General features: G+C 45.3%; 3 protein-coding genes across 20 annotated transcripts; 2 read left to right on the top strand and 1 right to left on the bottom strand.

The window, feature by feature from the left end:
- The first annotated feature begins 54,358 nt into the window (after positions 1 to 54,358).
- On the top strand, positions 54,359 to 57,118 carry HYI (hydroxypyruvate isomerase (putative)). Of its 4 annotated transcripts, none has more exons than XM_037002354.2 (8): positions 54,359 to 54,612; positions 54,702 to 54,813; positions 55,889 to 56,003; positions 56,202 to 56,280; positions 56,370 to 56,419; positions 56,477 to 56,561; positions 56,696 to 56,830; positions 56,919 to 57,118. In XM_037002354.2, exons 1-8 carry the CDS (start codon positions 54,414 to 54,416, stop codon positions 57,023 to 57,025), a joined length of 882 nt encoding a protein of 293 aa, XP_036858249.2. In that variant the 5' UTR covers positions 54,359 to 54,413; the 3' UTR covers positions 57,026 to 57,118. The 4 variants fall into 4 exon arrangements, with proteins under 4 accessions (XP_036858249.2, XP_036858250.2, XP_036858251.2 ...); XM_037002355.2 differs by having other exon boundaries at positions 54,361 to 54,612; positions 56,492 to 56,561; XM_037002356.2 differs by having other exon boundaries at positions 54,361 to 54,612; positions 56,952 to 57,118.
- SZT2 (SZT2 subunit of KICSTOR complex) lies at positions 57,111 to 107,875 on the bottom strand. Of its 7 annotated transcripts, none has more exons than XM_017646938.3 (72): positions 107,750 to 107,872; positions 96,732 to 96,857; positions 96,245 to 96,418; positions 95,780 to 95,950; positions 92,251 to 92,382; positions 91,465 to 91,606; positions 90,939 to 91,045; positions 87,719 to 87,929; positions 87,349 to 87,519; positions 86,667 to 86,901; positions 86,351 to 86,480; positions 85,452 to 85,594; positions 85,067 to 85,219; positions 84,813 to 84,927; positions 84,402 to 84,646; positions 84,088 to 84,303; positions 83,631 to 83,709; positions 83,313 to 83,407; positions 82,881 to 83,049; positions 82,582 to 82,696; positions 82,358 to 82,471; positions 81,991 to 82,161; positions 81,736 to 81,830; positions 81,381 to 81,504; positions 81,114 to 81,278; positions 80,822 to 81,026; positions 80,430 to 80,545; positions 80,051 to 80,297; positions 79,038 to 79,179; positions 78,789 to 78,881; positions 78,586 to 78,664; positions 78,191 to 78,484; positions 77,922 to 78,063; positions 77,639 to 77,746; positions 77,483 to 77,546; positions 77,081 to 77,266; positions 76,558 to 76,725; positions 76,382 to 76,469; positions 76,179 to 76,250; positions 75,798 to 75,999; positions 74,869 to 74,968; positions 74,028 to 74,157; positions 72,106 to 72,258; positions 71,922 to 72,024; positions 71,727 to 71,832; positions 71,540 to 71,651; positions 70,799 to 70,917; positions 70,528 to 70,692; positions 70,139 to 70,223; positions 69,807 to 69,971; positions 69,550 to 69,717; positions 69,050 to 69,183; positions 68,442 to 68,608; positions 68,217 to 68,314; positions 67,998 to 68,130; positions 67,763 to 67,893; positions 67,536 to 67,636; positions 67,287 to 67,463; positions 66,821 to 67,088; positions 66,633 to 66,712; positions 66,422 to 66,547; positions 66,096 to 66,295; positions 64,014 to 64,104; positions 63,697 to 63,777; positions 63,548 to 63,622; positions 61,069 to 61,282; positions 60,522 to 60,675; positions 60,251 to 60,373; positions 59,743 to 60,148; positions 59,498 to 59,614; positions 58,091 to 58,159; positions 57,111 to 57,948 (listed from the first exon to the last, which is right to left on the bottom strand). In XM_017646938.3, the coding sequence occupies exons 1-72, from the start codon at positions 107,774 to 107,776 to the stop codon at positions 57,805 to 57,807; spliced, it is 10,326 nt and encodes a 3,441-aa protein (XP_017502427.3). In that variant the 5' UTR covers positions 107,777 to 107,872; the 3' UTR covers positions 57,111 to 57,804. The 7 variants fall into 7 exon arrangements, with proteins under 7 accessions (XP_017502427.3, XP_017502429.3, XP_017502428.3 ...); XM_017646940.3 differs by having other exon boundaries at positions 84,402 to 84,619; XM_017646939.3 differs by having other exon boundaries at positions 86,667 to 86,898.
- Positions 107,857 to 124,382, top strand: MED8 (mediator complex subunit 8). 9 transcript variants are annotated; one of them, XM_037002359.2, is made up of 8 exons: positions 107,857 to 107,986; positions 109,211 to 109,329; positions 110,303 to 110,447; positions 110,934 to 111,080; positions 111,281 to 111,362; positions 111,725 to 111,973; positions 112,750 to 112,819; positions 123,702 to 124,382. In XM_037002359.2, exons 1-7 carry the CDS (start codon positions 107,981 to 107,983, stop codon positions 112,812 to 112,814), a joined length of 813 nt encoding a protein of 270 aa, XP_036858254.1. In that variant the 5' UTR covers positions 107,857 to 107,980; the 3' UTR covers positions 112,815 to 112,819; positions 123,702 to 124,382. The 9 variants fall into 9 exon arrangements, with proteins under 9 accessions (XP_036858254.1, XP_073089877.1, XP_073089876.1 ...); XM_073233776.1 differs by having other exon boundaries at positions 112,725 to 112,819; XM_073233775.1 differs by lacking the exon at positions 123,702 to 124,382 and adding an exon at positions 123,404 to 123,693 and having other exon boundaries at positions 112,725 to 112,819.
- Positions 124,383 to 125,047: the final 665 nt, after the last annotated feature.

Raw genomic sequence — 125,047 nt, 5'->3', positions numbered from 1 at the left:
TACAGAAGGACTTATATGTGAAGTTCATAGCAGCAGTATTCATAGTAGCCAAAAAGTAGAAAAAACTCAAATGTTTATCAAAGGGTGAATGGATTAACAAAATGTAGTATATCCATATTGTAGAATACTATTTGGCAATGAAAATAGAGTGAAGTACTGATAAAGTCTACAGATGAACTTCAAAAACATGCTCAGTGAAAGTAGTCAAACACAAAAAATCACATATTGTATGATTCTATTTATATAAAATGTCCAGGAAAAGCACACAAAAAAGAAAGTAGTATTTGCCTGTGGGAATGTGGAATGACTAGAAATGAGCCCAAGGATTCTTTCTGGAGTGATGGAAATGTTTTGTAGTGACGGTTGTACAGCTCTGTAAATTTACTAAAAATCATTGAACAATACACTTAAAAAAAAAAAGACAACAGGTAGGAAAGAGATAAATGGAACTGAGGATGATGCTATTATCCAAGGGTGCACACAGTAGAGATGGGCTGTAAATTTGGCTGAGCTTCCTGACAGCCAGAGGAAAAACAGAAACATGATCGAGTATGCAATTCAGTGTCTTTAATTTTTTTTTAAAAAGTATCATTGAGTATTCAAGATGGCAGTGTAAGAGAGTATATATCAATGATACCTTAATAAAAAAAAGTATCATTGATATGCAATCTTATATTGGTTTCAAATATACAACACAGTGGTTCAACAGTTACCCATATTATTAAATCCTTACCCCTACTAGTGTGGTTACTACCTATCAATATAGAAAGATGTTACAGAATCATTGGCTATATTCTCCATGCTGTATTACCATCCCCATGACCAACTATATTATGATTGGGAATTTTTGTGCCCCTTTAACCCCCTCACACTCCCCATCCACCTACTTCAACCCCTCCCTCATGGTAACCACCAGTCACTTCTTAGTGTCTATGAGTCTACTACTGTTTTGCATAGTGTCTTTAAGATTAAAAACAAAGCTAATTAGTTGTTTAAGAGAAGGTTGCTTTTTTTACATGATTAGAACTGAGAGAAATTTTTCCTAGCAAGAGGACAGTATATGAACTATCAACATCCTGAGCACTATCTTAGTTTATTTCATGTCGAGTTTTCTTTGATAGTTTCATATAATGTCTCTCATTGTCATTGGTGGAATCAGGCTAGAGTTGTGCTGCCCAATATTGTAGCCACTAGCTGCATGTGACTATTTAATTTACATTCATTAAAATTAAATACAATTGGAAATTTAATTCCTTAGCCACATTGCAGCTGCTCAACAGCCACATGGGCTTGCAGTTATTGGACAGAACATCTATAGAATATTTCCATCACTGCAGAAAATTCTATTGGGTAGTACTAGGCTAGAGGGTAGTTTAAGAAAAAGAAATCATAGTTCAGCATTTGGAATGTTGGAGAAAAAGTGATTCTGCCTCAACCTTGGCAGGGACAGAACTTTTCCATCTACTTTTATAACTTCACACACTGAGAAGAGGGGCAGAAAGATGGGTTGGGGATAGGAGTGTAAATTTTATTTTTTTTAAATAGGATAAGGTTTAACATAGCTACGTTTCAGTTTTTTCTAACTTTGGAACATGGAATGGTGGGATAAACAGGCCCACCCGGGGCACCCTTGAGGCCAACATTCAGTTAGTTAGCTGCTTAGCTAGTGACTGGGCTTTTGTTTAAAACCACCCTTTGTGTCTAAAAGAAGCAGTAGGCTTCTTCTACTTAACCTAAATCTATGACTTATATTTGAGTTAAAGTTGTTGGAAGCCATTTTCTGGGTACTTGGCTCATTGCTTATTATGCTGAAATAACTTTTTCCCCCTTTTTGAAATTACTTTCCTATCATTTATCTAAAAATAAAATAATAATAATGCAAAAAAAAAAAAACAAAAAAACCCCCCACCCTTTGGCTGGCTTTTCTTTTGCTGAGTGGTGTATCAGGCTGGCAGGACTTTGATACACAAAGCAGGGGAAGGCCAGAGCCGGCAGCCTGTGGGGGAGGCGTGGGCGGGGAAGGCAGGTGAGGGCTCCGCCCTGGGGAAAGGCCCTCAGGGGATTCTGCTGTGCCCAGGGTCATACTGCCTTCCCTTCCACTTCTCCGAGGAGCTTTTGGTCACATGGGAATTGGGTTTGTATTTGGGGAGATTTCAGGGTATGTAGAGGCTGACTTGTCTGGCAGAGGGTGGCTGAAGCAGTGGCCCACGGAGATTCCATCATGTGGGGGTGAAAGACTGGGCTTTGTCTGGATTTCTTTTACCTACTGAGCTGTATTTTGGATTAAATCATTCTTCTCAAACTTCAGAGTACAATCTCACTATGACTGCCAAGCTTGCAGATCTATGACACAAAGAAAATAAGTTTCATCAGGTCCGAGCTGTCATGAAATTTGGAATCCCATCTCAGAGTCAGGTGGAAATTGTGGAAACCATTCTGAGATAGAAATAACAAGTGTTGCGGTTCAAGATGACCTCTGGGCCTGGGTCTGTGTTCCTGAAGCAAGGGACTTACCAGGGCGCGAGACAAAAGGGGCGGATGTGACTCCTGACTGAAAAGAAAACAGCTCTTTCTGCATAATACACACAGACCCCATGCCAAGAGATTGATACTGGAGATATGAAAAGTGTGTCTGTCTTGAAGATATTCTACCAACCAATGGCCCCCATCCCCACCCCTCCCCACCTGTTCCAGAGGGAAACCTGATGGACCTGGTTGTACCAAAGCCCAGAGAGGCAGGCCACTGCAGGAGGGTGGGAAGGGGTTATAGGGCATGGACAGGTGGAGCCAAGGAGGAGAGAAAGAGGGTTTGAGAGTGGGGTTTTCCCCCCAGCATGGAAAGGACAGCCATTTGGGGTATAGCTAGAGCCCACCCAGAGAACCCCTTGCTTACACTGGCGTTGCTGGGGTTTAGCCATTCCTGGAAACGGCTCTCTGGATACTCTTGGACCAGGTTGGAAGAAAAACAAGTCAGAAGTTGACAATGAATTTGCACATTTTTCTGCACTTTCCTTGTGTGTTTTTCTGGCCCAAACGGTTACTTATAATAAACTGTGCTTCTTCCTTGCTTCCATGTTTAGAGTGTAGCACTGGAGTGAAAACCACCCAGAAGTGCTGACCAAGGCCTGTGCCAGGGGGAACCAGCTGCCACCATTGCACTGAACTGAGCCTATGTGCTCTGTGTGGTAACCAAGGAGTGGTGGGATGCACTGAGGAGCAAAGGGCAGCCAGCATGAGAAGGAGTGAGGAAAGAGACAAGGTGGAAGCCATAGCCATGCCTGTCTCTGGAGATGCTGAGAACACATGGTCCAACCGGACAGCCAGGTGACCCCAAAGGGTGGCAGCCCATGCAGGGAGCTGTGCAGACATGTATGACCAGACCAAATCTGGAGCAACAGCTGCCAACAGTCGTATGATGACTCACAGCCATTCTCCAAGGCCCATCCTTCTTTGGCTATGGCTACAAAAACTAGAGAATTAGTTGGTATGTGATGGGAATCATTATTTCTGTATATTTCAAGTTGTTAGTGGTTTCATTAACATGCATAATTGTCCAAAGGAGGTAGTATACCTCTTAGTTTGTTTAGATAGGGAGGAAGAATCCCAGAGCTCACACTATGTCCTTCCTATGACACAAGCTCTTTATTGATACAGGTCAGGGATCTGGGTGGGCTCCGAAGCTGCTGGTGCTGTAGAGCCCAGCGACATAGCCAGGAGATAAGAGGGTGGCTGCAGAATGGGGCTGGGGCCTCACTGGGTCTTCTGTGAGGTGGACTCAGTTTGAGATCTCCATTTTCCCCCAGTCCCATATGCATCCACTCTAACCCACGGACCCTAGTGGCATCTTGAAGCTCTAGAAATCAATGTGATGTCAGTGCTGCTGCCTAAGGATCTCTAAAATGTCTGGAGTAGCCACAGGCACTGAAAGGATGTACGGTGTTCAGAAGCCTAGAGATCAGCTAGTCGGTCCTGACTCTGCCAACCTGTCTTTCTTTTAGGATTCTTTCCATTGCACATGGAAGAGAAAGCACAACGTGTTGGCTTACATAAGTGAAAAATCCAGGGTCTAGAAGAAAAAGTTTAAATTCTTCATTGTGTTTTTTTTTCCAGTTTTATTGAGAAATAACTGACATGCATTGCTGGATAAGTTTAAGGTATATAGCACGATGGTTTGATTTACACGTATTGTGAAATGATTACAACAACAGCTTCAGCTAACATCTACCTTCTCGTATAGATACAGTAAAAAGGAAAAAAAGAAAAAAGGGAGATTTCTCCTAGTGATAAGAACTCACAGGATTTAGTCTCTGAATAACTTTCCTAAATGCAGTACAGCAGGGTGAACCTTAGTCATCATCCACATTGTGCTTCTGATGAGTCTGCCCTAATCAGTATTTTTGTTGCATTAGTTCTGCAAGAGGGAAAGAACTTACAAACACTTTTCCCAAATGCCAGGAAACTCTACCACTCATATGCTGCTGGCTGGTTTAAATAAAACAAGAGCACTGATATCATACTCAGCAGGTTAAATATTACAAGGTTGATGGAAAGTTCAATTTCCTGTAACAAACTTACAGTGAGTAAATACAATTTTCCACAATGAACAAGCATCATCGCCTCAAGGTTAAGGGTTATAAAACAATAAACCATTGTAGTTAGAGTAGAATATTATAGGGCAGCTTCTTGCATAGAAACTACTCAATATCATCATGACAAGATACAAAGGAAGAAAAAATATCATTTGAAATAAGATCTTAACTCCGTGTGGTTAACAGCCTCCCTCTCTCTCTCTGGTCTGTGTACCTTTCAACTAACTCTTAATCTTTGCCACACACAGAGTTCTATCCAGCCCAATGCTTTGCATTCTCAAAAACCCTCATGCCAATAGTTTTTAATTCTTTCAAGTTTCCTTATTTATTGTTATTGAAACCTCTGGTCCACTACAATTTTAAACAAAGCTCAAATAAAAGATTGGGGTCTATGTATTTTATTTCCTCAAGTGGTAGATACTCAGAGATGGCCGGGTCCAGGGGCTCAGATAATGGTCATCAAAGTTACCTCTCTCTGACTCTCCATCTCTCATCTCTACTTAATGTCTGGTTCCACTGGCTGTGGGCCTCCTTCTTTCCTACTACAGAATTTTTCCACCATGGGGACAGTGCAATGGCCACAGGCAGCTCCAGCTTTTCCTCACAGAGAATGAGAGGGGATTTTCTTGATGGGCTGATAGAAAATTCCAAGGGGAGAGTCATGTTGGCGCAGCTGGGTTGTGTGCCCATCCGTGAAATAATCACTACAGTGGAATGGAATGATCTGCAGGCCTGTGTCACATACCCACCTTTGGGCCCTGGGGTGGGGACTGAGTGGGGAATCATTGCTCCCAAACCACATGGAATGAGGCAGGAATGGCTCTCTAAAGGAAAGGTTGTCAGGCAAGCATCCTTGGTCTAGGACAAAAGGAGGGAAGGTGGTGTTATATTAGGTCAATGGAGATAGTAAAGCTGTGACATTGCTCATCAAAGCCTCTCTGGCATGAGGCCCAATACCCCCCAACAGATAAATGATCAAGTTATTTATGCTGAGGTGGACTATAGAGAATGCATTTAAGAAAGATGAATGGGGAGCACCCTTCCAGGTCTGAGCTGCTACCCGCCCCACATACCAGTGTTGAACTGGATATAGGAGGCACGCTGCGTGGATGCTGCTGTGACTGTAATGCCGGTATCGTTATCACCTGCTCTGAAGGTACAGACACTATGTTACAAAGGTCACATCCTCAGGTTGCCAGAGACTGTTTCTAATGAAGGAGCCAACACCATTGGAATGGCAAAGGGGCCTGGAAAAGAGGCCCTGACAGCCTGGGGCAACCCTCAGAAGCTGAACTTGCAACCCTGAATTACATAACCCAAATCTACCTCCCGGCCTCAGGTGGAGGTGGGGAATCAGCAAAAGAAGCTTTACTAGGAAGCAGGCAGTGGTTGACAGTGAATAGGAATGAGTGGGTCCTTTTTGCTGGGGGAGAACAAAGCTCTACTTATGGCCTGAACGTCCTACTCTAGGAATGACAGCGATTGCCCTGATTATTGGGCATGGTGCAGGGATCTGTGTGCCTCAGAAATGAACTATGGAGGCAGTTGGCACTGTTTCAAAAAGGCTGACCCGTAGCACTGAGGTCCGTGCATGATGATTTCAGGCCTTGGGGAGGGAACAGATGCTGGGGCTAATTAGGGCATAGTTGCTCAGCCCAGGATGACAGACGATGTCCAAAGAAAGCGGGACACCTGCGCCCAGTGCATTATGTGAACAGCTTTGCTCACCAACCAGTCAACTGCAGCTGGCAGAGAGTACACACTTAGAAACAGTGTGCCTGGACTGCTGTTTCCTAAAACTGACCAACTGTGGGCTGGCACGGGTCTTGCCTGGGTAACCCACCAGGGATTAAGAAGCATCCTCTGCAGCAGGGGTGTGGGGGGACAGGTTCTCAATTCAAGGGCTTCCTGTTTTTATACCTCCTCACCGAGAGATTGTAAGATTTTGAGAAGTGTTTTACCAGCAGAATTGCAATTGGCAAGGCTAGGTCTGCCCTCCCAAAGGGACTCCCAGCCCAAGGGATGCCACAGAACTTTATTAAACGTACGTGGAATGCGCTATGCAGACCAAAAGTGGCCATGATGCTGGTGTGTGGCTGTTCCAGTCCTTACAACACCCTGGCAGTGGCTGCCCTCTGTCAGGATAGTTGCACTGGAACCACGGCTGCTATTGATCTTATTTTGGGCTTGACAACAAGGGGACATGCTAGGACAGTCTCACTCAAGATGCCACCAAACTGAAGGATGAACTCCAGGGGCCTGGTGGTTCATCCCTGCAGTGGCTTGGTGGGACACTGCACAGAAACAAGAGCAGAGCCTGGAGAGCAGACATCTGCTGTTCTGGCTCAGAAACCATTTATCCTCCCCTGGTGACCTCAGACAATTTTCAGTTGGGGAGCCGCGCCTCAGCCACTCTTAGTGTACGTAGTGTAGGGGCCCGGCGGAGAGGGGAGGTGACAACTACCTTCACCCAAGAGATAAAGGTAGATTCCTGATGATATTGTTTAAGCCAGGGGTTGGCAAAGTTTTCTATAAAGGGTCAGTAGTAAATATGTTCAGCTTTGTGGGCCATACAGTCTCTGTTGCAACTGCTCAGCCCTGCAGTTATAGCGTGAAGGCAGCTGCAGACCGTATGTAAACAAATAAGTTTACATATTTGTTAGTTGTTTATAAAACAGGTGACAGGCTAGACATTGCTTACTGGCTGTAGACTACCAGCCCTTTGTTTAAGCACCTGGATTCAGCTGAGCCTGAAACTCACTGCCTTTGTGCCTTTTTAATTAATGAACCAGCACATTTCTCGGTTATTTAAAGCTCTTTGAGAGCTGGTGTTCTTGTGAACATAATGAAGTTTCTTACTAATTCACCCGGGACGGAGCCAAGGCTGCAACTGGAGGTTGGGTTTCACCATGGATTTGATGGCCTCGGGTAGACAAGAGACAGCTTAGCGCTAAAGGAAACCCCAAGCCTGATAGGGACTGGCTAGGATCCCTCACAGTTTATAACACACAGCCTGAAGCCTGGGCTCTTAAGATCACAGATCCACCCAACCTTCCATGCAGGAGAGACCTGGAGGGGTGGGAGAGCAGCTGTTTGAGGACCATGACCCCCTAGTCCCCTGACCCCAGGAGAAAATGCCCCATTGAGGCCAAGGAGAAGCCAGCCCTCTCTCAGTGAAGAGTGGGTGGGAGATGTACGGTGAGGATGGCGGTGGGGGTGCCTGGTGACCCTGTGGAATGGGACCCCAGGGGTGCCTTGATCTCAGGCCAGGCAAGACACCCACACCTCTCCATGGGGATGGGGCAAGCCCACTCCACAACACCGAATCTGGAGACAGTAGAGGATAAGGAAGGAGAAAAGAGCATCCTCAAAGGAGGGGTGGTGGGTTGAGAGCTGGGGGGCTGGAGCAGAGGGGAAAAGTTTTAGCTCCCATGGGCACAGGGAGATCCACTAGTCACTCAGTTGGCAGGTAGAGGGTGGTTTTTCCCAATGGACCCTACCTGTTTAGAAGCTACCTGCTCTGTAGGGCATAAGGTATGCCCCAAGCTACCCTTGCTACCCTTCATGTGGAAGGGATTTGTATCCCCCTTTGTGAAGAAATAGGAAATTCCAGCCTCAACAGACTTACAGTTTCTTAAAGGATTGAATCTGTTCCTGGAGGGAGGGGAGCTGGAAGCAGATGTATCTGGCCTAGTCTGGGGTCCAGTCCTGCTTCACCTGCTGGCTGAGCAGATGCCAGGGGACAGGTTACAGAGGAACAAGGCTCTCTGCTCCCAGCATGGGAGATGACTTAGAGTGGTGGCTAGAACATGCCAGGGAAGCGGGACAGTATGGCAGATCTCAGATATTAAGAGTTTGCTTTAAGAAGTAATCAGAGGGAGACTGGCTGGCACTGCCAGTGCTCTGCCCAGATTCTCCTGGATGGTGTTTGCACACCAGCTTCCAGGGCTTTCACGCCTAGAAGCCTGTACTCCATTGTAGCCAGAGACTGAGCTCAGGCAAGGGCCTGGGAATTGACACGGGGCAAGAGTAGCTTTTGCCCGCGACTGAAGATCCACTCTGCTCCCTGGCCAGGACAGTGCTGAGGGGTGGCCTACAGCATTCTCCAAGCCCCCTTTGGGATCAAGCCAAAGTTACCCTCCTTGGAACTGTGCTCTGCATTCCACCTCCCCTGACCCGCTCCCATCCTGCCCCCACCACGGCTCCCCCACTGGTTTTTCCTGGGAACTCAAATAACCTGCACTCAAATCCTCCTATTAGGGTTGCTTCTGAGAAGCCAACCCAGGCCTCTCCAGTCCTGGTGGCTGATAGCAAGGAGGCGAGGGGTCAGGTTGCCGAGGTGCTGTCAGTGAGCCAGATCACTGGAGTGGGAAAGCGCTCCGCGTGTGTAAACAGGCTCCAGAAACATCTGGCGCGCTGTTGTCAAGTTGCACAGGCACAGCTTTGAGAATCTGGAATGGCTGAAGCCAGTCAGTGTGGGAACACTTCAACCAAGTTTTCCTCAACAATCTTAGACCTTCCAGAATCTGGAGCGGCCACCTGCACTCTAGTTCTTAGTGAGGCTGGGATTAGGGTTGGAATCAGAGGGGCACAGACATGAGGAGCCTGAGGTGATGTAGGTCAGATTCTCCATAGATGAGGCCTGGGAAGGGAGGCAATAAGCCCCTAATCTGAGGGTACCCCAGGCCCTGGACCTGGCCAGATACTTCCTACTTTGCCTTTGGGATGGTCTGTTTGGATTCTGGGGTCTCTTAGAGCCCCATAGGCCTCAGCAAAGATCAGACAGGCTGAAGGACAATTCAGAGCAGCCCAGGGCATTGTGACATGAAACCTTCTAACCTCTCCTGCCCTGAAGATGTATATGGATTGTGGCAGTGAAGGGCATCTTGTAGCAACCTGTGCCCCTGAAAAGAAAGCCTGGAAAATACTAGTTTCCTCTTGGGCAGTGGGAACTGTAGTGGGCACAGCAGCTCTCCAGATGGCTCGTCCTGGAGAAGCCCGGCAGAAGCTTCAGCTTGCTGCCTCAGTTCCTGGTGAGTCCCAGGACATGTGGGTTTGCCTCCACGGCAGTCACATGTTCCTTAGCTCCAAGTCATCAGCGAGGCCTTGGGGACACTGAGGGTCCCCTACGGGCTGGCTGGGGTCTGAAGAGAGGCTCTGGAGCAGAAGCAGCTGAAGAGCCAGGTTGGGGTTGATAAGCACATCCCCAAGTGAAGCTTCAGGGATGAAGGCCAGGATGGGGTGAGGGGCAGGAGGCTGAGCTTGAGCCAGAAGAGACTCTAGGACACAAGCAAAGGGCACACCCACTCCTCTTTGCTAAAGACCAGAAACATCTCCCAAGCAGGAGGGTGTGGGGAGATGAAGCAAGGCCTCCCGGGGGATGCTGGGTAAATGGCTGGTGGCCTCTGTCTGACGCCAAGGGTTCACAGGCTGATTCTGAGGGAGAGTGGGGGAGGAGGCTGGAGCCACCAGGGAGGGAGGGAGAGAGCAGGGAGAAGGGTGGGCGAGAAGGGAGGGACATGCTGCTGCTGGGCAGGAGAACCTGGGGCAAGGAGCTTAGGGAGAGCATTACAAATCCCCTGTCATCTCTCAGACCCTCAGGAAAATCCACATTATCCACTGCTGCCTTTGGAATTGGAATTCTGTTTATCTGGGATGCAGTGACATGCAGGGACTGGCCTCAAGGCTGTCAGAGGGAGAGCCCCTATGTGGCCCACTCACACACAGACGACATGACAAGTCAGTGAAATCTAGAGAAGGTTCAAGTGGAGGCGCAACAGAGGCCTTGTGCTCAGATTTCAAGTGAAGACTTCCTATTTCTGCTCCTCTGTTTTCCAGGACTCCATGCAGCCTGGGAGAGGGTGTTCAGTGTAGAAGAATAGCATTGGTACTCAGGAAAGTCTACCAGCTCTCAACCAGCATGATGCAAAGGGGGCTGTGTGGCTTTGGAGACCAGCTCCAGCCAGTGAGGTCCTGGAATCAGACCTGCCCTGGCAAGGGAATATTTCAGGGGACGCATGCCTGAGAAGCCCACAGTACATGCTTTGAATTTGGTCTTAGGCACATTATGTGTGAGTCCTTGAGAGCTTAGGGGCTTCAGGAAAATAATGAGGGGGCTTGGTGTGCCCCCAAGAAAAGCACTGTTCTTGAGCAAGTGATACCGGCCATTGCTGAGAGGAGGGGCCCTCTGCACAAGCCAGGAGTCTGTCCCTGCCAGGCCTCTCACCTCCAGGACTGGCCACTTGGGGAGCAGAGAGGCCTGTAAGGGGCGTAGGTAGAGAAATCTGAATTATAGCTGCTATGGGTCCTCAGTGTATCAAAGATTTATAAGTCTGGCCAAAGGCAGATTATGTCTTTACTATGGGCCTGTTATTAAGGAAATTAAGATAGTTCTGGAGAAAAATATTCCTTCTGGTTGCTGATACCTGCCAAACTTCTAGACCTGTTATTTTCAACTTGAACACACAACACATATTTATCACAAATGTTTCACAACATCCCCTTTGCTGTCCTGAAATAAATGCATAGGTAATGTTACCTATTATATTACAGTTTCAGATATATAGTCCAAACTGTACAAATGTAAAAAATATCCAAGTAAGGCCCCAACAGTAATAGAGAAATACAGGGAGAAGGATAACGATGATATGTCTGTGTATCAGTATGTAAATGCTCAGGCACAAATAACCAAGAGGTCAGATGCTTGTGTGAGAATCTGGAGTCGCTGTGCACACCATGGCTACCAACGTAGTGTTCGGCATGAAAATGCCTTCAGGGGCTTTGCTCTCAGTGGTTTTCCAAGATGGTGAGGAGCTACTGGAAGAGTTCTAAACGAAACAAAGGCGAGCCTTCCCTCTGTCTACACTGTCATTGCTGTGTCCCTACAGGTCCAGATCACAGCGGTGCAAAATGATTTGACTGAGTCTGTATCACGCTTCTCCGGTGGAGCATCACTGTGGGACGGAGCTCCACCAAGTATGAAAGAGCCGTCTGAAGCCACTGTCATCAAAAGGCGGCTTTGGGTATGGTGGATACGGGGTTCTGGACTCCTCCATCGCCACCCTCAGCAGGACAGTGCCTCCAGGAAACAGCTACTAACGAAAAGACAGAAGGAGCAGGCAGACAGGGAGGAGACATGCAAAAGCACTGGCTGCGGAAAGTAGAGAAGGCAAGGAAACCCATCCTGTGATGACGGGACAGTAACTCAGTTTGTCCTGGTAGCACATTTCTTTCTTCTTGTTAGTGACACCTGTGATTCCTTTGGGTAATACCTCCTGAACTCTGAGACATCTGGGTCTGAAAGACACGGTGTCCTGCTCTCCCGACCACCCCCGCACTCTCAGGGAAAGGTGTGCCCGAGGCCTGGCCAATCAGAATGCCCCATTCTCTTTGATACAGTGATTGGGCCAGGGGAGGCATGTGGTCTAAGCTGGACCAATCACCAGTTGTCGGGACCCTGAAAACATGATGTGGGAGAAACAAATGCTTTTCCCCCTGGTGTGGCTAAGCAGAGAACACGTGAATTAGGAACTGTCAGCACTCATCTCATGGAGGAAATCCATCTAGAGCTGGAGCGGATAACAGCAATACAGAGAGAAGAGGAGGGGGCCCTGTTGGCACTGAGCAAAGCCGTGGATCCTGCTGCGCAGGGTACTAGAGATGCCCACGACCCTCCTGCTGGAGGGAGCCCACACACTCTCCCTTCTTTTTTTTAAGTAGCTAGTTTGAGAAGGATTGTAGCAGAGTCCCAACCTCTGCAAATAGCATTTATTCATTCATCAAACATTAGGTGTCTATCATACACCAGACATTGTTCCATAGCCTAGAGCTATGAAAGAAAACAAGTAGATTTGGTCCCTGCCCTCAGAGAGCTTACCATTCTGTGGGGGTGTCAGAAGAAAAACAATTCCACAATAAAGTATTTTATATAATACTCTAAGAAGCACTATAAAAATACCTGTAGCAATGAAGCTCTACGAAGGCAGAGACCTTTTGTCTCTTCTGTTTGTTGACATTTCCCCAGGGTGTAAACAATGCCTGGCACATAGTGGACACTCAGTAAATACTTACTGAAAAAAATGAACACAAGCCAATTTCCAGACACAACAGAGTGGAGGGGTGAACGTCAGGAAAGTTTCCCCAGGAAGCTACACTTAAGTGGAGACCTGGAGGATACAGAGGAGTCAGGCCATTAAAAAAGAGTAGTTTGGGGTCCCTAGTCTCAAGGGTCATAAGTGGAAGTAGAGAATGAAGAAGGACGAGGAGGCCAAGTGAAAGCAGAGAGACTAGTTTGAAGATGGTTGCATTCACCCTTGTAAGAGATGATGCAGAGGAGGGAACAGCCAAGAGATACTTATAATCATTAAATTAAATGAATGGAAGGAATATCCACATGATCAATAGAAAATGACTTCCTGTGCTGGAAAATGATTAGGTAAATAAATCAATTAATAAAGAATTATATACCAGGACATATACTGGCAATGAAAATTTCTTTTTTCTAAGATGACAAAAAAGTATTACATGGATCCATACATAAACCAGGTTACAAAGAAGAAAATTTAGGTTGGCCTTAGGCTTTGTTTCAGCATTTCTAAATGCTAGAAGATAAGGAGCAATGGTCATAGTTTTCAGTGAAAAAGATTGTGACACAAGAATTCTGTATCTAATGAGTCATCATTCATGTATAAAAACCCCAAAACATATTTCAGATTCACAGAGAAGGATGCAGAAAATGTACTAGTCATGTGTTCTTTCTAAGTAAACAACTTGAAGACATACTTCAACAGCTCAAGAGATGAATTAAAATTAAGAACTTGAAAACAGGAGCATTATAATATAAAAGATTTGGTCATAACATTAAAACCAACTAAATATATCATAAGAATTGAACAATGACAAAAAAGATATATGTGGTTGAAATACAAGTTGGATTTATAAACCCACAGAGCATTTTAAAAGACTGGGAAATGAGTGGGGAGGGGGCAAGTCAGAAAAAGGCATACTAAAATCTTCATTTGACATAAAATAAGGGAATTAGGAGATATTGATTGTTCTTAACTTTCCTAACCAGAGAAATAGAAGTTTAGAATATATTTGGTAATATACAAGTCAATCACTAGTAAAATTAAAAACAGGATTACTACCTTTTAAATCGTGGTAGATGACAAAAGGAAACAAAACATTCTATATAGCAAAAAGCAGAAAGTAAAGGATGCCTCCTAAGTAATGGAGATGAAATGTGAAAAAAGATTTCAAAAAATAGTCTGGCGCTCAGATTTCAAATGCCTTCAATACAGCAGGGGATATGAAAGGTGAGGGGTGGAGTTCACATGTTATTAGTGATCTGGCCTTGTTTGGGGAAAAGTTATTGATTGACTTGATTCTTGGCATTAATAGAAAAATCTGTTTCAATATTTAACAAAATACGTAAAGACAACCACTAGAAGAGTAGAAACAAGATACAGAACTTCCAAGCCATGAAAGGATCAAAGATATGCTGCTACCAAGCCTCAAAAGGCAGGAAGAGAAAAAGGAAATAAGAAAGTACGATAGATAGAAAATACAGCATAAAAGAGTAGGCATAAGTCCAAATACATCAACAATCATAGTAAACCCCTATCCGCAAATGATATGATGGTCTCTCTAGGAAAGAAATGATAATCAACTATAAAACTATTAAAATCAAGAGAAATGTTCAGGAACGATGCCAGAAATGAGACCAACATACCAAAATCAATGGCTTTTCTATTTGTAGTAATCAATTAACAACAACAACTTTAAAACAATGTGTGCAAGATAAGCAAATGATAACCTACCCAACAACAAAATAAATGAAGTTTATGAATAGTTCACAGAAAAATTAAAATGGTCAGTAAACATAAAATAATGTTCACCACTGGTAATCAGAGATATGGAAATTGAAACAATATTAATATCAAAAGTGAAAAATGATTCTTAATATTTAGTGATGGTGATGGAGTGGGGAAACAGACATTCTCATAAGAATAAAAACCAGTGAAGCATTTTTGTACGGCAATTTGGGAATGTTTTAAATTTAAATGCATGTGTCGTTTGACCGAGCAATTCTGCTTTCAAGAATCTATTTTACAGAAATATCTGCACTCATGCCAAGATACTCATTGCAGAATTATTTATAATAAAAAAGGAGAGAAACAAACACCCCAAACTAAAGGAACAATCAATTAAATTATAATATATCCATATGTAAGAGTGCCAAGCAGCTGCCCCTCTTCTCTGCTTAGGTAGATTAATATTTCACCTTGAAACAAACCTTCTTCATTCAGGAAAGAACAGCCTTAGTGGTATCCATTATTTATGGCACTGTACATTAGATAGACACCCCTTCCCTTGAGAGAATGGTAAAATGAACCCTTGTGCGGCTTCATAAAAGCAGGATTCTTACAGATGCCCTTGGTATGGAGGCTTGGTCTTTGAGGAGAAGGTAAACTGATTTGCACCAGAAGCCCAAGTCATCTAAGAGAGAAGGGATGGTGATCATAGCTCCTCTTCTGTGACAGTTGATGTTAGAGAGACCTGATCAGGTGGAGCACTAAAGTCTTGATGTAGATCTGCTGGTAAGAAGAACACCAGGGTTTCCAATGGAGAAAACACCAGGAAGAAAGGTGGAATCTGGGTTCAAAACAGGTATCTAAAAGATCATAGGGAAAGCTGTGCTTTTAGGCCAGAGTACCTTGGCATGGTATTGTTTTGGGGAAACTACAGCAAGAGTTGGAGCTCTACTATAAAAGACCCAGGCCAACAGGTCTATTAACAGAGTAGAAAAGCATTCATTGGGTTGTGGGAACCAGGTCCAAAAAGAATGCCATGAGGTATCAACTGAAGAAAAATGCTGATCGCCTTCCATGGAATGTCACATAGAGACAGATAGCACTGGCCTACAAGGCTCGCTGTTACCTGACCTTCCATAGCAATCTGACTTCCTATCCTATTACTGCCCCCTTACTCACTCTGCTTCAGATACATCAGCCTCTTTTTTCTTCCTCACATGTGCTAGCATGTTCCTGTCAAGTCTTTGCTCTTGCTCTGCCTCTAAAGTTATCCTCTCATCGCTTCACTTCTCGCAAGTCTGCTCAAATGTCATCTTTTGCATGAGGCCCTCCTAATTCACTCTTTGAAAAATTGCAAAACCTTTCCCCTTCCACACGGCTGGCACTCCCCATGCCTTTCTCACTTCATTTTTCTCCACAACACTTAACACCTTACTTATCTATTTTGTTTATTGTTTATTTTCAATCCATGTCCTCTGACCCCCACTAGACTGTAAACTTCATGAAGGCAAGATGTTTTGTATGTTTGGTTCACTGATTTATCCCCAGGACCTAGAATAGTGCTTGACACAGAGTGAGTTCGCTGTGAATATTTGATGAAACAATAAATATGTACTTGTAGAAAACTCTAAAACACATATTAAGTGGAAAAAAAGCAAATTGCCAAATAATAGGTACAGAATCACGCCATTCATGTAAAAGTAATGTGTGTGTGTTTGTGTGTGTATGTGAAGGAAAAATATCAAGCTGTTACTGGAGAGAGGAGTAGGATGGGGTAATGAAAGTGATTCATTTTTAAATTACTTAAATGTTAATTTTTCCTTTGAATACTTCTGTGTCATTTGGCAATTTTTTATATGAGTATGTATTGGTTGTATAATAAAATAGATAATAAACAAATACTTTTTATAACTAATATTATAAGGGTAACAGTTCAGGAGCAAGGTCCTGACTTTGGGTTTTGCCAGTGTAGTTCATATCAGATTAGTCTTCTTGCAGATAAAAACTATAACCTCTGGCCAAATAATTTTTAAATGACTTGAGCTACTGGAGAGTGACAAAAAGCAGCAAAAACTTAAAGAGATTCAATTCTTGAAAGAAGGGTACCATGCTGGATAAGATCCACATTTATATGGTTTTCCCTTGGAGAGCAATTTCCAGTTCTTGCAAAGCATGGTGATAGTGAACAAACAGCAAGCTGCAGACTGAGGAGTCAGAGGACAGAGTTTGGGGCTGTCAGACTGCAGGCAATGAGGAATAAAATCCTGAAAGGAGGGAGCTATAGAAGGGAGAATGGCAAATCTATATATAAACTTTCCTCAAATCCTTGGCTGATCCCTAAACTATATGAGTGGAGAGACTCCAAAGATATAAGGGAAAATAACAGCTGGAAGCCTGAAAGAGCTGAGCAGAGACCTCAGTAGCTGCCCACTTCAGGGGAAGCAGTTGTTAAAAACAAGACAACAGGCTCAAAATGGAGTCACTTAGGCAAAGCCCCACATTACCAAACTGAGACTTAACTTAATTATGGCTTCAGCCTCTCCCAGAAATGGAATCTTAAACCGGCCAATCAGGATCACCTGGTCAGTACTAGTAAGGTAGTCTGCCTGATAGACCCTTAGTATCCCCTAAAAGAAAGTGATCTTAAAAAAAAAGAAAGTGATCGTGCCACAGTCAATCCAGTTTTTGCTAGTATAACTTCCTTGTCCTGTATCTTTCTGCCCATAAAAGTTTTCTACTTTGTACAGCTCCTTAAAGTGCCCTTCTGTCTGCTAGGTGGGATATTGATCAATTCATGAATCATGGAGTAAAACCAATAAAATTATGATATTTTACTTAGTTGAATTTTTTTTAAAACAGTGTTTGGGGTTTGAATGTCATCATGTTAGGGGAGTTTGGTAAAGACCTCAGGATTTCCATGGAAATTCCAGAAATACTATGTTTAGGACCAAGGAATTCTCCTTAAGAATAAGGACAAAATTAAAATAAATAAATTCTAATAAAGCATAAAACCAAACTTCTACAAGCTCAAGATGATCTACCAGTAATTTAACTGCCCACTAGAACAAAATTCAATCCTCTTCAGAAGAAGATAACAAAATCCAGAATTTCCACATCTAGCATACAGTAAAAAATTGTTAGAAGAAACAGAAATATATGAGGAAACAGAAAAATGTGACTTTTAAGGAAACAAACATTATAACAGAAATAAGCCCTCATATAACCCAATGTTGAAATTAATAGAAAGATAATTAATAAATATGATTTTAAAAACCCACAGGAAAGGATAAAAGTAATGTATTAAGAGTTGGGTAATTTCAATAAAGATACAAAAACTGAAAAAAAAGAACCACGGCTCTGTGATTATACCACAACTCTGAATGTGAGTTTACTTTAGTTGGGGGAATTGTATGTTATAAAAATTATATCTTAATAAATCTATTATATATATTTAGAGAGATCAGTGGAAATTCTTGAACTGAAAAATATTCCAATTGAAATAAAAACTCATTGAATAGTATTAAAAGTAGACTGGAAAAATGGCAAAGTAATCCTCCAACAATTAACTTCATAAAAGCAACAAAGAAAATGACAAAAAAGGGACAGAGTTAACTGTTTCAGAATTCTGAAGTTAGTCAAAGGCTTTTAGCAACCTGGGGAGTATATATATTCAAGAAAAATATCTGAATCTCAGTAAGACGGTAAATTTTGTGGCAAGTTTTAACTTACTCTAGTCTCATTTCCCACTCTATCCAGTTCATCAGTAGCCTTAACAAATAATAGCCCACATTCCCTCTTGGCAACCCCTCTTTGCAGTCCTGGAGGGAGCAAAATGGAGCTGGAAATCTTCCAAAGACTTGTTTCCAAAGAAGTATCAATATTTAGCTTGTCATATGGTTCTTTGGAGGTCCCCAATTACAAGACTGGTTTAAAGCACTCCACTATGAACAACCTCCTACTCTGAGGAGGGAAAGGTGTTTCCTGAAAACAGTTATAGGCAATTGTTTTAACTTCACAACTGCGTAATGCAATGGATAATAGTTCATGCAAAAAAAATTGAAAAATAGGCTAATCAAAAAACTTAAAGGAAAATCTAGGGAATTAGATGCTTTGAAAAGTTTTTCATGTTCCTGGTAATCTACAAGTCACACTCATGTGCAGGACTGTGCACATGCTTAGGAAAGATAAGAAAGCCCTAAGCCCTCACCTGTGTCTGACCTTGAGGCTCTTTGAAAATAGGAAGTAAAGGCTAAGGTGGAATTGTAAACTGCCTGGCTGAGTGTTGAAGGTGCATCTCAACACACACACAAATCCTCAGCAAAGACTGGGATCACTTATTGCTTAGGATGACTAAATTGTTTAAGGAATTTCTGTCTATTCATTAGCTGACCACTAAACTAATTGACTAGAAATTCATTGGCCACATGACAAAGAATACAAACTTTAAAGAATTAGTTCAGAGAAGTCACTAAATAAATAACAACAACTATGACAAGTGGCAATAACAAAAAACACTGGAAGGGGGGAAAATTCGATTTCCAGATTACCACATTATAGTATTTAAAATGTCCAGTTTCAACTAAAAATTATAAGATATACAAAGAAATAAAAAAGTATTCACAGGAAAAATGGAATTGATAAAAACTGTCCCTGAAGAAGCCCAGACATTGAATCTATGAGATCAAGACTTAAAATTGAGTATTTTAAGTATACAGATCACTGAAGAAAACTATGTTGAAAGAACAAAAGGAAAGTATGAGAATGAAGAACTATCATACAGAGAACATCAACAAGGAGGTAGAAATAAAAAAAATCAAGTAGAAATCTGGAATTGAAAAACACTATAATTAGAATGAGAGGTTCACAACAGGAAATTTGAGTTGGCAGAAGAAATAATCAATTTACATGAATATAACTTCAAATTGTAAAAGCAAAAACTGACAGAAGACCAGCAAAGAAATAAAATAACTAAAACAACACTGTAAACCAACTTTGCCTAACAGAAATCTATAGAACATTCTGCTCAAGAACAACAGAATGCACATCCTTCTCAAGGATTGTTGTTCCATGACAGACCATATGATAGGCAATAAAACAAGTCTTAATAAATTAAAAAAGAATACATACAATGTGTATTCTCCAGCTGCAATGGAATAACATTAGACATCAATAACAGAAAGTAATGTGGGAATTCACAAGTATGTGGAAATTAAACAACACACTCTCAAATATCCAATGGGTCAAAGAAGAAATCACAAGGGAAATTAGAATTACTCTGAGAGGAATGAAAACCAAACACAACATATCAAAACTTAAGGGATGCAGGGAAAACAGTGCTTAGAGGGAAATTTATGGTTGTAAGATGCACATTAAAAAAGAGGACAGATTGCAAATCAATAAGTTAAACTCCCACCTTAAAAAAGTAGGAAAAGGGAGGAGATTCTCAAGATAGCAGCATGAGTAGGGTGGTGGAAATCTCCTCCCAAAACCATATATATTTTGAAAATACAGCAAATACAACTATTCCTAAAAGAGTGACCAGAAGATACAGTACACCAGCCAGGCTACATCTACATCTGTGAGAACTCAACACTCATGAAAAGGGTAAGATACAAAGCTGTGACCCAGTGGAACCCGAGCACTCCCCTGACCCCAGCTCACTGGCAGGAGGAAAAGAATAAGAGTGGGAGGGAGTGGAAGCACAGGACTGCTAAATAACCAGCCCTAGTAATCTGCACTGGGAGCACAGACACACATTGCATGGTGTACTGGGTATTAGAGGAACCGAAAAGCAAAATCCGAGACTAAGACGACTGTGAACAGGTTCCCACAGCCGGCTGCCCTGGGACAAAAGAAAAGTGGCTGCTTTAAAAGTGTTAAAAGGACAAGGGTTTAACAGGTGGACAAAATCATCCTGGCACACTCAGCGCAGCAGGCTGGGAACTTTAAGGAACTTTAGGCTCCCTAACCCCTTGAGTGGCAACACAGCTCCGAAGCCCCTCATGGTGATAAGCAGCCTGCCATTCATTCCCCCCTGCCAGCACTGCAAGCAAACCAGTTGACCCACCATTCTTGTGGAGCAGCTGGGGAGTAGCCCCACCCACAACAACCACCCAGAGGCTTCTCCCAGCACGCAGCTATCTGAGCCAGACCCAGAGGCTGCCCCCTGCCCGCAGTTACTGGCACAGGCAGAGGAAACTGGCGTGGAGTCAGGGAAGCACGTAGGAGCTATGTTCTCATGGCGAACATGCACTGCTCACCTGCAACCACCACCGGTGCCCTAGACCATCCCAAGGGCTGCCCTGCCCACGGCAGCTCAGGGAATCAACCCAGAGCTACCTACACAGGCAGTGGAGATGGGCAACTGACCTACACAGGCAGTGGAGATAGGCAAGGGGACCAGCAAGCAGAAAGGGACTTTGTTCTCCCAGCTCACACACATGCCACTCACTGGCGATCACTTCCATTGCCATGAAAAGGCAGAAGAACCTTCTTCAGTCCAAAATCCCTCAAACACCAGAGAGAGGGCCTGGTGAGACTGAAATTACCAATCTTCCTGAAAAGGAATGCAAAATACAAGTCATAAGCATGCTGATGGAGCTACAGAGAAATATGCAAGAGCTAAGGGATGAATTCTGGAGGAAGATAACAGAAATGAAACAAACAATGGAAGGATTTAAGAGCAGACTGGATGAGGTACAAGAGACTGTTAATGGGATAGAAATCAGAGAAGAGGAATACAGAGAATCTAGGACTGAAAGAATATTAAGAGAACTGTGTGAACAATCCAAATGGAACAATAATCGCATTATAGGTGTACCAGAAAAAGAAGAAGAGAGAAAAAGGAATAGAAAGTGTCTTTGAAGAAATAATTGCTGAAAACTTCCCCAAACTGGGGGAGGAAATAGTCTCTCAGATCATGTAAGTCCACAGATCTCCGAACAGAAGGCACCCAAAGAGGATAACACCAAGACAAATAATAATTAAAATGGCAAATATCAAAGACAAGGACAGAGAATTAAAAGCAGCCAGAGAGAGAAAAAGATCACCTACAAAGGAAAACTGATCAGGCTATCATCAGACTTCTCAGCAGAAACCTTACAGGACAGAAGAGAATGGCATGATATATTCAATGCAATGAAACAGAAGGGCAACGAACCAAGAATAGTGTATCCAGCAAGATTATCATTTAAATTTGAAGGAGAGATTAAACAATTCCCAGATAGCAAAAGTTGAGGGAATTTACCTCCCACAAACCATCTCTACACTGTATTTTAAAGGAACTGCTATAGAAGGAAGTGCTCCTAAGGCTAAATAGATGTTACCAGATAAAATAAAACCACAGCAAAGAAAGCAGACAAACCAAATACTAACTAAATGCAAAATAAAATCAGCTATCCACAAAATCAGTCAAGGGAAACACAAAAGAATACAGAATAAAACACCTAACAAACATATAAAGAGTGGAGGAGGAAGAAAAAGAAGGGAGACAAAGAATCATCAGACTGTGTTTATAAAAGTGTAATAAATGAGTTAAGATAAATGGTTAGATAGTAAAGAAGCTACGCTTGAACCTTTGGTAACCCTGAATCCAAAGCCTGCAATGGCAGTAAGTACATATCTATTGATAATCGCCCTAAATGTAAATGGACTGAATGCACCAATCAAAAGACACAGAGTAATAGAATGGATAAAAAGCAAGACCCATCTATAGGTTGCCTACAAGAGACTCACCTCAAACACATACACAGACTAAAAGTGAAGGGATGATATGAAGAAGAACTTTCAACATCAACATTCTCTGGAAGAGTCATTCCAGAAGATGATCATCAAAAAACTTCAACAAAGATCCTGGTGCTGTTGCAGTTGTAGCTGCATTCATCCCACTGGTTCCTGGACTTGCCATTGGAATGAAGAAGGAGATATCTAAGCTGACCTGTGCATACAGTAAAACAACAAATTTGACTGGATCTATACTGTCGGAATTCAACCAAGAATTAGGAGAAGTGCAAGTTGCAGCGCTCCAAAATCTTGCGACTATAGACTATCTACTGTTAAAAGAACATATGGGATGGGAACAGTTCCCAGGAATGTGTTGTTTTAATTTGTCTGATTTTTCTCAAACTATTCAAATTCAGTTAGACAATAGCCATCATATCATCAATAAGTTTTCACAAATGCCTAGGGTGTCTAACTGGATTTCTTGGTTTCACTGGAGATGGCTGGTAATTGTAGGTCTGCTTTTGTTATATAGCTGTATTCCTATTATGTTAATGTGTGTATACAATTTAATTAGTAGTTTAAAACCTATACATGCTTATGTTACTCTACAAGAAGATATGTCAAAGAAATAATCAATCTTCCCATGTTTTCTTCCGTCTGCTACTTCTATAGCTTTTCTTCTTCCTTCCTAATTACAACGCTTAAGTAGAATTCGTGCCTCATATCAAAATGACCGAGTATCATAATTCTTCCAAGTGGTAAAGTACCTCAAGACAAACGCTGGGCATAGAAGCCACAGGGCATAAATCTGCAAAGAAGTAAAAAGCTAACCTTTTCAAACAATATTGCTTCTCTCTCACTTACCAACTTTACATTTCCCTGTATGGCCCCGGAAGATGACTGGTTAGCCAGAGACGGGTAAGATTCCTCAAGGGAGGAACAACCTAAGACAGGCACAGTCACAGGGGGGCCATCAGGTGAGAAATTGGGGATCAACAGAGGTGAGGCTTAGAACCTCACCCCCCTGTTTTGAGAGAAATCTTCTGCATCCATGGATGTTTTAATGCTCCTGTCTAGCTTGGATTAATACTTAGTCTATAGGCACACACCTGATCATCTACATTTGCCCTCTTACAGCACTAAACTATGTTTTCTACCTTTATCTTGCATCTACCTACCACTTCAGCATTTTATTAAAAATAATAATAGTAATAATAAGGGAGAAATGTGGGATTCACATATAAATCAAGTAGAAAAATCAAACGAATATTCATATTTGACCTGATTGTTTATAGTTCATAATGCGTGATCAAAACCGAAAGTTTCTGTGATGACTGCCCTTGCACTGTTCACCATGTAAGAACTTATTCACTATGTAAGAATTTGTTCACCATGTAAGAACTTGTTCATTATGCTTCAGAAGATTGGAGACTGTTGAGAATTAGGCTTGGGGTTGATTAATGATTGTGCATTGAGTCCCCTATACAGAATTTTATTGTTGTTAACAACCATTTGATCAATAAATATGAGAGATGCCCTCTCAAAAAAATTTAAAAAATAAATAAATAAATAAATAAAAGTGAAGGGATGGAAAAAGATATTTCATGGAAACAATAGGGAGAATAAAGCAGGTGTTGCAGTACTTATATCAGACAAAATAGACTTCAAAACAAAGAAAGTAACAAGAGACAAAGAAGGACATTACATAATGATAAAAGGGTCAGTCCAACAAGAGGATATAACTATTATAAATATCTATGCACCCAACACAGGAGCACCAACATATGTGAAACAAATACTAACAGAATTAAAGGAGGAAATAGAATGCAATGCATTCATTTTAGGAGACTTCAGGACACCACTCACTCCAAAGGACAGATCAACCAGACAGATAATAAGTAAGGACACAGAGGCACTGAACAACACACTATAACAAATGGACCTAACAGACATCTATAGAACATTCCATCCAAAAGCAGCAAGGTACACATTCTTTTTAAGTGCACATGAAACATTTTCCAGAATAGACCACATACGAGGCCACAAAAAGAGCCTCAGTAAATGAAAAAAGATTAAAAATCTACCAGCCAACTTCTCAGACCACAAAGGTATAAAGCTAGAAATAAATTGTACAAGGAAAACAAAAAGGCTCACAAACACACAGAGGCTTAACAACATGCTCCTAAATAGTCAATGGATCAACGACCAAATTAAAACAGAGATCAAGCAATATATGGAGACAAATGACAACAACAACACAATGCCCTAACTTCTGTGGGACACAGTGAAGGCAGTTCTAAGAGGAAAGTGTATAGCAATCCAGGCCTATTTAAAGAAGGAAGAACAATCCCAAATGAATAGTCTAAAGTCACAATTATTGATACTGGAAAAAGAAGAACAAATGAGGACCCAAGTCAGCAGGAGGAACATAATAAAGATCAGAGAAGAAATAAATAAAATTTAGAAGAATAAAATGATAGAAAAAAATCAATGAAACCAAGACCTGGTTCTCTGAGAAAATAAACAAAATACATAAGCCCCTAGCCAGACTTATTAAGAGAAAAAGAGAATCTACACATATAAACAGAATCAGAAATGAGAAAGGAAAAATAATGATGGACACCACAGAAATACAAAAAATTATTAGAGAATACTATGAAAATCTATATGCTAACAAACTGGATAACCTAGAAGAAATGGACAACTTTCTAGAAAAATACAACCTTCCAAGACTGATCAAGGAAGAAACAGAAAATCTAAACAGACAAATTACCAGCAACGAAATTGAATTGGTAATCAAAAAACTACCCAAGAACAAAATCCCTGGTCCAGATGGCTTCACCACTGAATTTTATCAGACATTTAGAGAAGACATAATACCCATTCTCCTTAAAGTTTTCCAAAAAATAGAAGAAGAGAGAATACTTCCAAACTCATTCTATGAAGCCAGCATCACTCTAAAACCAAAACCAGGCAAAGACACCAAAAAAAAAAGAAAATTACAGACCAATATCCCTGATGAACATAGATGCAAAAATACTCTACAAAATATTAGCAAACCAAATTCAAAAATACATCAAGAGGATCATACACCATGACCAAGTGGGATTCATCCCAGGGATGCAAGGATGGTACAACATTCGAAAATCCATCAACAACATCCACCACATCAACAAAAAGAAGAACAAAAACCACATGATCATCTCCATAGATACTGAAAAAGCATTTGACAAAATTCAACATCTGTTCATGATAAAAACTCTCAACAAAATGGGTATAGAGGGCAAGTACCTCAACATAATAAAGGCGGTATATGACAAACCCACAGCCAGCATCATACTAAACAGCAAGAAGTTGGAAGTTTTTCCCCTAAGATTGGGAACAAGACAAGGATGCCCACTCTCCTGCTTTTATTCAACATAGTTCTGGAGGTCCTCTCCATGGCAGACAACACAAAGAAATAAAAGGCATCCAGATAGGCAAGGAAGAAGCCAAACTGTCCCTTTTTGAAGATGACATGACATTGTACATAAAAAGCCCTAAAGAATCCACTCCAAAACTACTAGGTCTAATATCTGAATTCAGCAAAGTTGCAGGATACAAAATTAATACACAGAAATCTGCTGCATTCCTATACACTAATGATGAACTAGTAGAAAGAGAAATCAGGAAAACAATTCCATTCACAATTGCATCAAAAAGAATAAAATACCTAAGAATAAATCTAACCAAGGAAGTGAAAGACCTATCTATACCCTGAAAACTACAAAACACTCATGAGAGAAATTAAAGAAGATACCAATAAATGGAAACACATTCCATGCTCAGGGATAGGAAGAATTAATATTGTCAAAATGGCCATCCTGCCTAAAACAATCTACACATTCAGTGCAATCCCTATTGAAATACCGACAGCATTCTTCAGTGAACTGAAACAAATAGTTCTAAAATTCATGGAATGATAAAAGACCCTGAATAGCCAAAGCAATCCTGAGAAGGAAGAATAAAGCAGGGGGGATCTCACTTTCCAACTTCAAGCTCTACTACAAAGCCACAGTAATCAAGACAATTTGGTACTGGCACAAGAACAGAACCATAGACTAGTGGAACAGAATAGAGAGTTCAGATATTAACCCAAGCATATATGGTCAATTAATATATGATAAAGGAACCATGGATATACAACGGGGAGATGACAGCCTCTTCAACAGCTGGTGTTGGCAAAACTGGACAGCTACATGTAAGAGAATGAAACTGGATTATTGTCTAACTCCATACACAAAAGTAAACTCTAAATGGATCAAAGACCTGAATGTAAGTCATGAAAGCATAAAACTCTTATAAGAAAATATAGGCAAAAGTCTCTCAGACATAAACATGAGCAACTTCTTCATGAACATATCTCTCTGGGCAAGGGAAACAAAAGCAAAACTGAACAAGTGGGACTATATCAAACTAAAAAGCTTCTGTACAGCAAAGGACACCATCAGTAGAACAAAAAGACATCCTACAGTGTGGGAGAATATATTCATAAATGACATATCCGATAAGGGGTTGACATCCAAAATATACAAAGAGCTCACACACCTCAACAAACAAAAAGCAAATAATCCAATTAAAAAATGGGCATGGATCTGAACAGACACTTCTCCAAAGAAGAAATTCAGATGGACAACAGGCACATAAAAAGATGCTCCATATCACTAATCATCAGAGAAATGCAAATTAAAACCACAATGAGATATCACCTCACACCAGTTAGGATGGCCACCATCCAAAAGACAAACAACAACAGATGTTGGCAAGGATGTGGAGAAAGGGGAACCCTCCTACACTGCTGGTGGGAATGTATATTAGTTCAGCCATTGTGGAAAGCAGTATGGAGTTTCCTCAAAAAATTCAAAATAGAAATACCATTTGACCCAGGAATTCTACTCCTAGGAATTTACCCCAAGAATGCAGCAGCCCAGTTTGAAAAAGACAGATGCACCCCTATGTTTATCGCAGCACTATTTACAATAGCCAAGAAATGGAAGCAACCTAAGTGTCCATCAGTCGATGAATGGATAAAGAAGATGTGGTACATATACACAACGGAATATTTTTCAGCCAAAATAAAACAAATCTTGCCATTTGCAACAACATGGATGGAGCTAGAGGGTATTATGCTCAGTGAAATAAGCCAGGTGGAGAAAGACAAGTATCAAATGATTTCACTCATCTGTGGAGATCTGTGGAGTATAAGAACAAAGAAAAAACTGATGGAACAAAACAGCAGCAGACTCACAGAACCCAAGAATGGACTAACAGTTACCAAAGGTTAAGGGACTGGGGAGGATGGGTGGGAAGGGAGGGATAAGGGGGAAAAGGGGGAAGTATGATTAGCACTCATAATGCATGGAGTGGGGGCCACAGGAAGGCAGTATAACACAGAGAGGACACGTAGTGATTCTATAGCATCTTACTATGCTGATGGACAGTGACTGTAATGGGGTATGTGGTGGGGACTTGATAATGGGGAAAGTCTAGTAACCATAATGTTGCTCATGTAATTGTACATTAATGATACCAAAAAAAAAAGTAGAAGAAGAAGAGAAAATCCCAAAGAAGATGGAATAAAGGAAATAATAAGGATTAGTGCAGAAATAAAGGGAATACAGAATAGAAAACAATAGAAAAAAATTAACAAAACCAAAAGTTGGTTCTTCAAAAATATCAACAAAATTTACAAATCTTTAGCTAGACAGACCAAGAAAAAGAGAAAGAAGACTCAAATTTAATGAAAGTGTGTTTATTACTACTGATATATAAATAAAAAGGATAACAAGGGAATTCTATGAATAATTCTATGTCAACAATTAGATAACTTAGATAAAATATACAGATTCATAGACATAAACTGCTAAAACTGACTGAAGTAGAAATAGATTATCTTAATAGACAGTAAAGAGACTGAATTAGTAATAATAATATAATATATTATAAATAATATATATTTATAAAATATAATATATTTTATATAATATATAAATTATATACAAAATATATAATTATAAAATATAATATATTTTATATAATATATATAAAATATATAATATATAAAATAATATAAAAAAATAATATAATATAAAAACCTACCCACAAAGAAAAAACTCAGGCCCAGAAGGCTTCACTGATGAATTCTAGTCACATTGTCTGTCATATTCCTGGGAATCTACATTGAAAAAATTAATACCAAATTTTCACAAACTGTTCCAAAAAATCAAAGGGAACAATTCATTCTATGAGGTGGGTACTGCCCTAACACAAAAACCAGACAAAAACATCACAAGAAAAGAAAATTACAAAAAAGAAAAGAAAAGAAACCCACAGAATAATATCTCTTATAAATATGGATGCAAGAATCTGCAACAAAATACTAACAATCTGAATCAAGCAACATATAAAAATAATTACATAATTTGACCAAGTGGGAATTTATCCCAGGAATGCAAAGTTAATTTAACACCCCCAAATCAACTAAGGTAATACACTATATAATTAGAATAAAAACCCAAAACAAAATAATCATCTCAATAGGCACAAAAAAAGCATTTGACAAAATCCAACCCCTTTGCATGATAAAATACTCAACAACTTAGGAACAGAGATGCCCTCAAGCTTATATACACAGGGCATCTACAAAAAATGCACAGCTAACATAGTACTTAATGATGAAAGACTGGATGTTTTCCTCTAAAATCAGAAAAAAGACAAGGATGTCTAGTCTTGTCACTTTGATTCAACATTGTACTAGAGGTTCTAGCCCATAGTATTGGGCAAGAAGAAAAGATAAAAGACATCAAGGTTGTTAAGGAAGAATTAAAACTATTTCTATCGGTAGATGGCATAATGTATACAGAAAAACTGTTAGAATAAATTGTAAAGAAAAAGAACAGATCCAAAATCATATACAAAACTCAATTGTATTTCTATGGAACAGTGATGAACTTGAGAAAACGATTGTATTTACAATAGCATAAAAATGAATACAAGACAGGTATAAATTTAATAAAAGATGTGTAAGGTTTCTACACTGAAGACTACAAAATGTTGAAAGAAATAAAAGGAGATCTAAATAAATAGAAAAAGATCCCATTTTCCTGGTTTGGAAATCTTAATACTGTTAGTTGGCAATGCTTTCCAAATTGATCTAGAGATTCAATGCAATCGCTATCAAAAGTTCAACTACTTCTTTTGTAGAAATTGATAAAATGATCCTAAAATCCATACTGAAAAATGGTAGGGGCCAAACAATCCTGAGAAGGAAGAACAAAGTTAGAGAACAGATAATTCCTGGTTTCAATGCTTGCCACAAAGCTAGTGTAATCAAGACAGTACTGGCATAAGGATCGCCAATTAGAGCAATGGAATATAAGTGATAGTCAATGGTCCATTGATTTTCAACAAGGTTCAAAGACCATGCAGTGGGGAAGAGAACCATCTTTTCAACAAATTGTGAGGCAACTGATTATCCACAGGCAAAAGAATGATTTTGGATTCTTATCTCATATTATATAAAAAAATTAACTCAAAGTGGATTTAAGATCTTAATATAAGAACTAAAACTATAAAACTCTTGAAAGATAATATACGGGTAGATCTTCAGGACCCTGGTTTTTCAATATGACACCTAAAACACAAGCAACCAGAGAAAAGATAGATAAATATGACTTAATTGAAATAAAAAACTTTTGCACATCAAAGAACATTATCAAGACAATGAAAAGACAACCCACAGAATAGAAAATATTTGTAAATCATGTATCTTGGACTTGTATCTAGACTATACAAAGGACTCTTACCAATTCAGTAATAAAAAAGACAAGTAATTCCATTTAAGAAGTGGGCTATTTTTAACCCAAAATAACCCAAAGGACCTGAGTAGATATTTCACTAATGAAGAGTGACACATGGCCAATAATCACATGAAAAGATGCTTGACATCATTAGTCATCAGGCAAATGCAAATTAAGGCCACAATGAGATATCATTTTATACCCTCTAGGATGGCTATAACAATAATTTTAAAAGGAAAATGTTAGTCCAGCTGTGGAGAAGTTGGAACTTTCATACAATGTTGAAAGAAAAGTTGAACAATATTATCTACCAAGTTGACTTAATATATAGGACACTGATTCATAAACTTCAGAATGCACTTTCTTTTCAAGCACACAAGGAATATTTACCAAGGTAGACAATACACTAGGCAATAAGACAGGTTTCAATAAATTTCAAAGGACTGAAACCATACAGAATATGTTCTCTATCATCATGGAATTAAATTAGAAACAAAACAAAGATAAATTTAAAAACTAGAAAATGCCCAAACATTTGGATATTAAAGAACACACTTTTAACCTGTAGGTCAACAGAAATTACAAGGGATATATAAAAATTTTGAACTAAATGATAATACAACATATGAAAATTTGGAGGTTGTACCTGAAGCAGCACTTAGAAGGGAATTTATAGCCTTAAATGTTTAATATTAGAAAAGAAGAAAATTTTAAATAGATTATGTAAGCTTCCACCTTAGAGTGCTAGAAAAAGGGGAAATAATGATTAAGGATTTTGTTAATAATTAAGGATTTGTTGATTTTTTCTATTGTTTTCTATTCTGTATTCCCTTTACTTCTGCACTAACCCTTATTATTTCCTTTGAATTCAACTCAAAGTAAAGAGGGTAAAGGAAATAATAATAAAGATAAGAGTAGAAACAAATGAAAAAGAAATAGACAATACATTAAAAAATCAACAAATCCAAAATCAATTAAAAGAACAAATTTTCAATATGTGCAATGACATAGATTGGATCTTAAAAGCATGTTCAGTGAAAAAAGCCAGAGTAAAAGAGTGCATAGTGTATGATTCCATTTCTATGGGAGTCTAAATCATGGACCATTCATTGGTCAAACCTGGCCCAGTGCCTATTTTTGTATGACCTTGAGTTAAGAGTGGCTTTTGCATTTTTAAAGGATTGTAAAGGAGGAGGAGAAGTAGTAGTGACTGAAATCACACATGGCCTGTAGAACCTAAAATATTTACTAGTTGTCCCTTTACAGAAAAGTTTTCCAATGTATTATCTAGACAAACTAAGCTATGGCAATAGATATGAGAATAGTGGTTATCTCTGCACGTGAGGGTGGGGGTGGCTGGAACGGTATGAGGGAGCCTTCTTGTGCAGTGGAAGTGTTTAAAATTTTGGTTGTAATGATTGCTTGGGTTTGTATTTTGTCAAACTTCATCAAAATCTGAGCATATTTTTGCACATAAATCGTACCTTAATAGAAGAAACAGAATGTCATTTCCCTCCATGAGTTGTACTCATTGATTAAACTTTTAAAAGTATCTTTTAAAATATGTTTAACTTTCCCCCTCATAGCTTTCTAAGTAGAATTGATATTTTGAATAAAGAGTTTTGTTCTAGAGGCTTTTCAAAAAATATTTTTAGCTTGACTAAGAGCTAATCAAATAAATAACAGTGTTTACAAAGCTTCAGAAATGATCATTTCCTTTGGATTGTGCTTTCCAAGTAACAATTTAACATGATTGAAAACAGAAATTTATGTTGTGAAAACCACAACAAAATGACCTCTTTCCAGTGTCTGTCTGTCTGCAAATGGGGCTGAGCAGAGCATTCTCTCCACTTATGTTAAAGTTTATGAAAAACACATGGTGAACTATTTTGCACCAGGTTCTCCATTCATTGGCATGAATTTGGCTGGTAGAAAGTTGAGTTTGTCTTTAAACTGATATTAAACTCTGTTCCAGTGTGCTTTTCAGTTTTGAGAATTCAGTTACTAATTCTTCCTTCTTTCAAATCAATTGTTTTTTAAATGCAGAATGCATCATCTGTATGGCAGAAGACCTAGCTCCCTTTCCCATCTGATCAAATGATAAAATTAAATTGTTAGCAAAAAATTTTGTTGTACATATATTGATAGATTTCTGACTTATTCATAAAGCAATGTACAGGAGCAAAAAAACCCGGAGCCACTAAAAGAACCAATGATAATATAGTTTTTATTTTAGGGATGTTTCACTTGAAAGTAGGTTTCTATAACTCTTTTAGATATCTAGCTAGCAATGAGCAGCAAAAAATAAGGAGGGCATATTTTAAAAGTTGATGTAAAGATAGCACTTCTGAGGACAAAGGAGGAATGGTGGGCAGACTTCTTAGGCCTCTGCCTCACACCACATATAAAAATAAATTCCAGTTGGGTAAAAAATATAAATAGTCTATTTTCAGCAATAGCTGTCTGGAGACTTAACATAGAACACTTAAACTGTTGGATGAAATACAAGAAGCGTCTTTCTTTTTAAAGGCATGGCAATGTTGTCAGAAAAGGAAGGGAAATTATCAGAAACAAGAAGAAAGCTCCACTCCAGGAAAATTCCAACTGCAGCTGGTGTTTGCCTGGGGACATCTGCCAATCCCTAGTGGCCTAGCAAAGTATAGAGGACAGGAACTGAAGCTTGCAGCCTAAGGGAACAGGGAGGCTGGATTGGAAACCTCCACATAAAGCTGGGGTTTCCTGTGGTGAACTAGAAAAGGGATTTAACTGGAAAAATGCCATCAACAGAAAAAGACAGTGATGACACCTGTCTCCAAACCTGGGGCTGCACTCACCTGGAAGTGGTGCCTCATAACTGCGCATCAGAAAAAATCTCAGGCCTAAAACCAAAAGTGATTCTGGGTTTGTAGTGCCCCCAACTACCTGACAGAAGCAACCATGGAAGACTTTTCTATGGAGGAACATATTTTCATGCAGGCCAAAATTCTCACAGATAAATTTCCAAAGAATGAGTTCACACACATATAAAAAAGAATCTTCAAGTGTGGGAGATAATAAGACACTATATATGTCAGTCAGCAGAAACAATACACAGCAAAATCAGATCCATACCTGTAGCTACTAGATCAGGGTATAAAATATGTATTTAATATGTGTAAAGAAGTACAAAAGACATAAAATGTTTAACAGAGGAGCAACAGACCATCAGCAGGGACTAGGCAGAGTTGAAAGGGAACAAAATAGAACTCCTGGAAATTAAGAATAATGCAGGAAAAAATAGAAGGCTTAAAGGACAGATTATATACAGGTGAAAAGAGAAGATAAAGCTGGGAACTTACCCAGAATGCATTAAGAAAAGATATGAAAAAGTGGAAGGTTAAGAGCTATGGAGAAGTGTATGAGAAAATCTAAATTAACCTAAAAGGAGTTCTAGAAACAGGAGCTGCAATAGTCAGAGATTGTGCCTGAGAATTTTCAAAACAGATGAGAGATGGTAATTATCAGCATAAGATTCAGAAAGACAAACAATTCCCAAATAGGATAAAGAGAAATAAAGAGAAATATACAACTGTACAAGATGAAGAAAGAGAAAAAAAAAGACATCATTACAAGATGAAGAAAGAGAAAAAAAAAGACTGCCTTTTCAACAGCCACAGATGAACTCAAAAGTTGGGAGAATATTATCTGCAAAGTGCTAGGAGAAAGTAATTGTTGTTTATTTACATGCTCAGCAAAATCTTCTTTCTTTTTAAAAAAATTTTTTATCAAGCTATTATTGATAAACACTCTTGTGAATGTTTCACATGAAAAAACAATGTGGTTACTACATTTACCCATATTATCAAGTCCCCACCCATACCCCAATGCAGTCACTGTCCATCAGTGTAGCAAGATGCCACAGAGCAAAATATTCTTTCAAAAGTGAGGGCAAAATAAAGGTATTTCTGAACAACAACAACAACAACAAAACAGAGTATTTTATCTTCAACTAACTAAAGAAACTGCTAAAGATTATGCACATGGGATAGTCATCTTCAGTAGTCACTAGGAAAATGAAAATGAAAATAAAAGTCACAGCGATACTACCACATACCCATTGGAAGGGCTGAAATGTAAGAAGACTGACCACATCAAATGTAGGTGAGAAAATGGAGCAACTGAAACTCACACACTGCTGATGGAAAATGCAAAGTGGTGCAACCACCTTGGAGAAGTTTGCAGTTTCTTAAAATGTTAAGCACATATGAACCATATAATCCAGCACTCCACTCCTTGTTACTCACATAAGAGAATAGGAAATAGATGTCCACACAAAGAATTGTCCTAGTGTTTATACTAGCTTTGTTTGCAAGAGGGAAAAAACAGGGAACAACCCAAAGTCACGAACAGGTGAACGGATAAATAAATGTTGGCTGCCCCTATGATGGAATACTACTTACCGTGAAAGAGAATGAGCTGCTGTTGCGCATAGAAGGGGTGCACACCAAATGACTGCGGAAAGGAGCCAGACCAAAAAGAGTCTGCATGTGACACATCCTCCATCATCCCATTTACAGAAAACTCTAGAATATCAAACTATCTTTAGTGACAGGAAAACAGGTCAGTGGTTGTCCAGAGATGGAGTGGGTATAGGGAGGGGCAGCAGGGAGTGATCACCAAGGGCACAGGAAATTCTTGCGGTGACACATTTGCTCATTGTCTTGGCTGTGGTGATGGTGATGTCAGAGCTTATCAAATTGTACACTTTAAATATATACAGTTTATTGAATTTTAATTATACCTCAATAAAGCTGTTTTAAAAAAAACAAGAAAGGAAGGAGGGAAGAAAGGGAAGCAAAGGAAAGGAAAGAAGAGAAGAAAAAAGAAAAGAAAAACTGAATTCAGTGGTGTCCTGGAGACTGCAAATTTAGACCATCTCTTCCCACATCCAATTCAGTGATGTTACACTGATGGCACAGGAGTATATTTATACCATAGAAAGTGGCTACAAATCAGGGCTCCCTTACCCCTGACAGTATCCTGCTTACCACTTAGATATATCTCAGGCAAAAGGAAACTGATCCCAGATGGAGTGCCTTAAATGAAAAAAAATATGAACAAAGAACATGAAAAACATGAATAAATTAAAAAATAAGACTTGGTGAAAAATATTGAAGGAATATTCTTCCAGCATTTGAAACTACTATCTTTATAGTTCAGCAAAAAAGGTGTTTTCATTAATGTAAATGCAAATATTAACCAACATTCATGACAGAACTGCACTTGGAAAGCTGGTGGTTAAATTTTCACAAGCTCACTGCTGGAAGAGGGGTGTGTGTGTGTGTGTGTGTGTGTGTGTGTGTGTGTGTGGCAGGACAAAGTGAAATCACAAGAGTAGAAATTATTTCAAATATTTCTATAATCACAATAAAAGTAAGTGATTAGTCAGCCTATATTAACAAACAAAACCCAACAAAATCCAGCTATACACTGTTCACAAGAGACACACACTAAACATAAGGACAAAGAAAGGTTGGAAGAAGATGGAAAAAACATGTAAAAAAAAACTAAACAGAAGGGGGCTGGCATAGCTAGATTAAGGCTAAACACGGCAGACCTTAAGGCAAAAAAAGTGCTAAGAATAAAAAAGAATTTTAAAAAAAGATCAGATAAGGATGATAAGATGTTAAACTCACTAGCAAGATAACATTTCTAAAAACATATGCATGTAATAATGTAACTTCATGTTAGATTCAGCAAAAATTGACAATACTACAAGAAAGAACTGATAAATCCATGATCATCATGGAATTTTTTTTTCCTCAAAATGCAATAATCCCCCCCTTATCCATGAGGGATACACTCCTAGACCTCCAGTGGCTGCAGTAAATCGTGTATATACTATGTTGTTTCCTACATGTACATACTTATGATAAAACTTAATTCATAAACTAAGCACAGTAAGACATTAACAATAAGAGCTAATAACAAAAAAGAACAATTATAACAATATACTACAATAAAAGTTATTACTTTAAAAAAATGTGGTCTCTCTCTCAAATTATCTTATTGTGCTGTACTCACCCTTTTTGTGATGATGTGAAATGATAACATGCTTACGTGATGAGATGAAGTGAGGTGAACGATGTAGCCTTGTGATGGAGTGTTGGGCTACTGCTGACCTTCTGGCCATACATCAGGAGGATCATCTGCTTCGGGACCATGGTTGACTGCGGACAGCTGAAACCACAGGCAGCAAAACCATGGAAAGGGGAAACTACTGTAGACTCTACTTATTAGAGCACTTTCAGAGTCACTGGAAACTTGAGAAGATGGTATAGAGATTTCCTATATACCCCCCTCATCCTGTTTCACCTACTAGTATCTTATATTAGTATGATACATTTATTATAATTAATGAACCAGTATTGACACATTGTTCTTATGAAGTAAAATCCATACCTTATTCAGATTTCCTCAGTTTTCTCCTAGTGTTCCTCTTCTGTTCCAGGCTACTGTTCGGGAGAGCACGTTACACTTAGCAGTTATGCCCTCTTAGGCTCCCCTTGGCTGTGACAGGTTCTTAGACTTCCCCTGTTTTGGAGGCCCTTGGTGATGTTGAGGAGTACTAGTCGAACATTTTGTAGGATGCTTCTCTTTTGGAATTTGTCTGATACTTTTCTCATTAGTAGACATAATATGTTTTTGGGAGGAAGACCATAGAGGTAAAGTGCATTTCTCGTGAAACGATATCAAGGGTATATCTTATCAACATGACTTATTGCTGTTGATGTTGACCTTGATTACCTGGCTGAGGTAGTGTTTATCAGGTTTCTCCTATAAAGTTACTTCTTTCCCTCCTTTCTATACTGTAGTCTTTGGAAGGAGAGCACTACTTGCATCCCAAGCTTAAGGAGTAGGGAACCATGTCCCCTTTCTTGAGGGCAGAGTATCTACATAAATTATTTAGAATTGTGCAAGGGAGATCTCTCTCTTTTCCCCCATTTATTTATTTGTTCAATCATTTATTTATATCAGCAAGAACTCGTGGTTATTTATTTTATACGTTGGGCTAAAATGTAATACTTCTTAATTTTGTTGCTCATGTAAAGATTTTAACACAATCTTATTAAAATTTTAAGATCAAGCAGTCAGAAAATCAGTAAGGATATAAAAGATTTAAATAAAACAACTAATAGTTGTCTAATGGACACAATCAGAACATTGCATCCAACAATTGAAGGACAAACATATAAATTATTTTGAAACACACACAGGACATTTATAAAAGTGATCATGTGCTAAATCATAAATTAAATTTTCAGTGAACTTTGGAGAATTAGTACTATTCTAACCATATTTTTTTTTACTACTGTGGAGAAAGTGAAGGTTCCTATGGCCAGGATTCTCACCTGGTCTTGGTCGGCTTGCTGTGTGGGAACTACGCTGTTTTTGACTTTATATAAAGTGCTCCGCCCAGTGCTCTGGGCTTCATGCTGCAGGAGAGCAGAGGCTGGACTGGTGGCAGTGCTAAGGACAGAGACTGTGATGGCTGTGGGCAGAGAGGCCCAGAGGCAGAGACCAGCTTGCTGCATGCAGACTTGCTCTGAGTAGACAGGATTCTAGTGATTGCCCTGCCACCGTGGGAATAAAGTTGGGTATAAACCCTTTCATCCCAAGAACGTTCCATTGTCATTTTTTTTTGGTCTCATTGAATCCATAGTGAACTTGTCCAGAGCTGAAACCCATTGGCAAGACAACCACAACGCAACTATACAAAATACTTAAAAATCCCATATATTTGAAAATTTAAATGCATGCTCCTAAATAATTATTGGGCCAAAGAAGAAATAAAAATGTAAATAAGGAGATACTTAGATTAAAATATAAAAGGAATATAGTTTATCAAAACTTGTGGGATGCTCCTATGTTTATCTCAGCACTATCTATAATATCCAAGATATAGAAGCACCCTAACTGCCCATCAGTAGATGAATGAATAAAGAAGAGGTGGTACATACACACAATGGAATCTTTTTCAGCCATAAGAAGAAAACAAATCCTACCATTTGCAACAACATGGATGGAGCTAGAGGGTATTATGCTCAGTGAAATAAGCCAGGTGGAGAAAGACAAGTACCAAATGGTTTGTTTCACTCATTTGTGGAGTATCAAAACAAAGCAAAACTGAAGGAACTAAACAGCAACAGACTCACAGACTCCAAGGGACTAGCGGTTACCCAAGGGGAGGGGTGGGGGAGGGTGGGCTGGGAGGGAGGGAGAAGGGGATTGAGGGGTATTATGATTGGCACACATGGTGTGTGTGGGATCACGGGGAAGGTAGTATAGCACACAGAAGACAAATAGGAACTCTACTGTATCTTACTACACTGATAGATGGTGACTGCAATGGGTTGGTGGGGGCAACTTGATAATATGGATGAATGTTATGACCACAATGTTGCTCATGTGAAGCCTTCATAAGATTGTATATTAATGATACGTTAAAAAATTGTGGGATGCTGCTAAAGAGAAATTTGGAAGGATATTGTTGCTTTTATTTAGAAACTTGTACAAGAAAAGAAGGAAAACTAAAAATAAATGAGCTAACCATCTACTTAGAAATTAGAAAAAGAACAGACTAACCTCAGTGAGAAAAGGGAAGTAATAATAAGGAAAAAAGCCAAAATTACTGAAGTAGAAAACAATGATACAATTGAGAAAATCAAGGTGGCCAACATATTGCTCTTTAAAAAAAAAAAGAAAAGCAAGTCAGAGGACTCTATTACCTCATTTTCAAGACATGCTGCAAAGCTACTGTAATCAAGAAGGTGTGGTAATGGCAAAAGAACAGGCATATAGATCAGTGGAATAGAACAGAGTCCAGAAAATCCACCCATATGTGGTCAGTTTATTTTTTGCAAAATGCAAATGCAAACTTAGAGAAAGGAAAATATTTTCAATAAGTAGTACTGGAACTATTGAACATTGAACTGTTTTAACTTTCTGAATTACTGAACTTTGACTCATGCCTTACACTTACACAAAAATTAACTGAAAATGGCTCATAGACCTACATGTAAAATCCAAAGCTAAAAAAATTCAGAAGAAAACATAAAAGAAAATCACTGTGTCCTTGGAGGAGGCAAAGTTTTTTTCATATGATGTCAAAAGCATGATTCATTAAAAAAAAAAGATAAAGTAGACTTCATCAGGATTAAAATCTGCTCTGTGAAAGACTGTTGAATAATGAAAAGACAAATAATAGACTCAGAGAAAATATTTGCCAAACACATGTCTGACAAAACAAAGTGCATGTATCCAGAACAAATGTTTAAAAATATCTCAAACCCAGTAATAAGAAAGTAACCCAATTTAAAAATAGGCAAATAATTTTTAACAGCCATTTCAGCCAAAAAGATATTTGGATAGGAAATAAGCAAATGGAAAGATGCTCATCATCATTAGGAATTGGGGAACTGCAAACTAAAATTACAACATGACACCACTACACATCTGTTACAATGGCTAAGCTTACAAAGAAGTAAACAAAAACCAACAATACCAAGTGCTGATGAGGATATGGAACAACTGGAGCTCTTATATATTGCTGGTGGAAAGGCAAAAATGGTACAGCCACTTTGGGAAACAGTTTGGCAGTTTTTATAAAGTAAGACATACCTTTAACATGTGATCCAGCAAAAAATCACACTCCTAGGTTTTTATCAAAGAGAAATGAAAATTTGTGTTTGCACTAAAATCTGTACACAAATGTTTATAGCAGCTTTACTCATAATTGGGTAAACCTAGAAACCCAAATATCCATCAACAGGTAAATAAACTAACTACAATATATCCATACAATGTAACACTACTTAACACAATATAATACAGCAGTCAAAATGAACTAACAACACACATTAGCAGGAATGAATCTTGGACATTAATGTTGGTGATAGAAAGCAAATCACAGAAGAAAACATAATATAATTTCACTTATACTAGGGTAACAACACAGGCTAAACTAAATAAACAATATATAGTATTGTATGTATGTATGTATGAGTATAATAAATATAAAATAAAGCTATATAAAATAAAAATATATAATAAAAAATATATAATAAAACTATGAAGAAAAGCAATGAAATAATAAGCACCAGTTTGGGATAGTGTTTATCTCTAGGCTCAGGAAGGAGAACACATTTGCCTCTGAAGATGGGCACATAAAAACCCTCAAAGGTTCTATTATTATTCTTTTTCCTACCCTCACCATTATATTTTATTATTTATTATATTGTTAAAGTGTTTATTGTATTTTATTATTCTTTAAAATGTACATATGTTATACATATCCTTTTGAATGTATTCTGTATTTCATAATTTAACAAAGAAAAACATCTGAATGTAACAAAAGACAATTAAGAGTAACTTGTGTTGGATGATCTTGCTCACTGAGAACAACTATAAAATCTGGACAAAATATATAAAACAGCTGTTTGATAGCAATGGAGAACAACCAACACAGGCCAAACTACATCCTTGAGGCAAGGGAAGCATGTGAAGTGATATCCCATTCACCATGGGATTTTTTCCCCCCTGAGGACATGGCACAAAGAAACAGTGAGGCCACCCAGGAGAAAGTGGCCATCTTACTGCACTAAGGAGACAGAAGTTGGAATTCATGGACACCAAAGCAGTTGATATAAATGGGACAATGTATCAGAGAAGGGAATCTCTGAGAAGTAATTCCAAAAATCTGCATCCAATACTTCTTTTGATCTTGGCCAGCTCCTAAGATGCACATGCACACAGTGAGAATCCAAGAAACTTAGCAGAAAAGAGTAGCTAATAGAGTTAAAATCTGAGCAGAGATTTTAGCAATTGAATGATATTGGGAAGACAGCAGTTGCCATTCAAGTCCTCTCAGGGTGAAAAGACCCCAGTAAAAACCTTAGGCTTTTAGTTGAGACCCCAGAAAAATTAGTTGAGACCCACACATTATGAGTAAGTTCTATGACCTAGAAATAAGCACTGTGTTCCAGGGTAAATCCAACCCATGAGAGGATCAAGGTATTTGGACAATACTCTACCTTCCAGAAAAAAAATGTAATCCTTTTTGTAGGAAGACTACATCATCTGAAGCTTCAACAAGTTTTCATACACATAGGCATTCAATAAAAATTACAAAGAATGCTTGGGACAGGACCAGATACTTAAAAATCAAGAGAAAAATAGACCCATACACAATTCAGATATTGGAGTTACCAGATAGGGACTTGAAAAAACTATGATTAATATATTCAAGAAAACACATAGTGTATTTCACCGGAAACCTGGAAATCTATAAGAAACAGTTAAATAAAATCCTAAAAACTCAATAGATGGATTTAATAGCTGATCAGACAAACAAAACAGAATATTTATGAACTAGAGTATAGGCTACAAGACAATATATAAATTGAAACACTGCAAAATTTTAGAAAAGTATTTAAAAAGAGAAGAAATGGATCTTTAAAAACTCATAAGAGACGTGTAACACTGTGAAGAAGTCTAACACACATATATAGTAAGGTTCCCAGAAGAAAAGACAATGAGATAGAAGCAAATGGGGCAGGCATAAAACCAAATTAAAGAAGCTCTATGAGTCCCAAAAAGATAAATACACACAAAGCCACGCTTAAGCACATCAGAGTCAAAATGATAAAAACCAAAGAGAGAAAATATCTCTAAAATGGCTAAAGAGGGGAAAACTCATTATTTTCATAGGAGCAACACTAAGACCTACAGCTGACTTGTCAGCAGAAACAATGGATGCCAGAAGATAATGGAACACCTGCCAACCTAGAATCTATGCTCTGTAAATATCCTTCAAAAATTAAAATGAAATAAGGGTGTTTTCCAACAAAAATAAATAAATGGATATTTATTTTATAGTTTGGGTTATAATCTAGTACTATTTTACTTATTATTATTATTTTTTTTGCTCAAATTGTTCTGGCTTTGGCCACTGGGAGCTCTTCATTTGACTTCTGTCTTTTGACATGATCTCATCATTTTTTTTTTTTACTACTTCTTTACTTTACTCACCACAAGATGATTCAGCCTCATCTTATATATTTTCTGTCCCAGTTTTAGTCAGTTGTTTCTCCAAGGAGCCCTGGTTTCTTTGAGAATAATATTAGAAACAAAGGTCTGGATGCTAGGAGTACTTGCTGTTAATTAGGTGTCTTCCTAGGCCTTCTCAGCTGACACAGCAAGGAAATATAATGTGTGTATACTAACTTGTGTGTGTGCATACATATACATTTATTTATAAATATTTATAAATATATAATTCTATATGTAACCATCTGTATCTATATTAAGTTAAACATGAGTTCAGACTGATGTAAGGAGACATACTCAATTTCTATGGTAACCATTAAAAGAATAAGAATGCAAAACTAGCAAGGTAATAGAAGGAGAATGGAATAATAAAAAATAATTAGTCCTAAAGAAGGCAAGAAAGGAGGAATAAAGGAACAAAAGTAGATGAGACAAATAGAAAACAAAGGGCTAGATGGTAAATTTAAACATAAAGAACAATAAACAGTGAGTGCCAGAAAAAAAATTAATGGGACATTCACCTCTCCAGATGTACTCTTTACCCTTCTCCACCCTGTTCTTTGCTTGGGGTTGACTTGCACAGGCTGTGACAGTGTATGCCTCACCTTCTAGCTTCTTGTTGGGTTTGGCCAATGTAGATCCAGAGCAAGACATCTCCCTCAGAGGTCCAGTTGGGCTGGCTATGTCCTCCGACGAGTCATTGCTTTTCTCCAACTGGCCTCCTCTCCAGGAATTTACTCCTGGAGTCTAGAAACCACTTCCTCTACCCATCCTTTCAGGCTTCTGGGTGTTAATTTTTTTTTGTTTATTTTTTATTTTTAAATTTATTTTGGTATCATTAATCTGCAATTACATGAGCAACATTATGTATGGTTACTAGACTCCCCCCATTATCAAGTCCCCACCACTACCCCATTACAGTCACTGTCCATCAGGGTAGTAAGATGCTGTAGAATCACTACTTGTCTTCTCTGTGCTATACTGCCTTGCCCATGTCCCCACCCCCCTACATTATGTCTGCTAATCGTAATGCCTCATTTTCCCCCTTATCCCTCCCTTCCCATCCATCCTTCCCAGTTCCTTTCCCTTTGGTAACATCATCTGATGTTCTGGGGCTAAGAGTTGAAGAGTTATAAAAACTTGCCAAGGGGTAAAATCAACATCATTATGATGGGGCTAAGAATTTTGAACCTCCATACTCTTCCAAACTGCTAACATTTTGGGTTCTGTGAGTCTGCTGCTGTTTTGTTCCTTCAGTTTTTTTTCTTTGTTGTTATACTCTACATATGAGTGAAATCATTTGATTCTTGTCTTTTTCTGCCTGGCTTATTTCACTGAGCATAATACCCTCTAGCTCCATCCATGTTGTTGCAAATGGCAGGATTTATTTTCTTCTTTTTCTTTTTTTTAAATTTTTTAAAAAAATTTTATTTTGGTATCATTAATCTACAATTACATGAAGGACATTATGTTTACTAGGCTCCCCCCTTCACCAAGTCCCCCCCACATCCCTGTTCACAGTCACTGTCCATCAACATAGTAAGATGCTGTAAAACCACTACTTGTCTTCTCTGTGTGCACAGCCCTCCTCGTGCCCTCCACACACTATACATGCTAATTGTAATGCCCCCTTTCTTTTTTTCCTACCCTTATCCCTCCCTTCCCACCCATCCTCCCCAGTCCCTTTCCCTTTGGTAACTATTAGTCCATTCTTGGGTTCTGTGAGTCTGCTGCTGTTTTGTTCCTTCAGTTTTCTTTTGTTCTTATACTCCACATATGAGTGAAATCATTTGGTACTTGTCTTTCTCCGCCTGACTTATTTCACTGAGCATAATACCCTCTAGCTCCATCCATGTTGTTGCGAATGGTAGGATTTGTTTTTTTCTTATGGCTGAGTAATATTCCATTGTGTATATGTACCACATCTTCTTTATCCATTCATCTACTGATAGACAATTAAGTTGCTTCCATTTCTTGGCTATTGTGAATAGTGCTGCGATAAACATAGGTTTGCATATGTCTTTTTCAAACTGGGCTGCTGCATTCGTAGGGTAAATTCCTAGAAGTGGAATTCCTGGGTCAAATGGTATTTCCATTTTGAATTTTTTGAGGAACCTCCATATTGCTTTTCACATGGTTGAACTAATTTACATTCCCACCAGCAGTGTAGGAGGGTTCCCCTTGGGCGTTAATAGTTTTGGTTTTATTTGTATCACATTATCCCTTGGTGGTCCCCTATACACTGCCCAAACCTTAATAAATAGTCCCTTCAGAAAACCCTTCTTGAATTATACTAATTTCAGTGTGCCATCTGTTTCTAATTTGGACTTGGACTGTCACAATAATTGTACAACCAGAAAATAGTCCCTCATAATGGGATTCTGGAATCCGGTTGTTCACATTTTGAGGAACACAGTGATAGCCTTGCTGGGAAGAATTAGGAAATGGGTAATCTGTGGCATGTGGTGGCATCATCATTAGTCAAATTATCAATGGTGGCAGCATGTGAGGAAATGCAGGTGGAGGACAAAGCATTAAGAGACCAGGTGACCTAATTGCTATGGCAACAATAGAGATTATAAAATAGTGGGACCAACTGGATTCTTTTTACCATCCTAAAAAGTATACATAGGGAAAAAGAGAAAATAAAAATTATGACAATACAGTTAAAAAGACACATGGAAAACCAGAATGCCTTCACAGTGGCATTGAAGGGGTCCCTTGTTTCCAGTAATTGCAGAGCAAATATGGCTATGAACCAAGCCTAGGATCTGATTATAAGGGTTGTAGATTTGCAGCACCATTTAAATGGTTAGCCCTGTCAAGTCTCTTACACCCAGGCACGGTTAATAGGTGAGAGGAGTGGAGCTCTGAGACATGGGAAGGGGATGCGTGATACCCAAGGGCGGACATGATGGGGCTAAGAATTCTGAACCTCCGTACTCCTCCAAACCTCTTCTGTTGGCCGAAGGAACTAGCTCTCCTCTGCATAAAAGACTTCAATGATTGCACCCAGGGCAGTTGCCCCATAAGCTGATGTCAATTCTCCTTATGTTCCATCTCCTTACCTTTCATAAGTGTCAAGCTCATAACAAGGGCCAGATGGAACGTATAAGGCTTGCTCCAGGAGAAGATGGTACAGGCAGTTGAAGAGTCACAAAAACTTGCCAAGGGGTAAAATCAAGAATATAGGGAAAATATGTGGGAGTGGATTATAAAGATGTTAGAAAAGTGATTCTCAAAGTGTGGCCCCTGGGTCAATAGTGTCAGCATAACTTGTGAATGTATTAAAACGCAAATTCTTGGGCCTCACCTCAGATCTATAGAATCATAAACTCTGGGAGGTAGCCCAGAAATCTGTTTTAACAAGGTTTCCAGGTGATTCTATCTCACCCTAAAGTTTGAGAACCATGGATATAACAGATCCATTATATTCCCATTTCCTGAATCTTAGCCCCTGTCTATAGCATTACTGCTCAAAGCTGTGAGAACTCAAATCAGAAGCTCTGGCATTATTTAGGAGCTTGTTAGAGAAAGCAGTCTTGGGCCCTACCCCAGACTTACAGAATCAGATTCTGCATTTAAAAAGATCCCAGGTGATTTGCATAAAATTTGAGAAGTCCTGTTCTGCAGCAGTGCTCCCCAAACTTTAGTAGGTATCAGAGTCACCGCATTTTTAGAACTACTCTGCTGTGTAAGCCTGCTCACTTTTTCCTAACCGTAGCCCTCAGGAAGACCTGGAGGACACTACCCTCACTGAGACATTAAGAAGTTTTTGAAGAGCTTCGTGGTGACTGTCATCTATACTCTGAAGAGATAGATATAGCAACCCTCTGGTGCAGTTACTGTCTATCAATGCAGAAAGATGTTACAGAATCATTGACTATATTCTCCATGCTGTACTACCATCCCTGTGACCAACTTACATTGTGATTGTGAATTATTGAGGGTGCATATTGCCAAGAATGAAGTAGCTTGAGAGGATGGTGGAGTGGATTACTAAAGGGTCAGTTCCAGTGCCAACAGGAAGAAAACACCCTCCAAACAGCATATCCTTTAAGTCCAACGTCACTATATGGTACTATCTCCCCCACGGCCAAGATGCATGGGTCTGAGAACAAAGGGCCAGTGGTGGAAGTGGTCCCTCTCACTATTGCACCTAATCATTCACTAGACGACTTTTTTGCTTTTCTCCTTTGCAACTGTAGCTTCAATGGATCTTAAGGTGCTGGTGTCCAAGTAGTAATTCTTCCACCAGGAAGCGTGGTCATGGTTCCAGTGAACTCGAAGCTGAGATTTACCCTGGTCATGTCAGCCTCCTCATGCCACCAAACAGACAAAGAGGTTCTGCAGCACGGCGGTGGTAAGTGGGCCTGATAGCCAGGGGAAACACTGTCGGTGCTACACAAGGAGGCTGGGGAGGACTTTGTTTAGGGCACCTCTTCTTTCTCTCTAGCTCTGAAATTCTAGTCCATGGAAATTTGACAGCCCAGTACTGGCAAGAGCACCAAAAAATCAGATCCTACAGGAGTGAAGGTATGAAGTCATTCTGCCAGGTAAACTGAGGTGCTCTTTGTTGGGGGAGCTGGGGGACAAAGGGAAATTGGATTGAGTGATGGAGGAAGCTAGCCATGATGACTGGCTTAGGCCCCATTACAGCTATAAAAATGGGAGCATAACAGTTGTGCTTAGGGTGCTGTACCATTTGCCCCCCTGTATTGGTTTCAGCTGCTCATTAACAGATTATCACAAATTTAGCACCTTAAAACAACAGCCATTTCTGAGCTCACATTTCTTTAGGTTAGAAGTCCAGACATGGCATACACAGCTGGGTTCTCTGCTTAAAGTCTTAAATGGCTAAAACCAAGGTGCTTGGCTGCATTCTCATCTAGAGCTCAGGGTGCTCTTTCAGCTAACAGGGTTGTGGCAGAATTCAGTCCCCTGTGTCCATAGGATTTGGGCCTCCACCTCCCTTCACCAGGAAGAGGCCTGGCCCTGATTAGGTCAGGCTCACCCAGGATAATCTCCCTTTCACACCTGATTTGAGGCCCTAAGTAGCTTTGCAAAATCCCTTCATAGCAGTACTTAGATTAGTGTTTGAATAACTGAGAGAAGGTGTGTGGACACCAGGGAGCAGGAATTTCGAAAGGCCGTGTCCAAATTCTGCCTGTCACACCTCTCCTCACTTTCACCCGAATCCTTATTTGAAGAACAGCAGTGGTAGTAATGTCCTAGGTTTCAGGAGGGATTATGTGGATTGACAGTGCCTTGTGATAAAATGGTAGCCAACAGGATTTTGTGCATCCTGTCAAAGGGGGCATGAATTTTTCACCCAGGTGAAGGATAAAAGCATGTACTGAGGGAGGAAAGAGGTGAACAGTGCCAGATAGATGGTTTGTCCCTCCAGATCTCCTTTCCTCCTTTCCTACTGCTCTGTCCCAGTAGATGGATCTCTGTTGATTACATGGATGGGTTCCCTCTGCCCTCTGGCTGTTTGGTTTATCTAGTGCAGAACAGGAGGTGAGAGGCAGTAGGGAGAGTAAGGTCAGGTTATTTATTTTCCAGGCTTCCTCCCTGCATGCTGCCTGAAGCCATCCGTGTCCTTCAACTGAGGGTTTCTGCTCCTCATAGGGCAGCTATCTTACCTGGCCCCCTCTTCTTGGATTTTGGTAACCACGCCCCATCACCTTCATCCTTTTAGGCCTAGGCGTGGTAACAGATGTGTTGTTACTAACCCTAGGTTGCTGCACTATCTCTGTATACCCTGTATTTCTCCTACAGCCTGCCCACACCCTTTATTAAATCTCCTGAATTATCCCAACTTGAATGTGCCATCTGTTTTCTGTTTGGACTCTGACTGATATAAGAACCTATCAAGATATAGACACAGAAGCTTGGCAGATGGAGATACAAATATTACTTTTATTACCACCACAGCTGATCCTGGACAATATGGCTTAGGTCTGTTAGGGAAGCAGGTTTGCTAATAGCTCACCCCCGAGGTCAGCCCTGGGAGGGCTTGCCTCTGTAAACTCACTGAGTGGAGGAGCAGAGTGGGAGGTGTGCTTCCACAGACAGTGGGGAGGATGGGACTGACACAAGCGTTCTGCCTAAGCTACAAACCAGTTGCGTCACTCTCCTTCCCCTGGGGAGGACCGAGAAGTGGGAGCAGGTTGCTGGGAGCTTTCCACACTGAGGGCAGGCCTCCTTCCACACAAGAAACTTGTAGAAAGCCTGTAAAAGACAGCACTCCTTTGACACTTTGAATAGTAAACTATACTTTAAATAAAGGGAAAGATAAGCAAAAAGCCAGACTTTTAACAGAGTCCTGAGCATCTGTTTTCTGTCAAATGGCACTCATAGTGTCTTCCTAAATGCTGGGGGTGGGGTAGGGGAGGCTGTAATTAAGGGTTTAAAAGATAACAAAAGAGAAAATATTTTGAAAATGACTAAGCAAGGAAGAGCAGCATTTTGAGTTAACTGTCTCAGAATTATTGTCTGAAATAATACTGAGTTATATATTCAGAATTCATATATGGAAAACACTTATAAACTGATTAATAAAAACCCTTAGAATCCAATTGGGAAGTGGACAAAGGCTATAAAAAAGCAATTCATAGAAGAGGGAATAGATGACAAATACACATCTGGGGAGATGTTCAATCTCAGTAATGACCAAGGACTTGATTTTTTAAAATTCTTTTTTCTTCTTCAAATTGGAGAAAATCTTAAAAACTGACATTAGCCAGTGTTGATGAAGATGCAGCAAAACAAGCACTCTTACAGGCTGTTAGGAATGCAAAAAAAGCATATACAAGGATGCTTATTGCTTGTAATAGTGGTGAACTGGAAGCAATCTTGTCTTCATATTTTGAAATAAAATGTAGTTAAAAGGCTGGCCAGAGTAAGGAAGAGAGAACATTAAGGTAGACTGAGCTTATATATACTTTTCCCAAGGAAAGCCTTCCTATATTTATCGGATACATATTGGAAAGGAAACAAATTAAAAAAAATATATACATAACACCATGGATAGAGCTCATGAGTGTAAGAATTAAACAAGGGAAGGGTAGGATTCTGTAGTTAGGGTTACTGAGTTTTTCAAAATTTCAAATATAAACAACCTTTTTGACTATTCACACCTGTTCCCTTTGAGTCACATATAGGCTGGTTGTATTTAAGTTTAAAGTTTGTGTGTGGTTGGGTGTATAATTAGTTAATATTCCAGGAGTTAAGCCTTCTTAGGCTTCAAGAGCCTTCTTTCTGTGTGTTACTAATAACGTGCATAAGTAAGGGAGGGGCACGAGGAAAGTTTTTGGATGTGATCCAACCACCCAGTAATAAAACAGGAAACTAAAGATAAAGGGCCAGTTATAGGAATCGCCTTTTAAAGATAAGGGGTATAATGTGAAACAGCAAATATTATAATATTCTTCCAAGAATATAGATGATTGCTCATGCAAACACAAATTTCAAAGAGTGATTCAATGACGTTTTGTATAATGATGCTATTCAATGTACTGTGTGTGTAAGATGATTCTGTTTAAATGTGCTGAAATTTTATAGAATCATAATGTAGACGCACTACAGTTATTTTCCTATGATATGCTTGGATACAATAGAAACCTATGAAAGAAAAATTTTACCAAAGATTTAGTTTCCTTTTTGGCCCAGTTACAAGCTATCATGAATCCATGTGATATAGACTACTATTGGTATAATTGAGTAAAGTAGCAAAGTTAAATTCTGAAGCCTTAGAAATGTAGGCTCAATTGCTCAAAAAAAAAAAAAAAAGAGTAACACTTGAATGTTGATATTCTTAAATCTAGGCAGTTGTAACTGCTGAACACATGGACACATGGTTGGGTATGAAAATATATAACATGATATATGGAATCTGATTTGAGCATGCTATATAAAAATGATTAAAAGACTGGTAGCTCAAAAAAGAAAGTTAAATAGAAATGAAGATGCTCTTGTATTAGAGCAAGGTAGGAAAGAGCTTAATGAAGGTTAGGTGAAATAAAAGACATCAGCACAATCTCATGACTTTGAAAGATAAAGATTCCCAGTTAGATGCCGAAATCCTTAAGTAGCCGTGGGGTCATCCAGCACATCCTACAAGCTATATGAAATTACACAAATTCATAAAATGGTATAAATACATAGCCCTAGTGCACAGGGTTCAGGTCTTTGAATTGAAGAAATTAAATTTTACCAAGAGAATCAAGCACCTGAAATGTGCACGATGTGGGATCTTGGGATGGGAAAAACAAGTTAGTTCCAGGACATCTTGTTTCTGGAAAGAGTTAAGATGGAGCAAGAAGACCAGCCTGGTTAACTTCCTCCCAGAGGTTCCAAGTGCTTCACACGGTGCCTCTAGAGGTTTCTCTCTGCCACTTTGCTCTCTAGTTAGCTTTATCCTCTCAGGCTGACTGTCCCATGAGGTGTAGTACTATCAGGACGAGAAAGGAGGGAACAGATGGTGGGTAGGCAAGCTACAAGGTCTGTAACAGATACTGTGGTTGGTCCAGCTTGGGTCAGATGCTCCATGGACTAATCATTGGGTTTGGAAGAGAGAATCATCTAAGAAGCTGGCAGAACCCATTTGCCTCTTAATGAAAAGAAGTGGTAAAAGTAATATTGTTCCCCCAAATAGGGAACTGTTCCCAGAAGAAGAGAGATCCTTTATTAGTTATTGGTTGCTGTTAACAAATTATCTCCAAACTCAGTGGCTTAAAGCAACAAACATTAACCATCAAAGAGTTAGCTGGGTGCTTTTGACTCAAACCTTATCTGTCACAAGGCTGCAGTCAAGACGTTGGCTGGGGAACAGCCTGTGGGCTCAATGGGAGTGAATCTACGCCAGGTTCACTTCTGTGACTGCAGGCAGGCCTCAGGTCTTTGCTGGCTGTTGACCAGACTTCAGTCCCTTCACACATAGTCTTTACAAGGGCAGCTCACAGTATGGTAGCTGGTTTTCCTCAAGAGCAAGTGAGTGAAAGAATGAGAGAGGACCCAAGAATGAAGCCGGAGCCTTTTTGTGACCTCATCTCTAAGTGACACTGTGCTGTTTCGCTGTATTCTATGTGTTAAAAGTTAGTTCTAGGTCTGGACCACATTTGGGGGTGGGGGTGTGAAGCCTGGGAGGTAGAGCTCACTGGGGACTTATTCAACAGGTTTACCATAGGTTCTGAGCAGGTAATACAATAAAAGATCACTATGTTGAGCAGGTACGCATTGAATATAAAAGGTGGTAATTAGAGTCTAATGCAAACAAGGTGAGTCTGTAGAAAAACCTGTGATGGTGATGATACAAGGATATTAATATAAAATGCGCTAACAGGTGGTAGTAATGCATACAGGTCTTTAAAATTTGTTTTCATTAAATATAAAGCATAGAAAATATTTATAAAATATATGTAAGATATAAAGAGTAATGATGAAGGAGATACATGGTCACATCAACCGGAGTAAGAAAAAAGGATGACCATTACTTTCGAAGACCCTTAAACTCTCCCTACCCTCCTCTAGAGACCACCATCATCCTGGAATCTGTGATCATTACTCACTTGCCCTTCATCAGAGTTTTACCACAGATGTTCATACCCTTACACAAGATATTGTTTGGTTTTCTCTGCTTTTGATTCCATATAAATGGAGTCATGCTGTATTTCTCTGTGATTTGCTTCTTTCAGTCAAGATTATGTTTCTGAGATTTATCCATGTGATGTGTTCACACTGATGTTTTCAATTTGAACCCAAAGATCACTAGGCTTTTCATATATTTTCATATACTCTAATACAAGAGTAAAATCAGCTTTATCATTTGACCAGCTTTCTCTTGGCTTTTATATTCAAAACTAAATAGCTATACCACAACTCATCTATATGTGTATTGATGGACATTTGGATTATTTCCATACTTTTGCTACATAAATAGTGCTATGAACATCACTGAACTTGTTTCCTGGTACACTTCAGCAAAAGTTTCTCCAGGTGATGCACCTGGGAAAGCAGCTACTGGATCAAAGATATATGAAATTTCAGCTTTAAGAAAAAACACCCAGTTATTTTCCAAAGTGACTGTAGTGGTCTATAAGTCTACCAGCAGTGAATAAACATTCCAGTTGTTCCAAATCCTGTCCAACATTTGATGTCTGACACTTTAATTTTTGCCGGTCTGGAAGGTATAAAATGGAGATCCACTGAGGTTTTTATTTGTATTTCACATATGACTTGAAATATACGTTTTTGTTTTTGTTTTTGACCACATGGCAAAGTGCAATTCAGTGATCAAATGAGATCTGAACTCTAACTCAAATTTTAGCCATCATCCATGTAACTACAAATTGTTGTTACCTTAACTCATCATACCTGTTCAAGTTCTTTGATTAAAAGTTAAATGCAAAGCATCAAGATTTGTAATAATAACTTAGTGTACTCGCCTATGTTGCAAAGTGGTATAAGGTATAGACAGCCAAATGGTGAAAGAAGAAAATAATTTTTATGGGGTACATATATCATCTCTGTTGCCCTAAGGGTATAAAAGCAAAAAAAGGAGTAGACCATTAGAGGCTGGACAAATGTTGTTCCTGGCGCACAGACCCCAATAGATGGTGGTGCTTTTAAAGTGTTTAATAGAATTTGCATACCCAGAGATTTACAGTGAAGTGTTAGTAAAGGAATTACCTCCCTTAGATATCACTCTGTATGCGCAACATTAGACTGTAAATATGCTGAAGTTGGGATTGATTAAAATGTTACACTCAGAGAGGTCACACCCTGATTGGACTATACCCAGGAAACCCGTTCCTGGACAAGTCAAAGTTCCAAGTTCAACACCAGCTGCACATGGGGAAGAAATCAAGTGATCAGGAATAGCTCGTGGCAATCTGTTCTAGAGGCAGAGCTCAAGAAAGCGAACCTGCCAAGGCACTTGGATTAACTATGAGATCAGTGTGGAACCCACTGTTGGAGTGGGCCTGACTTGGATGGAGGCAAGCAGAAGAGACAGTGGAAGTCAGGTGCTCCTAATGTTGCACTTCAAGCTTCCTTCTGTCAAACGAGCACAGAAAACGGATGAAGATGACTTCTATTCATGTATTGTTGGAGTATAAACTTACATTTTTGAAAAGCAATTTAGCACAGACATCAAGAACTTAAACATGTTTCTATTTTTTGACCTTGTAATTCCAGCCTTAGGCATCTGCCCAATCAGTTGGGTAATTGTGGGTGAAAGAAATTCATTTAAATTATCTCAGGAAACATTAAGAAGCTACAGACACAGAAACCCAGTTAGGTCTGAACACGCCAGTCCGGGAGTGCACACACCTGGGGGCAGCTCAGGGTCTGGCAGGCCGGAAGCTCTAGGAGTAGCGGTTTCTCCTCGTGCTACCTCTATTTCCTCTGCGCCTGGACGCGGTTACCGTCTCTTGCTCTGCCTTTTCTTTACCACTTGACTCTTGCTTCTTTAGTTTCTACTGCCACAGCTTACTTCTACTGACCACCGCTTACTTAGTATTCCTTTGTTTTAACTCTTGAAAGAGGGAATCTGACGGCCAGATCATCTTTCCAAATTAGTAAAGTAATGGGTCTTCGGTCAGTCTATGGATCGGCTTCTCTTTGATCAGCTGTCTTTCCATGGTCCGTCCACTTAGCTGGGGCTAAAAGGGGACAGGCCGCACACAGCGGCTCTGTGCGGAGACCGGTGGTGGGGCCCGTTTTCCTTGTAAAGGACTTTGGGCAGGCAACACTATAACGGACATCACTACAAGGGGCACCTAAGTTAAAAGATTCAGAGATGGGCCCGAGAACTGCAAGTGCTTTTTCTTGCGCGCGCTCGCGTACACTCATAACTGTTGACAAACCCTAGAAGAAATGAGCAGCTACTCCAATGGCTTTGAAGAATACCGAACACGGGGAAATCCTCATGAAATAATATAAAATGAAAGAGGCCATAAAACCGTATGTACAGTATGATCGTTATTTTCTGAGAAAAAATCTGCACGTTTACTTTTTAATCTGTTAAGGAAAGCTGTCGGGTAGTGGTGCGATAACTTGGTGGCTCGAATGTTCTCGACTGGGTCATCTTTCACATGTTCCAGAACGGACACACTGTTTATAAACCGGGAGAAGACCCAGGCATGGTTAAAGCCCACGGTCCTCGACTTTAACTGGCCTCCAAGGCCCGCCAGCCCTCTCTGGCCCCGCCGCCTCTCCCCGCGCCTCCCCTCCTCCGGCCTGGAAAGGCCGCACTCGCCCGCGGGTCCGCGGTCCCGCCAGCGCCGCCCGCCCCTCCCCGCGCGCCCGCCCACTTCCGCCTTCCGCCGCCGGACTCTGCCCGCGCGCGTGCTCCCGCCGCCATGGCGCCGCTGCGCTTCTCTGCCAACGTGTCGTGGCTGTTCCGCGAGCTCCCCGGCCTCTCTGCGCGGCTCCAGGCGGCAGCCAGCGCGGGCTTCGAGGCCGCCGAGATCGGCTGGCCCTATGAGGAGCCGCCGGAGGCGCTGGCCCACGCGGCGCGGGAGGCGGGGCTGCGGCTCGTTCTGATCAACACGCCCCCGGGTGGGCCGCGGGACCGGGGCTGGGGAGGGGAGGGGCGGAGCGGGGCTAGCGGGGGCCGAGCCCCGGGCTAAGGCCCGTTTTCTCTGCAGGAGACCCGGAGAAGGGGGAGATGGGCCTGGGGGCCGTTCCTGGGAGGCAGGCAGCCTTCCGTGAGGGGCTGGAGCAGGCTGTGCTGTACGCCAAGGCTCTGGGCTGTCCCAGGTATCCTCCCCTCCTCTCCCCGTGCTGTCCGGGCCCCTCCCCTCTGTGACCCGACCCTGCCGCCTGTTCGGGGTCTGGGAGAAGAGGATGCCAGGTTTGAGAGGTTCCGGGGTCAGCGCACTGGCCCGCCTCTATTCCTCCAGTCCTGGTCCTTTGTAAATAGCCTTTTGTAGTTTACCTGTTCTGTGTCATTCTCAGTTTTCAACTCTGATGCTAGGATCCCGTGCCAGCTCAGTCTGACCAGGGAGATAGCAAAGTAAACTGCGATCCACTGAGGACAGGTCAATTCAAGGCAGCTGTGGGAGAGGAGTGGGCGCCTAACCCTGGGATCAGAGAAATCTTCTTGAAGGTAGTGATGGTCAAACGGTCTTGAAGGATGCGCGAGCATGTTTGCTGTAAGGAGCATTCCATATGCAACAGCCAGAAGCAAGAGGCTTGATGTGTAAGCGTTCTTGAGGATACAGATGTAGCCTGTTGGGGTTGGAAGTGGCTGAGAAAGATCAGGTGGTGATGGGGAGGCAGAAGGCTCAAGAGTGGGGCTGATAAAATCAATGTCAAGTCCTGCAGAGGGCAAATAGGCAGAGGAGGACCTGTCAAAAGGGATACTTAGTGGTGTGTGTGTAGCAGGTGGGGGTGGGGTGGGCAGGAAACAGATGGGAAGAAGCTAAAAACAGATGCAACGACAAGTAGAGACAAGCAGCATAGGGCACTTAAAAGGGGTAAGGGTCAACATGATTTTGAAAAAGTGGGACTTAAGCATGTTTATAGGTTGAGGAGAAGGGCCACGGAAAAGGAGTGATTGGAAGTGCAGGAAGCGCTAAGTGAGGTCTGAGGCAGGGGGAGAGTACCTGGGAAAGGGCCTGGCCCTATGCTTGACACGAGAGTGTCGGAGGGAGCTGGGGAGCTGGGGAGCTGAGTGGCACGGCTAGGTAGTATGGACTGGAGACCTGGGGAGAAGGGAGGGCTGCTGTGCTCCAAGGGCAGCTGCAAGAGGTGTACAGAGGAAGCGGAGGCAGTGAAGGCCCCCAGTTCGAGGATGGACTCCACTACTCCCTCCAGTGCCATCTTCCCCCAGGATTCATCTGATGGCTGGCCGAGTACCCCAGGGGGCTGATCAAGCAGCAGTCAGGGGTGAAATGGAAACGGTTTTTCTGGAGAACCTGAGGCATGCAGCCGGGGTTTTGGCTCAGGTAAGACAGTGAAAACACATTGAGATAAATATATGAATGTGTGTGTGCGGAGCTGGGGTACACAGTGGGGAAAGCACATGGAGAACAAGGCTGGGCACTGGCCCAGGTCAGAGGAGCTGGTGAGGATCCTGACCTATGACTGACCAAAGCGGTACAGACCTGAGAAGAGCTCTCTTCATGTACCCAATATGGTGCCAGGAGAACCTCGTGGGACTGCTGGAGCCCATCAACACCCGCATTACTGACCCCCAGTACTTCCTGGATACACCCCAGCAGGGTAGGACTGGCAGCGCCGAGCCGCCTCCTGTCCCCTTTGTCACGTGCTCTCCTTGAGTCTCAAGGCCCCCTTGCTGGTTTCTCTCCCAGTGGCAGCCATCTTACAGAAGGCGGGAAGACCCAACCTCCAGTTACAAATGGTAAGGGGAAGAAAGGGAGTGGGGAAGAAGGGTGGGTTGAGGGGTCTCTCACTGTAGTGCTGTCTGCCCCAGGACATATTCCACTGGCAGATCATGGATGGGAACCTGACAGGAAACATTCGGGAGTTCCTGCCCATAGTAGGTGAGAGGGGTCCCTTTCTTCGTGTCTTTCTAGTCTGCCACCTCCTCTGTCCTCCCCTGCTTCCAGCCCCCTGCCTCTGTCCCTCAGGCCTCAGCAGGAGCCTGGGCCACACATCTGCCCACATCTGTCCCCAGGGCATGTGCAAGTGGCACAGGTTCCAGGCCGGGGGGAACCTAGCAGCCCTGGCGAGCTGAACTTCCCCTATCTATTCCAACTGCTGGAGGATGAAGGCTACAAAGGCTTTGTGGGCTGCGAGTACCAGCCTCAAGGTGAGGGATGGGCCAAGGCTCTGAGCCAGCCTTGGAAAGGGACCTCTGGAGGGATAGGCATTAGATAGGGGCTGGTTTTCTTCTCCAGGGTTGAGATGCCACTGCCTCCCTCTCCCCTCAGGAGACACAGGAGAGGGCTTGAGTTGGCTCCGTTCATACTGGGATAGGCGGGGCCGCCCGCAGGCTGGTCAGTGAGCTCCTACACTCCACCATGCCTCTCTGGGACAGTGAGTTAATAAGCAACCTGAATCTCCTCTGAATTAAAAGACAACCCACTGGATACTTTCACAGACGTGTGTTATTGGGAGCTGGGGGGAACACACAGTGTCTAGCCCTTCAGTTTCTCTGGGTTGTTTCCCTCCTGTTGAGAAGGGACATGCAGCTCACACTTGGTCCTTCAGTCTGTGGAGATGGGAGAGCCTCTGAGCCTACCTCATTGACAGAAGAGAAACCAAAAGATCCGAGAGCAAAGGGACTTGCCTGTGGTCATGGGTGCTTCAAAGGCTGAGCTGCGATTGGAGCTCAGGTGTCTTATCTCCATGGCAATGTCCAGCAGTGATGTCTAAGTGGGAAATGAAGACCAGAGGGCTCAAGATGGCATGGGTAGTGGCTGACAGTAAGCAAAGACTTGAGGCAGGATTCAGGCAGGGAGCTCTACGAGGTGAGTGCTTGCCACCTAGTGTGAAGAATTGCTGGTTCTCCACCGTGACAGGAAGGAGTTCTGTTCTGGAAAGGTCCAGGGGCCTGAGAGGAGATGGGCACCTCAAGGAGTTGACCTGGCCCTCTGGAGCCCTGGGCTGGTCAGCAGCTGAGTGCTTGGGGAGGGCAGCAGACCTCCAAGATACATTCACAGAGGCTCTGGTGTCCTCTATCCACGCTTGCCCTGGGCCTAGAAGGGCTGGCCAGTCCTGCTTCAAGGGGGCAATCTTATCCATCCGTGGTTCTGGGAACAGTGACATTCAGTGGTCCGTCCCTCAGAGGAGGCGGGTCCAAAGGGTGAAACAGGCTGTGTTGATGACAGACTCAAGGTGGTGGTAGGTGGAGACCAGCTGAGCAGGTGGGCTCTCGCTGTCCTGGGGCTGTACTGGGAAGGGCTCTCGGAAAACCACTGTCAGAGACTGTGGGGAACATGGGAGGGTGGTGCAGTGGTGAGAGAGGGCAGGATGGGCACAGGAAGCAGGGCCCTGGAAGAGTGGGTGCTCCAACCTTGGGGGCGGGGGAAACTAGGTTGACAGAAAGCCCCTCACCCCCTTTCCTCACCGTCTTTCCCAAGTGGGAATCCAGAAACACTAGTACAAAACAGTCAGTGAACTTCTGATTCAGCACAACCTGCAGCAAGAGACAGAAGGAGACAGGAGGGAGCTTTGTCTCACCTGATGAGGCACAGACCCTCCTTGGGCGGGGTGGGGGGCTTTTCTGGCAGTCAAGGCCTGATTCCAGCACCACACTTGATTGCAGTTCAGTCACCCAGGACCTCACCTCCAAATTGAACCTCAGTCCTCATGCCTGCTGGCTCCTGGTGAACGTGTCCAGCCTCATCAGAATGAGGTGCTTGATTGGAAGGTCACCTATCTAGAGGTGTTGCCCAAAGCTGGCACCCTGCAGCCCACCAACGAAGGGGAGTTCTCCACCCCTGACACAACCCCTCCCTGTCTGCTATCCTGTCCTGGGTCCCGTGAGTCTCTGACCTGCTCTGGGGGTCAGGGTCCCCTTATGTTTGTCCCTAATCCTCAGCTCTGCAATCTCTCCCTAGGTGACTTCTTCTACTCCCAGGGCTTCAGTGGCCACTTGTTCACATAAATGCTGCTTAGATCTTCTCCTGGACTGCAATCCCCAATGTCCATATGCCTTCTAGAGCATGGTCCTAGGTCTGCATGGACCTCAAGACTCATCACCCTTCCTCCAATCTACTCCTGCTTCAGTGTTCCCACCACCCACAGGAGCACCCCATTTGCTCACACCATCTTACCCTAACTAACCTCAGCTTCCCAGCTGGCCCTTTATACACTGAGATTGGTCTTCTCTAAAAGCACCATGTGGAAGGACCCCTCATCATGGACCAACTCCTTCTTCTTTTGATGTCCTCTCTCTTGAATGTCTCCTTGCCTAAACCACCGTTCTTGTTGGGCCCATTTCTTTAGTCTCTAATTCCCAGGCTCATGCCCACGGCCATAGCTCTTTCCTTTCCACCTGTCCTACCCAATGGTGCTTTCAACCTCTAATGGGCATACCACCCTCCTGGGGATCAGGCTGAAAGGCAGGCTCTGAGTCAGCAGGTCTGTAGTATGCCCCAAGACCTGCATATCAGCAAGCTCCGGTGGGGCTGGTGCTGCTGGTGTGAGGTCCCCACTTGGGTTGCAGGGCTTTAAAGCCCCGAACGTCCTTTCTGGAACTCCAGCCTCCAAGGCAACCACTTATGAGGTTCCAGAGTGTGTCATTCAGGATCTCTAGCCAAGGTTTGTGTTTTTGTGAGCCTCTGAGCAGAGCCCTCAGGTTACTCTCAGGAATCGCGTGCCATGGCTCAGCGCTCAGTCTAGGAGGGCAGGTCTCCCTCAGCAGAGCTTGTTTAGTAAGGCTGGGTTCCTTGGGGAGGTCAGGGGACATCTGTCATCTCTCTGAGGAGGATTTCTGCTGTGTCTCCCCTTTCAGAGGGTCAAGGGGACTTACCAGGTACTGAGTTCCCAAGTCTGGGCTCTGGAAATGGCGACAGCTCTGGGGAAAGCGGCTTAGGAGAACCTTGATCAAGCTCTGGTACCAGGAGACCGTCATAGACAGGAAGCAGTCCTGGGAAGGTTCAGAGGCCTGGATCTACTGTCCCAGAGTCCCCCCTGAGACCCCTGCACCTCTACCCTGGCTGCTGGTGGAATTCCCAACATCCATCCCAGCCCTTTCTGGAACCCATGGCCACTTACAAGCTGGGGGTCAATGTCCCCAATGGATTTGGCATGGACTGCTTCTAGGAGCTCCTCCAGCTCAGCCAAGGCCAGGCGTCCCCCGAGCCGGAGCCGGTCAGGCCCTGGTGGCTCCAGCAAGAAGAGGCGTTTCCAGAGGGTGTCCCGACGGCAGTGTCCTCCAGCCAGTCGCACCAGCTGGGCCAGCCGTGCCCGTGCCACGCCCACCTCTGCAGCCAATGGGGGGAACAGGGGAGCCGGCCCAGGGGCCAGCCCAGCCCCTGAGGCCTCTTCAGGACTACCAGCTGAGTTCCCAGAAGCCTCTGGCTCAGGAGGCAGTCTGGGTGGCTTCCGGAACCGGTGCATGTCAGCAGTGAGTCGGGGGAATAGCTCTCGTTGGCTAGTGAGCACCACGAAGAACTGCAGCCTGGGGTGGGAAGTGGACAGGGCTGGTCACAGCAGGAGATACACAGGACAAGGGTAGCAGGGAGGCTGGGCAATGGGCATGTTCACAGGGGTATCTGCTGACCGCAGAACATGCCGCTCAGCCTCTCCTTGCTCCTCAAAGGGTGCAGCGCAGTGACAGACAAGCAGAGATACATCAAAGTCATCCTGGTGACGAAGTCCCTCAGAGTCCAGGTAGGAACCCGAGCTGTGCAGTGGAGGTGGGTGAGACGTCAGCCCTGAGGTTCTGATGACGACAGCCCCATCCCTTCTGCCCAAACATGGGTCTCCCTACTGAATGGATGGCCCCGACCTCAGCTCCACCAGAGCACATGCTGGTACCCCCCTGACCTTACCTATGCCATGCTGAGACCAGGGCATATTCATTATGTTCTGGGCCCCCTGGCCGGGCCATCCGCAATGGCTTCATGTGGTAGGAGCTGGCATGGTCAGCCACGTAGTTGTACAGCTGGTGGGCAGCAATGAGTGGTGTGGAAAGCTCCAGTGTCCCTGAGGAGCAAGTTACAGGAAACACTGAGCTTGGGACAGATACACTGAACTGGTGGAACAGCGGGGCAGGGGTCCCTGAGGCTCCAACTGACAGACTGGCTGTTTTCCTGAGGTCTTGTGGAACACTGACATGAGACAAAGGTGGCTCAGACAGAGGGTAGGACACACATGACACAGGATCTAAACTTTGAAAGAAACAGACCGAGATGAATTTAAAACAGGAACAGATGCAAGACAAGAGACATGGGGACAGGGCCCAAGGGACATGAGGCAATGAACAATAGGGGCCAGGAGATGCAGAGACTAGGCCTGGCCCCGGAGGTGGTCCCAGGCTTGGAGACACCTTGTGGCCTATTCTTTTTCTGGTTCACTGGCTTGCTCTTGGGCACCGACCTTGGTAAATGTGATTGCGGCCAAAGTGGGGCCCGTCAGGGTGGTGGGCCAGGAAGTGTCGCAGGAAAGTGGTGAGGTGGTAGCCATGCCGCAGCACCAGGTGGGCGCCCAGCACATGTTGGTGCACGAGGCGCAGGTGGAAGTCATAGCTGAAGGAGTGCACGTGCATCAGGTCCCGCACCTTGTCACACTCCTCGGTGAACAGCATGGACAGCTGGGGAAGTGGCAGCCGGGTGCTGGGTTAGGACATGGCAGCACAGGCTGCCCAGCTCATTCCCATTCCCATTCCCCTCCCTCTTCCATGGGATTCACCCTGTTGCTGGGCCTAGGGAAACAGCTTCTATGGGAAGCCCTCCTCATTATATTCTCCTTCTTATTATAACTCTGTGTACCTGAAACTGTGACCATTTTGAGACTGGCATTTTTACTCTGTATCCCAGATTCCACTGAACTCTGGCAGAGGTTCATTGTTGCAGCAAATACTTGCTAGTGCCTACCAGGCATTGTTCTAGGTGCTGGGGATACACTGGGCAACAGAAACAAACCCCTGCCCTCAAGAGGCTCACATCCTAGTGGGAGGGAGATAATAACATCAGACAGAGCAAATCGTACAGAGTATGTTAGAAGATGGGGGTGTGGAAAATCAAGTGGTAAAGCAGCTGTAGCTTTCGACAGAGTGGTCAGCATAGGCCAGGTGTGCAATTTACTATCAGGGAGTTTCTCCTGGCCCCTTCCCATCTCTCCAGCTTTACCTTCCCACCAAGCTTCTTGCTCTTGCCAAGAAAATTACATATTTTATCTACATTTTTGTACCTGCTATTTTCTTTACCTGAATGCTATTCTCCCTGATCCCCAAACCTGGCTAATTCCTATTCGTTCTTAAAGCTTCATCTGGGACTCTGCCAAGGCTGGGCCAGGATGGCCCTCCTCTAATTGATCTGTGAATGAATGAATGAACCACTGATGGAGGTAGAAAGGAAGGCAGAGACACAGGGCTGGTGCTTCTCTTGGTGGAAATCACCCTCACGGAGTATTAACAACCGGATCCACGGTGCTGGAATGGCAGAATCTACACGACCACTCCCTTGGGGGCACTGGGCATAGGAATTACTAGGAAAGGAAATAATGACTGTAGGAGAAGTGACAGCCTAGGGGTTAGAATAGCTCTATGATCTTGGGTAAGTCACAGTCTTTCTGCCTCAGTTTCCTCATCTACCATGGAGATAACAGTAAAGGTCTTCATAAGGTCAGAGGCAGTGTGATAAACTGAAGTACCAAGGATGAGCCTCCAAGTCACAGACTTATTTTCAGCCCCAGTACTGCCAGTGGCTAGTGGTGTGCCCAGGAGTAAATTACTAACCTCTATGAACCTCGGTGTCCTTATCGGTACTGTAGGAGTAAAACTCTCCTCTGCTGAGAACTTGATAAACAATAGCAATGATAAAGCAATTTAGAAATCCAAGTGGGGTTAGAGATTGGATAAGTAGGGGTAGAGAGAGCCACGCTGGATGGAGATCAGAGGATAGGGAAGCTAATGATGTCAGGAAGCTCAAGAGAGTAATGAAGTGGGCCCTTCTGCCAGTACTCCAGCAAAGTGTGAGCGTACCTGCCTGTGCATAGCTCCCTTCTGTGCACTCTGGCCCAGGCAGGTGCCCTCACAAAAGTCGCCATGCTTTTCTGGAGCACATTAACCTGTGATGACTAGACTAGGCATCTACACCCAAGTCAAAGGCAACCATCTATGGGCTGGATGTGAGTTGTCTGGATCTGAGAGGAGTCTGGGTTGTCTGTACCGGAGCGGGACAGACTAGGCCCAACCAGATCTGATCTCAGAAACCAAATGTGAGGCACAAAAAAGGCACAGGCTCTTGCATGACATGCCTGGCAACCTGAAAGAGCTGAACTAACTCAAGTACAGAGGGCTTGACCTCACTTGGTCCTCTGACTCACTCTGAGCCCTGCTCAGTGCTTGGTTCTCACGAGATACAGAGGCCCTGCCCTGAGGCAGACAGACAGGGACAGAAATAACTACGTGAATAACTCAGGGGTATGCTGTGTGGGTGGGAACTCCAGTCCTCACTCCAAGTGTTAGTGATATACTGACAATGCCAGGCTAGCCCAGCTGTAGGTTAGACCAGGACTGCCCATGGCACCAAGCTACCCATGTGCCAGGATACCCCTGTGCTCAGATGTCCTCACTAACCACCTAGGGTGATGGATGGACCACAGGGCCAGACCAGCCACTGTGCGGGACTGCCCCTGCCCCCAGTGCTATGGCCGAATCCAGCTCTGGACCACCTGCAGGGTGAGACTGGTGGAGGTCTAGTCACAGCACCAGGATGACCACTGACCCAGCCAGCCCACAGCACCGGATCATCCCTGGGCCAGTATGCTCACACAGTACCCTCACTGGCCACAGCACACTGGGGATGCACTGACTGTGCTGGAGACCCCATGTTCCTCTGTCCTCACCACATACCTGAGAGTTGACCGCTTGACCCATGGGGATTCGCGAACATTCCAGAGCAAATTGTTTGACACAAAAATAACAACCCTGGAGAGAGAGTGAGGATGAGGTCAGGAGGTAAGTGGGTCTGACTCTCCCCACTCAGTATTCCCCCCGCTCACCTGGAAAGCCAGCTCCATGAGGATGATGCCCCCGGGCAGTGCCCGCTGCAGGTGGTAGGCGCTGACTGGAGAACCAGTGCTCTGAAGAATGGAAAAAGACAGGTTTAGGGCCAAGGCTTGGGGGTTCATCAGCCTCAAACCAGCAGGGAAAAAGTCCCTTGGGTCAGTGATTTCCATGGTGTCAGGTTGGGATCAACCTCAGTCAACATCCAAGGTCACTGACCTTAGACATTGGGCAAGTAATTCAGGCTCAGTGACACTGGTGTCTGGGACATGACTGATGTCCCTGTTGGGGAAGGTACATGACGATGTGTTACCTTAGGGCTCCCATCAGTCTTGATTTTAGGGCAGGAGAAGGAACCCCGAGTTTCTGTTCCAAGGACAGCCATGGCCCGCAGCCGGCTGGTGCTGTGGAAAAGGAAGAGGGACAGGACGAGGCGGGGCAGTGTGCTGAAGTAGTATGGCCATCAGACAGGCCCAGAGAAGGGAGGGACCTGCCTGGGCTCCCATGGTGAGTAAGAGGCAAGGCTGGGACTGGAGTCCAGGTCTAGACTATGGGGCATGGCTCTCTCCACAGCAGCTGTGGCTTTAAGGGCAAGTTCAAGCAAGTGCTCAGTAGGCAGGTGGAGACAAGGCTTCTCTCTACCAGTGAGAGGAGCGTCGAGGGTGAGATTGGCTGCTGTGAGTATGGGGGGACCCTGTGAGGGGATGGAGATGTCACATGCTGGGGGCAGTGGGAGGGTGATATATGTTTGAGATCTCATGAGGAAAATTCAAGGAGATGCTTGGAGTCCTGGTTGGGTACTTTCCTCTGAGAGGGAAAAGGGGTTCTCTTTGGACTGGGGAATGGCAGTTTCAGCATTCTGTAGGTCTACTGTTTTCCACTTCTCAGCTCAAAGGCAAAGGGAAAAGAGGAGCAGGGAAGTTACTGTGAGTAAGGACAGACTGAAAGGGCCCGTGGGACCCACTTATCACACTCAGGACTCGTGCTGGTGGTGGTAGTGGTGGGTGTATGGCAAAGCCTCTGATGAGGAGATGTGTCTCATTTAATCTTCAAGGAAATTGGGACAAGACTTAAGAAGTGATGGTTAAAGACTGGTGAGAAAGGAAGGTGGACTTTAAATTTTGCTCTAGAAACAAATGTTTTTTAACCTAGTGTCTTTTGTTTTAAAAAGGAACTCAGTATTTTGGGAAGAGCTTCAAACTGAATGGAAAGTACGTGAGCTAATGTCTCTCAGAGAAGCTCCTACAGCTGGGGCCCACCAAGCCAGCAGGCAGCACAGCCCCTCCTTGGGGGTCTGTCACTGAGGAGTGAGAGGAGCCGGGTCCTGGAGGCACAGGCCTGTCTTCTCTTCCTGAGGCCTGGAAAGGAGAAGGTGGCCTGGAAGGTGGAGAGCTGGTTTAAAAAATGCTAAGGAGCTGGAATTGGTTTTGTGGGCCATGGTGGTGTCTTGAGTGAGGAAGCAATTTACACTACTAGCTTGAAAAGGCATCAAGCTGAAAATAGAAGGAGGAAGAAAATGCCCCGGTAAACTCACAAGTCTGGAGACGTGAAAGTAACTGTGTGTGATGTAAACAGATACTTCCCCACACAGACACTGGGAGGGGGCTGGAAACAGAGAATCTGCAGGTTCAGACACTGAAAGGGCATGCTGGCTGGGGCAGAACGCTGCTGCCAGGTTACAAATAGGTTCTCCAACTTTCGGCACTCCAGCTTTTGGATTGGAGATATCAGCAGTGACCCTGCAGGAACTGCTGCCCCTCCACCTCCTGGCCATAGAAACAGGAATCTGAGATTTGACACAGGATGGGAAAGGTGGCTGTGGAGTTGTCAGTGCATCCTGGGGAGACTGAAGGTGGTGACAGAATATGGCCTACTTGTCAAGACTCAGACCTGTCACCATCTCCCAGTGAGTGTACATGACCAAGAACAGGCCAGAGGACAGTGATGCAAGTAGGCCCAATGCAGGTGTCCTCACCGAGAAAGACAATGACCACCAGAGAGAAGACTTCCTGGGCCAGGAGCCATGTAAAATCTCAGGGGAGGTCCACGGGGTAAGCAGGACAGGAGTCATTAAGACTAATGATTAGTTGGTCAGAACGTTAGTGTGTGGACAAGATTAAAGTGCGTGGCTATATACCAGCACAAGACGTATGCGGGCAGAAGCTCTGTGAGAATGTAGTTTTTGTGTACGAATGTGGCCGTGAATTCCTTAACGTATGAGATTTACAGGACATGCATGAGGACTGCATGGCAGTATCCAAGATCCTCATGTGTTCAGCCCAGTAGGATGAACATGCACAAGGCTAGAGTTGTCCAAATGGAATCCATGTGAAGAGGGGCATTGGAGCCTCACCTATAGTGGAGGAGGAGAAGAAGGAGTAAGAGACGGGCTTACCTGCGGGCAGGTGATGGGGGCCGCAGTGGCACCAGCACAAAGCCCATGCTCTGCAGATACTGCATGTACTGCTGCAGGAAAGCCAAGCTCAGCTCCTTCAGCCAAGGCTCTTCTCGGGCACCTGGTGGAGGCACATCTGAGGACTCATAGCCTGTAGGGGCCTCTCGGCTCCCAGATCCTGACTCCAGGCGATGGCGCCGCTGTGGGAGTAGAGATTAAGGAAGGCTCTACCCACTGCCAAATATTCCACAGCAGGTGGAGGAATGGAGGGCACTGTTTAGTAAAGGGAGGTCCCATGAGAGAGATCTGGGAGTCTTGAGCCTCACCTGGCCCTCGGGGGGCCCAGAGGTCTCTGGGGGCCCATGCAGCCAGGCAGCTGGGTCGAAGAGCAGGGCTGTTGCACAGTAATGCACCAGGCGGGATGACTGCTTCAGGGTCTCCAGCTCCCCCGCCTGAGGAATGGGTAGTGAGCGCTAGAGCAGTGACCAGGGAAGGGGCACAGGATGCTCATGGAGCACACAGGGTCAGGCCACTCACACTGATGGGCATGCTGGCTGGGGCAGAGCGCTGCTGCCAGGTTACAAACAGGTTCTCCATCTTCATCTGGCGCTCCAGCTCTGAGGGTTTGAGGTGTTTGTTAGTAGTGGCCCCCCAGAAGCTATTGCTCCTCCAGCTCCTGGACTCCACAGACTGCCCATGCCCACTGCCTGGCCCAGTGCCCTCACCTCTGCGCTCAGTCATCTTGATCTCTAGGAACTGTTGTCCATGGTAGGTGACAGGATCAGGGAGTCTGGGCACAGGACCGAGTGAGGAGCTGGGGCGGGCAGCCGTGATGTCCCTCAGGGCCTCATCGAAGGGGAATGTGTCCAGGGGAAGGGGGCCCCCACCACGAGAGGACCCACTCAACCGGCCTTGTTCACGGCTCAGTGGGGGGCTTGCACTCCGGATGAGGGTCTCTGCCTCCATGGTTGGCAGTAGGAATGGGTTTGGCTCCTATGAGAGAAGAAGCCTCATAATGGGTTCATGGCCTTTGCCCTCAGACTCTCTCCTACTCCATGGCCTCCTCTCTTAGACTCCCTGCCCACAGCCTCTGCCCTCAGTCTGTCCCCTCTCCCCTGCTTTTGGGCTGGTATCCCCTCTAGCTGATCCCTGAGGAGCCAGAACTGGACGAGGGGCTGGAGCAGCAGGCACCTTTTCATCCCGCACTGGGAAGTCCAGCTGGCCACAGTGATGGAAGAGTCCGAGCTTTTGGCTGAGCAGGCAGAAGATGAGATGGGCACGTGAGTTCTGCCACTGCACGAGGCGAACCAGTGCTCGGCCCAGTGCTGCTCCCAGGTCTGGAGCCCAGTTGTAGGTCAGCAGCTGAAGCTGAAAGTCAGGGGTCAGGGTCAGTGAGATCACAGAGCACTTCTCCCACCCAACCCCTGGCCCCACACCTACCTTCTTGTCCACAACCTCCAACAGCAAAAACCTCTGCCGGGGAGCATTTCTCCCCAAACTCCCATCGCCTCCTGGCTCAAAGCGCTGCACAGCTTTGGCAGCTTTGGCGGGAGAGGGGCACAATGAGCGTCTGGAAACAGATCCCCCTCAATCCCATCCTGCCCCCTGTAGGGTCAGAGCCTACCCTGTCAGTCACTGAACCCACCCTCCTCAGGCCATGCCCTCACCCTGCTGGGTTGGTCGTCTCCACTGCAAGAAGTTCCTTCCCAGAAGCAGCAGATGCCGCTCAGCTGCTGGGCATGGAGTTGGGCCCAGCTGTCCAAGGGAACAAGGACTGAAGATCTCCTGCTCTGAACCCCTAGTGAGAGGGTGGAATGGACAGAAAGCAGACCGTCCTTGGCCCCATCCCTAGGCCTGGCCCCCACCTGTCTTAGCTCAGCCTCCATGAGAACCCAAACTCACAAATGCTGCTCAAAGACACGGACACTGGTGTCACCAGCCATTGAAGTGACCAGAGTGGCGAACTCAGACAAGATGGATGGGAGGAGGAACCGGGACACCATGTGGGCAGAACTCCTGGACACGGAGGCACAGCCTGCAACCAGGGCAGAGTTACGGTGGGGCTGCGGGATGAGGACCAGGCCATGGGGCTGAGGATGGGAGAGGGGGCTGGGGTCTCACCAATCTGAACCATAAACTCCATCCAGTGCTGCGCAACATGAGCAAACAAGGGCTGCAGGATCCCCACCTCGCCCTCCTCTAGCTGCGTAGTCCGGCGCCTGAAGATACAGCAGGAGTAAGACCCTCACACCTATCCAGGCATGTGTGGGTTTGTACAAACCAACACCACCTTCTTGTGACTTCCCAGCACATGTCCCATGATCACCACCAAGTACACATACACACCTGTGTCTCTGGGCCCCAGAATCTGGGCCTGGGGCCCGCTCAGTTCCACCAGGAGTCCGAACACTTTCAGTTTTGTGACGCCTCCGGCCCCGGGTGTCTTCTGGCCGATCCAGGACAATGTCATCCGTTGTTTTGGGGGAACCCAAGTCCCCACATTCTGTTTTACTCTGGGGGCAACACAGTGCATGAGGAAGGGCTAATGGGAATGGGGATGAGGTGGAGGATGGAGGCATCATGGAATTGTAATAAGAGCCTGGAGGGTGTGGCAGCCTACAGGCCCTGGCTTCACTGGAGGCTGACTAGACAGCCCTGGGTGGGCTACTCAAGTTTCCTGGGCCTCAGCATCCCCATTGGTAGAAGCCCTGCTTATCCTGCAGGCTGCTGTGAGGATTCACCAAGAGAAATGGAAGTGACAGCACTTAATAAGCTGAGGCTCTCTCTACATCAGTGAGAAGCTGTCACATTCTGCAAACTCCCATCCAAGGGACAAAGTACTTTTATAGAACAGGTGATCCTGGGCAAGGCCTGTAGGGGACTGTAGGGGGAGCTAGGAGGCAGGCAAGAAGGTAGCTGCCAACTCCACCACTTCCTCCCGTTCTCCCATTTACCAGCATATCCCAGAAGCTACGCCGGCCGGCCTTGCTGGGGGGAGTCACAGGCTCCACAGAGCCAGGGCCAGGGGGAAAGGTGCTAACTCGGCCTGCAGGGCTCTTGGTTTCCAACGACCCGCTCCTGAGACTTCCTGTGGACACCAGACAATAAACTCCTATCACTGACCACCAATCCCCATTTCAGACAACCTAGCCCTAAGACTGGTGAAAGAGTGACTTGCTACTTCTCTGTGTTAGTGAGCGACAGTATGTGAACTAACAGTACATGGCTTCATGTGTGTGTTATGTTAAGTGATGGCCCTAAGTGGGTTAGCAGCTGTACACGGACATGTCTGCCGCCATAGTATCACCTTGCTGGTGTGGAGAAGATAGTGGATGACTGGGAAGGTGTGTTTCAGATGGGGCCTCTGTCATGTATTCTTGACCCTCACCTTTGCACCCTCACCTGAAACACTATCTTGCCCGGCTCTGTGACATTCTCTGGACCAACATCATACCTGGGGATGTGTCTTCTGTACACAGCGAGGCAGGCAGCAGCCGTAGCTCCATGGTGGCATCAGCCAGGGCCTGGCGAGCTGCTGCTCGGAGCTTCTCCTCCAGCTGCACAATACTGATGTGACCCTTTTCCCACACATCCAGTCGAAGCCGTGGGGCCCCGTTCTGAGCTAGAAGAAAGAATGCGGGTGACTTCAGAGTGCCTCTCATTCCTGCAGCATTAACTGAACATCCCCCTCCTCTGACCAAGTTGCCCCACCTGAAGAACTGTCTGTCACAACCGGGCAGTGAGTGACTTGGGTCAGCTGCTCAAATTCCTCTTCTTGCAGTGGGTCTGGGGGCCCTGGAGAGGAAGGGGGCCACGATGCCAGCAAGATGGGGGCCCCTCCCTCATCCACGAAGGCTAGAGTGATGCAGGCAACCCCTGGGTAGAAATCCACATGAAGGCTCAGGTCTGGGACTTCCACACACTCTCCTCCATCCCTCCCAGATCCCCCTTAGTCTAAGGATGGGAGAGGCCCACTCAACCATGAGACAGGAAAAGCATTTTCCACACCTGGTAGTGCCATAGGCGTGGGCCCTACACTGTACCTTTGCCCCCAGTGCCCTGTCCACCAGGCTTGTTATACAAGTAGATGTCCAAGTCAGGAAGGCCACCCTGTGGTGGGAGTGGATGCTGGGGAGAGAAGAGCGACAGAGCGCTAAGACTGAGCAAATGGACACAGCTATCGGGGACAGGTATCCACAGTGGGGAATGGGGACAGGTGACACGGGAGCACAGGAAGACGCAGGGGGACAGTAAGGGTATGTTGGTTGATTGGGGGCATGGGTGTATATAGGTCCATGAGCAAAGGGTCATATGAGGCATCTGCACAAAGCAGTTATGTAAGAAGGGTGTGTTTGTGTACAGGCATGTGTGTGTCGTGGGGGTGGGGGTGCACCAGTGCCCATGGTATGGACAGAGGTGGATAAAGTCTCACCTGGAAGTGGTTCCGGCTGTTGCTGTCTGTGTACTTGGGAGAGTGCAGGAAGATGAGCAAGTTCTGCCGCAAGTACCAGGCCAGGGCAGGAAGCCAGGGCCTGCAGGAGGTGGGCAGGGCCAGATGCAGCACCTCTGAGGGCAGACTTCCGGGGGGCTGGATAAACTGCAGGGAGTAGGAAGGAGAATCAGAGCTGAATGCAGAGGTTCTGGCAGACGCTGTCCCTATACCTGAGCCTTGGGGGGATGCTGGAGTCTGGAAGGGAGCTGACCTCCACATCAGCTGGTGTTAGCTTGCAGTTCCGGACAAGCATGACGGTGATGACATCCAGTGTGGCCTCGTCCAGGCGCCGACGCAGAACACGCACCAGCTCATCTGTGATCTCTGGACCTTGATGTACCCATGGTGGGAAGGTAGAGACACTGGCAGAGGACCCAGCAATCCCGACACCAGCCCTAAACCCCCAGAGGCAAACACTCCTCCATAAACTGGAGGCAGTTAGCACTGCGTTTTAGTTCTGCCAAGCTACTCACTGTGTGAGTGAGGACCAATGAATCTTAGTTTTGAAAGCCTCAGTGTCCTCATCCATAAAATGGAATAACAATAGCATCTAGCTCATAGGTAAGTCTTAGTCCAAGACCTGGTACAGATTAAATGAGCCATAAATATTAGTAGAAAATCCGTATGCCTACTGGATACCTCAGGCTCAAGACATCTCAAACAGGATCTCAAACTGACATATCACCTTCACCCCAAACTGCCCCTGGTATCCGGCCAGTGGAACCACCATCTATCCACATAGTCGCCTAGGCTAGATACACAGGTGTTTGCTTTGATGGCTCCTCTTCCCCAAGCTGCACTTCGATCAGCTACAGGTCCTCCCCTCTAAACTTCTCAGGAGCCTGTCAAGCCCAGAGCATAGAAGGGGCTGGAGTAGGAGGTGCCGAAGGAAGTCCCAAAGGATTCTGGAACCTCATCTGGTACCTCCCCTCCCCCTCCTCACAGTCCGTACCTGCCTGCCCTACGCCATGCACCAGCAGCTGGATGTGCCTGTCCACCTGGCCCACAGGACGTGCAGCATCTGAACCGCGGCTGGAAGCCACGTCCAGGGGAGAACGAGGACCCTGCAGGAAAACTGGTCAGAGCCTGGCTCCAGGGAGCAAAGCACAGGGGCACCAGGGAGTCGGGGTAATACATGCCGAGGCTTCCTCAGGGTAGATGGGCTCCTGGCTTCGGGACAGAGCGAGGGAGGGGGGCAGAGCATCACCTTCCCAAGGCCGCTCATTGCAGGACGTCTCCAGTAGCCTGGGAAAGAGTGGCCCGGTCTTTGGGTATGCCTCCTCCTATGCCATCCTTGACCCATGCTTCATCCCATCTTCCCAGGGCCCACATACCGAAGATAGTACACAGCCTTTGTTGCCCGCTCCTGATAAACAAACATGTTCTTCCGGTTCACCACAGAGAAGGCATTAAGCACAGAGCGTAGGGCTTGGATGGCTGTGGGAGGAAAGGGGGCTCAGGAGACTGACCTCTAGAATCCCCTCCAGCCCTACCTGCCCTCTCGTGCCTATCACATACCCCGAGAGACCCCCATGCTGGGCCCCATTTTGAGGCGTGAATGGACTCGAATCACAGTTCCCCACACGACGTCACAGGAGAAATGACCAGGAACAAACTGCATTGTGGCAGCCAGGTACCCTCGCGGTGCACAGGTCTCATCAGCAGCATAATCTGGGGGTAGGGAGACAGCGGGTCAGAGAGGGGACACAGCTCTCTGCCCTCACAGATTCTCTCCAGAATTGGCCTACTCGTCCTCAACACTCACCCCCCACCCCTTCAGCCCTGTCTACTATTATGCAGAGGAAAGGTGCTTATTTTGGGTAACAAGGCATGGCCATGCTCTTAGGAAGACAAGCCACAGCACAAAAGCTTTCAGAACTATCTCAGGGAGACATGGAGAAGGAGCTAAGAGGTGTCCAGGAAAGCAAAGCATGAAAAAACCCTAAAGATAATGTGCCAAGACACTCTGAGCCTGTCACGATACAATACATACTTCATCTATGTGCTCACAGGGAATTGCAATAATAATCCCATTAAAACAAAGGGGGATGACTGCTTACACATACCCGCTGCAGAGTAGGAGAAAACTGTGTCCTGTGTTTTGGAAGACAGCCATCCCAAAGAACCCAGAGAGCAGTGTGGCAGAACGCAAGAGCCCATGGCCACAGTCCAATGCCTTGTTTGACCCTCTCCAGGCTCCCAGGTTGATGAGGAACCTTCCAGTAGCTCAAAGGTGGCAATCTGGTTTCCCAGAGAAGGTATTGCCAGATGTGAGCAGTGTACAGGACACCCAGGAGGCTGCAGCATTTGGAATGGAGTGCTGGTTGCTAAGGGTTTCAGTGAAACCAGATGGAGACTAAAACGAGGAAGGGCTATGTCTGGGTTCTGACGAGTCTCACATCTCAAGCTGCTGGAGTCATTTTGAAGTAAAAGTGCTTGGCTAGCCTAGCTCACGCTCAGTTTGCAGAAGATGTCATCAAAACCCTGGAAAGTCCACTAATTATGGAGATTATCTGCTTTGATATGGAATACATGCCAGGATGTGCTGGGAGACACATGCTTCAGAGCCGTTAGGAATGTTTGTCTACAGACTTGCTGAGAATATTAAAAATAAGGAGTGCTCTGATTTTACTTTTAAACCAGAAGGGAGAACTGCAAAAGTTGACATGACTTGGCTTTCCTTTATGAGCTGGGGTGAGAGCTCATGAGGAATAAGAGAAGGGAGCATAAGTATCAAGACTTCAATTACCATCTCAAGTAGATTATCATATGTTTCCTAACAATGACCAGAAACCCTAGAAATCCCATCCTGACAGCCTGTCTGGAGAGAGAGCCAATCAGAAGGCAAATTCTCCTAGAAGCCTCAGGCTCCTTCCCTCTGGTCTTCTCTTGCCTGGGAACTGGCCTGCTTGTCCTCCACTGCCCAACATGTCTATTACCCTCTAGGGGAAAGATGGTCAATTTGGAAACCGAGGCAGGGCCAGGTGGAGGCATGCCCTTAGGAGGACAAGTCACAGCTGGGGCCCCTTCCAGGATCCCTTCTCTCCTGTTTGTCAACCACCCCATATCTACTGGCTCTTTCCCTGTGGAACATAAATGTGTTCAAGCCTCTGCCTCTTTCTGAAACTCCCTCCTCGCCCCACATCTTCTTTGGTTCCTGCTGTATCTCTTTTGTCTCTCCTTCACTGCCAATGTACTTGAGAGAGCAGGTATTCTCTGCAACAGCCTTTCACTTTTCAATTGCCTTGGTTTCTGTTCTCATTTCTCTACTGAAACTAATTTCACTAAAGACACTGATAAGCCTGCAACAGCCACGTGGTCCTTCCCAGTCCTAACCCTCCTTGCTCTCCCTGCATCCGAGTCTGCCTCATCTCGCCGTGGTGCTGCATGAGAAAAGGGCAGCAGGACCCCCTTGCGGGGGAGGCTCCTGAGGATCTCACCGTCGCTGGGCAGTGGTGCCCGCTGCCGGGAGTGGAAGGGGGTCTCGCTGCGCCACAGATCTTCTTCACTCTCGGCCACCAGAAGAGAGTTACACACATGACTGTCATGAAGGTCTTGAAGCAGCAGCCGCTGGGAGAAGGAGCAAGGTATCAGGGAACTGAAATAGGTCCTCATAAAACCATCAGTGGTGGTGGTCAGGGGTCTCAAAGGCCAGAGAATATCCATTATCACTGGAGGTCAGAGGTCAAAAAGAGCATCAGTAGTCACTGGGGGTCAGAGATGGTGTCCCATAGTCACTGAGCTCAGGGCTCTGAGCATCAAACCCCCATTAGCAACACTCATCCTTCTTTGGCAGATCTGTTCACCATCCTTCAGGCCTTCGTTTAAAAATCATTTCCTCTGAGAAGCCTTCCCTGATACTTCAGATGGTCAGATCCTGGTCATATGCTCTCACAGCAGTGTCTACTCTTCCTCTGTAGAATTCTTCATAATTGTAATGGAAATAATGTGTGTAATTTAGTGGTTCAATGTTTATCTCCCCACTTGACACAAGCTCCAAAGAGTCAGGGTTTCACCTAGTCTGTTCACTATTATTATATCGCTAATGCCAGCACAGTGCAAAGAGAGGGAACATGTCACGGGAGGGTATGAGAGTAACCCATGTTACTGGGGGTAGGCTGGGGGAGTACCCAGCTTGTAGAGTAACAGTACCCAGTAACCAGGGGTCAGAGAAAACGTCCAAGATGGATCAACAGCCTGTGAAGGTCAGGTTCCTGGAAACTCTATCCTCATTGGAGCTGAGTCCATGCCTGGAGAGCCCTGCCCCCAGCTGCCCCTTACCTGGTTGACCTCCCTGCATATCTCCCCAACTCGCCTCACCAGGAGCTGCTGTAGGTGGCGACACTCAGTGCCTGGCCCCCCATCATCCCGAATCAGGCTCCTAGGAAGGAGGAATGGATCAGATGCAGAACTGAAATAGGGAGAGAGCTGCAGGGGAGGAGTCATGGGAGCAGGGCCAAGAGGAACCATGGGAAGGAAGCAGGACTGGACGGAGGGAAGTTAACAATGGGGAATGGAAAGATGGAATTCTCAGCAGCAATTCTGGTAGCCTAGGCTCTACGCTGGATTCATTAGCTACCATGTGGCACCACAATGAAGCTGCTATCATGCAGCTCACCTCTTCTTTATTCTCAGATCTTCTTTATCAGAACAGGGGTCTTGCCTTCTCTCAACCCACCCCACCTCCATGATAATTAGAGCAGTATTTAGTCAGATGCCTAGATACAAATCCTGGCTCTGCCATTTACTAACTGTGACCTTGGGCAAGTATTTAACTTATCTGTGCTTGAGTTTCTTTATATCATAAGGATAATAATACACTGTAGGATAAGGTTATATAGATTAAATGAGCTGATCCAGGTAAATACTTAGAACAGTATATGCTACATAATAGGCTCTTATTAAATATTACCTATTATTCCCATAACAACTTTTGAAGCTGCTTTGAACTATAGAGGCTCTTAATGCTCAGCCAGGAGCCAAAGTCCACATCAGCTTTTCAACTCAATTAGGAAAGCAGAGAGTGACATGGTTTGGCACAAGCTGTGGGAAGAGGTCAGGATCCCCCAACCTTAGAATGCAAGTCAGGCCCCTGCCCAAACCCTCAGTCCCAAGTCTTACTTTTTGCTAACACTGGAGAGGAGAACTGTGGGACCAGAGAAAAGCAGCTAACATCAGAGGCAGGGTGCAGGGCCCTGGTTTCTGCTTACCTTGCATGTGCATATACTTCAACACGATCCTGTAGTACCCGGACAATGAGCCAGAAGTCAGGCAGGCAGGGCCCAGGGAGGATTGGGAGTGAAGGCTGTGGAGGTGTTGGCCTAGATGGGGTCCGCAGTGTGAAGGGAGCCTTCTCATCCAGAGTCTCACTGGGACCCTCACTGTCTGAGCCACTGCTGCCACCATCATAACCTGTGTCAAATGTGCTGAAAGTCAACCCCATCCTCTAGGCTCCTCTGAACCTCCAAGTACATTAGGCTCAATAGGCCCTCTATGTCAGTCCCTTCTGATGCCCCCCCTGCCCCAACCTCTTGTGCAGCCGAGTCCACTTCCCATCAGCTGAGAGTCCTCCATGCATTGCCCCAGCTTACCTAGGTGGTCAGAGTCCATACTTCCCTGACTGGACATAAGGCTTGGCCCCCGGCTAGGCCAAGGCTGGCGCCCTGGGAGGAAAAGTAGATACCCGGATCCTCTCTCAGTCCTGCCTAGGACTGCCCTCTGAAATGGGGCAGGGCAGGGATCTCTAAGTCCTTGGTTCTGGCCCCCAGACTTTGCTGCCCAAGTTCTTGCTTACCTCCCTGTGGCAGGCTGGGCACACTGATCAGATGGGGGCCCTCAGACTCCTCTGGGGAGCCAGGGACTTGGGGACTGGTTGGCAGGGCCTGAGGGGCAGGAAGTTAGGACTGAGTAAAGGGCCCACACATGCACCACCACCTTCCCCATCCCCAGGTCTACCCTGGAAAGACTCACCTCCCCTTCGACACCTTCAGCCCTGTCCTCATGGCTGTGCCAAGCCCAGGCCGCTGAAGGGGGCTCCCCATGAGACCCACCTGTCTGTTGGCCAGCTGCCACAAAGAAGAAGCCACTGTCAGGGTCCTCAAGAAGAGCATGGCCAGGGAGGTGGAGGCGGCGGAACTCCTGGAAAGCAGGAGCCAAGGTGACAGGTTAGACAGGAGCAGCCCTCCCTATTCATGGCACCCCACACTTCCTCACCAGACCCTCACAACTACTTGGACACCAAGCATGCTGAGATAGGCAAAGGTTCAGTGACTTGTGTAAGGTTCAACAGGCCCAGTGGCAAGGTTGGGGACTGGGCCTCTTCCCACTGAGTTAGGCTGCCAGGCATGGGGTGAGGAACAGACAGTGTGATGATGAGGAGGGCAGGAGGGTGATTCTAGGGACTCAAGCCTAGGGAGGGCCTCTAGTTCTGTGCCCGGAGTCTGGGGAAGGATGGGCCTTGCTGTGACCAGGGAGTGTTCTGAGGGCAGCATACCTCCTTGAACTGTGTGAGTGAACGCTCTGGCCCAAACACAAAACTCAGTGGCAGAGTTTGGCGAAGGCAGGTGGAGCGTCCAGGAGAGCTATGGATGTGGGCAGCTGCTCGATGTAGGGCAGGGCTCTGGGGGATGCCCCCTCTGCGGAGTGCCCCCACCATCTCGTCCTCCAGCAACCAGTGGATCTGTGGCCACAGAGCAATCCAGAAAGTGGCACCTCCCTTGCTGACTGATACATCACCTCACTTCCAGACTAGAAGATACTTTGCCTTACATATTGAGTGGCGCCTCACTGTGATCCCAGAATAGAGGGGGTGCCTTACCTTACTGACATGACAGAAAGGGTATTGGCTACACTGCTGAGGGGTTGTCAATTAGGTTGAGAGACGGAAGGCCCTCACCTCACTCATGGTGGTTTCGATAGCCAGTCTGTGGGGTGTGGCCAAACTGGATAGTGCTGGGTGCCTAATTAGAAGAAAGGTGCAGATACTAGTTTCCAGAAAACAAAACTGAAGAGGAACAGGGAACAAGGGACTCTGAGGAAGAGAAGGAAGTACCTGTCTTCTTCTGGGGGTGGCAGTGAGGGCCCCAGGCCATCATCCGACCTCAAAGACGATGGCTGCCCTGGGGATCGTGGAAATGAAGCACTGCTCTCAGATGCTGACCTGAAAGGGTGGGAGCAAAGGTCAAAGGTCAGCAGCTACTATCCCCCCACGGTCCTCTTAGAGCTTCTTTCTTGGAATCCTTAAGGTGCCCTTAGTTCCCCAGGGCCTCTATATTCCTTGAATAGTGCCCTATCCCAACAAGGCTCCAGACCCCCCATCAAACTTGCTGTCACACCTGTGGTGCTGAGGGTCTGAGGTCTGTGGCAGCTCCACTTCCAGAGGCAAGGTCAGCATGAAGACATCCAGAGTGACACTGAGGTCCCTCAGGGCCACTCGGCCTGCAATGGGGGGGCCCTCCAGACTGGAAAGTACCTGACCTGGGGGAGGGAGAAAGTGAGGAACCCTGGGACAGAAACAGATTCTAAGTTCTAAGTGCCAAAGGTATATTCACAAGCTCTCTACCACCTGTGGGGCCTGTGCCGCCCCTGGCACCCCCAGACTCACCGAGGCAGGTGGGCAGGCTGCACACAGGTACTGAGCTATGATGCCCATGTAGCCGCACTGAGCACGTGAGGTGTAGGAAGAGTGGTGGCAGGTCATGCATGAGGCTCTCAGGCCCAGTGGGTGAGTCACCCCCCAGGATACTGAAGGAGTCTTCATCAGGGTTCACAGTGTCTGCATCTGACAGTGAGGCGGAGTCTAGCCCAACAGGCCCCAGGTCTGGTTCACGGCTTTCCCGGTATTCCACCTCGAGCTCTGGGTCACTCTCAGTGACCACACAGCAGGCTGATGTGTCTCCTAGAGATGCAAGTTGTGTGGTCAATAGGAGGGGTTGGCAGTGGGGCCCCTGAATCCTGGCTAAAAGCAACCTTTCCGCCTCTACCCACTTGCCCACGCACCTTCTTCTCCCATAAGCTCAGCCTCTGAAAACTCCAGGTCACTGACTTTTCTGTCTACTATGTCCCGAGGGCCCTCATCCTGAGCAAAAGAAAGAGACAGCTGGACAAGAGCCACATCCAGCCCTCAGGAAAACAGGAGTCAAGTAGGGCCTCTGGGGCTATGAGTTGGTGGTATGAGAGGGCTAAGGAAGAAAGCCACTCACCTCTCGCCTGCTGGATGGAGGGCAGTAGAAGTAGTAGTGGGGATTGGAGGGCACTGTGCGGAAGTGGAGACCACTGATCTCCAGGAACTTCTCCTGTTTTGGGGTTAGAAGGTGGCCTGAATGTCACCCACCTCTCAAGAGAATGCCACCCACTACCCAAGAACAGACATCCATACACCCCCAACCCAGAAAACTGGCCTCCGGGCAGGCAGGACCCCAACCCTGCTCTACTCTCACCAAGCCCCCCACCTGGATGAGGCTATGCAGGGCATCATGTGTCTCTCCTCTGAGCTGGCAGACGTCTGTTAGAGAGATCTCCAGGCCAGGGTCTGGATTGCCAGGGACACGCATGCTCTGAAACTCAGGCTCGCTTAGGTCCTCGGTCTCTATGCTGAGTGGTCAGGGTGAGGGCGGGGGACAGGCATTGAAGTGTTAAGAACCACCAAGTCCTAGGGAAATCTGCTTCCCCACCAGGACAGCGCACACCTGCCTGTCTGTCTCTAGGAAGGGTATTTGGCACCATGGCACGGGCAGTGGGAGGGGCAACCCACCCATTTGTCTTAAACCTTTCTTAATGGCCGGACATTTCTGCGCAATGCAGGATGAGCAAGGATGCCTCCCAGTTTTTGGACTTGGACCACTGGATGGATAGTGACACCATTCACCATGGATGGAGAACATATGGAGAAACGAGGTTGGATGAAAGAAAACGCATTCCTTTTGAGGGTAGGAAAGATGGGGATCCAGAGGGAACTGGGCTGGAGCGTCACCAGCATACTCGTTCCTCTGCCTCTTCCGTTTCCCTGGAGCTAACACACTGCAGATGCTGGGGGGCATGGCTGCCTGCCTGCATTTCTCCTGCCCTTCAACAGGGACCTGTTGGGACCCTAAAATGAGTTGGGGACTCAGCAGCAGGCAAAATACAGTTTTTGCCTCAGTGAAACTCAGATTAGCTTGGGAGATTATTATTGCTGTAGGAATGTCTTCAGCACAGGCTTCGGCTTTCCCTGATAGCAGCTGGTGACTCCCTACCCCAGCTCAGTTCAACACTCCACCCCGGAACAGGAGGGACAGAGCCAGGAGGGAGGCTGCTGCCCTCGCCAAATGGGAGAAAGAGGCCTGAGTGGGAAGTGGGAAGCCAGCGACAAAGCAGCTGCCTCTCTAGTACTACTTTGCACAGCCATTCCCCTGAATCGGAAGGTCCCTGTGTATTGGGACTTGGTCTGTGTGCCCCTTACACGCCACGCAAGGACAAGCCTAACCTGGACTCAGAAGCCAGGACTGCTCGTTCCCGAGGTTCAGGGCCCTCCTCGATGCTGCTGCTGAAGGGCCCAGGGCTGAGAGGACCAGGGCTTGTGGGTATGTGAGGCAAACCCCGAGTGTGGCCACACAGCGCGAGCAGAAAAGGAGTGATGTCTACTTCCTGTAGTAGCTCTTCACAGGCATCCACTGCTATCAGCAAGTCCTGGGAAGTCACGCTCTGTGCCTGCTGCAAGCTCCGGAACAGCCCTGATGAGTGCACGAGGCTGTGAGGGTCAAGCTCTAGGCTGGCCTCTCCAGTCTCTATCCCTGTAATGCCTGTATCTCCTCATGCAATGCCCCACTCCTTCCTCATGCTCCCTCCCATGGCCCCCTGCTCACCACGGACGTAGCATCGCTGGGCATGCTCCTGGAGCAAGGCACAGTGATTGGCTACCTCCTTGTACCTGGGCTCCATCCAGACTGAGGAGAGGGAAGGCTGGTCAAGGAACTGAGTCCTAGGAATGGGAGCAAAGAGAGCTTGGCCTAGCCCCCTATGTGACACCTCAAGACTCACCATCCACCCACACTCCAGCAGACTGTCCACAGGTCCCTACACGCATTCATGTCCCAGAAAGTTCAACCAATTCACTGAAGGAAGATCAGCAAGGAGCTGTCAGAATATAGCTAAGAAGCTGACCATCGGTCCGTCTGTCCACACTTGAGTGTATGCCCAAGCCTTGGCTGGGGACCATGGTTAGGGAAGGGTGTAGGTCAACATTTAGGGCACTCACCGGAAGATGAGGTCTCGGGGTGCCTGAGGGGGCTGCATGCCAACCATCTGCTCCCTCAGTGCTTCCAGGGCACAGCTATAGATGTAGACAGGGCACCAGGTCCGGGGCCCATCTGCCCCGTCTGTCTGTGAAGCCTGACGCCCACTGCACGCCTCTACGTCCTGACGGAAGGGTGGGCTCAGCTCTCCTGGACTCTGGGCACTGTCTGTGGGAAGAGGTGTCATGTTGGCCTTGAAGCCCTCTATTCCTATTCCCCTTCCTGCCTTACTGACTTACAAGTCAGCAGACTTACTGCCAGCTGGGATGACACTGAGGATGGGCACCTGGGCCTTTGTAGCCCTGACCCCAGTTCCTTCCAGATCTTTCAGGTTGGGGCCCCCACTCCAATCTCCAACCTTAGGCTTTGTCTCCTCTTGAGAGGGTCCCTCCAGGCCACAGGCAGCCAGATGTTGGATATCTGAAAAGGAAAAGAGAGACATAAACTAGAGCCATCTGATGGGCTGGTGAGGGAGCTCAGGGGTTTGTATCTGAGGTTAGTGAGGGGGTCAGTGGCTGGTACCTGAGAAGGTGGCTGGGAGGAAAGTCAGAAACACATGCTGGGGGGTCACAAGCCTTGCATAGCAGCGCCACTGAGGGAGCTGGGCAGACATGAGGGGCTTGAGAGTTTCAGGAGGGCCTACACACTGTAAGAAACAAAATTAGAGCAATATATGAGGGGCCATCCCACCCCTGCTCCCTTCCTCTACCCTAGAGTCCAACCCCAGTTTTAGCTTGCAAGACCCACGACAAAGGGGCATGACGGCATCCTGTCAGTGGCGGGTACTAGCACGCTAGTGGGGCAGAGCTGAAGCATGACTAGGTGGTGATGGAAGATCGGCATGAAAAAGGGCTCAGGGGGACAAGTCAGTGCTAACCAGGGCAGGATTGGCGGGGTCTCCAGTGGCCTGGGCGCTGCTGGTTGCTTGATCCTTTGGGATCCCGTGTACCCCCTCGGGTGACCCCTCTGGTCCTACAATGGAGTAGAGATGGGTGGGAAGGCAGGACCAGCAGAGGCAGGGCTCTGAGGTGAAGAGAGGGAAAGGCCAAGACCCAAAGACAGAAACCACCCTGTGGAGTAGGGCAAAGGGACTGGGCCAGGTCTGCTATTAGCAAAGAGATGGGCAGCTCACCTGGACCATGGCAGGTCCTCCGCAGCACTTCGCTCAAGAAGGTGGCCTGCTCAGGAGTGGTCAGCGGGATCTCCCGGTCACTCAGTTCCTGTCCCAGGCAGCTGTGCAGCAGGCACAGCACCATGTCGTTGGCGGGACAGGGCCCCTCGGCGAGAGGGATGCCCTCTGGCTCTGCCCGACACACACTCCACTCAGCACAAAGAGCTTCCTGCTTCCCAGTGCTCCCACTCAGTCCTGACCAGCACAGTCCTCCACAGCCTCCAAGCTGCCTCCTGCCCCACCACTCCCGAGCTTGCTCCCTAAGCTCTAACACTGTGGCCATGCTGGCCCTCTAGGTGTGGGGTGAGCTGGTAGAAGGTTCACCCACCTCTGGAAAGCAGAAGGAAGAACATCTGAAGCTGCTGGCACTGAGGTAACAGGCCCATCAGGTCAAAATGGAACGGGATCTCCTGGACACAGGTGACTCCTTTCTGAACCAGTCCTAGGACGGAGCAGAGGAGATGAAACCTGGTGAGACCCAGATGCCCTGTGTGTGGCTGCCTTCTCTCCACCCACTCCCCTGCTCCACCCCAGGGCCCCTTCCCCACGGACCATCAGAGACCCTTAGCTCTGGGGGCAGGGGACTCCATTCCTTGCTCTGGCACAGCTGTATCAGGTATTCAAAGCTGAGCATGGAGCCTATGCAGGCAGCATCCCGCGGGTGGAGCTGAGGGAGGAATAGCAGAGGTCAGAGGTTGCCACTCCTAGTTCAGAGTACCCCGGCCTCCAGCTCTCAAGGAAGCCCACATAGTCAGGGATTCAGAGGGAACAGGAAGCCCATAGAGTGTGATACTCCAGAGGGGATGGCACTCAACCCAATAAAGCATGGGGGTACTTTGGAGGTCACTCACAGCTTGAGGGATCTCGGAATATGTCAAGTCCTGGAGGTGCTTCCAACAGTCAGGGCCAGGCCCCACTTGCCCATATTGGGGCTCCACCCACACCTCGGTGACCAGGTTGAGCTCCAGGTCTCCCTCCAGGGCCTCTACCTCCACATCATTGTCATCATCTGTTGAGAAGCTAAGGAGGAAGGGCCCTGAGGCTGGGAGCTAGTTAGAGTCCATCCATAGACACATGGCAGGGAGTCAATCCACAGAGGGCAGCAGGGCAGAGGGCACAAAGGGGGGGTCACAATTTGCACACAGCCTGTCCAGACCTGAATCTGCCTGATGAAGCATCTAAAACCCTGTTTCAACTCTCAGGGCATGGGAGACGGCATTTCAGGGCATGGCAAGGAGAAGTGGAAATGTGAAGAGGCGGTCTCAGAGGGAACTGGGTCACACCTGTCTTTCGTGGAGGTGGAGTGTGGGGGGAAGAGGATGTACTGGACAACACACGTGTGCCTCTCTTCGCCGGCAGCCTGCTCCAGGGGCTCTTTCTGTGGGCAGAATGGGAGATCTTGGGCAAACCCCAACCAAAGCAGAATCTGGCCTGGACCAGCTCTAGCCCTCAGAACTTTAGTCCCCCTGTCACACTGTCCTGGTTCTGGCCACAAGGTCCCTGTGAGGCAGAGTTTCCAGCAGCCCTAACCCAGCTCAGAGGCCAGTGTCCTTCCAGTGATGAACCTTGACTGGGGAGGTATCATGAAGGATGGCGAATACCTGAATTGGAAGCTCCAGGACCATGTTGATGATTCCTTCCCCACTGCAGGCGAAGTGGAACCCTTCAGAGAGTCGGACTCTGAAGCCCCATAAAGATTGGGGCAGGGACAGGATGAGATGCAAGAGAGACACAAGAGTATGCCACTTATGTACTGCCCCCATGCCACTTCTGTACCCATCTTCCGGCAGCCATCCAGGCAGACTTCTCTCCTGATGGCCCTGCTCAGATTACTGGTCCCTCAGGTGCAATAGGTCCAATTAGAACCAAAGGCCACAATAGAGAAGGGGAGTGGGGAGAAAGGGAGGGCAGTAGCACACGTTGCCCCATGCTGGAGCAGCAGCAAAGGGGCAGGGGCTTAGAGAGGGGCAAGGTCTGGCTTCGGCTTTCTGTCAGCATCCAGAGTCTACACTTGCTTTCTACCTGCCCAAAGGTGCCTGGCAGGCTTGGGTGACATACTCAGTGAGGATGGAGAGGAGCTGAGCAATGGCGCTGAGTGGCAGTGCAGGTGCCAGTCCTGATGGGACACTCCAGAGCCAGCGCTGATGGTACAGGTAGCGGGACAGCGACGCTAGGCTGGAAGAGGCCGAGCGGCCCGACACCAAGGGCAGTGGCCCTGGCAGCTCCAGTGTCAGCAAGAAGGGTGCTCGGTAGTCCAGAGGTAGCTTCTCATACCTGGGCAACAGGGGACAACTCCCAGTTGATTCCACTCATACTCAGCTAAGCCATAGCCCTTCCACATGTGCCAGCCCCATCCCACCCTCTACACCAACCTGATGAGAAGCTTGTCCAGTGGCTTATGCAGAACCACAAGGCAGGGCCGGTCAGACAGGGCTTGCTGTGGTCCCAGCATGGGGGGGGACTTGGAGGGAGAGTTGCCCCCACCAACGCCCCCCAGGCCTTTTCGTTTCACCTTGGGCGTTGGCTCCTTGCTCTGTACTCGGTGGGGGAACCGCAGCCGCAGGATCTCTTCCCGCAAGCCTGACACAATCTGAGGGAAAAAAGTGACCCTGTAGGTCTGGCAGAAGGGGCCCAGAGTCAAGGTGGGAGAGCCCTCCACTCCAAGCCTTACTTGGTCTGGGGGGCCCTCTCTCTACTTGCCCTGGTCCCATGGCTTTGGGGAGAAGGAGCTTATCTACACTGGAGGGCTCTTTGGTCTGGGAGTTAGTCAGGGCCCAGCTCACCTTGTGCCGGGCTTGTGCTGCTGTGCCAATGGGAAAACCCAAGCGAAGAACCATGCATGGGGCCTTGGAAATGATGCGTACCATGTAGAAGGAGGAAGGGGGCTGGTCTGGGGCACTGGGGAGAAATGGGAGTCAGTGAGCGGTTCTAGGCTGGGAGTGAAAGAGTTTAGGAGGAAGTACGGAAGAGGTCTGGGGTTAGAGGAAGAGATGAGAGATGAGGCAGGGGAGGAGTGAGGGGACATCACTGTGCCCACCTCGACAGTAGCTTCACGTAGGAATAGCCCTCGACTAGCACAAAGCTGCTCCAGTCCCGAAGCAGAGAGGTCAGCGAGGAGTGCGAGATCCTGCACTGGACGGTGCTGTAGCGCCCATTACTGCCCGGGGTGTGCAAGTGCTTGGGGATGGGTCTGGGAGGAGGGGTGCGCAGTGAGGTCAGACCTCCGAGCCCCCAACTTGGGGGAAAAGAACAGACTCCTACCTCTCTCTCAAGGCCCTATCTGAGGATATGGGGGGTTGTTGAGCAGGAAGACAAGGAAAGTCTATGGTTTTTCCTTGGCCAAGGTTGGTTCCCCTTCCCCTCACCCCCTGTCCCGTCTGCCTGCTCCTCCATCCCAGCTATGGCCTGAGGAGGGTACCCACGTGTCATGCTCCAGAATTAGCACTAGGCGGTGCACATGCAGCCAGCGTTGCCATGAGTTAGCGTCCATGGACAGCACTGGCTTCCAGTAGGCGGCAAACTGGGCATGGGATGAGTCGGACCCACTATGCTGAAGGGAGAGCACCTGGGGGCAGAAGGACAGTCTTATAGGAATGTTTGTGGAGAAGAAGGGATCCACCTCCAGACGGCAAACAGAACCACAGGGCTCGGGGTCAGAGATGGCAGTGGTTTAAGGCTAAAGGAACTTACAGCCCAGCCTGGGACAGAAGCAAAAACTGTCACCTAGACGAAGGCTGGATTGAGATGAAAGAGCCCAGGGACAGATGATGTAACCCTTTACAGTGGAATCCAAGTGAAGGATGGAATTTGCCAAGGTTCCATCACTGATTCTGGAGGAAAGCCGCTGAGTGATGGCAGGACCTCAGGATGAAGCCACCACATGGCAGCATAATCCCCTTCCTGTCAGCCGGCTGACGGCTATGGGCTGAGTGTGAGAGAGCACAGGACAAAGGAGCTGTGGTCTTATAAAGTGCTCAGCTCACGGTAGCTGGCAGTGGTGGGAAATGGTTGAAGGTGGTTGGGGAGGCCATGTGGAGATGGGACAAGAGGGCTTGAGGTCAGCTGGGACACCACCTTAACATTCTGCAAGTCTTTATCTCTTCCACCTGTGGACAGACTCTCTCTACAGATCCTTCTCTTCCCCCAGGGGCTTGGAACGCAGAAGGAGAACTGCTCTCAAGGCTAAAGCTTAAGGTTCTGGTTTGGGTGCCTTGGACTTGAGAGGGAAGGAAAAAGGTGGTTCTGGGCTCTAGATGGTGTGTCAATAGGTGGGCATTTATGTGGGCATAAAATGGGGACAATGAGAATCAGAGCCACTCACAGGGGTGGTGGAGCCAGGAGGGATGTAGAAGAGTGGCACCCCACTCTTGGTGCTGTCAGGAAGGGTGAAGTGTTCTGGGACCGAAGAGAAGGACTGAAGGTGGGCGAGCATCTGGTCCGTCTGGTTAATGCTGCAGAACAAAGGCCAACTGTGAGCAATACCTGACTCTGGTGGGTACAGAGGAGGGGAACACCAGAGGGACACGGGACCCTGGGCACAACCCTGGTGCTCAGTGTGACTGTCTCCAGCAACTAGTTTCATACATCTGTCCTTCCACACAATGGGGCATCACTCACTGAGCTGTGATCTCACTCACCTCTGCAGTGTGTTCCAGAACCGTCGGATAACATGAGTTCGATACAGCGAGCGAATGGGTTGCCTTAGGGCACAGGACACATCGTGAAGAATGTCATAGCCACCTTCCATTGTCACTTCCACCCGTGTTCCTCGAGGGCCCTCGGGCTCCAGGGGCCAGGGTGCCATGGCCACATACTCGATGCGCATGTTGTGTTTCCATAGCAGCACCAGCTTCACCTCCAGCTGGGACCCTCCTCCAGTGGAAGCAGGAGGGCTAGTTAGTGAAGGTACTGGACTCTGGCCTGGGATTGAGTCCTGTCTGAAACCCCCACCTATCTCATGGAACTCTAGCCTGGCCCAAGCTTCCAAGCATGGTTCCATAGATTGCAGGCCCACAGCCTGCCAAGTGACACAAACAGAAATTTTAGGAGTTATCTGAAACAAAGACAAGTTCAGAACAACATGCCATACTCAGCTGACTCACTTTGGGCAAAAGAAGATAAAATCGGGAAGCTAAATGCTAAGAGAACTAAGCCCTGAAGGTAACTCTTAGAACCTACTTGTCCCAAATGATAAGCAGAATCTTCACTGTGACACTCTTTCACATGTGATACATGGGTATCTTGCACTTCATTCAGCAGGTCCTCCTGTACACAAAGTCTGAGAGGCTCGTAGGATATAGCAGGGCCTATGACCCTTACCTTTGGCTAGTGTGACCTCTCGGACACTGTAGCCCTCTCGGAGCCGTACTGATACGGTGCTGACCAAGTCAGCCAGCACCTCCTTCTCAGTGTGCTTCTTCCGTCGCAGGGCCAAGGCAGGGTTACTGCTGGCGGACACCAGGTGCTCGTTAAATAGGCGGTGCTGAGAGCCTAGACCAGAGAGGATGGGGAGGGGGAAATTGGTTGTTAGCTGACAGATACAGGGAAGGGGCTACACTGAAACCAAGGGGAGCCAACATAGCCAGAGTAGTCAGTCCCCCAGGAACTCAAACCCTAGCCTAATGCCCGCATCATATCAAGGTCCATTCTACACTCCCCAGTTACCACACCTGCCCCATCTGCCCCTCACCACAGTAATATTCAGGGTTCAGGGCTTCCCCGCTGCGCAGGAAGGAGTAGAGAAGAAATGCTCGGTGGTAGACGGTCAGACCCAGGTTGCCTGGCTCAGGCTCAGGACAGGTGGACAAGTAGGAGCCAAATGTGGCCATCGCAATGAACTTCATCAACTCCACATTGGGCACATGACCAAAACTGCAGTCGTAAGAGTAAACTCCTCCCACCTGAAGAAAGTAAGCAATTAGGGACCTAACTCCAAAAATGGCACCGAAGGAAGTATAACCAGAAAGGAAGAGACTGGGGCTGGTGGTGGCTCCTGTCCCCCGGACCACTGAGTGGGAAGTGGGCCAGCATTCTCTCAGGACAGACAACTGCTCCACAACTTTCCTTCCCTGAGTCCTTCTGCCTGCAGCCCATGTTATCTGGACATACCTTTCTTCCTCAACATCAAACGCCAGCCTGACCCCATTTGCTGAAGATTTTGGCAACTAGCTCACAGGCTTCCTGTCATCCTGAGAGACTTCAGTGTCTATAACAAAGTGCTTCTCAAACTTTAGGGTGCATACAAAACACCTGGAGATTTTGTTAAAATCTATCAGGTCTGGGGTGGGGCCTGAGAGTTTGCATTTCTAACAAGCTCCTTGATGATGCCAAAACTGCTAGTCTGTGGACCATATTTTGAATATCAAGGTAATCAGAGATCAGCAAACTACATATAATCTGAGGGTCAAATCTAGCACATCACCTATTTTTGTAAATTAAGATTATTGGAACACAGTCACACCCATTCATTTTCATATTCTCTACTGCTGCTTTCATGCTGTAAGGGCAGAGCTGAGTAGTTGTGACAACCACATGGCCCAAAAAGCTTAAAATATTTACTAGCTGGCCCTTTACAGAAATGTTTACAGACCTACCGTAGATGGAATTCCGTGGCCTCTGTTTCTTAACCCTCATCTCTGAAAACTTTCTCTATTCACTCACCTGCCCACTGGCTACACACCAGCCCTTGGTTTCACATGGAATCACTTCACCTTTACAATTTCAATTTACACACAATCATATCCTTTTGTATTCTTTCCATCTTCCTCCTCTGCTGCTCTTTGACCTCGTTAAGACAGACAGGACTTGAACCTCTGCCTTTCTCCAAGTCTATCCCTGGCCCTCTTTACTTTCTAATGCTTCCACCTCAAGACCCCAACTAAGATCATAACCTCTATACCCAGCTCTCAAACGGGGTGCCGAATGGAGAAAACTGCACATTGTGTGGGATGGCTCCACATCAAACATGACACCCAAACCAGCTGGCCCTGCAGGGCTGTCCTCCATACCATTCCTTCCTCCTATTTCTGGCCTCCCTCCCTTTGTATTCATCTTTGCCTTTTACTTCAGAGGGGTATCAGAGACCTTGGCAGAATTTAGCTATACCTTCACTTCTGATCCTCTCTCAAAGAAAGAAGTGACACTCTCCTGTTCTAGAAGAGTCCCTCAATCTGTTTCTTGAGCTGATGCCCTCCTGTCAATTTAGGACCTTTATTCTGTCAGGCTTCTTTTTCTTTCCTGATTTTCAAATTAGGCTTCACCCTGGCTCCTTAGAAGCACGCTGAAGTCTCCAGCTTAAAAAACAAACTAATACGAAACAAAACACCCTCTCCTTCCACCCTGTACATTCTTTCTCCCCACTTAATCTGAACTGCCAAAGTCCTTGAGTCAACACTTGTCTCTACTTCCTTCTCTCCTATCCACTCTTCAATCCACTGCAATCAGTTCCCTTGCCACCTCTTCACTGAAATGGCCTGAAGAAGATTCCCATGATCTCTTAATCACCAAATTCAAAGGGTACTCTTCAGTCCTCAATTTACATGAGCTTTCTACTGCATCTGACACTGTTAACTACCCCTTTCTTTCCCAAACTCTGACGTCTCACACCAGAATCTCCTGGTTCTTATTTGATTATTTCCCTTCATTCTTTGCTGGGAAAGACCTTTCAACACTACTATTCCCCAAGATTCTTCAGGGACCCTCTTCTCTTCTCAATTATTATCTGTAGGCTGACAAATCCTAAATCTCCATCTTTTAACTAGTGTTGTCTCCTGAGTATCAGATATGCATATCCAACTGCTAAGTGCTATGAATAGCAGCAATTTGTCACAGAATTATGCAGTATGCTAAGCACTTTAAATGCACGTCTCACCCAGTGAGGTAGGTACTGTGACAATCTCCATTTACAAATGAATCCCACCTGGAAGTGAAGTGATGGGCCCAACATCACACAGCTAGTAAGTGGTGCCAGGATTCAGGCCTGGCATGCCTGACCCCAAAGGCAGTGCTCCTGACTGCTGCCCTGAAGATCCACAGGCTCCCTGAGCATGACGTGCACAAATCTGGATTCATTATCTTGTTCCCATTCCAGCCCAACTGCTTCTCCTCCTGTTTGTTCTGCTGGCTACCTAGTCATCACTGAAGTCAGAAATGTGGAGACACCCTTGACTCCTCTTTTTTCCTTATCCCTCACATCTCACTAATCCTACACCATGTTGACTCTGTCTCTTAATTTTCTTACTCCTATCCCCTTCTCATACCTTACCCTCATTCCCCTGTTCCTCTCTCATCTAGTCACTGTAATTAACAGCCTCCTTGACTCCACTTCTGCCTTTTACCCAGCAGCAAGAGTGACCTTCATAAAACATAAACCCAACTAGTGACTGTCCTTCTATTTACCTGCATCACAGAAGGCTTTATACCAAAACTTCCTAATATGGCAGAGCCAGCTTTTCATGCTCTGGCTTATGCCTACCCTCCAGCCTTATTTCCCATAGCTCTTTGCCTCCCACCTTACAGTCCACCAATCAAAACTGGCTGCAGTTCCCTGAATATTCCTAGTCCCTCCTTTGCTTAACCTAGTTCGAGCCGAGTTTCCTGACCCTTACAACCAAAACAATAATAACTAATGGGAGAGATAGAAATGCAACTGACTGTCATATTGTTCAAAGTCTGCGTTCTTTTTATTAGAATGCTGTCTCCCACACCCAAAGGAAAGACAAAGATTAGAGTCCTCTCCCACCTACCCTGTTCTAGACGTGACACTTCTCCCCGTTCACCCCCACTGCCTGCACATGTAACTGTGTTCTTGGCTTTACCTGGGAAATTATGACGTGTAAGAAAATAACCAGTCACACCCAACTTTGTGAAATACCATGCTTCCCCCTCCCCTCTTCTGGAAAAGTTCTTACCTGCACAAAAGAACAGGCCACAGTGCCACTGCGGAGTTGGTTCAGCAGTGTCTCACAGACAGCAACATCAGGGACACTGGTCACCCCATCTGTGATCACAATGATACCTGGAGCAGGAAACATCAGTCTCAGATGGGGGGGACACTGACTATATCTAAATCACAGGGAGGCATCCAACCTACAGGGCCCTCAAGACCTCAGTGTCACCAACCAATGTGTTTATAATGCCCCAACTCCTTTCCTTCTCCTCTGCTTCTTCCTCTTGAGAGTTGGATCCCAGTCTCCTCCTAAGTCATGTTTGTGGAGCCCTGCTCCTTTCCACTAAGGTCCCTCATGGTTGCCAGAGGTGGAGGGACTTGAGATATACACTCACAGACCCTTACCTTTTAAAAACAAGGGAACAGGTCCTCTTCTCTGGGGCCCATGGATCCCTGGGCCTTCTATCTACCTTTCCTGATAATCTGCTCCCCCCAACCCTCCAGTACCCTCCTATTGCCCCACGCCTACCCATGTTCTTTCTACTGACCTGCAGTAGAGTTTGAGGGGAGCAACTGCAGTGCCAAGATGCCCTGACGAATCATACTGACCAGCCCAAGGTCTGCTGTCACCATGGAGACACCCACCTTCCGGCCTGGGGGCTCTCCTGAGTCTGGGGACTGGTCCTCTGCCTGGTTCAAGTTACAGAAAAGACAGAATGGCACAGATGGCATTGCTGCCCCATCCACAGCAAAGTCAGACTTTTTAGCCCCGCACTGCCCAGGCCAGGCAGGGACCCCAACCACCTTACTTTAGACCTGAGTCCTAGCTCCTCCCTAATGTGCATCAGACACTAACCCTCCAAATGGGCAGGGAGTCTGGCACCAAATGAAGTACCAGAATGTAGGAGAGTGGGATTCCTTGCCCTTTGCAAATAAGGATCCTTTTCCATGTCTATCACCACTAGGAAATATTTTATTTATCAATCAAATTAACTCTTCAGATATAGAGAACTGCCGTTTGCCTGGCTACTTCTAGGATATCCAAAGGAATGAGGGAGTGCACTCTAGTGAACCCAAGCAGCTTTATCCCCAGTTGTACAAAATACTAGTGATCAAAGCCACTCATGACCCCCTTCTCAGACCCATAGGGGGAGAAGATCCAGGAGTGACAAAACACACATACACAGCCTTCATTTTCTCCCAGCTAGAATCTGTGTCTTGGGGAGTGCATCTGAGCCCTCCTCTGTCAGGAAACCTGTGTGCACTCACTAGCACTCTGCCCCATCCCGTGGCACTCTTCTGAGGGGCCCCCACTCACCCTCTCTCCTGCATACCTGGCTCTGAGAGTCACACTGCCGCTGCAGCATGGTGGCTACCTTATCCTCAAAGAGACCAAGTTGCTCATATACCTGCTGCAGAAATACCTCCTGCTGGGAAGGGTCCAAAAGGCAGCCCTGCACTAGCACCTGAGAAGCACAAAGGAAAGATCAAGACATGGAGGACACGGGGGACGCTGGTCAGTACTCCCCTGGTCTCCCTATTTATTTCATGCAGCTCCCTCTAGGCAATCCTGACTTCTCACCTAAGGAGGATATAAGGCTGGTTAATTCCACAGCCAGCTCCCCCCTTTACAGATCATCTCCTCCACCAGTCCTCAGCCCAGCTATACCATATCCCTGCGCAGGGCTGTCGTCAGGCTCACAACCTTCCTCGGCACTGGGTTTCCCCAAGCTCCCACGCGGAGGCGCCATAACACCGTCCAGCTCCCTCAGTTTTGGGCTACTGAATATTTTCTCTGAGGTTGTCTTGGCCTTGCAGAACCTTTCTCATTCTGATTCAGGTTTTTGTTCCTGTTGATTTCTAAGCATGCAGAGCTGTTCTGGACCTTTTCTCACTTAGGCTCAAAATCTTTCCCCTCCTTCCTCTTCTTTACTCTCTGCAGATAACTCCCACCCTCTCCTCATAGAGAAAGGAAACCAGTCAACAGGAACTCCCCACTTACCCTAGCCCAGAGGATGCAGTATTCTGCAACCCATGAAAACGCCCTCAATGTCTGTTTCTGTCTCTCTGTGTTCCTGTTCTTCCTTTGAGGCTCTAAAGGAAAGATTCCTCTTCCTCTTCCTCCTTTTTTACCCTAAAGCTAATCTCTCCATCTAATCTTGGACCTTTAGTCAGTATCTTCATCCTCTCTACATGGGGCTCCTTTCCTGCTACTTCCAACATAAATAAGTGGCCCCACCCTAAAAATTTAATACAGGCCTGGTGGTCCCTGTGGTGGCCCTCGGGACCTCTCCTCTCTGTCTCCCTATCAGAGTGCGACAACCTGTCTCACACTTCTCCAAACCTCTGCCCTCCTGTGCAACAACTATTTTACTCTCTATTCAGAAGGGATAAGTGGGTGGGCACAGCGAGAGGATGGGAGAGGAGGGCTCTCTACGACTCTACAGGCCTGATAATGAGAAGAAAAACAGAATTAGAGGAATAGTAGGAACTGGGCCTTAAGGAGGCAAGGAAAATGTTCCCAGCTGTATTGCTTAGAAGAGTGAGAACTGGGTCAACCCACAGGCTCAACAATAGGGTTTGGCTAAATATATAATGAGAACATATGATATTAAGTCAAGCAGACATTAAAAATCATGTTTTCAAAGGATATTTAGTGACAGGGAAATATGGCCATAGTATACATTTAAAAAGCAGGACATATAACTGTGTTCTGAATGAGCCTGATGTATCCCCTCTCTCTGGATGGAGGGGTGGTGGTGAGGGACAATAAACATGTACTTAAAGACAAGAAGGAGAGTCTGCAAAATGTTATCAGTTATTTCTGGGTGGTGTATTACGGGGGGATTTTCTTTTTCTTTATGCTTTACATATTTTTCAAATTTCCTTCAGGGGTCATATCACTGTGAAACTTTTTTATCAGGAAAGCAGCAGGATACATTGTGAAGGAGCTGTAGAGATGGTGAGAAAGCTGGCTCAGGGCTGACAAGTGTCTGTAGGGGCTTAACCAATCTCTGCCTACACAGCTGCTGCCCTTGCTCAGGCCTCCTCCCTCCTCCCATGCTGCATAACCTTCTGCCTTTTGTACCCCCAGTCCATCTTCCTTGCTAGCCACAAACACATGCAATCTTCCTAAGGTACAAATCTGATCCTGTCACTGTCCATTTAAAACCTTCAACAGTCTCCTACTACTTAAGGCTAATGTTTGTAATAGCTAACATCTGCATGTTCTCTATGTGGCAGGCACGTGCTTGACACATACTAATTCAATCACGATATAATACTGATCCTGCTAATAGCCCCATTTTGGAGAAAACACAGAGAGGTTAAGTAACTTGCATTAGGTCACACAGACAGTAAGTGGTACAGTTAGGAAGCAAATACAAGCAATGTGATTCCAGAACCAGCACTCTTCACTACCACACTAAACTCCCCTATAGAATGAAAGATAAGTTTTTAGCCATGCATTCAAGGCCTTTCGTAATCCTGCCCCCACTTCTCTCTCCATTCTCCTCTTTACCACTGCCCCCCACCCCACTCAGACTTTACTGTGACCAGTTGAATAGCATGCAGTTCCCTAGCACACCTGTGACCGAGAGCACAGGTTCACAGAGCCATGTCCGTGCTTTTGCTGGCTCCTCTACCTGGAAGGTCTATTTCCCCTTCTTTGAATGGTTAACTTTGATTCTTCCTTCAAAATTCAGTTCAAATGCCTCTCTGTCCAAAAGTTGTCACCGTGGCTGCCCCATGCTTGTCTGGGTGCTCCCTCTTGGGGCTCCCATAGTACCTGATCATGATTCACTAGTGTCCATATCACATTTACCTGAAATTACCTCCTTCAGTGTCTATCTCCCCACTGTACTCTCAACCTTCTCATCAGGATAGGGACAGTGTCTGATTCACCTAGGTCTATAGGACCTAGCCCACGTCTGGCACAGATGGGGCTTCATTAAGTGTTTGTCAAACAGAACCGAGCATTGAGTGATTACCTAATACTCATGCTTTCCCTGCCTTGGCTAACAGCACCTGCAAAGCCTGGCCTCTGTCCGGGGTCATAGCCACAGCCAACAGTCCCAACAGCTGCACTAGGACAGCACTTTAAACCAGGACAGAGGGCTGAGATCCAGGCATGCGCCACTTGCCTTGTTGTATATTTTAGACCCTCAGATGCTGTTCCTTGCATCCCTGTCTCTGCAAGTTTGTTTGATAGCTAAGGTGACAATATAGCCATCAAGGACAGTTTGGAGTAAGATGAGGGGAAACTGGGCCATTGCTTACCTAAGCCAAAAACAGACATTCCAGTAACAGACTTGGCTCTTCTCCAAAAGGAGTGTCTTGTGATAGACAGTCTGCTTGGGTGTTGGAGAGACTTGTAATTATGTGTATGGTCAGCATTACACCCAGCAATTCACAGGGCCCTCAGAGAAAAGATCCACCTCTGTCCTTGGAAGAAATTATGTTTCTGGGTATTTATTATATCTCAAAATCATAAAACTATTCCAAAAGATCATCTCCTGGGGGTGGTACCAGGAGCCAGGATACCAGCAAACCTTCTGAGGAAACTAAAGGGCAGGAGGACAGAGAAAACACATCCAGCAGGTGGAACCAGAGACCTACAGGAGGAAGGAGAGGATCTGTCCAGTCAATGCCAACTAATGTGAAACTTATGGGAAGCTCTCTAAGATCAGAGGAATTGATTCTTCTCAAGAGGGGACAGACTTACAGAGATGACCAGGAAACAGGCTCAAGAAGCCAGCAGAGCTGAGGACTTTGGGCATGGACAGTAGAGACAGGACAAGGACGTGGTCAGTGGACTACAGAAATTAGGTCTGAGGGGACCAAGTTGGAGAAAGGAGGCAATACCTGGTGGGACTGCAGGCCAATGATTGAGGAGTAGGCCTGGATAGTCATGTAGATTTCAGGCTGGAATTCGATGCAAGAGCCAGGCACTAGGAAGGGCCGGAGCAGCCCGCTTAGGCAGCGGGAGAGGGCATGGAAAACTTCATCAAACAAGATCTCCCCTGTGGAATCATCCTGAGGACAATGCAAAGAAAGGTCTCTCAAAGGTAACCAAAGACAGCCCTAAGCAGAGGGCAGAAACAAGCAACTCCCATGGGTCAGTGGGACTCTTATCTTAAGGCCAGTTACCCACCCCCAAATACAGTGACACAGATGGAATGGAATCTTTCTTTCAACACCCGCCATTCTTTTACAAGCCTGTCTCCTCAGTGAGGCTGGGATCATTTTTCGCATCTCCCAGGCTTCTCCCTCTTGTCCTCACCCCTCACCCCATCCTTTCTTCCCACTGTCTCCCCCCAAACCCCTTACCACAATGCCAGTAGATGGGCTAAGGTCCAGCTCGATGACAAATCGATACTGCCAAGCCAGGAAGGTGACCCGGGTGGAAGGTACTAGGAGAAATGGCCTTGGGACCACCGGTTCATCTGGCTGCCACCCAGGGGGCAGGACACTGAGGACTTCTAACTCCTGCTCAGACTGGAGCTGACAATTAGGATGTAAAGAAAAGGAAAGGGTCAGGGAAGAGTCATCCCTTTCTCTCCAGAACCTGAGCTCTATATCCAAAATGACACAGCACTGGCTCCAACTACTTCAATCTAACCATACACTCTTCCTGTCCAGAGAAATTATTAAACAGAATTTCCTCTATGGAATCATATTGCAGGCAAAGTCACTTGCCCCTCATAGCATCAGACCCCTCAGTGATAGTCTCCTCTCCTGTTTCTAGAATGCTCTTTTAAAAAAAACAGATCTTTCTGGGCCAGTCCCTTGCATCCTGTATGTCTCTGAGCCTCACCAGCATCTCCTGGGGTGTGGCCTGCACAGTCTGATGCAGGTGATTGAGAAACCAAGCCAGACGAACATTTCGGGAGATTCGATAATCCTTTTTCATCAACAGGAACACCTGTCCAGCTTCTTCCACCTAGGGGCAGAGAGACATTAATACATCTACAAAAATTCATTGAGTTCCTAGTAGATATAGATCACTCTGCAAGTAACTTGTCCAAGGAGCTCATAATCTATAAGTGAAAGGCAAGGCAGCATAGGTGAAACGTTTACTCCCACCCTGGTGTGAAGTGTTCTCCAGGACTGAATTCTCAATGCCCTGCTTCCATTCCCCCATGTTGACCTTTTCACATTATCAAATGTTTGTGTGTTTTTCCTACAAACTGGAAGCTCCTTGAGGACAGGGATTGCATCTTGTTCTATTTTTGCGTCCCTGTGCTTGGCAAATTGTTTAAAACAGAGCAGACAGATCTTAGCAGGGATTAAAGATGGCGGCATGCGAGGTGAGACAGAGGCTTCCTCCTGAAACTGCATATAATATGAAAATGTAATACATATAACTAATCCTGAAAGAGCAACAGGAAAGGGGACTATGCCAGACTGCATACACCTGCAGAAAAGAGCACACCTCATTGAACAGGATAACGTACCAAAGCTGTGGCCTGGTGGGACCCAAGCCCTTTCCCCACCCCAGCTCACTGGCTGGAGGAAAAGAAACAGAGTGGCCTGGGACTCTGAATACATAACTCCGGAGATCTGCTCTGGGAGCACAAACCTACATTTCATGGTGCTTGCATGGTACTCTCATGATTAGGGGGTTGGAAAGCTAAGACAGGCAGAATTCCTGGAGAGACTGAGATTCCAGCTGTTTGTGGAAAGCAGTGATCCATACCTGGTTGCTCTGGGACAAAAGAAAGGTGGGCAGCCTGAGAGCCTTTCTAACAAGGAAGCCCTTAGCAAGAGGGCTACTAAAGGGCCAAGGATAGCACAGAGCTTACTGTTCAGGAGAAAGGACAGGTAGACAAAATTGTCCAGGTGCACTTTGCCTAGCAGGTTGGAAGCTTTCATGATCTTCAGGTGCTCCAGCTCCCTGGCTGGCTACACAGCTCCAAGGATCCCCTCTGTGATTCGCAGCCTACTGCACCTTTCTTCCGGCCAGCCCCACCTGGCTCACAAACCAGCAAACCCTACCTTGGCGTTAGGCCAGCCAGAGGGGAGATCTGTCTACAGCAACTACAAATGCAAAGTATAGAGGCTTATACCTGTGTGCTTGGCCCACTGGTTCAGGCAGTGGAGACAGGCATAGCAGCCAGGAAGCAGGAAACAGCTCTTTCCTCCCCCCAGTCACCAATACCACTCCCCTGTGACCCCTGACATTGCTTCAGGGGCTGAGCAGCTCCACAGAGTAGAGCTTCTGGACACTCGGGGTGCCATATACAAATATGAAATGCCAAAGGAACCTGGTTCAAAGTAAAATTATGACTACAACTCCTGAGAAAGATTTAAATGACATCGACCTCATGAATCTTCCTGAAAGGAAGTTCAAAATAAAAATCATTAACATGCTCATGGAGGTACAGAAAGATATTCAAGAACTCAGGAATGAATTCCAGTCAGAGATCCAATCGTTGAAGAGCACAATGGAGGGTATTAAAAGCAGATTAGATATGGTGGAGGAGACGATAAATGAAATAGAAACTAGAGAAGAGGAATACAAAGAAGCTGAGGCACAGATAGAAAAAAGGATCTCTAAGAATGAAAGAATATTGAGAGAGCTGTGTGACCAATCCAAGCAGAACAATATTTGCATTATAGGGATACCAGAAGAAGAAGAGAGAGAGAAAGGGATAGAAATTGTCTTTGGGGAGGTAATTGCTGAAAACTTCCTCAATCTGGGGAAGGAGATAGTCTCTCAGGCCATGGAGATGCACAGATCTTCCAACAGAAGGGACCCAAGGAAGACAACACCAAGACATATAGTAATTAAAATGGCAAAGATCAAGGATAAGGACAGACTATTAAAAGCAGCCAGAGAGAGAAATAAGATCACATACAAAGGAAAGCCCATCAGGCTATCATCAGACTTCTCAGCAGAAACCTGACAGGCCAGAAGGGAGTGGCATGACGTATTTAATGCAATGAAGCAGAAGGGCCTCGGACCAAGAATACTTTATCTGGCAAGATTATCATTTAAATTTGAAGGAGGGATTAAGCAATTTCCAGATAAGCAAAAGCTGAGAGAATTTACCTCCCACAAACCATCTCTACAGTGTATTTTGGAGGGACTGCTATAGATGGAAGTGTTCCTAAGGTTTAATAGCTGTCACAAGAGGTAATAAAACCACAGTAAAGAAAGTAGAACAGCTAATTACTAAGCAAATGCAAAATTAAATTAACTATCCCCAAAGTCAATCGAGGGATAGACAAAGAGTACAGAATATGATACCTAATATATAAAGAATGGAGGAGGAAGAAAAAGGAGGAGAAAAAAAAAAGAACCTTTAGACTATGTTTGTAATAGCATATTAAGTGAGTTAAGTTAGACTCTTAGATAGTAAGGAAGTTAACCTTGAACCTTTGATAACCATGAATCTAAAGCCTGCAATGGCAATAAATACATACCTATCGATAATCACCCTAAATGTAAATGGACTGAATGCACCAATCAAAAGACACAGAGTCAATGAATGGATAAAAGAATAAGACCCATCTATATGCTGCCTTAAAACAGAGCAGACATTCAACAATGCCAGCCATTAACAGCTCCTCCTAGGAAGCCATGAGAACAGCTGGCACTAAAGGAATCTTTGCTGAGGGAAGGGTAAGCTGCCGAATATCTCAAATCAAACTTCTGTGGGTCACACTCTCCACCCCTACCCTTCACAGCTGTCAATACTCCAATTCTTTCCCTCCATTGCTGCAGAGCCAGTTGTCCAACAACATGCCTGGCAAGCATCAGTTCCCTGCCCGCGTACTTGTCCTTCCACCGCAGGAGTTCTGCCAAATCTTGTCTCAGGATGAATTTGACATTCTCCCTGATCCACACAGGCACCACGCCAGTGACACTTCAGCAGAAAGACTGGTCACCTTACCAGTGGCCCCACCTCTGGCAGGCCTTTGCTAATCCTTTTACTTCTCCCTGGTGAGCAACCTTTCCTCTTCCCCTCAGAAGGCTTGCTAATCTCTCAACCCCTGCAGTCCTAGCAGATAAACAGACCTACTGTGTTCCACAGAGAAAATAAGGGTCAGTTGGTTTGAATTCCCCCCATGTTTCTTCCTGGTTCACCCTTATCTGTGAATTCCTTTACTCCCTTACTCTCCACCTGTTTTAGACAAATTGTACATTTCTCCTCCCATGTCCTTGACTAAAGAGGGGGAAAATACCAGGCTGCCAAGGCTTGAAGAGAAAGAAACAGGAGCCAATGACTGCTCCTACAGAAATGTACTGCTGCAAGAAGTGGAGCCTCCCCTCTCCCCCAACCAAAGGGGGAAATATGTATGGAGAAGAGACTGAAAAAGCCTGGGGAAAAATAATGAAGGGTGCTTTATGTCAGAGAAGAGTGTGGAGGGCAGAGACGCAACACCTAAAGATAAAGAAAGTCTGTCTTCTTTAAGACAGAAGGCAAACATAAAAAGATACAGAAACAGATACTGGGAGATGGCAGTGATGAAAGTAGAAAGCAAGAGGGAAGGAACTCATATACATTGAGCACCTACAAGATGTTCCATAGTACACAGGTTAAGTGCAAGAATTTCAGATTCAGACAGCCTGGGTTTGAATCCCAGTTTGTTTCCTTACTAGCTTGTGAAATGGCGGAAAAGATATTTACGCCTAAACCATGGGGTCCTCATTTGTAAAATGGAGATGATCCCAATACAAATCTAAGATTGTTAAGTGGATTAAGTGAAACCATGTATATGAAGTGCTCAGCACAGTACCCGGCACTAGTAAGAATATAATAAAAGCTAACTATTACAGGTTATTACCTATATACCTCAATACTAGGCTCTTTACATAGGTAAATTCATTCTGCCTTCGCACAAAACATTTAAAAGAAGAAAACCAAGGTCCAAAAAAGTCAAATGACTTAACATAATGAATAGTTATAGCGTCATAAGTCAAAGCCAGGCCTGATAAGCTGCAAAAGCTGTCTACTCAGAGTGACAGATGGCTAAAAATGGGGACTCAAGAGCAGAAAAGATTTAAAGTGGTCACAGAAGGAACATGATGGGGGTTTACAACCAGAAAGGATGCTCTGACATAATCAGAAAGACAAGAAGACAATTTGAACATCGATACGATGTGATTCAACATTATTTTGTTATGTCTCTATACCATCTAAAATCACACGTGGGGAAATACTACTCTATTATACTGCTTCCCTACCCTGGGCTGAGGTAGGGCCTGGCTAGGATTTTGGATTTTATCCTGAAAATTAGATTAAGTTATGGAAATTCTTTCAGCAGGGCAGGGCAGCAATACTGTATCTGCATTTAAAAAAAAATTCCCTTTGGCTATTATATGTTTCAGAAAGATTCCCTAGTAGCTAGGGGAGATGATAGTGGCCTAGATAGAGATACTCAAAGTAGCCATTCTGTGAAGTATTTAAGACTGGTCCCCAGTGAGATGAGGAGTTGTGCTAGACTGTGAAACCACCATCGCCTTGCATTAAGAAAGTCTGGTAGGAAAAAAAAAAAAGGTCAGCTAAACTAACCTTCAAGACAAGTGAGCTTAGTTTCATTCTAAGGAATCTTTAGAATAAGACATAATATGACTGGTGATTGATTGGAAATGGGGAAAAAAGTGATAAAAAGAAAGGTGTCAAAGATAACTAAGGTAGGTAAGTTATAGAATGACTTCCAAGTTAGCTAGAAAAATCATTTAAAAAAACCATAGTTATTTACCATCATAACCACTGGCCCCCTCAACAAGTCCCATCAAATCGTACACTTTGATTGCTAAGCTCCTAAAAACAGAAAAGGAGTATATTGGTAAAGAAAGAAACTGCAGCAATTACTTGCCCTCTTTTTCTGCTCCTTGGTTCCAGGGTGGGACTCTCACAAACCAGGTGACCTCTCCCTCAAGACTGACTGAGTTGGGTGGGTGAGACATCAGTGACAGCTCCTGTCTGTGAGTTGACTGTGCTGGATCCCTGCCAGTATTCCTATCTAAAAATGATGGGTTGGTGCTCAGAGTGTTAGCAGAATAGGAAGGATATCCCAATTCAGCAGTCCTTTCTGTTTATCACTCTATTCCCCAGAGCCTTGTGCAATGCCTGGTACACAGGATGTTAATGACAATTTTGCTGAACAAGTGAATTCACTGTAAGTTCTAAGTAAAGCAAACCTGACATTTAATCTGATCATAATCAGTACAACTCTTCTCAAGGTGAGATAACTTAGCACTACTCTTAATAGTGTTTTCCTTTTTTTCTTTGATAGCTAGCAAAGACTTTTTTCAAATGCCAGCCTGTTTGAGCTATGCAAAGAACACACCAAGGAAAAGACTTTTGGCCCACATTGAGCTGGGGTTAAAGGAGGAAGGCACATTATCTACAGATCAGCACCATAAGGACAGTTGTGAACATTTGGTCACTACGTCTTCTACGACTGAAATCTTGGCAAATCTGTGTATAATAAATGAACCTTTTCACGAGTCCCTGTATTGTTAGGTACCTCTTTTAGGCATTCACAAAGCAGTGTATACTTCTTCACAGCACCAACCAGTTTATAATGACGAATTTATGTACATTTTAATATTTGATTTCCCTACAAGTCCAAGAGCTCCAGGTAGACAGGGGCTGTGTCCACACAGTTCTTTGCTGCATTTCTAGCAACTAGCGCAGTGCCAAGCATGCTAGGTGTTTAAATAGCATTTGTTGAATGAATGTGTAATGAGGGAAATTGCTCTCACAAGCTGTATTTCTTTTGTTTTGAGCTATGTTATTAATTTCTCACCAGTGATTCCTAATTTTTCACTTTTATTCACATATGCTCTTTGTTGCTCAAGTTCCTATCCTTCCTCATCCACTTTATGGAAAAACTAGACTATTCTATTGTTTGGACTTTTCCTTTACTTCCATGAAAATTGTTTTTACCAGTTTCTCTTTAGTATATACTTTTCTAGTATTATCTCCTTTTTTACTGTTCTTGGCATCTGGGGAGGGGGTTCTAGTGCAGGTTCTAATCAATCTGTTTTGAAAGAAAGTGTTATCTGATAGCTGAGACTCTGGGCTTAAGGTTTCCTTTCCTCCTCTACAAACCACCACTACCTACCCCATTGGTGTGTTAAGGTACAAATGCACCTATTAGCATAACAAGTAATAACAAGTGATTAATCAATCAGCTGCTTCTTTGAGTCTGGAAAGAGTCTTGCACAACCATTCACTTCAGCTTTTTGTGCTCATCCTCATTTAGTTGGAAATTTACTTAAATTGAACTAGAATGTCTTCTCAATAGTATCTTGATTTATTCTTGAAATCTGTTCTCTTGAGAATATCTCACCCAATTTTGGTGTTATCTCCTAAGGCCATACAGGGAAAGTCTGACCCTCAGCCAAAGGAGAATCTATCAAACATCTAATGACAGTCCTGAGTCTTTATTTCCCCATAATAAGCATTGCCAGGTTCTTTAACTATGCCTCAAATGGCATGGTTTCAAGTTTCCTCACTATTTTGTATCTTAGATCATATGCTTATAAATGAACTCTGGCTGGTCTACTTTTCAACTTAAAATGTGGGGGCTGGAATGGAACACAACACCCAGGTGAAGCCACAGATTCAAGGTGTTCTAGGTTCTATTTACTTTTTCAGAAGCTTCCAGAAACCTCTGTGACTTTCTCTCATTTGTGCTGCTGTAAAGACCCATCCCCCATTCTGATCTAATGCAGCTAGCTTTTTTGGACACAAACGATTATTCAATTTGCCCTATCACACTGGATAAATTCAGTCTATTATTCTACTGCAAGGCTTAGAGTGCTGGTGTGTTTTCTAGTAAATCTCTTTCTAGCTTAATTTCTCCGGTAATTTAATCAGGATGCCATCAAGTCCTCATTCAAATCCAAAGAGGACAAAGGCAAGGTAAGCATGCATTCATTCATCAATCAACAAATTTATGGACAGACAGCTGCATGTTTGCACTGGGCTAGGTCCTAAGGATACAGTGAAAAGCAAAAATGGGCATTCTCTGTTCTGGCGAAAACAAAATTTACCCTCTAATGGGAAAAAACTAATCAAATAATCATGCTAATTATTGTATATTACTGAGTAAACTAAGTGCACCAAAGGATGAGAATGTGGCTCTATGACAGCATGTAATAAAGTAACCTGACCTAGGTCTCAGGAGAAAGTGACACTGAAGGTTGAGCTCAGTTTGCTAAGAGGAGGGAAAGGAAGATAAACCAAGATAGAGGGTATACATAAGCACTGAGCTAGAAAACTTCACATTAGTTAGTACGCTGCTTAATTCTATTACTGTTCAGCTTCCATTTCTCCACATTGTTTTGAAGATTATTCTGAATGAGAGACAAGGCCAAACTGAAGTCTAGCTCATCAGTCAGTTCTTAGAGAATCCACTCTCTTCAAACCAGAAACAGCTGCCTAACTCCGGCGTTCTTGTGACATCCTCCTCTCCCCACACATGATCTTTCAACAACTGTTTTCAAAACACCATCTCTAAATCTTTTTCACATTCAATATGTAATTATCAGAACCAGAAGACTTAAGAATTATTTTAAGCAAGTAGAATGGCATTTTTCAATGAGATCCAAGGACCAACTGTATCAGAATTACCTGGGGGCTTAGTAAGATGCAGATTCCTGGGCACCACTCCAAGCCCAACTGATTAGTTGACAGGACTCAGGAATTGACATTTAAAAGGCTCCCCACATGATTCTCCCACTTCAAATGTTCGAGAAGTCCTGAAACAGCTGTGTTCTCACAGCACCCACACTCACATGGAGCTCCAGTCTCCTCATATTTAATCCCCCCCAAGTCTGAAGTGCTTTACTCTTGGAGAATTCTGGCAAAGGAAAAGCAGAGTTTTAGAGTCAGAGACCTGGATTCAAATCTAGTTATACTACTTGCAATCTAAGTGAGCTTGAACAAGTTACTTAATTTTTCCAGGCCTCAGTTTTGTGGACAAGACTATCTACTTCAAAAGGATGTTGTTGCAATTAAACAAGAGAGTCAGAACAAAGATAGAGGAAGCCTATCATTCTTTGGGACATCTATTGAGGCCTACATACCCTAACAAGATGAATAAAACAGAATCAGGCACTGTGCTGCATACCATGTATACCAGGATGAAGGAAACGTTGCCCATCTTGTTAATTTTTTTTTTTGCACCTGTCCCTTTGCAGTTAAGTATGATTTATTATTTTTAGCCTTTTCCAACCCTTGTGCTGTTTCCTGTTAACAGAGTCCCATGAAATAATGTAGCTTTCCCCACATGAACTATCAGATGCCTCCTTACTACTTTGCTTATATCAAAGTCCTGAACGACTGGCATGGCCTCAACCTGAATCTTCTCCAGCCTTATGTCTCACCAATCTCCCCGAGTTGGAGAGCACAGGGTCAAAATGCTGGTTCTGCTGCTTACTTGTATAAGGCCTTGGTGAAGTTACTTAAAATCTCTGTGCCGTAGTTTCCTCATCTGTGAAATAGGGATGTAATAGGGCCTATTTCACGGGGATTTTAGAAGTACTGCTATTTAGTAAGCACTTTGTGTTAGCTATTCTTATGGTCACCTTGTGCCCACATTAGCAGCTGCTTTCAGTTCTCTGAAGACCCTAAGTTTCTTCTCCCCTCAGGATTTTCACTATTCCCTCTGCCTGTAACATGTTCTTCTTCTCAAGGCCGATGTCTTGAGACTCATTCTTCCAGCTTTAATGTTATTCCTCTGAGAAGGCCTCCTGATCCACCCTACCTCTCACCATTTAATGAAGTAGGTTAAGAACCTCTATTAAACACTCATTTGCTTTGTATTTTTCCTTTGCTGCACTTAATATCATAATTCAATGTTTGTTTACACCACTAAAATAAGGGAAATGCCTGTCTCAAACTGCTCCATATTCACCCTTGATACTTAGCATAATTCTGAGCCCTTATCAGCACTCATAAAATATTTTAAGCACTTGGTGAATGAACGCTGCCTTCAATTTGTACCCAATCTTTCTCTCTTGGGATTCCATCAATCTCTAAAAGTCAGTTTTCTACCCAGGGGCAGAACTCTTCACTCCATTAGCCTACTGAGATAACATTTTCAGAAATGCAAATCAAGAATTTAATAAATGCTTAACTTCAGGCTGAATGAGACTCCAGGAGTACTTGTCTTGACTCAGTGACTTTAGATCTGCACCATTCAATATATAAGCCACACCCAATGTGAGGCTACTGAACACTTGCAATGTTGCTAGTCTAAAACGAGATGTGCTGTAACTGTAAAACACACACTGGATTTAAGACCTGGTACAAAAAAAGGAGTGTAAATACTCATAATTTTTTATATTTATTACATGTTGAAATATTTTGGAAATACGGGATTATATTACTACAATTAATTTCATCTTTTTTAAATCTTTTTAAATTTGGCTACTAGCAAATTTATGAACATGGCTTGCATTTTTAGATTTCTATTGGACAATGCTGTTTTAGACTATCTGCCTAAAAAGTATATTTCCCTACATTAGCCCTCCATTTGCTCTCATTTTAATCCACAAAGAAAATATTTCAAATTCTTTCAGTGGTCTTTCTCAATATTGGTATTTCTGATTCATGGGCTGTTCCACTATCCCTGTGAAAATATCTAGTTCCTTTAAATAGAGCATAGTTTTCTTCTTAATCTAGAGACTCATCACAACAAATCACAATAAACTGGTGATTTACCATCCTGTGGCTACTTTATTACTTTATACTATAAACATTATGGTTAAGGACTGGAGATCTGGAGCCAGACCACCTGTTTTGGAGTCCTGGCTCTACTATGTACTAGCTGTGTAACTTTGTTGCTCTGAATATCTCAGTGCCTCAGTTTCTAAACTGAAAAATGGGGATAATGGTGTTTATTTCATAGGCATGAGAGCATTAACTGATATTGGTAAGGTGTTCAGAATGGTGCCTGGCATGCGTGTTAAGTGTTCAATAAGTAATGAGTACTATTTGTGTCATTATACACAGCCCTCCCCCCTCCCCCCTCCTCGTATATCTTCTAGTAATTCTGGGCACCTCTTCGACTGAGGTTGTTTTTTCCAAATCTCACAGACTTTATGCTCAGATCTTCTAACTCTTAAATTCTACTGCTCCCAGCTGAGCAGCACTTAACGTAATTCTCTCACTTGTCAGTTTCCTTATCTGTAAAAGAGAATGGCTACTGTCACTTTCCCTGCATAATAATACAATGCATATGAAGTTCCTTGCATAGTCCCTAGCACCTAACGGATACCTCATATGCATTTTCGGGTTATATTCATGTGATCCTTACAACATACGACAAAATAGGTATTTTATGAAGAAGGACACAGGATCCGACAAGTCAAGACTTGCCCCAAGTTGCAGAGACATCCAAATGGCAGAGCCAATACTGGAACTGTTTCACTCCGAGTCAAATGTTTTTACTTGAAACCAAAGTTGCTTTTCAAAAGCATGAGCGCTAGAACTAAATTCATGCTGTTCCAGACACTAGTAAAGTTAAGTCTACTGTCGCGATGCCCACTGAAACTGAAACAGAAAACCAAACTACAGGTTTTGTTACACCACTATTAGCTCAAAGAACCTGACAGCACTAGAGTCGGCGACGTGTACGAAATTTCGGTAAACAAAACAAGTTGACGAGTTTCTTCTCTAGCTCCCAGAGGAAATTGCGGACCGCGGGGACGAGGTTCAATTGCAGGGCCTTCGGAGCTGGGCGGGTCCCTGCCCAGGCTGTACGGCCCAGCAGCACCCAGACCCGGAGGAGGCCACGGCTGCGCCCGGCCGCCGGACCCTCCCCTTCGTATCTCGGGGCCCAGTGTTGCGCCCGCCCGCCCCTCACCTCCGGCTCCGGGCGCTCCGAGGCCATCACACAACCCTCCCGCGCCGGCCCGGGCCAGTTAAGGCGTTCCACTCCTGACCCCTGGCCGGGTACCTCGCACCCGGCCGGAACCGGAAGTGGGCCGGAAGGCTGAGGTTTGAGTTTTCTTATTGGTGGGAGAAGCCTTCCCAGAGCAGCTCGCGGACAAGGCAACCGGAAGAGGAACTGTTTGCCCCCTCCACTGCCGCAGCCATGCAGGTGAGAACGAGGCTGGGGCTATTGTCCGCTGGCTGGCTTCGGGTAGCTGGACCGAGGGTGGGCCGGCCGAGAGGAATTGGGCTGAGAGGCGAGGGCAGAGCCCGCGGCTGACGGATAAAGGGAACGCGGGATGGGGAGCGAGGCCGACTGGGGAGGGAGCTGCGCAGAAGGGAGATGGGGGTGGAGCCCCTCTGACCGGAGGCAGAAACTGCGGCTAGTCACGGGGGACGAGGCAGCGCAGACTGGCTGGGGTGTGGGAAAGGATCACGTTGTAACTTGGGAAGGTTGAAATGCAGTTCAAGGAAGACGACTCAAGAAAGTGGCTCGTTGACTCAGGCCCCGGCCAGGCTGTTGGACGGACGCTGTTGGATTCAGACATTACAGAGGATCAGTAATTGGAGAGGAGGAAGTCCAAGGGGTGAAGGAATTGTGGAGCCACGGTGGCCAAAAGCTAAAGCTAATTATAATCTCAGGCCGTTGGTGGAACCCAGGATCAAGGCTGCTGTCACTCATGTTGGGTGCGCGTTTGCAAGATGGTTTTGCATCGTTCTTCCCCGTCTGTGCGCAATAGTTGTTAAGAATGAAGAAATTAAGGAAAATTGGAGACCGTAGGTGGGAAGGAAATGCTTTGCAGACGCCCCCAGCGTTTAAAATGTCTAGGGCTTAGGAGCATGTACATTTTGTTTTCTTTTTTTCATTTGTCACTTAGTTTCTTGCACCTTGTAGTCTGTCGGTAAATGCTTATAGATTGAGATAGGATTCAGAGAAACTATCATGTATACCTAGGTTTCCCCCAGATTGTGTCATTGCCAAGAACAGTCAGACTCAAGGCAGGTTCATGGACAGTGGAAGCTGGAGTGCTTAATGCTACAGAGGTGCACAAAAGATAATAAACCCCAAACATTGGATCTGGTGAAAATTTCTCAGTGCAAGAGAATACAGTGTACCTAATAGAGAAAAACTAGGCATGAATTAGGAGATGATGAAAGAATGGAATCAGTTGGTAGGAACTGAGGTCAGGTGAATGGGTTAAAGGTCTAAGGGTTGATGGCTGTGTGTAACCCAAACACCAAAGATAAGAAACAACCTGACTTTCAATGCCAAGGAGATCCTGTGTTAATTGACTATTGTTCTCACTGTCACCGTGACTCTTCAGCCTTCCTCTGTATTGTGTCATGAATATCCATGTCCATCTGGGTAACCAACCTGCTTCTATTCCTGCAGAGGGAGGAGAAGCAGCTTGAGGCATCATTAGATGCACTGCTGAGTCAAGTGGCTGATCTGAAGAACTCACTGGGGAGTTTCATTTATAAGTTGGAGAACGAGTATGACCGGCTGACCTGGTAAGGGTTGCTAGGGCAAGAAGGGGAGAGCATCATGGGTGGGGGCGGGTGGGCAGGCCTCCTAGTGGATAGGACATCTCCAGTGATACAACCATTTATCATTTTGCAAACACTTTCAGGTTTAGAAAGAGCTGGGTTTCTCCACATTTAACAAGTAGAGTTTGGCTTAGGGTCTCCATGGTAGGCAAGTAGAGAAATGCCCAGTTTCTCAGCCCAGCTTCCTTCTAGCTTGTAATTCTCACCCTTTGACTTCTTTGGGAGTGGGTCCTCCTGCTATGGTAGGAATAGTGTTCATACTAGATCTCTTGCCACAGTTGTTGCTTAGTCTTTTAGTTGGAACTTACTCTGTTTCCAGACCCAGAAGGTGGCTTTATATAGTTTCTGAATGTTTAGTGATAACATTGCAACCATGGTTTGTATTTGGCATTGTTCCTCATCCTTTTCAAATAATGAACTGCCCTTTTTCTCCATCTGTGTTGGAAACTGAAAGCACGTCCCTTTTTCTAACCCTTCAATCCCTGTGAGCCAGTCTGGTTCCTATCGGTAAGATAAATTCCAGCCGAAATAAGCAGGCGAAGAGAGGCAACAAAGGGCCAGGTAGTTTATTTGAACGCAAACACCCAGGCGAGATTTTCCCAGTCTACAGAAATAGAGGCTGGGGAATTCGCGCGTAAGCAGACAGGCAGCGAGTTTTTAAAGAAGGTAGGGGGAGGCAGAGCTTAGATTTACAGCAGTGCAGGGAGTGGCTAGCCCAAGGCACATTTTTCAGGTTGGCAGGGGGCAACAGCCGGGGACTTCGGCACGTCAGTGTTCGATGTGCTTGCTCTTCCCGTCAGTGCTCTCAGCCTTACACTATCTAGTCCAGCCAGAGGGCTATAAGTCTCTTTGGGGTGAATTTGGGTATCCCTAGCCTGAGGAATCCCTTTGAGATGACCTTACTGGGAACATTCTGACATCTTCTTACCACCCCCAGGCCCTCTGTCCTGGACAGCTTTGCCTTGCTATCTGGACAGCTGAACACCCTGAACAAGGTCTTGAAGCATGAAAAGACACCACTGTTCCGTAATCAGGTCATCATTCCTTTGGTGCTGTCCCCAGACCGAGATGAAGATCTCATGGTAAGAGGAGGATACAACTTGGGAAATTAGTTCTTAGATGAGGACCTAGAGCACAATTGTTGGTTGGTTATTCTAGAAGTTCTGAATGTGAAATAGTGTGTAGCAAGAAAAAGTGAAGGCTGCATTTTGGAGGCCTTGCTTTTTGTCCTTCTGGAGCCACTCCCAAACAGTGCCAAATAAACTTGAGGCCTATTACCAAGGCGAAAACTTTTCTCCTCAACCTGTGTTGAACAAAAGTATGTTCTATTTCAGTCTTTGATTAAAATGTAGCAGAGATTCGCCCCTAGGTCTGGTAGAGAGAGGGGTGTGAGGAGACAGAAATGGAGGATGGAGTGAGGGGATAGTATCCTAGGAAACTAGATACTGTTAAGTCGTAGGTTTTATTTTCTCTGAAAATGCCCTGTTTGCCTGTGTAAGGAACTATATATCAGGCCAGACTGAATCTTCTTAAAGTATTTAGGAGGATCAATAAAATCTATGTTACAGCGGCAGACTGAAGGACGAGTACCTGTTTTCAGCCATGAGGTGGTCCCTGACCATCTGAGAACCAAGCCTGACCCTGAAGTTGAAGAGCAAGAGAAGCAACTAACAACAGATGCTGCCCGCATTGGTGGTGATGCAGCTCAGGTTGGAGTGAGTCACTGCCCTGCTGCCCCCCACTCCCTGGGTCTTCTCACGAGAAGCTTGGCATTACCATTATTGTCTGGTAGGGTTGCATAGCTGGTTACACATAAGGTGCCCTTGGAAGAGCACAGGAAGAAAGTTCCCCATAATCATTTCTTAGTGGCCAAGAAATTCGTGTGTGGTAAAAAATTTATTTATGTGTGTTGCAGAAGCAGATCCAGAGCTTGAATAAAATGTGCTCAAACCTTTTGGAGAAAATCAGCAAAGAGGAACGAGAATCAGAGAGTGGAGGTATGGGGCGCTTGATGGCAAAATGGAGAAGGAAAGAAGGATAAGATCACTGGAATAGGAATGGTGGTTTTGGTAGTAATGAAGTGAAGAATGAACTGCTCAAGAAAGGGTTTGCATCTATTCTGTTAGCTTTTTATATGTAAGGCCATCCCTGGAGCAGGTGGAGGAAATGGACAAAATAAAGAGACCGAATTCTGAGATAGTCATGGGAGTCCTCTGGCTTTTCCTCTGGGCTGCCAGTGAGTCTAGATGCTGCTAAAATCAGAATTCTAAGCCCTCGTACTCATACTCATCTTCCTCCTGCTCAGTTCAGTCCAGGGCCAGAAGTATACCTTAGGGTCCTCATTTCCCTTTTCCTTCAGGTCTCCGGCCGAACAAGCAGACCTTTAACCCTGCAGACACCAATGCCTTGGTAGCAGCTGTTGCCTTTGGGAAGGGACTATCTAATTGGAGACCTTCTGGCAGCAGTGGTCCTGGCCAGCCAGGCCAGCCAGGAGCTGGGACAATCCTTGCAGGAACCTCAGGGTTACAGCAGGTGCAGATGACAGGAGCTCCAAGCCAGCAGCAGCCAATGCTCAGTGGGGTGCAGATGGCCCAAGCAGGTCAACCAGGTAAGGTGGCAAGGATTGACCTGGTGGTATACCTTGAGCGGGGAAGTGAAAATAGGCTACTTTGTCTGGGCTCCTAGCATCCCCAGAGCTGGAGATGTTCTCTTCTTCCTTGGACTGTGACCCAGAAAACAGTTTTTAGGAGTAAAAGTTGCATTTGACACTAACAGATGCCAGATAATGAGGAATAACTTTGAGTAGCAGAAATTATTCTTGCCTCCTACCCCCATCTCAGACCTGTGTTTGAACTACCCCCTGTCCCATTTATTTTGGGAAACTGATAGACTTTAAGACCATTTGGTAAGTATGTTGGCAATTGACAAGCAGGCAAGTTTCCAAGAGCTACATGTATTCTTTTCTCTCCTGCTCACTTTTAGTAGTTATGAAAACAGTCTGGAGGAGTTCAGATGCAAATAGCCAGAGGAGGTATTTTCTTCCAAGCTGTCTAGGAAAAGGGACAACTAAAATAAGAATGTACTCCTACCGGTGACATTAAGTAGGGTTTAACTATCTTTTCCAGGAGTAAGTGAGCAGGAGACTGCTGAGGTGTGTTCTGATACCTGTCATAATTCCCCCATATCAGTCTTTTTCTCCGAAACACCTTCAGGGAGAGAGCTGAGTGAGGAAGCACACTCCGATCTTTGCCCACCAGGGTCAGATGCTGCATAGGTTCTAAGATGATAGAGAAGGTGGCCAAAGGGAACTGGAGGGACCATATTTCTGATACATCATGAAAGTGTTAACTGTGCTTCAGGTGTCTTTCTTTATATTCCTTTTAGGGAAAATGCCAAGTGGAATAAAAACTAACATCAAGTCAGCTTCAATGCATCCCTACCAGCGTTGAGTGTGGTAGGTAACCTCTACTCCCAGGTGCTCTTTGCAGTGCTGGGTAGTGAAATTGCCTTTTGTCCAAAGCTGACCTAGATGGGCACAATGAAAGAGCTTGGGCTTTTAGCAACAGACAGTTGCCAGCTCCATCACTGACTAGCTGTGTGACCTTGGGCAAGCAACCTAATTCTTCTGAGCTTGTTTTCTTGTTTGGAGATGGTGATAATACCTGCCTTATAGGGTTGTTATGAGGATTAAAATGAGAAAATGGATGTAAAATATTTAGCACAGTGTATGAAATAATGGCTATTCAATAAACAAGAGCTTTTGTGGCACTTCTCACTGTCCTCAGTCTTTGATTCAGAACTTACCCTGATTCGGTACTGCTTAATGTCAGTGGTAAGCTGATGGACACAAGATCATAGACTGCTCTGTTCTGTTTGGAAGCCTGTACTTGTTCTGTGCTGCCAGAAACTCTCAGTCTCTGTGTCCTTAGAGGCACTCTGTTGCTGCAGTCCCTTCTGTCTAGGTTCCATCCTGGCCATCACTCTGAGCTACAGGTGACAAGGCTTCTGGGCGGAGACAAACTCTACCTGCAGTTCTAGTGAAGCTTGGGCCTGCTGTGTTCTCCATCCTCTGAGAAGCCAGTTCAGCTGTTACTTGGGAAATAGTCATAAAGTCCCCTATCCTTTACCCCACCCTATGCACATGAAGGAAGATGTTGGAGGCCAGAAGGTGGGGGCTTCCTCAGGAAGTGACTCTAAGCAGACAAGATTGTGTGAGAAAGGATTTTTCTTAGCACCTGAAAAAGCCCCTTCCCTGGACTCATTTTGCTTATTTTGGAGGGAGAGGGAAATTGCACTGCACATTGTCTTTTATCAGGGTTTTATTGTTCTCACAATATTGCCTAGTTCCTGGGCTCCAGCCAGGATGGCTTTCCTCCAGCTCACTGAACCTGTGGCTCAAGTAAGAGCCAGAATGGTGGCAGGAGGGAGCAGCCTCCAGTACTTTTGCCTGCTTTTATAAAGCTGAAGAGCAGTGAGTTTGGGTCTCTAGCCAGGCTGTCTTTCTTAGTGCTCCTTTGCAGACAAGGGCAGGGGTTGAGTCAGCAGAAGTGAACCAGAAGGTTTCTCTGAATAAAGTTATCTAAATTGATGCCCCCTGTATCAAGGTTATGTGATAGCAGTTTGAGAAAGCTATGTAGGGACCAAAGCCTGTAGGTCAGACTTTGAAGATTTCTACAAGGCAGTTTTAATCGATTCTCCATGAAGTTTTCTTTGATTAGCTTTGATCTAAAAGTCTTAAGAGGTATGGAGGACCTGCTTATACCTTCCAACTGCCTTTTTTCTGTTCTCTTCTGTCACATACTAGTACTTTGGCATTTGTTCATTGCCAGGCAGAATTCTGCCAGGCTGTGGCGGCAAAGGACTGGGAAAAAGGGCCCAGATGTCACACAGTCCTGTTCCATCGAGACAAGAAATGATACCCATACTCACTGACCATAGTATACAACACCACAGGGGTCCTGTTGTCAGCTCTGAGGCAGTGCCAGACCTTTCACCCATCTCAACAAATCTGTGTTTCTGTCTGTCAGTGCATTCAAATGTTCTGTACATTCTTACCTCATCCCTTCCTACTGGAAATGCCAAAGCTAATGGTTGTGTCAGGTAGAGTTCCAGCAGCGCTGCTCTAAGCCCCCGGGACATCTTTTGTCCTGTTGTCCTTTATCTCTCCTATTGTAAGGCACCAACCCCAGGTTTCTTGGTTGTTCCAGGCTAATACTGACTTTGTTCCCACCGTATTATTTGAAATGGATTCCCTGTCCTCCCAGAGTGGAGATGTCCTCTGCCCCAGCAGGATTATATGCAGGACCTCCCCTACATCCTGTGCCCTTAAGTGAACATTCCTCACTCTGGAGGCACTCATGTTACTGTAGTCTTCACTCTGGGAGCACATGTCCTCATTTCAAAACCCCCACACCCAAATCCTTGAGTAAACAACTCTGTGTAGCATTGCCAGCTCTGGGGCCCATACAACCTGGTAAACACCTCGATGGAGAGTGTCTCCCACCCCAACACACTCCTTTCCCTCAAGAGGGAATATATACGGAGTTTCCTTTGACAAAGGGGACGTGACCTACTTAGATTTAGGATTTGCAAGATGGTCCTCTTGCTCCACTCTGGCAGTATCCTACAATTTCCAACTGCTCTGTTTTGCCTGGGAACTATGCTTTCTCCTACTCTTGGGGCCCCTGGGGAATGAGACTAGGCCATTGTCTGTCAGGTTTATGTCTAGGATGGAAAAAGATGCAGCAGCTTTGAAACCTCAAGAGTTTACTACAGCACTGATTTCTTTCTGCTGAAAGTGAAAACTTAACCTCTTGCCTAGGACCTCTGCCCTGAGGCTGGGATTCAGTCATTGCTGAACCTCCCTTTGCTCATTGCCCCCGTCACTGCATTCTCTTTCCTTTCGGGTGTCTGTTGTTGCCCTACCTCACCAGGTCACCTCTTAACTTTGTATTTTCTTGAGAAACAGCCAAGACAAATAAGTCGTAGCTAAGTGCTTCTTCCAACTCCATAGTGAGTCCTGGCATTAGGACTAAGCTAGAAGCAGTGTATCGCCCACCTCTTGTCCTGCTGTTGAAGGGAAGAAGCTGAACTCTGCAGGAATGCCCTAGTGCAAGGCTGGTTGCTTTTCCCACCCCCACCTCGCCTCCCCCAGGCAGCTGGGAACAACCTCTCCCTTTGTCTGAGCTTCTTGTACAGAATAATCCTCCTTAAGGACAATGTTTTCTCTGTGCCCTGTGGACACAGGAGCCGTGTGAGCTGATCCCAGCACCAGGCAGGACGGAGGCTGAATTCTTCCAAATGCCCACCCTGAGTCAACTGATTACTGTCCAGAGAAACTACTAAGGGATGAGCATTTTCTTACATCTGTTTAGATTTGGGGGAACAGCCTATTGAACTTAAGCAATGGACTGGGGCTGGGGGCTGTGGTCCTTTTTTGATTCAGTCCTAAGGGTTCACTGTGCCAACCTGTGGAGGCTTAATGTGTCTGTGGCCTGACCACCTCGAACATACAGAGACTAAACTTGGAGAGAATTTTCTGCCCTGCAGGGGGTGCTTTCTGATGGGCGAAAAAGGCAGACTCCCCAACCCACCTGTTAGGTTGACAGCACTCCATCACTTCAATGTGTGTTTTGTCCTGCAGGACAAACTTCCTCTCTTCTTCTCTTTAATTTCTCTCTCTCTCTCATTCCTGAGCTGGATGACTGAGGCAGATCCCAGATGTGTTGTGGTCTCTTGATGAGGTCACATGCTCTCAAGATGGCCCCTACCATTCGGCCATGGCAGCTTCCGCAAGTGCACCTGACTTCCTTGGACCTAGTTTTCTCATCTGGGTAATCTCAGGGATCCTTCCTAGCTTTAAAGTCTTTGGCAATGATTCTATTTAACCCCAGGCATTTTCTTGCTTTCTATTCAATAACATTGCCTGACTATGTTATATAAAATAGGCCTGATTTTTCCTAGATCAGCCCCCAAATCCCTTAATTCCCTACAAACTGTTCCGAAAGTTCCTTCTTTGTCACCTGCAACTTAACATACCAACATCCCTCTAGACCGACTTTCCTAAAACTGTTTTCTAGATTACACTAGTGCTCTCGTGAAAACCTATCAGAGAGGTGGTGAGTTACCCCAGAGATACATGGATTGTACGTCAGAAGTCACCCCTCGCTGCCCTGGCAAGAAGTGTGTACTAGAGAGACTCCTCCCTTACAAGCAGTGAATCCCACTTTGCCCATGTGAAGGTAGTGATCCCTACTGAATCAAACCTGAAGAGCCCCGGGGGCCCCTCCTTCTTGCCCCTGCCATTCCGCTGCCTTTCCTCGCTTGCACCTGAATTTCCCTAGTTGGTAGTCATTTTGATTCTTCACCCTCTCTTGCCCATGCCCCCACATGTAGACCATCCTTGTTCTTTTACTAATTTATCTGGGCTGCACCCATTTTCATGGCCCTCATTAGCTTCCTTTTAGTGCCTCTTCCATGTTAATCCCTCTTGACCCCACATCCTTACTCAGCTGACTTTTGGGAAATAAAGAGCCTGCAATCGCCATCTCTTCTTTCACACCTCCTATTCCCTGTCAGCCCCTGAAGTGGGGGCTCTGCTTCCACTATTCCTCGAACTACTCTATCAAAGTTCACTGTTGATCTCAATGGCTAAATCCAGAATTTTTTTCAGTCCTCATCTTCATCCATCTCCACAATGTCTGTTTAATAGTGCTGGCCATTTCCTTTTCATCTCTTTTCCCTGCCATGGTTCCTGACTCTCTTGACTATTCCCTTTCTGCAGCTTTTGGCCTTCTGTCCCTCTGCCTGCTTCTTGAATGTCATTATTCTTCAGGACTCTGTCCTTAACCCTCTTTTCTTCGTACTCTACCTGCTGTTGCTGTGACTATCACTTTTATGCTCTTAACTTTTATTTTCAGCCCAGACCTCTTTGCTGAACTGCAGATATTTATTGGTTCTCTGCGCATATGGTCCTCAGGTTCTGAACTTCCAAATCCAGTCACCCTTTTTTCCAAACCTGTTTCTCTTCTGGTTTCCTGCGTGTGACATAAGCAAAGTCTAAGGAAGCCATCTTAAACTCTTCTCCCTTTGTGTCCCAGACCCTGATAGCTGGTCAGATGCCAAATGTTGTCAGTACTGTTTTCCAATATCCATCCTGCCTTGCAATATAGGCCATGGGCCTCTCACCCTCAAAGTTGTGTTCAGACTCCCTGTCTCCAATCTTGCTTATTCTAACTAGTCTTCCATATGGCTGCCAGATACATATTTCTAAACCACAGATTTGATCACATTCCTCCTTTGATTAAAATGTAATAATTTCCTCCTGCTGTTTCTCAAACTGGGGCCCGTGTACCTGGCAGGTGGGTAGGTACAGTGTGCCAAGCATACTGAAAGTCATAGGATGAAACCATTTTCTCAAGGGTAAGTAACATAAACAGTGCAAAGTTATGCATTTATTAAGAGACAACTGAGTTGAAAGCATTCCTACTAGTCTAGAGAGCTTCGAACTAAGCCATCAGATTCTCTGGAGAAACTCCTTTATTATTATTATTATTATTTTTCATTACATTTACTTCATTGGAAAAACAGTTGAAGTTTACTGGAAAGGCAAATAAGATTCTCTGTGGTCTAGTCCCCTCACTTCTTCTTTTAATTTAGTTTCTATATTGTCCTGCTAACCCACTCTATTCCCAAACCATGTAAACTGCTTGAAGTTTTCTGAACATGACAAAACTTTCTGGCATCCATTCCATTATTCCCACCTTTCCTTCTGCACAGAACACTTTGCCCCATCATTCTGTCTGATGAATGCTAATCATCTTTGAAAATTCAGCTTATGAGTCACTCCTCTGTGAAGCTTTCCAACAACCCAGCCTGTCCACAGCGCAGTGCCTGTCCAACCAGGTGTGGCCTGAGTGACCTCTTGTATGTTCCACATTTGTACCTTGACAGACTTATCCTAGCCCCTGCTGCTTTCTTTTGTCTTGCAAGTTCAAGCACCCTGAACTGTCAGGATTTGATTTCCCATTCTTCGACCTGACAGCTGTGTGATCTTTGGCAAGAAATGTGTGGTTGGTATATAGAGCATCTGACCCACTATAAACGCTATACATGGTAGCTGCTACTATTACTATTATTATGATTTAGTTGACTTTGGAAAGATAGTATAATGTAGCATTTTGGTTAAAACAGCAGATCCTAGTGCCAGACTGCCTGGGTTCAAATTCTAGCTGTTATTAGCTTTGTAGCCTTGGGCAAGTTAATTTACCTCTCTTACCTCAGTCTCTTTATTCCCGGGGATGATGATAATACAGGCTATTTCATAGGGGTGCTGTGACATTAAAATAGATTAATACACAAAAAGTGCTAGGAACAGTGCCTGACAATAGTAGAAACTCAATGAGTATTAGCTATCCTCAGTGTAGTGTCTAGAATTCTGCCCTCAGTGATTGCTGCCTGAGTCAATAATTAACCAATCCCTCTATGAGGACATAACCTTCCTCCCTCTGCAGCTTGTCTGTGCTTACATCAAGGCTCAGATCTCAGGAGCCCAGCCTAGGAGAGAACATTTGTGTGTATTTCGTCCTCCCTGGTGTTTCCTCAGCACTGCATGCAGAGCAGGCACTGCAACATTTTTATGTTGACTTGCCTGACACGAGTTATTATTCAATCTAGTTTTGTGAATTGTCTTTCTCCTACTTAGTTATCACCTATACTCTTCCATTAGAGTCCAGTTTGGTTTCTAAAAAGTGTGTCATTTGAGACCAAATGACAAGCTCCCTTCCCTGCAGTGTTCTTTTTCATCCTTTCTAATGTGTATCTTTTCCTTGTCCAAACTAGCTGAAGACTCAGTTCCACAGTCTGCCTATTTTCTGTCCCTAAACTGGGCCTTTCACCACTCTCAATGCTGTGGTGATGAGTTCTGTCCTCATTGTTCCATGCTTACTAGGTCTGGGCTCAGGTGTTCATGGGTGGCTATGTGTAACTCATTGGGTATCACAAACCAGAGTTCCATGCCTGCCTCTCTTCCCTTCACACTTACCACCAGTCCTTTAGGCCTTGTTTTGTTGTGGCAACTCCATCATTCTTGCCACTAAACTGCAAGTACTCAGCTATAGCCAAACCTGGGGGTCAAGTGCTGTCCGAGACATCCGTGGCTTGCCCATGCTCTGCCCTCTGCTTGGAATGGCTGTCCTCTCTTTTACCTGCTCCAGTTTCCTCGTTCACCTAGTGAATAATTCATCCTTTCAGTGCCACCTACTCCTGTGAAGTCTTTACCACCTTGTTCCCTGTACACCTGACCATTTTAAATTATATCTGACTGGACACTTATCCATTGTATGACCTTAGGCAAGTCACTCCACTTCCAAGAACCTCGGTGGGATTATGGCACCTGCCTCAATTACGTGAAGCTGAGCATATTTAAAATTAAATTTAAACCTTTTAGTAGCTCTTAGCTTTGTACAGGGTAAGTCCAAGCTTAGGATATACAAGGCTCTTCAGGCATTCAGTTAGCACACAAATGCTAACTACTATTCTCCTCTTCCTCTCCTCTCTTCTGAGCAATCTCATTTTTATTGCATGGTATATTGTACTGTTCTGATTCCAACACATTACACTTAAACTTAGCTTAACCAAAAGCAAAAGGGGATCCAATTGTTTGTGGTTTATGTGGAAGGGAAGCTGAAGGGTGACTGGCTCTAGGCGGGCTCAGGGCCTCCAGTGTTGTCTAGGCTCTCTGTCCCTGCATTTCACTATTCTACAGCAGTAGAGCTCATCTTATGGAGAGCTCTGTTCTTGCTTGGATTACATGCCATTAGGAGTTTGGTGGGGGAAAGTGAGGAAAATACCATGATTAATGGACCAATTCAGGGGGGCACAAATTCCTTAAAGGAGATGGAAAGCAAGGGGACGGGAAAGTGTCTGAGCTACCACAGTCTATTTCAGGTGGTTTCATCCCTACAGAGAATCCTTGGACTTTTTCTCTCAAGCCCCATTCCTTTCTCCTAAACTTACAGTACTCAGAAAGTCCCCAACTGCTTTAATTTCCTGCCCCACCTGAGTTATCCAGCTTGCTGTTGATCTTGGGTCCTCTCTCTGCTCTACCCCTTCTTCTTCTCACTTCCATTGCTCTAGGTCAGGCCTTCTTTGTGTCACACCTGTGACTCTGAGCTGGTCTCCCTGCCTCTGCTTTCTCTTGTCACCAAGTCTGTCTCCATAAAATACAACAGGGATCATACCCACAACCACCCCTTTTTTAAATTAAAGTATCATGATGTACAATCTTTTTAAAAATTCTTTTATCAAGGTATCATTGATATACAATCTTATGAAGCTTTCACATAAGCAACATTGTGGTTATAACATTCACCCATATTATCAAGTCTGCCCCCACACTCCATTGCTGTCACTGTCCATCAGCATAGTAAGATGCTGTAGAGTCACTGTTTGTCTTCTCTGTGCTATACTGCCTTCCTCATGCCTCCACTACATTATGTGTGCTGATCATAATACCTTTTAAGCTCTCTCTCCCTCACTCCCCCCCCCCATTCCCAACCCTTCCCTTTGGTAACCGCTAGTCCCTTTTTGGAGTCTGTGAGTCTGCTGCTATTTTGTTCCTTCAGTTTTGCTTTGTTATTATACTCCACAAATAAGTGAAGTCATTTGGTACTTGTCTTTTTCCGCCTGGTTTATTTCACTGAGCATAATACCTTCTAGCTCCATCCATGTTGTTGCAAATGGTAGGATTTGTTTTCTTATGGCTGAATAATCCATTGTGTGTACGTACCACCTCTTCTTTATCCATTCATCTACTGATGGACACTTAGGTTGCTTCCATATCTTGGCTGTTGTAAATAGTGCTGCGATAAACACAGGTGTGCATATGTCTTTTTCCACCAGGCATCTTGTTTCCTTAGGGTGAATTCCTAGGTCAAATGGTATTTCTATTCTTAGGTTTTTGAGGAACCTCCATATTACTTTTCACAATGGTTGAACTAATTTACATTCCCACCCAACAGTGTAGGAGGGTTCCCCTTTCTCTGCATCCTCACCAGCATCTGTTGTTCCTTGTCTTTTGGATGTTGACCATCCTAACTGGTGTGAGGTGATATCTTATTGTCGTTTTAATTCTCATTTCCCTGATGATTAGCAATGTGGGGCATCTTTTAATGTGCCTGTTGGCCATTTGAATTTCTTCTTTGGAGAAGTGTCTGTTCAGATTCTTCACCCATTTTTTAATCGGATTATTTGTTTTTTGGGTGTTGAGGTATGTGAGCTCTTTATATATTTTGGATGTTAACCCCTTACCAGATAAATCATTTACAAATATATTCTCCCATATTATAGGATGCCTTTTTGATCTGCTGATGGTGTCCTTTGCTGTACAGAAGCTTTTTAGTTTGATGTAGTCCCACTTGTTCATTTTTTATTCTGTTTCTCTTGCCCGAGGAGATGTGTTCAGGAAAAAGTTGCTCATGTTTTTATTAAAGAGATTTTTGCCTAGGTTTTCTTCTGTGAGTTTTATGGTTTAATGACTTACATTCAGGTCTTTGATCCATCTTTAGTTTACTTTTGTGTATGAAATTAGGCAATAATCCAGTTTCATTCTCTTACATGTAGCTGTCCAGTTTTGCCAACACCAGTTGTTGAAAGGCTGTCTTTTCCTCACTGTATATTCATGGCTCCTTTATCATATATTAGTTGGCCATATATGTGTGGGTTTACATCTGGTCTCTCTATTCTGTTCCATGATCTATGGGTCTATTCTTGAACCAGTATGAAATTGTTTTGATTTCTATGGCTTGGTAGTAGAGCCTGAAGTTAGGGAGCATAATCCCCCCAGCGTTGTTCTTCCCTCTCAGGATTGCTTTGGCTATTCTGGGTCTTTTGTGGTTCCATATGAATTTCAGAACTATTTGTTGTAGTTTGTTGGAGAATGCTATTGGTATTTTGATAGGGATTTCATTGAACCTGTAGATTGCATTAGGCAGGATGGCCATTCTGACAATATTAATTCTTCCTATTCATGAGCATGGGATGTGTTTCCATTTATTGGTGTCTTCTTTAATTTCTCTCATGAGTGTCTTATAGTTTTCAGGATATAGGTCTTTTACCTCCTTGGTTAGGTTTATTCCTAGCTATTTTATTCTTCCTGATGCAATTGTAAAGGAGTTGTTTTCCTGATTTCTCTTTCTGCTAATTCATTGTTTGTATATAGGAATGCAACAGATTTCTGCGTATTAATTTTGTATTCTGCAACTTTGCTGAACTCAGTTTTAGTTCTAATAGTTTTCTGATGGAGTCTTCAGGGTTTTCTATGTATAATATCATGTACAATTTATATCATCTGCAAACAGTGACAGTTTAACTTCTTCCTTACCAATTTATACCCATCCCTTTCTTAAAAATTTTCAGGGGCACCCCAGTAGAAACAAAACTCAGACTTTCATTCAAAGCACTTCAAGATTTGGGGCAACAACTTTTTTGCCTTCTAGCAATGAAAACCTTTCATTACTTGTGTCCTTTAGTAAAACAGCATCACTTGCAATTCTCTCCACCTGTCCTGTGCTTCCATCCTTTATGCACTTTTCCCTTAGTCTGAAACACCTGTGTTGCTTCCACCTTATTTGCTGTGTGACCTTGAGGAAACCCTTCACCCTTCCTGATTACATTTTTTTCTTCTGTGAAGTGGTGATAGTAGTAGTACTTACCTTACAGGATTGAACCATAAGAACATATGGAAAGCCACTGGCCCCATGCTTGCCAGAGAAAAGTACTGAATAGTAAGCTACATTTCTTCTTTTTCCCTTTTGGCTCTTCTCACATATCTTTTAGATCTTGCAAACTCTCCTTCCTCTGTCTTGATAACCTCTTCCCTGTTTTGTCTCCCAAAAAAATTCTCCTTGTTTCTCTCTCCAGAGCTCATCCTACAGGTTCTATCATAACCCCCTCCCCTCACCTGAGTTTCCTTAGTTCGGTTAGTGAACACTGAATAATACCCATGTGTGTTGACATTGGCTCTCCATTGATGGATCAGACTTGTTCCTGACCTCTCAGGGATCCAGGCAGACCCCCAGATTTTGGATGATATGAAGAGTGTTTGCATGCAGTCTCTCCCTTCTACCTTCCTGATGCCTTCCGGCCCCAGTTCCTTCAGCCAAGCTCCCAGCCACAGACAGAAGACACTAGTTATCTGGCTAAGACCCAGGGATGTACAGAATGATTAACTGACAAACCCTTCACCCTCACCTGACTCCCCTGTCTTCGTGGACTCAGCCCTCCCCTCAACTCCCCTGTGTGGACACTGTGTACAGAGTGACCTTTGGCCCTTACAGGATGTGAAAGGGAGAAGCTTGAGACAGCCCCAGGTGGCAGTTTCCATCTCTACCTGCCACTCCTGTTGTCCAGCAGTCTAGACCCTCAGTTCCTGTGGTTCTTAGCCGATTCCCCTGCACCTCCCGAACTCTGCTCCCTCCACAGCCCCATCTGCTCGCTCACTCACTGTGGATAAAATGAGAGTTCCTGTGGCCAGGAGTCTCACCTGGCCCTGGTTGGCTAGCTCACTGCACACCTGTGGGCAATACATGGCTGCTGACTCTATATAAAGAGCTCCGCCCAGTGCTCTGGGCACAACACAGTGGAATGGCTGCAAGGCTGCAGGAGAGCAGAGCAGAGGCTGGAGTGGTGGCAGCACCGAGGACAGAGGCCCAGAGAATGGCTGTGCGGGACAACTGTGCAGAGAGGCCCAGAGGATGGCTGTGTGGGACGACTGTGCAGAGAGGCCCAGAGGACGGCTGTGCAGACAGAGGGGCCCAGAGGAAGGCTGTGCAGAGAGGCCCAGAGGATGGCTGTGTGGGACGACTGTGCAGAGAGGCCCAGAGGACGGCTGTGCAGACAGAGGGGCCCAGAGGCAGAGACCGGCTTGCTGCATGCAGACTTGCTCTGAGTGGATGGGATTCTAGTGACTGACCTGCCACTTGGAAATAAAGTTGGGTACCACCCTTTCACCCCAAGAACGTTTACTGTCAATTTCTTTGGTCACATTGAATCCATAGCAACCTTGCCCGGGGCTGAAACCCATTGGCACGACACTCACACACTCATACACATACAGGCATAGCTTTATCCATTTTCTTAATTGCCTTTCCTGCCTCTTTGATCCTATTTCTGTTTAATTTTTCTGCTGAGATAGATCAAGTCTCAAATAATCATTGGAATAGAGTTAAGAGTTCATACAGATGGTGGCTTTCAGACTGAGCCCTTGGAGAAAGTAAATCAATGGTTTTATCTTTTGGGGAAAGAGAGGATGGGGAAGCGCCCCTTAGCAGTGAGTGAGTGACACACAGGGTGGGACCCAGGGGAAATTGTCACCTCACTTTCCATTAGGATGTTTCCATGAAGAAAGTGAATTTTAGGTTTTGGTTTGGGTATCCCCTTCCCCTGCCCCCTCACACACCTGGCCTTCATCCTTATGAAAACAGTTCCTAGACCCCTCAATTTCTCCAGTTTACCAACCTGCTATATAAACTATAGGTATAGTTTACCTATATCCTGGTGTAGGTAGCCTTCACTGAACTTAGCTCCAAGGCTTTCCACTTAGCTTCCCTTGCAGGTCCCAAATGATCCCACTTCCTCCCAGTCCATTGACAAATTTACCCTTCCTTTCCATACATTTCAGTCT

Source organism: Manis javanica, chromosome 4, assembly GCF_040802235.1.
Source record: "Manis javanica isolate MJ-LG chromosome 4, MJ_LKY, whole genome shotgun sequence".
Lineage (NCBI taxonomy): Eukaryota > Metazoa > Chordata > Mammalia > Pholidota > Manidae > Manis > Manis javanica.
The sequence above is the reverse complement of the archived record's forward strand: the minus strand, read 5'-3'. Positions and strand labels throughout refer to the sequence as shown.

Coding starts and splice junctions, on each gene's coding strand:
- HYI (XM_037002354.2), top strand. CDS start 54,414: ATGGCGCCGCTGCGCTTCTCTGCCAACGTGTCGTGGCTGTTCCGCGAG. Junction 54,613..54,701: donor TCTGATCAACACGCCCCCGG/GTGGGCCGCGGG, acceptor TTTTCTCTGCAG/GAGACCCGGAGAAGGGGGAG. Junction 54,814..55,888: donor AAGGCTCTGGGCTGTCCCAG/GTATCCTCCCCT, acceptor ATCTTCCCCCAG/GATTCATCTGATGGCTGGCC.
- SZT2 (XM_017646938.3), bottom strand. CDS start 107,776: ATGGCCTCGGAGCGCCCGGAGCCGGAG. Junction 81,505..81,735: donor ACCCCGCCAATCCTGCCCTG/GTTAGCACTGAC, acceptor TGTTTCTTACAG/TGTGTAGGCCCTCCTGAAAC. Junction 81,027..81,113: donor CAGTGTCATCCCAGCTGGCA/GTAAGTCTGCTG, acceptor CTCTTCCCACAG/ACAGTGCCCAGAGTCCAGGA.
- MED8 (XM_037002359.2), top strand. Junction 110,448..110,933: donor ACCGAGATGAAGATCTCATG/GTAAGAGGAGGA, acceptor TCTATGTTACAG/CGGCAGACTGAAGGACGAGT. Junction 111,081..111,280: donor GTGATGCAGCTCAGGTTGGA/GTGAGTCACTGC, acceptor TGTGTGTTGCAG/AAGCAGATCCAGAGCTTGAA.